We start from the raw sequence: 143,480 nt of genomic DNA, 5'->3' as shown, positions 1-143,480 counted from the left end.
CATTCTATAGAGAGTACACAAGAAATAGTCCTAAAACCTGGGAATGAGTTAGCATTTCTGCACTTTTGATTCCCTCAAGTCAGGTGCAGTAAGGTGATACTTTCCCTCATTGCGCTGTGTGAAAGTCTACATTGTGATGTTGATTCACCACAGACAACTCTAAATTGTCTTATTCCAGAGCCTGGTGTAGTAAAAAGAAAAACAACGTTATTAATTTCTCAGCGTTGGGTTCAGGCTGCAACTTGGCATCTAGTTGCTTTTATTTGATCTTTCATTGCGATTGGAGTCCAGAGTATTTTGACTCGTGGGTTGTCTGCCACATTATTTCTGTGTTCTATTTACAGTCCAACAAGAAAAGTAGGACTCTGTGGATCACTTTCATAGAGTTGACTGATATATCTGTCCTTTGTTAGGACTACATGTTCTTAATTGGTTTGACTGGGTTTCCTCTCATATCCTGAAGATACGAAACTACTAGTGTTCAAAATGGTGTGTACGCGTTGTAGGACCACATCTAATGACACAAAAAGTGTGTAAATACACAAAATACATGTAATTGTTGACTCATCTGTTTTGTCCTACAGAGACATGCTGTGTTGCTGAATGGGTGACAAGCTCCCTGTCACCTCACGAACCCTGTGAAGCCCCCGTCCCATCTGGTTGTGCAGGACAGGCTCCCCCAGCAAAGTGGCAGTGATGTACCAGGAGGTGGCCTTCCTGGCGGGAAGCACTGATCACCAGTTCACCCCCTTCCACTTCAAGCCTGTGGAGAACACGCGGGAGGTCGAAAGCAAAAAGGGCTTGTTCTACAAGCGAGCCCAGCTGCTGCTCCAGCCTCAGCCCCGCCAACAGGATGGGGACGAGATCGGCCTAACTGACGGGGCGGCCATCATCAACGTGGGGGGGATCAAGTACCGCATCCCCTGGTCCACGCTGGAGGAGTTCCCCCTGACAAGACTGGGCAAGCTGCGCAGCTGCAGCAACGAGGCCGAGATCATGGACTTGTGCGACGACTACGACGGCAGCCGCAACGAGTACTTCTTCGACCGAAGCCCGTCGGCTTTCCGCACAATCGTCTCTTTCTTGGCGGCGGGGAAGCTGCGGCTGCTCAGGGAGATGTGCGCTCTGTCCTTCCAGGAGGAGCTGCTGTACTGGGGGGTGGAGGAGAACAACCTGGACTGGTGCTGCCTCAGGAAGCTGCGGCTCAGGCAGGAGGAGTACAAGGAGCTGCAGAGGTTGGAGGAGGAGGAGGCCGAGCTCACCTCGCCGCAGTCCTGCGAGGAGAGCCCGCAGCCTCCCGGAGCAGGGCCGCAGGAAGAGGTCCAGACGGGGGGCTGCATGCTAAGACTGAGGGACATGGTGGAGAACCCCCAATCTGGCCTGCCGGGGAAGATCTTCGCCTGTCTGTCTGTGATATTTGTAGCCATCACCGCAGTGACGCTGTGTGTCAGCACCATGCCAGACCTCAGAGAGGAGGAGGAGAGGGTGAGTTCACTCCGTCTCTTCAATAATCAACTTCTGTAATTACTTTTTGCCTTGCCCTTCTTACCCACAAATCCATTTTAAATTATCCCAAAAGTCCAAACTCATATCTGCTTCCCCATATTTCGTTTCTGGAATGAAGTCCTGACAATTATTGGACTGGAATGATTCAGCTCGGCAGAAGCTGCAGCACTCAGCATCCAAATCATTTAGCCACCATTCAAAAGAGAGGCATCTCCCAATTTGTTTTTTTGAAGCAAGGACAGTATCAAATTCACAATTTTAGAAAGTAAAAAACAAACAGCAATGTGATATCAAATATTGGTTTTCCCACAGAGTAAAATAGCCGTCTAACAGCTATACAAATGCTAAAGCCATCACATGCTGAACAGATTTTCACGATGAACAAACACCGCACACACACATAACTACAAACTTAAGGAACCTCGCACTGAGGATTCCTTTTTATTCCTAACAGCCTTGGGGATGTGAGTGCTTCACAGCTGCTACAGTAGAATTGAGATTATGTTGATGCAGCAGCCCACATACAGAGTCTTCCTGGGCTTTATTGTAAATCATTGTGACAGAGACAGAAGCTCCGTTCACTTAATACCAGATTATTGCGTTGCTCCCCTCACTGTTCCTGCAGCAGAAATGCCTTCATAGCAACACAAGATCCAAGTTCTCCCCATCGCAGGCAGTAATTGGCATATACACAACATGGAAAACGGCTATATGTATATTTACATATCTTTAATTAAATGAATCGTCTGTTCTGGTTTTGGATTTCAGTTCAGTGTTTGCAGTATCCCACAGGTATTCTCCCCATGTAGTTGATTTTACTCGACCTGCTTCCAAAAAATGAATACGAAATGAGATGAAATGAATGTTAAATAAGCTCATTATTGTTATATAACATGATGATTATGCAAATTACAGCCATGCAGTCTTAATCCATACAGTTAAAGGCTTGTTTACCCAAACCATATCCAGACCAGCTGACCAGTAAACAAATTGGGAGCTTTAAATGGAAATAAATGATATTTATATTGAGTGCCGTGTTCACTTAGAAGCTTCATCGATGCTTTTTAACTGTTATGTAGATGTTGCATGGCATTTTAGAAAGCATCGTTGATGTTACAGTCCAAAGATCTGCTAAAACATTTTATCATGAACAACAAGACAACACAGATTACTCCTGAAGGGGAAATTTAAAATTCAACATTTGGGAAATGACTTCATTTCATTTGCTTTCTGCGAGTTAGATGAGAAGATCGATATAAATCTCATGTCTGTATACGTTAATGGAGCTAGGGCATGGTTAGCTTAGCTTAGCATAAAGACTGGAAACAGAAGGAAACTGCTAATCTTGCTCCGTCCAAAGTTGAAAAAAATCATTCTATATCAACGATCTAATTAACACGTTAAATCTTATTTGTTTAGTCAACATGGACAGAAACTTAATAGCACCTATGGGTTAGGTGCTATTAAAGGACGAAGAGTTCTCCGGGCAATCAATGGGGATTAATGTTGATTCACATTTCTGGTTGACGTCGTCAAGAGAAGCTAATGTCGGCCCTTGAATTTGCTAGATTTGTTGCTAGGTTCTTTTTTTTGAAGAAAAGTCACAAAAAAGTCAGAGACAGACAAGTTTCTACGTGTTTTAGTCCTTTTTGCTCACAGGCTAAAAATGTCCTGACTCCAGCTCCGTATTCAACGTACAGACATCTTTTCATTTCAGTCTTGTAAAGGAAGGAAGGAAGTGTATTTTCCAAGATTCAGTTTACTCCAAAGAATCTGAATCTGGTTAAAGCAAGCACTGTACAAACAAAACGAATAAAAACTAACATGGCCAATAATATTCCAAAGCTTGAGAAGGTCTAAATAAAATAATGATACTCGTAACCTAAAGTCTCTAATTAGGTCTGAAAGTGAGAGCGGAGCACATCCACTTGTTGCTGCATTCAGCTTTCATCTCCATGGAAGAGAAATATTGCTACCTCGGGCTTTTGTACCCACTTACTACACATGCTGTCGCAGTCTGTGACAAGTGGAGCACAAAAAAAGCGTATTAAAGCCTACGATGTCTTCCCCCCGAGCCTATTCATGTCCACCTTTGCCTCTGAGACTTCAGAAAGCCTCGGAGATCTGGCTCCAGAGCGTCTTTGTATCGCACTAATTCAACCCCTGAACGACATCAGCAGACCAGTGTGTGATTAAAGAAGAGCCCCGCCGCTTCTCCCTCCCTTCAAAGGGAAAATCAATCAGGAAAACAAAACGGGTGAAAGCTGAACCAAAACCAGCTTAGACATAGTCTCATTTTATCTCCAATTAAGTGTCATCTGTCATTATATGCCTGTATGAAACCGCAGCTTTAATGATCTGAATCAGAAGAGCAACGGGAGTGATTATATGTTTCAAACTCTGGACAGCTGAAAAGGTGTCATCGTGGCACCAATTAGGCACCCAGGAGTGCCTGAAATAGTGAGCCTCACTCCTCCTCCAAGAGAACATTAGGTGGTGGTGGTTCATTAGAAGTGAGAACCCAAACTAAGTGGGCAAACCCCAAAACGCAAGGGTTTATCAGTATAATGAGGTGGCTGTGTCATTCTTGGCAAACCTACACAATGAAGGGAGGCAAACCACAATCTGCCACTTATTTGCATCTTCTTAACCGCCATGAACACCAGAGACGGTAAATAAAAACAAAGTGCCACCCCCCCAAAATGCCAATTTTATTATGAGGAGACACATAACTAAAACTTTGTCCTACAAGTGCTGTGAGTGCGCTTCTGGCGAGGTGGTAATTGTTCCGTGTGCACATAAAGGAATCCACAAAGAGAGACAAAGCAAACCTTCTCACAATGGTTTGAGAAGAAAAATAAAAGTGTGTTCGCACCCTCTGTTTCCCCTGTTTTGTTCCCAGGAGTCGTGGTTTGTACCGAGGGGACAGATTTAAGGCTGTGGAGCGTCTCTTCTCCTTTATTACACATGCTATGAGAATAATTTGGCCTTGCTCTGAAAACGTATGTTAGTGCTCTTCGAGTGAGCTTTACTTCCTGCGTTGTCTTCATTCACACGAATGTCAAGCAAAGCATTTAAGTAGCTCAACCCTGGCATTCAGCTCAAATTGGTGAATTGCTTTTGCTAATTACCACATCTCTTTCACTGGAGTCCGCCCACTCATCCTTCCCCATTCCACAACTTCCCGATATCCATTAGCTTTGATAGCCAACCATTTATCTGCACAGATCCTCCCCATAGTAATGAAACTAATGAAATGATCATTTCCCTTAGATACCCATATCTAGGCTATAATATATTGTGTATTTCTAATGTTGTTTTTGAGACCTCAACTATGGCTCCAGGGTTCGGCAGTATGAAGGGAGCAGCACTCCCATGTTGAATACACTGCCTGCTACACCTGATTAAACCTACTAATACTAATACTCTCAAGACATTTTTAACGTGTTAGGATTATCTTTCATGAACTGAAAACACATTGCTTTATGATCTATTTTATTGTAAATGGGGATCATAACTCACTAAATGAAACTCATGTTTACAATGTTTACTGAGGTAGTGAATCGAGAGAGAAGTAGGGTCATTTTCTCTTCGACTTAGATACAGGAGTCGCCCCCTGATGGCCATTAGAAAGAATGCAAGTTTAAGGCTCTTCTGCGTTAGCTTCCCTTTTCAGTGACGGAGGTTGCCGCCAGACGAAAACAGTATAAAGTTACGGGCCAGAAAACCAAAACAGTGAGCAAACAGCTGCCCCTTCCACGTACACATAGTCATGTAAGACGCTGAAAGCATCTTAACATTTTTATTTTCCAGGAAATGAAGTCACGTTATGAAGCTCTCAGTCGTGGATTCCAGCCTAAATGAAATTGCACTGTGAAGCAGGAGGGCAATGCAACCCAAACCCAGGAAGCGTCCATCTTTAATCACTTGGTCACTTGAGCCGTAGGAGAGAGTTCGGGCTGAAAAAAACTTTGTAAGGATCCTCCTGCAATGAAAAGCACTTAGCCAGGCTTTCTAATCTAATGTAGCTCTTAGAAAAAAGCATTTGGTGACTAAGAGGCCTTTCTCTACCCCTCTCTTTCGCTAACACACACACACACACACACACACACAATATAAAAAAATGAGAAGCTATATTGCATTTCGCATTTCATGGCCGCTCTTTGCACTCTCTGGATGAATAGGGGATGAAACATCTCAAGTGTTTTGTCGATTTCTTCCCTCAGAATTGCTTACTCTGTTCACAGAAGCGTCTTTGAAAACTGTGTTCTTGTCCTGTTTATCTCCTGCGAGAGCCCCGGCTGTGGATCTAACCTCTCGGTGACTCCGCTCATGCCTCAGAGCCCTCGTACACTTCCATTCTGATGTAAATCCCAGCCACTTTAAAAGTACACCCTCACCTCAGCCAGAAACCATCACAGGGGAGGCAGAGCTCAGAGGGTGTGGACGGGTGGATGAGAAATGTGCGCCAATGCTGTAAAAAAAAACACAAAAATAGAAAGATATTTGTTGTAGTTTATGCTGAAAACAAGAGGTGAACATCACTCATCCCTCCTGACTGTGAGTTAGACGTATCGCTGCTTCGTGCTCAGAGAAGTGTGCGATCCATCATGGCGGTGATGATTTGTGTTTCTCATTCAGTGTTCGGTAAATAATTTCTGGTGAGTCGAGAAGTGATTTGTATTAACTGTAAATCCCCATGGGAACACAGCCGTGTTTTATGCTATAGGACTTAAGCAAAACCTCCACTGTCAGTTAAACAATGTGAAAGGTGATGTACAGAGATTGGATGAGTACCAACATATTTGCGGGGACATTTTTAAACAAGAGAAACTAGTTCTTTAAGCTGTTAATATTAATATAGTACTTTGCAAGAAGCAAATGAGAAGGCAATGTCAATTAAAATAGCCTCAGTCACCATCAGTTTATCAGGATTAATCGAGAATCTGCAAAAACCGAGAGTAAAAGAGGTTAAATAATGTAATGTATTTCTCCAACCCTTTGGTTACAACTGAAAAATGCTCCAGTTTAGCTTGCTCTAATTGCTCTTCCCTGCGGAGCTGCAAGCGCACCAGCTGAACAGCCTCTCAGCGCACGAGGAGGGAACATCTTTGACTTTATTAGAAAACACTTCTGTTACCATAGAAGCATTTGCATTAGTCAACATTTACAGCAAGAGTATAGTCTGTCTGCCATTGACCGAAACACTGTATTACCCGATATTTAAAATAAATATTTAAATATTTCTTCCAGTCTAACCACAAAGGAAGCACTTTGCTGTGTGGCTGTGAGGGATATTGACTGATGATGCTCCGGGAAATTTGAGGGAACAGTTCTTAAATCTAAATCTAATCAAAGTCCCAGGAGACTGAGTTTTCATGTCATGTTAATGCATATGTGTATATATATATATATATATATATATATGTATGTGTATATATATATGGCATAACTTTCAGCCCATTTAAGTTGTATTAGCCTTGCTCATAAATGTTGTTGTTGCCAACTTTAAAACGTTAAAACCGGACCACTTTCACTCATTCACTCCCCCTCTGTTGACTTCAGTCCATCAGTTACAGTACTGTTTATTGTAAATGTGTGTTTTAGGGGAGTAGAGAGAGAGTGAGAGACACATCTGTCAGGCAACAGCCATAATTATTGATGTGTTATAGATTAGGTTAGACCAGATGAAACTATAATGACCCCCATGGGGTATTTTGGTTGTCACAGCAGTAGAGAGCAGGATATACCGTAAATAACAGTGTATGGGCATACGGGGAAAAGACACCGTGTTCCTGGTATTTCAGGCTGAAGTGGATCGCCAGCTATTCGGCTATAGCATTATCAGGCGTATGGACAGAACAATGCTTTAATGTATCCAGAAGGGCAACTACGCGGTGCAGGCTATTATCAGAGCAGGTCGTTACAGGTGTGTAAAATGAGTATTATTAGCTTTTACAGAACGGAATGGGAGGATTGCAGGTTGAAATGAACAAAACATTTCTGTTCAAAGTACAGCAACCGTCTGTCATAAAGTTCCGCAGCCCTCCCTAAAGAACCGACCGTAATAAATACATATGGACAAGCCACAAAACTGAGCCGAGATCAATGCCCATGTGTGTGTGTGTGTGTGTGTGTGTGTGTGTGTGTGTGTGTGTGTGTGTGTGAGAGTTATAGCAGTGTTTTCAGGCGATCGAAAAATAAATAAATTTCTGAAATGATTAAACATTTTGATCAGACTCCATGGCGGTGGTGGATTAGACTTCTTCTTCTTGCCAAAGACGATGTTTAGTAGAGTCTTTAATAAGTTCCAGAGAAAGTAATGTAATTATTGAATCTGGGTTTCAGCAGAACACTTTGCCTGCTAATCATAATTCTGCATCCTAATCACACACACACACACACACACACACACACACACACACACACACACACACACACAGAGACGTACTGGAGGAAATTCACCAAACCGCTCTGGGGGAAATAAGATGATATTATTTGACCATTTTGAGAAATGATTAGACACACAGCAGGTCGCAAAGCTATTAACTTAGCGGGAACATCAATCTTATTTGTTATAATTTGTGTAAAATGACTCGGGTGAGCTTCTATCTGCTCAGATTTCACCCTGAACCATCCTGCTCTCCTGACTCGCTGGTTCCTCTTTCCCAGGCAGTAATCGCAAACCCAGCATTCAATGTGACAGATTTTACACTGAATGAAAGTAATTTTAAGGTTGTGGGAGAAGAATTAAGACCAGGATAGGAAAATATACTTGACTGACAGTGTTTTGCCGTGCAGTAGGCAGGCATGAGGCCCTGTGCTGACGCTGTTACTTACTTTTAGTGCTAATGGTTATTGAATACATCGTTAACTGTGGGGGGGGGGGGGGTGCAGAAGCCTATCCCAGCATGCACTGTGTGAGTGGCAGGAGGCCGTCAGTCTTTTTCAGGGCTATAAATAGACAGATATTGTCACGATTTATGTTTTGAATTGGTTATTAATTCTGTTTTATTGAGATGTTCTGTGTCTTGCACTTTATTTCCTGCCTTTGTCTGCCCTTCCCCTAATTAGACACTGCTGCGTTCAATCACCTGCACCTCCTCAGTCTGCTTCACTTCACTTTCTGCCCCTGTCTGTTCCTCTTGTGATCGTCTGCCCCGCCCTTAATTGAAACCTGCTGTGTCTAATCACCTGCACCTTCCCTGTGTATTTAAACCCTGTGTGTCCCTCGGCTCAGTGTTCGTTCGTCTTTCGGCTGCCTGCCATTTCCTCCCGGTACGTTTAGTGTCTGCTCCCCTTTGCCGTGTTCGCTGTTTCTTTGGATGTTTTATTTTTCATGGACTTGTGATTCACACGTTTTTGTGTTGAATACTTTTTTGTTGCAATTAAACCCACAATTATCCAACCCTCCGTTTCCCGAGTCTCCCTGCATTTGGGTCCAGCCCTTTCTTTTCTGAAACCTTACAGATATATTAAGTTTCCAATTCCCCGAAACTGCAGCCAGTCAATAAATGACATAAATTAAATCCTGCCTGTGGAAATGAAACGTATGCCTTGCATATCCGAAGATATTATATAAAAAATAAAGTCACACTCATGGTAACGTTCCGACAGGGAACGCTGTCCCTGGTTTTCCGCTGGTCCGCTACTTTGGTCCAAAGTAAAATATCTCAACAAATATTGGATGGACTGCCAGACAGACATTGAAATATTGTCACAAACGCCTCAGCTGTAATTTGTGTTCAGTGCTAATTAGCAAATGCTAACACTTTAAATTAGTATTGTCATTTATCCCAAAGCACTGCTGAGCCTCTCATCTCCTGTGTGGTAGACGGTCCCGAATGCTTTCCATTGAAAAGCTCAGGGAAGCCAGTTGGTTGTCTGCGCATTACAAAGCTGCACACAAAGATGAAATGCTACCTGAGGTGTTTCAAAACCATGTTTTTCACTTTTAGAACGGAGAAGGCTTTGAGGATGAGCACCAACTGCTTCTGGTTTACTACCTGGAACGCTCTCCCATGCAGTAGATAAGAGCGACTAGTGTGGCTGTATCATTTCTCACAAACATTATATAAATGTCTAAAACTGCAAGACACCTTTCCCTTGTAAAGTGTATAACTATAAATAATTTAACCATTTAGGGTTAGTATTTTGGCTTTAATCTGCACTTTTGCAATAATGCTAGTGTCTTGCTGTCACGTATTCTGAAGTTCTAGCATGAGCTACAGATCCACACATGGTGTCCTCTTGTAAAGCACATGAGACAAGGCAGCACCAACTGTTGGTATTAGAGCCCTTTTCATCCTGTATTTTACTGGTTTCAAGTTATTTAAATATTTATGACTGCACACATGTCATGCAGCTTTTTATTTTGCTAAAAGTGAAACCTAGACTTTTGTTTATTGTCCATACAATCATAAATCTGCCTTCTCTTCTCGTGGATTATGGAAATAGCACTTGGGATTCACACACAATCCCGTTATCTGAAATAAGATGCCTTCTTTTTGAAGAAGCTTATTAAGATGGCTTCTGGAAGAGAGCGGGAAGCGTTGAAACTCAATCTGACCGGCAGAGAGCAAACACACAAGACACACAGTGGAGCCCAGTGAGGTGAATAAATAAATCCATTAAAAGCATGGGCGTGCCGAGGACAGAAGCAGCCCGGCACTTGAAGTCCCCCTGTTTGTGAATCACACCCACTCCACCATATCTGCGGGGAATCGGAGGTGGGCCGCCGTCGCCTCCCTCATTGTTTGGTTTGCATGCTTGTCTTCAGCTGTGACAGGGTCAGAGTCCCCTGATCGCTGAGACGGATAATTGTGTGCTTTTAATTTTGATCCTCCGCGCTTCTGCCTACATCAGAGGCTTCTCGGTGTGGAGAACAGGCAGGCGGGAGGGAGTGGGAAATGCACTCAGCCAGAAAAGCCTCCGACAGAGAACAATACAAATATGCTGGTCAAACACAAGGAAAGGGACAGTATCATTTTAAAAAATACAGACAGACTCCCTTGTGGACGCAGAAGAGCAGAAAGACAGAAGAGGTGTGAAACATACTGGTTACCATGTGAAGAACGAATGAGCTCCTTAAGGATTTGGACAGGAGCACATTTATTTGTCTTGGCTTCAGACTGGTATTATTTTGGATGTGGAATGACAGCATGTGGTTAGAGGGTGGATTTCAGCTCAAATTTGAATTTCTCTGCTGCGCCTCCAGAGCTTCAACATTGCCATGTGCTGCAGAGCTTTAATGTCCCCGCAGATACAAAACACTGGTGTTCAGGAAAACACTTTGCATGAGGACTCGGAGGTGGATTGATGACCCAGCCATAAAGCGGATAATGAGTTCAAGAGAGAAACATAAAATATGTTACTGACGATATGAAACTTAATGGAGAGGCTCTTTTACTGAATATAGTAATATTCAGCAAAGTACTGTTTCCTCTATAATCTATCCAAATGGTTTTGGCATTCCGAAATGGGAGAATATAACATTTTCTTTTACGTTTCTGGTCCAATTCGGCTTCAAATCCCCTCAAAGAGAAGCTGACAATCTGTGCTCTTAACCTCACAGTTATTTTATCATTTCACATTTCAAAATAAGAATATATCGGCTCGTTAGCAGCTGGCCAGGGAACTACGGAGCTGTGCCGAGGAAGACAACCAACTCCCTATTGTTCATTTTAATGTTGGCTGTGGACGGCAGCCAACAGAGACTTTGTGAGGTGACTCTGACTGAACAGAAAATTATAATTCTCTCATCCTCTGCTTTTACTCCTCAGTAAGCCGGCTGTGTAACTGAACTAAAATGTCTATACTGTAGCTACACTTCATCTGAGCTCATCGGCGGATGTAAACAAGCCTCCATCACTACTGTGGTAACACACGCAGTAACATTGTGATGATTTTTTTTAACCTCTTTTGCAGGAGATCACGTAGAATCTCCTATATCATCAGTGAAATGCAGTTTAATTAAAGAGAGCTCTGTGCGGCTGTGCTTGAGCTAAATGCACATCAGCATGCTAATACGTTTCCAATTGTGGTTCTGGTGTGTTAATGTTCAGCTTTAGCATCCACGCATTCGCTAATTAGCACTGAACACAAAGTGCAGCTGGGGCTGAAGGGACGAGTTATGCTGGTGTTTGGTCATAAACCAAAGTACAAAATGAAGTTTTGAGCAGACTCTGTATGAAAAACTCAGGGGATCAAGATCATCAGGATGTACTATATTTCATCCTCTGGGGACCATGCATGTTTGTACAACATTTCATGGTGATGCATCACATTATTGTTGAGATATTTTAGTCTGGACCAAGTGGTGGACCAACAGACAGCTCATATTGTGATGGCTGCCTGCTGTGTGCCTGCAGATTTCTTGCTAGCTGCGTACTCGATGGAATGTTTTCTCGGTCAAAACTGCAATTTTGTGTTTCTTCTTAGATTTTGTGTTTTATCTGATTTACAATTCAGGAAATCATGGATCGCAAAGTTATCATAAACTAGTAAGTAATGCCGACTGGCATTTAATTGCACTTTCACTTCCACACTGTGGAGGTTTGACGGAACCTGTTGTACTGCTGTGATCAGCCAACTGTCAGTGGAAAGGCGTTCAGTTTTTACTCTGCCACCGCAGCACTGAAGAACATAACACATAAATCCATCCCACTGTTGATCACGATGACTACTTCTCCAGATCCATACAGCAGTTAATTGCTGCTGCTGTGTGAAAAACTGCAACTCCAGCTGTGCCGATCCGTCATATACGTGGTCCTTAATGGGTTTAGCAAGTTTTAGCTCTCTAGGGCAAAAAAACATGCTATATGCAAAACTAAGTCTATACTGAAAAATGCATGAGGCTCAATCGGTGAGGAGGACTTCCTTTCTTTGAGGCCAGTCAGTTGGAATGACGCCTCCATGGCAGCAGAGCTGTTGACTGAGCAGAAACGAAGGGAAGTGTTCTGCTTGTATATTCACGCTTGCGCACATTCTCACCTGGAGAAAATCTCCACAACCACAGTGTGCGTTGTTGTATCACTGTTGGCTCGCTAATGTCATCATGTGTTTCTGCACAACATCAAAGTCATGAATATCTGAGCCACGAAACACAACAGGGACCTGAGTCTGAGAGGATTCAAGATTCTTTAGAGATATCTATTTCTCAGTATTACACGACATTTCAAAGAGGAAAGATTTAAAAAATATATATATTCTGTATGTCTTCAAACATTCTCATATTCTAATTAACCCACACATAATTAACTGATCCTAATAAAGCAAAGTATATTGTTTGTAATTAATAACACTTAATTAAATGCTGAAAAAAATGAAAAGCACACACTTTTTTTTTTCCAGTGTCCTCCAGCGGTGACTTTGACTTAATAACCAAGTAATCTCTTATAATTATATTTTAAAATATGTATGAACCCTATTTCAGCAGTAGAATAAAATAGATTATCATTAAAAGAGAGAATAGTTCAGCTGTGGCAGCTTTCAGAAGGCACGATGACTGAGACAGTTAATTACGTATGTCTGCACGTCGACAGCGTTCACCTCTTGATCGCTCAGGTTTGACGTGTGAGTCAGCGAGGGTTCACTAAATGAGATAATCAAAGCCTTTTGTTTTACACTTCATGAATCTTTCAGCACCTTCTCTTTTGTGTTTTGTTCAGCGTCACCTTTTTGTTGTGAGATCAAACGCATCAGCCTCCTCTGTCAACGACAACCCCGCCAACCAAATAGCAGGCTTTGAAATAGAGTCTTAATCGCTGACACTGCACCTTATCTGAAGCACTGTTTATCTCACACACCGAGGGGGTGTTGTTGCTGTTTTGTAATGTAACACAACCCTCAATTAATGTCTGTCTTTATGTGCTTTTTATTTTCTTCTTCTCTCCGTAGGGTGAGTGCTCCCAGAGGTGCTATAACATCTTTGTGCTGGAGACGGTGTGCGTTGCCTGGTTCTCCCTGGAGTTCACGCTGCGCTTCATTCAGACGCAGAGCAAGTGCATGTTCTTGCGAACGCCTCTAAACGTCATCGACGTGGTGGCCATCCTTCCCTACTACATCACCCTCATTGTGGACTCTCTGTCGGTGGGAGAGAAGCCTGCGGGCTCGGGGAACAACTACCTGGAGAAGGTGGGGTTAGTTCTCCGCGTCCTGCGAGCTCTACGGATCTTCTACGTGATGAGGTTGGCTCGCCATTCCTTAGGCTTGCAGACGCTCGGGCTGACGGTGAGGAGGTGTACGCGTGAGTTCGGCCTGTTGCTGCTTTTCCTGTGCGTTGCCATGGCTCTTTTCTCCCCACTGGTGTTCCTTGCTGAGAGCGAGCTGGGTGCCAAGCAGGAGTTCACAAGCATCCCTGGCAGCTACTGGTGGGCCGTCATCTCCATGACCACGGTCGGCTACGGCGACATGGTGCCCAGAAGCATCCCCGGCCAGGTGGTGGCGCTCAGCAGCATCCTGAGCGGCATCCTCCTCATGGCTTTCCCCGTCACGTCCATCTTTCACACCTTCTCCCGCTCCTACTTGGAGCTGAAGGAGGAGCAGATCCGGGCGCTGAGGCAGAAGCCCGACTCGCAGGACAGCACCAAGTCCCAGAACAGCGAAGACTCTCAGGAGACGGACAGCTACCACGGCATCACAGGGGCCGCGGCCTCATCCATGCATCGGAGGAAGTCCATGGCTGCTCGCAGGGCTGCTGAGATTAAAGCGGCCATGACAACTTAGAGCTGCTCTGTCTGTCTGTGTTCAAGTGGCAGTCTGGGAGGCCGTGGCAGCCAGCGCGGGGACTTCCAAGTTGACAAGCTGCAGGACTGTGAGCAGGGAGGAGATTTTCTTCTCTGGAGATTGAGGTCTCTGCTTTGATCGTGGGAAGCCGCTTGCGCACCAGAGTGTATCTGAGTTTCTAAAGTTTTACGGAGGAGCTGCAGAGGTCTTTTTTTTCCTCCACAAATTTGACTTAGAACTTAGATAGTTCAAGTACATCATTAAAGAACCAGTCGAATGAGAAAAAAGTGACAGACAGGATTCTCTCTGACTGCGAGTTAGACTTGAGACGAGTCTGAGCAAACAGACACGAAAACAAGTTGTTTTTCAGACCTCAGACTTATAAATAATGTTCCTCATGTAGCTGCATTTGAGAGGATTGTCTGAAATAAAGGTATTTGCTGAGTTGTGAGACATGTAGTTTATTATTGATGTGCAACACCATCTCCATATTGCATTTTGCCAAACCAAATAACTTTGTTATATATAAGGTACACACATGCACATGATGATGTCAGCACATTTATTTGCAATGAAGCAGAGCTTATTAATCTACGACATAACACAAAAACTAATTTATTTGTCAAAGGGCTATGCACGCACTGGTGTAAAAAGTATCTGGTTCCCATGCTGGAGCTTTAAAAGAATAGGAAGCCGTTTCAGGAAATAGGCTTCTTCGCTTTTATCAAGGTTTCAGCAAAGTTTTAGTTGTTGCCTTGTTAAAAATGATATATACGCATATCTGTTTGTTCAACTCTTTGGTCAGGAGCAACTGCCATGCCGTGCAAATTGCCGTGAAATCTGGTATGGCCACTCATATTTCCATAGAGGTATCTCCTATTGATCGTAGTGACCTCCTGAACTTTTGTGTTGCGTCATCATCAGGTCAAATTTATACTTTGTACTGTGGCAAACTACGTCTTTTTGTTGAATTTTTTGGTCTTTTTTGCCCAAACCTCTACACAAATCTGGAAGGTTTGTATATGTTTCATTACAGTTAAAACCACCCACAATTCAAATTACTGCTCATTTTCTCAGTTTTGGGATATTACGAGTGATTACTTAGTATCCTAGATACTAACAGCACTAGTTGGAGCTACTGTATCCTTTGGAGAGACAGATGTTGGTGCCAGACGTCTTACCACATTTTGAGCTAAAGTGACCAGTGGACACAATATTAAAATAAATGCTTGAATTAGAATGAAACCGGCGAGAGAAGCACACTTACAAATATGTGTAATCATATGTGTGATTCTCTTCAAAGGGGCCGACTGACTGACATCCACCGACAGTGAAAACAACGGACCCCAAATGCTTATGTCTAAATTATATTTCAGATTATTGATAATTCTGATAATAATGTAGGACTTTTTTCAACATACTTGTTCTGGAAGTGTTTTCTCTACATACAGTATTGTAGATAAGACATTCTTATTGTGTTTGGTCTATTTCATTATCTCATGATTTTGTTTCGCAAATAAATAGTCAAACATCTTGCATCAACAACAATGTAAAACCCATGCACATGTTATGTAAGCCACATCTACAGTATAAGAGACGGTCGTGGTTAATGGCACAGTAAAAGATTTAAAAAGCAAACATAAGTCTTTCTCGGCTGGCACATCTATTATCTGTGTACTGTCTCATCTGTGTACCAGTGGAGAGCTTGATGCGAGAGCCCCACGCATTACAATTTATGTGCTTACTATTTAGATGGCCTATATGCCCAAAGACGGACCTCGCCTGCTTGGCTTACGTATTCTTCCTTTGACACTTGATGTCTGCCAGAGCTGCATCGCTGATGGGGGCAACGGTCGATGTCTGCAGGCCCGACACAAACAAAACATGACTCGCGAATCTCTCCATGTCCTCTTTATTGTGTGTCAATGCCATGTTGGATTCTCAACTTGGTGTTTAAACAAGTGTTGATGGATGTTACTAGTTATTGAGATGGACAACTGCCTTCAAAAGACAAATCAAACACAAACCAACGATGTAACGAAGTAAAAATGGCATAAAAACTGAACATACAGGTACTTATATTTTTGGTACAGTAACAAAACTAGGTGTTGGTTTCACAGATACGACGATGCATAACATGGCAGTGTATATGAGCAAATACCTCTTATGTGAATGTGAATGGATCAAACGGTACAAAACACAAAGTAATAAAAAAAGAAAGTAAAATCAGACAAGGAATGAAAGCGTAAATAAAGTGAAACTCTTTTTGATCACGTTGACCCCACCACTGCCTGAATAAACAGCAAGCGTACATTATCTTACACTGGCATTTAAAGATTTATAAAAAAATAAGAGTAACAAAATAAACAGGGTGACTAAACTGGTGTCAAACACAAAAAAAGTGCACACCCTCAACTAAGAAACCAAGGTGCAACCATATGTTCTTTTGTATATTTAAGGGCGAGGAAAGAATCATTCACAGGCATCTCCTGCCGTGTCCCTCCGGAACAAAAAGGGGAAGTTTCCATATTTTTAGGACAGAATGAGGTCTGCTCTGGTACACAGTTCACTGAAGGGCTGACAGTCCTGACACCTCCTGGTTTGGCATTTCACCCGTCCCCAGAGAAAGATTACAAAACAACAACAACACATTCACCGTGTTATGCGGCAGCCTTTCCTTCTGAACAGGAAATTCATTTCTTGAGACAAAATGGTGATGAGTACAACCTGCCCAAAGCAGCAGCAGCAGCACACAGCACTGTGGAGTCATGAGGAGGGACATCGGGGGATGTTATTGGATTTGAAATATAAATAATAAACTTGAGACAATGATGGGAAGTGAAGATACAATTTTGCAGAACATATTGAGAAGTATCAATCTATAAAAAAAAGTGAACTAAAAGGATAATTTGGCTGTAACTTATATTGGCAATAATAACCACTGTATCCAACAGAGTTATTTCGGAGCTCGTCTGATCTTTGTGGAGATGTCGCTGCTTTCCCACATCTCAGTGTTTAACTTTGTGCGTATAATGTCATTCTTACAGGTAGGAGTGATGGAAGCTAGTGCTGCATCTACATCTTAGTTATTCAGACCGTGACCGTAACCCTCCACCCGAAAAAAACAAACCTCCAAGTTATTTACTCGTCTTTCTCCTCTCGTCCCTGTACCTTTATGAAGTGGATTCATAAACTCACAGATTTAGCTCAAATTAACACATTTTCAACTGAGGGTCACTGTGCTCCGTCTTAAATTCTCTTTGTGTTTAGTCTAAAAGCACATCAACTACTTTGGCGTTTGTGGGGTGAAAACGATCAAAATATAAGATATACAAATGTCATTAGCAGCTTCAGTATAAAAATCTTGGCGTTGACCTTTTAACAACCTACTGTACGCAGCCTGAACACTGGTCGCGATGCTTCAAAACACTGAACACCGTTGTCCTTCCAGCTACACTGGCTTCATACAGAAGACTTCTACAAAGCTCGATTATCTCATCGCTCCGTTACCATCAAGGCCGCTAATGTGTATGATCATCTGTGTTTAAAAAGCCAATACAATGCATCTTCAAAGCCTTTGGGATTTTTCTCGGGACTGCCTCTAGTTTCTTACAATTTGATTCCTCTGTTAACACAGAAGAATGAGCCTGTGCGTCACAGCACACGGCAAACAAAATGTGTCCAACAAGTGGTAGACTGACAAGCATTTCTCCACTGTGTTGGAAAAATAACAACAAAATAACAAATATCATTTTGTACATTCAGTAACTTTGTGTATTAAGATCAATTTGATTGATTCGAACATGTATATTGCTGGTAATGCAGCGAGCCATGTTTGAATGTGTGCGATTTAAGGCAGAGGGTCCATGCATTAATCACCAGCTGATGTGGATGACGACAAAAGCTGGTCCACGTTCCCTTGAGCACAGATTTCAGCGCATACATCTGCACTTTATGTATTAATTTATGTGCATAACATTCTCCACATGCACAGGTCGACTCAAGGATATATTCTTTCAGAAGTCTGCCTTCCACGACACAAGCACAGTGTCGCATTGCGAAGAAGTCGGTGGGATACATAAAAGGAAAAAAAGGTTGAGTTTGTTTGAGACAAGTGTCCTTCGGGTATCGCTGCAGACACCAACACCGCTCAAGTGTGTATGTTCATGCCTTATTTATGGGTGTGTATGTGTCTTGATGTATCCTAGAGGGTGAGGGTGTGTAGCCTGTGTCATCTCAAGGCTCTTTGGTACTCCTGTATGTTTATACACGTCCACAGCTCCTCTTAAAATGCTTCCTCACTGGTGTTTTTGGGTGTTGGCGTCCTCGGAGAGCTTGCAGCGGCTATCAGAGGGCTTTGGCACTGGTGGTGTGGGAGACAGTGTGGGACACTGGCTTCTGTGGGTAGCGGCTGTAGTAGTAAACCTGGAACAGGATGGTGAAGTCCACTAAGACCTGCAGCAGGCCACACGTCCAGAACTGCACAGGAGCCTGGGTGAGCAGGAAGTAGCCGGTTTTAAAGGTGTCGCCGCTGGTCCACATCAGCACCATCTTGATACTGGAAGGAAAGAGTAAGAAAAGGGATGATGAATGTTTTAGTACAGCTTCATTAAAAATGAATAGCACTCACAGTCCATCACGTCCTCAATAACAGTCAATCATGTTTCTAATTATTTTTATTATATTATGGCATTGTTGTGACACTTTAAATTCATGTCAGATTTTATTCCAGATTGTCGTTTTTTCTCGACAGTGGTGTTCTCAAAAGTCACAGTTCAGCCAATCACTGAAGCCTCTCTTAAGCTAGCAAGCTCAACAATTGCTACCACATTTATCCATCCAACTCCTGTTAGCTAGAGCTACAAAAATGTCAAAAGTGTGAAGATACGCTGTTGGCTAGCGCGACTACAGAGAGACTTTCGGCTCTACGCAGAGCTGTGTACCTTTCTCTGACGAGCATTTATAGAATCAAAGCTCTGAACTATCCAGCTAACGCTAGCCGCCGCCGCTAACACCGAGACTTCTCGAGCTAACAACTTAGCCTCGCTAGTTAGCTGGCTAGGTAGATAGCATGCAGAGTCTTGTTAAGCTAAATAAAACAATTGGTTAGTTACTGTGTGTACTGTGTTTTATAAGCCTCTAGTTTGTTGATTCAGACATCTTCTCTTTAATGCATCTTAAATAGACATAAAACACATATTTATGCTGTCTAAATTAAATCTGGTTACCAGCAGCACATGTTAATGAGAACAGGAAAAGAGGACAGCACTAACAGTTCAGCCAAGACGAGAAAAGCTAAATTTGCCACAATAACAACCACGGGAAATTGAAAATGAATCTTCTCAGGGCGCAAATTTTCTCATCAACTCGACATCCTGCGGCACGTTTCTCAATAAAACTCATAAGAGCGTTTCCGGTACACAGCTGATGGTTCATAGTGTGCTCATGAGACAATCCATGGAATGAGTTAAATGAGAAAAATGCCCGTGTGGTTTGAGACGGCAGAGAGTTCCTTTAAGCGTAAAGCTTTGTCCTCTCGCTGGCACTGAGAAACAATGTGAACTCAACTAATGAGGTTGAAAGGGAAGTTTAACGAGGGCACAATAAACTACCCCCCCGGGGTCCAAACACAAAACTTTCTATACATGTCAGACTCTCCAAAAATAGACACAATACACAGCTGCACTGGGGAAATGAAGGTACATCGGCCCTAAAAGTCCTTAAATGGTTAAGGGTGTATTCCACACCAGTTTATAACAACATCAACACACATCTCCACTTCTGCAGAGCTCTGTACTTTTTTCATAAACTTTGCCTGAGGCAGGGATACGTGTAGGCAATGCTGGCAAAGGAAAAGGACTGAGCCAGCACCGTGTCTACAATGTGCCCCTGCGCACACATACAGGAGTCTTCAGATGTGCTTCCTAAAGCAACCTGCCTACAACAATACCAACGCAGGCTGAGACATCTGAAATCTGTTCACTCAAGCGTGTCAGGTTGGTTGGTCAGCACTATTTGAAAAAGCTTTGTGGGAGGTTTTTCTTGCTACTTAAATGTATAGAGTGTGTTTTATCCCCGGTTTTATTCACCATGCAAGATAATACAATGCATGATGGTTAGCAGAGGTAGTAAATATTCAGCGACATCTCTTTGGGTTCACTTTACTCTGAGAAAACTCATTGATCTGGAACTACCTTCTATCAAATATCACCTGAGATAACTGTGCTGAGAAGACATGTTGTTGAGATGTTTTTATGTCATCTTTAAAAGCTGTTTGCTCCTAAAATCTCTATCTCTCACGATCTCAATCTCTATTGTACAGGGGTGGAGATAGAAATCCTAGAATAACTATATGGGCTAAAGTATGCAGACAGCCCTGTCCTCCTACTTTTGGTCTGGGGAAACCATAACGCTGCAACACACAAATATATTTATTTTGTGGCGCTGTGTTTAACAAAGATGTAACAAAGATAACCATAAATCTATGACGGGGTCTAGTATCGTCCGTAAATTCATAACTGAATTTCTATCACATGTCCCGACCCCTGAAATAAACAAGTCCCAGAACAACGCTTTGATTCCGGCAGCAGGTGAAACATGGCGGTATGACAGTAAAGAAAACAGGATGAGTCTCTGCGTTTGCAGATTCCCTGCCTTTCTGCAAGCCTCTTAACAGATGTAAAAAGATGGACGAGAGGTAATCTAGTGTCTCTCTCTTCCATTATTCATGCATCCAGCTTCACCTTTGCCCTTTTCATTTATAAGGCCAATTTGTGCAAACCTTGCTGTTTTCCTCATACTCCTTTCTTACCGCCTCTTTCCCTGCAGCATCTCTGAATGTCCCCTCTAGCTTCCATTTTCACATACTTTTCTCATTTTTTTTTTTTTCATAAGCCCACTCTCAACAGCACTCTTTCTCCTTGTCCATTCATCTTCCCACCAGCTCCTTCGCCTCTCTATACCTGTTTGCCTCCCCCCCTGCGTACCGTCCTCGCACTCTTCTTTCTCAGTAAGGATCTTGTTAGCTCTGTGGAAAGAGATCCTCCGTCCCCACTCTTTTCTCCCTCTCCTCCTCCTCACCCCCCTCTCCCTGCTGTCTGAGTTGCGACGATGTATATCTGCAGGTAATGATGAAAGAGGCTGGTATTCGTGTTTGATCAATGCCTCTGCTCGTTCCCTAACAAGAGGTAACGCGGGGAGGGCCGGTAGAATAGGGAGCGGACATGTCTGCCGACTTATTAATCGCCTTCTCCGAGAAAAATATAAAAGGGAGGAGGAGAGAAAGCATGCTGAGCTCTGGACTGATATGACGTCGGTGGAGAAGTAGAGCTGCACACCGGACCAGACAATTGCTACGGGGGATGAAAATATGCACCGAATAGCAATGCTGGCTTTGTTGGTGTTGCTTTGAATATGGAGACACATCGAAGGTTAAAGCACACGCCATGTTTATGTTTAGGCTATTTGAAGACACGATGAATGCGTTGGCAAAGAACTACCGGTATTTTGGAACTGTTTCAGGGTTTAAAAAAAGGAAGACTGTAATATTGACAAGATGTAGAGCTGTAGTGGTCCTCTACAGTAGAAGTGCTGCACAGGTTGGCTTAAGTTCTTAGTAACTACTGCTAGTTGCTCTGTAGCAAACCAAACATTACAGGTTTCTATGAAATCATTTTTTGGACATTTCATTTTCTTCTATTTTTACATCACCTACTATAAAATTGTAAGTTACCTTAAATACACCATAAGTTAAATTTTTGTATTTCATGTCAACATCTTGTCATTGTTTGTTGCTTTTTATAGAAAGAAAACTACTTTAGGGAACAAAGATATTAAAGTTAATTCTTTGTTTCCAAGTGTAAACAGGAGATATCTGTATTTTTTGGGGGGGATTTAGTATCAAATACATTTCAGAAAGAGTGGGAAATAGTCAATTATGCTGACCTAGCTGACGTTATTGGCTTAATATTTTATAAATTTTATGTATCTTTTGTGAAATGTAATTTCAATTCCTCCCAGTCATTTAGAAACAGCATATTATCATGTGTGAACTCACTCTAAATAGGCAACAGCTACACCTGGGAGCTGCTGGGTGTAAACATGTAATAATAACTAATTAGTAACTAATAAGATGAACATATTTACATAATTATGTTTCATACCGTAAACCTCTTTTTTATAGCTATAACTGTTTGTAAGCTGGACAAAAAAATACATCATTTAATAAAGAGTTATTTTTTCTTACTGCGGTCTGTGCTTCAACATTTCTTATCGTCTCTCTGCAGCTTTAATGCGTTTCAGTGCATCTCTTAGGATTCAGCTGTTATTCTGCTGGACAGCAGGGAGCACAGAGAGGTAGAGGAGAGGCCAGCGCTGAATCATAATGCATTAACTAAAATACTTTGTATACTTTAATATATTGTGCGTCATTAAGTGTGATTCTATTGCACTTAGTCACATTTTGCTTTTATCGATAAAACATTCCCACCTCAGCCAAGTGTAAATGTTGTAATATTTGGATTGGAACATTTTTTGCTTTTTAAAAATGCAGATCAAACAGATTGATGGAAAGACACTTAATGTCCAGTAAAGACGAAAAAAATGTGACTCAAAGGAGGAAGTGTGAAACTGGATGGTGAAGGGTTACCCCGATGATCTATCATTTCACACAGCACTGGGGATATTGAATGAAAACAATATCTCACTGTGCAAATATTTGCTGAGGTTTGATGCTCGCTGTGCATTTGCTCTTACTCGTTCAGTCGTCTGGGCTGTGAGAGCATTATCATTTTGTGGACGAGGCAGTTTAATTGCACTTGCATCGAGTTTCCTATAACAACTTAACTTAATTTTTTGTTTTATGAGAGTAGACGCCACATTAATGATAATGGCTTTGTGGTCCTCGCCTACATAATTTCTATCGGCTCTTGCAGTTAATGAATCATGTGCAGTTAATTTTGCGAGACAAACGCGCTGCATACAAAAAGCAGGGAGACGTTTCCCTGATAAAAGACTTCACTGCCATCGCCAAAATTTCCCCCTAAAATAAACGAATTGATTGATTGTCATATCCTGAGAGAGAGGAAGCAGCGCTCTGAGTGATGCGAGCAGACGGAGGGAGGAAGGGTTTGGGCGGACGATCCAAAGGTTCTCCAGCTGCATTGATCTGCTGCAGGGAGCCAGAGCTGCTCTGTTCTACAGCCCTGCTGCACACAGCAGCGCCATGCGTTCGGCCACAGGGGTGATGGCCCAGCAGCATCTGTAGTCAATACAACTCTATCCCAGCACGTGGCTCTGTGTGTGTGTGTGTGTGTGTGTGTGGACAGCAGCCCGCTAAATAAGGCTCTGGCGCTCTTATCTAGCATACTGGGATGCAGCTCAACACCACAAGCCTTTTAAGGCGGCACTTGGCTGTCTACATGTCCCATCTCCATGTTTTATGTTTGTCTGCGAGTGTTTCTTTGTTTTGCTTTATGGCATGCTGTTCAGTACCAGCACGAACCTCTGGCTCTCCAGTCTGGGGACCATCTAATAATAGTTGCGACCGGACAACTTTTAACACAAAACCCGGTCATCCCCCACACACAAACACACAAACACACTTCACGTGGCCTAACGTCCCCCATAAAATATCTGTCTTCGAGTATTTACAGTTGCACTGGCTGAGATAGTTCCGCTCGGTTCCAAGTCCAATTTCAACTAGTTCAAAACACAATTTCTAAAGTATGTTGATTTACACTGAAAAGAAGATAAAAATAGAACTAGAAATCAGAGATTGGTGATATCACAGCCAGCAGCAGGGACACTTAGTTTGCCTTCTCTGTTGGACGTTTGTGTCATCAATTCAATGGATCATGACCCTTCTTCCTTCCACTGTGGCCTTTTCTCCATGTCTCAAGAGGTTTGGATGAGCTGTAAAACGAGAGGTCTGTGCTGCCCGTGAGTGTAAGTGAGCTGTTTGGGTTTGATAACTGCATCAGAGTGCAGTATGATAACCAGCGTCTACAGGGCCCTCGGGCAGTGCGCAAAACTAAAAAGCTGGCTCGCTTTTTAAAAGGCACAAAGAAGAAGGTCGCTGTTTTTCAGTTCAAATATGGGGGAAATTTTGACAACTGGTGGAAGTAGAGAATAAACAATGAACAAAAAAAAAGGTTATTGAGAGCCAAAGAGATTACACACACAAGCTGAGACCGGAGGAGTACATTCACGACATTTTCTTTAACCGTTATCAGTGTGAAAGAAGCTACCGGTCGTTTTGATAACGGTGTCATTTGCTTCAGCACTTACACAAAAGGTATATTTCATTCATACCACAATATGTTATTGTTGAACAGTGTTGCATTTATTTGTATATCTTTTACGTCGTCATATCATCGTCTGGTGAGATGGTGTCAAGTTGGCAAAGTTCACGGTTGTTAATTAGCAATGACCGAGCCTGCTTTTGTCTCGTTGTTTTAAAAATCACTGAGACTTTAGCGCGGTAAATCTGCCCCTGTAAAGGGACACTGGGTGTCGTATAGTAGAATAAAGAGTTTGACAGGATAGAGAATAGCGCTATCATCACAGTGAAGCAAACCTCTAAGGGCCCATTGTGGTATCAGAGCCGTTAGCGGTGTCAAACAGCATCAGTGAGGCTAACGGAGAACCTGGGGGTCAATTAGCATCGGACGAACACCAAGTACCTTCAGCTACGTCCTCAAGGGACTAACGCCTCCAACGCAGGACCCTGCCCCCGAACTCTATCCATATTTCAATGGATCAATGCTGGTGTGTATACATACTGAGGACATCCAATATGATGTTAGATGTAGGGTGATGTTAGAGTCCAGTGATGAGGAAAACCGCGGGAGGTGACATTTATAATGTACTGTAGAAAACATACTTAACGCTAAAATATTTACTCATTTTTATTTCCCTTAAAATATTAAATTGGTAATGTTCACATTTGTGTTAAACAATTTTCTTTCCACTGTAACTCGGACCGGTGACGTCCTGATTGATGCCGTGATGTGATGCAGAGAAGAGTTTACTTCAGTGAGAACAGTCTGCTGGTAATAGCGCTCTAAATCATTACTTAGGAGGCAGCATGCAGTACACACAGACTGAGTTTGCAGTATGCAGTACCTTATGTGATTTCGAACATACACTTATTGTTGTGTTTTTTTGTTCCACGCACTCACGGTAAAGAGCACTCTGCTTTACTTCTCCCGTCTGTTTGTTTTTGTCTTGCACGTGTGCTTCTTCGTCCTCACAAACACACGTTCATTAAATCCCCGACGCTCACTGTAAACGTTCCAACACCACTAACACAAACCTGACCCCACACCTACGTTAAAACGCTTTTTTGTTTTGCTTTTAAAAATTGCACTTTGAAAGCAAGACATCCACACTTTAGAGGTTTTAGCTTGCTCTTCCTGCAGACACACACACACACACACACACACACACACACACACACACACAGAAACCTTGAACGGAGTGAGGACGTAAAGTAACCTAGCAACAGCCTTCCAGACTCAACAGGTTGTGAACAGAGGGACGAGAGAGGACACAAACAGTAAACAGAACTAGAAATGACGACGTCCTCGGCCTCCTGCGACAGCTTTTACTGCACCGGCTGCTGGCTGGCACAACATGTTGCAGGTTAGGACAAAATAACAGACGAGCAGAGAAGGCTGGAGACTGCATGGGTCATATACCTCCGGGGTATTGTAGTATTTTAGAATTAATTTGGCTACATTTTACAAGTTACTATTAGCAAAATACAAAATAATATATTTATTTTTGGCCTTAAAACCCCACATAGCTCATGAAATCAAAATGTCTATATCACATTAGGTAAAACATATTTGCGCCATTTCCATTATTATTGACGGAGCACTTTCTTGAAACAATGTGAGTTTGTTGGGCTGCACCGTAAACAATAACACCAGCTGCTCTTCTGTTGTATTTCTGACAAAATGGCTGCTAAAGGAGTGTTCGCTGTAGTTTTAAAGACTTTTTCACATTGAAACCTTGTTGTGAAAACTGCACCAAAGCAGCTAAAAGTGTTTAGGAGTTAAAAAACACAAAAATACTGTGCACGACAGGAAACCGCTATTGGGCAATGTGTCTTGTTTTTCTGCATCCATTGTAGGGTTTTGTTGTTCAGTTTATCCTCATGGGTTACTGGTCAAATATAGACAGGACACTTCCTACGCTTGGGTTTGACAGCAGAACATTGTCGGGCTCTTTCTAAAACATCAATAGCAATTATTAGCTTTTGTTGAAAGGACTTCAGAATTGAAGTGCTTTTTTTCTACAAGCTTCAACAATCAGACGGCAAGAGATCGATCGTGGAAGTGGCATGCACAGCAGCTGAATAGACCAGAATGCACTGCAACCACAGAAAGTTGCGTTTTGAGTATAGGGTATGTTTATAGACAACGTTATGCTCAACCAGCATGTTTGCAACCATTGTCTGGGGGTTTGTTGAAATGCATTCTAGGGCTATAATGTCTGAAGTCAGATACACTGATCACAAAACAAAATCATGAAATCCATCGGACTTATAAGAGTGACCAAGGGTGAACTGCTCCTGTACGGCCGTACTGTAGACAGTGTCGGGTGGGGAAGGAAGAACAAAGAAATCTAAAATAAATAAGGCATGGGACAGAGAGGGAATGGAGAGCCCAGCGTGGGAGCTGTCATGGCCGGTTAAGTGGACAGGCAGCTCTGCTGGAGCGCCGTTATCTGTCTGCTGCAGAAAGCCAACCAGCAGAGAGAGGGGGGGGGCACTGCTCTGAGGCAGGACATGCACAGCCAGAAAGCTTTTAATCAGGACTGTGTGTGGACTCACAAGTCTTTAAATATATTGTCAGTTTCATCTTTTTTTTTTTACAACTTCAACATTTGTCTTCATGATATTTCTTTGACCCGGCATGTTGGGTTCTCTGTTGATCCATTCGTGTCTCGTAGCTTTTTTCATTGACTGGGCTCCACCCACTCCCTCAGGAGAGCATTGGGATCAGGTGTGGGAGAAGAGACTCACCTGGAGCTGATCTCCTCATCAGGGAGGTGAACAAATGTCAAGCAGGGAAGCTGATCAGAGAGAACGTGCTGAGAAGAGGAGATCTCCCCAAGATCTCCAGGGGGGGAGATAGTTGAGATATAGTAAGTCGGCGAGCGGCCCGGCTGATGTCGCTTATTTTTCTTGTGATAGAGCTCTTGACTGAGCAAGGTTTTCTGTTTCGCTTGCGTTACTTGTGGTTTGTTTGATTAAAAAACCTGGTAAACTCCGGCACTGACTCTGCCTGTGGACTGCAGTGCTTCCATAAATATTCGTGTCCTCCGTACAGTCCTGTGACAACTCTTTTGAGAAGCAGTTTTTAGCGCTTGGCTACAAGCTGTATATGCTTACAAAAATCGATTCTACGTCAACGCCCCCTAATTACAGCCCCGAGATTTGATGCAAATCAACATTAATGAGCTAAAATGATCTTGCCCGTAGATAAGGGCGAGACAGAATACCTCATTATCATATTGATTTTCAGAGGGTTAATTGTCATGTCAACATAATAAATAGCTGCCAGGAGCCCCGTCTTCGCTTCTTGTTCGACAGGTGCCAGAAATACTTAATAAGCATGTGTCGGTGTTAATAATCGTATGTGAGACAACATAATCTGGAGGCATTGCTCACGAGCGTGCGCTTCCAGTACAACACAGCCTCAGAGACGCCTGTGACGGAAGTGGCACTCATAAATAAAACAGCACTCTTCAGGATAAAGAGACATCATCATTAATCAAGGACGCAACACGCTTTGTTTTGATTTAAATCCTGACTGTTAAATTATACTCGCAGCCCAAAAAGACTTTTCAGCAGTCAAAGATCGTGAGAGAAAAAGGAGACATTTTTTTAAAAGGTGTTCCTGTGTCGCACTGTGAGACGCTGACAATTTGGAGCAGCCTTTGGTTGAACCTCAGCTCAACTGCTCAAGCCAAATCAGAATACGTCCTTGATGAAATTCATGTTTCATGTGCTTGTAATTTATGCTTTTTCATAATTCATAGATGTGAGAAATATAATATTCACTCCCCTGCCCAGTTAGCGTCCGTTGAGCTCGGAAGTATTGACTTTTCTAATCAGTATTGAGTCCGTACCTCATGCCCTCTGTGGACTTGTTCTGATAATTGCAGTAGAGCTGCGGGGTGCCCAGCATTGCTTCGGTGAAGACGGCCAGGAAGCCCAGGGTCTCCACGAACAGCGCCGAGTCCAGGAAGAGGTAGGTGATGTAGGCCGCCATCAGCGTGAAGGCCAGCACGCACTGCATGTAGTCCAAGAAGCGACTCCACAACCAGAAGTAGCTCCAGTCGAAGTCTAAATACAGGTAAAATCACAAATGAGACAACAGAAATGGATATTATGGATAACAACTACCTCCTCAAGGGAGTACAGTTCTCAACCAGCCGGCCAATACTGGCAGAATAACAGAGACGTTAATTGATGTGCACAGATCCTGTGAAAAATAAAGTAAAGCTATTGTAAAAAAAACAAAAGAGACATGAATCAGTAATGTTGTTCCTCGTTGAGGGGAAAAATAACTTTTTCAGACACATCACAGTTGAAGAGTTTCATTCCAGGGGGACTTTTGGGGGGAAAACAAACAAAGTGTAGCTAGTGGTCCCGAGAGGATGCAACATTCATTACATCCAAAAATACCGAAGTGTTGTGCCAAAAACAAGCAACATGGCAATGATTTTGAGTAAATATCATAGACTGTATATAAGAAGTGGACATCTTCACCCATTGGTTTGTGGATTGTTGCTTTGCAGCCTCGAGTTCACCATTTAGTTTTTTTGCAGAAAGAAGTGACCACCGAACTCTGACTGAGACATTTTAAGGGAACCAAAGCGGTTACAATTCACTGTAGTGGACTGAAAACGCACCGTTGAAGGGTTAAAGCTCTGAGACAAAAACATGGTGGTCATAAATCCAGTGGTCATCGTCTCATACACTTACATACAATAAGATATATTTTTGCAAGTAGAGGAGTCGTCCCCTGTTGGCCATTAGAAAGAATGCAAGGTTAAAGCGCTTCCGCATTGGCTTCACTTTTCAGACGCTGGTAAATATGAGTTGTGTAATGCATGCGTTTGGCAGCATCATGTGAAATGTACGATCCAGTCTGGGGACAAGAAGTCAGAATATCTCAGCCTCTACTGCTTCAAATCTGACCTTCTGTGAGGTGTGATAGTGAATCATTGGAGTTCTTAGACTGTGGTAATGAAGTAAATTCCTTTCAGTATTGACTTTATTCATGTTGGTATTAGAGACTTTGTTTGATAGTGTTTGAAACATTCATGACACACAAATTGTGGATTAAATTTCCGGTTGGTTAGTAAGCTGTGAGACACTTCTATACTCTTTTGTACTTGCAAGTAATCACATTTTTCTTTTCTCCTCATTCCTCCAGCACTGGACGAATTAATTATCTACAAATCCTTTCATTTTTTTAAAGCTGTATCTAGTTAACAAAAGGAAGAAAAAAAACTATTATTGTGAACATTTTTAACTAACTTCACACTTGAGCTGCGAATGTTCACACACCTCCCACAATCCCCTTCAACTATATGTCACTGCCACAAATAGGCCGTCTGAACCGCACACGAGTTGGACTTCATTCAGCTTCTTGCAGACGCCTTTAACTTCAGGGTCGTGAGGGAGGAGGCTGTGTGAGAAAAGCGTGATGGTGGTTATAGTATTTTCCACGCGGTAGTAATGGGCTGGGTGGGAAACTGGACGCTGATGAATGATTAAAACTCTCTGCCCCAACACCTCTCGTGTGTGTTCTTTCTCCGAGGAAATGATTAGATAGTGATTCTGAGCACAACAACACCGGCTTCCTGTAATAAGCAACACAGCCAATACTAATCCAACCACGATACCATCCAGAGGCCACAAAGCGTCGATCACCTCGGGTACTACTTCAACTACAGCTGACATCTCTTCCTCTAATTTCTTCTCTGCCAAAAAGAAAAAGCCCATTCAACATATCTTTATGGTACAAATGATATGAACAAGTGCCCGAGTAGCTGCTGGTTTAATGTGTGAGCAGAGGACTCCGAAAGAGTTTATCACGGAAATCTAATCACGGCTGAGAGCGAAAGCTGTTTCTTCTCTGCTGCGACGTAAATGAGATTTCCGCAATCCTCAAAATGCAATAGAGCCGATTTGTTTAATCACGTTTAAACAGTGGTGGGCCGTCAGGGCCTGGGCCTTCTCTGCTGGCCTAAACAGAATCACAAAGCTATATCTATTTTATAATTTAATCATTTTTCTTAAATACACTACATGTATTATAATTTATAAAAATATTTTTCACATCATCTTATTTTCTCATTGCACAGCTACTGTCTTCCTCAGTTGCTCTGCTTCCAGTGCAGCTTGTTTTAAGTAGAGCTTTTATCCAATCAGATTTCACCTCTGTGTCTCTAGGTAAGAACAGAGGCCCCAGGCCTGCACACTCTCAAGTGCATCCCTTTGCACTTTAAGTGAATGGGGACGATATTGTTGATTGTCATATTCTTCAACCAATCAGATCTTTAGTTTGACATGTTGGGCGTATTCTTTGACGTGTCAGCGCCTGCAAGCCGGCCTATAATGACGTCAGCATTACGTGCAGCTCAGTTTCCATGTACAGCTCTGCCGCGAGGTGCAGAGTGTGCTGTGATTGGTCAGTGGGCGAGCACGTGACTATCGTGAAACGAAACTTAACAGCAGAGGCTTAGTCGGGTATTGAATCACATCACGTGATGCAGCTCAGCCAATCAAATATGGGCATTCTGACTGAGTGAGATGTACCACACACCGTGACACAGGGGACTGAGACGAGGAAAGACACTGCAGAGCAGTACATACAATGTTCAAGTTGTGAAAGTAAAATCATAAGACGATCTCTGTGGGCCGCGACTTGTCATTAAGGAATGATGGTGGGTCCCACAGCCAGACCAGCTGAGAACCACTGTCCTCCATGAGCGCAGAAAACATTATGTTTTCCTGAATATAAGCTTCTGCATTTTCCAAATGCTCTAGTACTAATCAAACGTATTGTAAGTCTCGTACCGAACGGTACGTACATTTAATACGTACATAGTTACAGCCTTAGAAACTAATAACTGTTGCGCCATCATGTGGTTACAAGGTGGTATTTCAGCTGCAGGACAACAGTGAAGGCCTAGGTATAAAATGCACGGCCCGCCACTGCGTTTAAATGAGGTTTCTCTTTATCTAAGAGGCACATCGAAGCACTGTACTGTATAGGCCTCCAGAGAAGGGCCTGTACAGTAGACAAAGCTAGAAAAATAAATAAATAAAATGTCGGAGCATCGTTTGGAATAACTTCAAAACCAAATACCATAAAACCTGCAATTTATCAAGACTTGATCAAATCAAAAGTGAAAGAATACAAGCCTGTATGACATTTCGGTTTCAGATTTAATGAAATATTGTTTCATTAGAGAATTAACTGAGCGATTGTGACATTTAGATGGTATTTCTACATGAACACGCACGGCAGATAACCTGGCTTTGCACTATCCAATCCAATTGTTCCTGTATGACAGGCGAGTTCAACAAATCCTGTAAATGTAACCAAATAAACCTCCAAAGAGCAATTCAGATCAGGTCACGGCCTTCTGTCTACCAACGACACACTCAATGCAAAACCTTAAACTATGTAGGACGGCAACGCAATGCAGCAGCAAGCAAACGCTTCTTAAAAGCTATAACAGTGCATGCATTTAATCAACATGAATATCCTTTGAGCGCTCTTATGCGTTACTGTATATCTGTTTATTCTGTAGGTGTTGTAGCTGTGGCGGTGGAGCCCTGCTGTTCAGCAGAGGACTGTGAAGCTGGGCCAACTAGCGCCAGGCTGGTGCTGCATGATAACAGCCAAACACAGAGGGAGGATATCAGGGGCGATAGAGCAGCGTTCAACACCAACCAGGCTGCTAACGGCATGCACAGCTTGAACGTGCGAGACGTTTAATGTATGGCTCCAAGCGATGAAAATGACTGGGCTCCAGATGGGATAGTATAACGGGAAAAAAAAATAAAAAATACTGTGGTAGTAGTTGTTGGCAGGAGCATAAGGAAACATTTACTGTGTTTTTCTTTGCTGCTGGCTAGTTAGCTAGCTAGCAGTATGGTCCAATTAAGCAGACTTTTGGAGTAGAGACCAAGGCTACACACAAGAACGGTGTCACGCATGTATTAAATTAGCTTAAACACATTTACACAGTGTAAAAGCACGTAAAAAGCCTCCAAAGAGAGCCAACAGAAGAGTGAGACTTATATTAGTGAAGTCAAAAACAGCATTGAGTGAATGCTAACGTTGGTCCGTGCTTGCTGGATGTGTAAATAAGCTAACACTTTAGCAGAAACAACCTCACTGTGTTTCTGTTAGCGTGTCTCTTCTGCTCTCAAGTGGCTGAACTAGAATTACGGTTCATTACAGTTCATCCTTGAGGGCAAGTGGATGTTTGTGCCAAATTTGAAGAAGTTTTGTAAAGGCTGAAAGACAACCTGAAAACAGAATGCAACACAGAAGCATAAAAATGCAGCTAACGTTAGCAATATCCGTAACTATAGCTGTACTTTGATGTAAGAGGTCTTGCTACTCCATATTACGTTAGCTTGTTTAAAGTGTGTGTTATAGCTTTTAGGTTCTGAGATAAATAAAGTTAAGTATAAAGTATGTTTTTTTCCTTCAGGATGCAGTAAAATTGAGCCTCACCAATCAGCCAGTTCCTCAACATTTTACCAATTACATATTATGTTATAACCTCAAACTTCTTGAGACCTTTTTAGTTGTTCTAAAATGAACAAACGACTTAATATAATCTCAGTGATGCTAATGATTGGGGACATAATTGCACGGACTGCGTATCCAACAAGATTTCATTTTACTTTTCTTAACTTTAGTCCCCAGTCTCTGCTGTCAGGGCGTGGAGGAGGAGGAGGACGACGAGGAGGAGGAGGAGAGATAACGCATTACATTTCCTCTGTGGTGAAATTAAAAAAATGTTTACTCCATCTTGCAACTTCATTTTGTGGCCAGGGATTCCGTAAAGTACAGAACACCTTTTTCTTACAAGCAAAAAAAAAAAAAAGGCAACATTGTGCTTATGACATGCTTTTAAATTATTTGTGCAGTCCTCGTCTTCCGGCTCATGTTTTAGTGATTACACTCCTTCATGCCAGTGCTGTGCTGTCACCATCTCTTAGTCCTGCGTGTGCACACTTTAAAGATGCATGCAAATCTGCCTCTAATTCTGAGCGGCAGCGGATGTAAAAACAACATCTTGTAGGCAGATCAGTGTGTCACACTATTCCACACTGACCACCAACCTCAGCCATACCCTGTCATACACCCTCTCTCGCTGTGCCACTTGTGTGCCCAGGGGCATTCTCCTCCTCCTCCTCCTCCTCCTCTTAAATCCCGGTACCCACGGTATCACTGTGTGGGAACAGACCGGAGCTGCATACAATAGACTCCCTGTGGTGGCCAAACGTCTTGTGCACAGCTCGGTTTTGAAGTCCCACAGAGTTGTGGTACGCGTGTAGGAAGACGCGGGTCAGGCTCTGAGTTTTCAATCGCTTTGTTTACCGACTGTTTCCTGCCAGCTTCAGTTAGGCCCTGGAAGAAAAAAAAGAGTCTATGGGGACAGTTGAAATAATGGCTTGCTGTCACTCAAAAAGCACCCGTTGGAGAAGCAGGAACATTATTATGAAAGACTTTAGATTTTAACAGCCTGGGAAATTGAACCTCTGATTTCGACGAGCTTTATTTTCTGAAATTCGGACAGGGGAGCATTTTCACAATGACTAATGGGCTTTCACTGCCAAGCCACAGCACAGCAACTGTTCTGCACCGCCACCTAGACTAAATGCGAGGTCTCTTCTATGAAAGAGGCTAAAAATTGGGCCTCTAAGTATCCTTAGTGAGGAGATAACTGCACCTACAGGATGGAGTGATTTATTCTAAGCTGACAGACCGCCGTGGGACCAGAATGAGCAACGAGCCAGAACCAAACCATAGAAAGAAATGGAAATCTCTTGTATTGCCGTGTTCCTCTGTAACGCTGTGAGGCAAACATCTCTGTGGTTCAAGACCAATCAATCATTGTGACACAATCAAGATAACTGTAGATCCATGTTTGAGCGCACCACTACCAGCGCAGGGACAGTGAATCATACTTGTTGGGGGGAAAGGCTGCAAAAAATGCTATTTTTTATTTGTGGATGCTATTCCAATTAACCAGTTGTTATTTGCTTTGCTGGTTAGTTACTTAACTTGTTCACAACTGCACTGTGTGTAGTGAAAAAAGGGACATCACGCTAGTTACATGCTAAAATTACCGCTTAGCTCAGCAGAACAACACGACCTAATGATCGAATATATTTATGCAGCACTTTTATGGCTGTGTCTGCACTATTGTGGTTATTTATGTGTAAAAAAAGCACACGAACTAAGTATTAAAATGCGTGAAGTGAACGCTTTTCAAGATTTCACAAAAGGTTCTTGAGGGAACTCAAAAGTAGATCTTTTATTCTTCCTCCGATAAAACACGTATTCCAACGCGGCACTCACCAGGCTACCTAGATGTGCTGACTGGAATTAATTCAAAGATTTCCATTCACAGACAGCTGATCAGAAGCCAGCTGAGAGTGAATGAGGATGCGGTGTTGACACAAAGCACAAACGGGCGAGCTACCCAGGAGTCTGAAACCGCAGACGCCCCAAAGTTTGCATAGAGGATTTAGAATCCTGGAGCAGAGCCCCGTCTGATGGTTCGCTGGCTGACACAAATTCATTCAAATGCTGCTCAACTAATTCAATCAGGGTTTCCTCTGTCAGGTCTTTAAAAATAACTAAAAGTAAAGTTTGACTCTGGCACACATTAGACAAGTGAAACGTACCTCGCTGGCACCCGTCAGAACTTTTTCTACAAATATTTCATCTTCCAAAACCCTTTTACCTCCACCTGAGTGATCACCAGCGTTTCTGGTCCCGTCACAGACAAATGATCTGATCTTTTAATCTCCTTAAAGGATTCCAGCAGGCAGTCTTCTGTATAAATCACTCTGAGCTGCTATTACACCAGGATTTCTCCCGTCTTGACAAAATAAAACATAGGGCCTACTGTACAACACAGACGTGGCCAGGTGTGTGGCTGAGGCACCATGGGTGTTCTTTAGAACCTCTATGACTTACTGAACCATCAGCTACCAAATTACACACTACGACGTAAAACGCCTCTACATAAAGTGTTCTCAGACGGCCATGTCTATAGTAATACAGCCTTATTTGGGCATAGAGGAAGTTCCATTACAAGTCAGCCACACTGTGCGTCAACGTCTAGCTGTTTGATGGAAGTACCTGGTGTGATAATGATGCGGTGCTGCTACGAGAACATAAAAAGGGAACTAACGGAACAATAAGAGGAACACAGGTTGAGAATGTGCCCTGCTGACTAAAGAACACTCTGGTGACTCACTGCAGAGAGCTACAATGTGAAGCTGTTCCACCTGATGTCTGCACACCGACACCAGTCTGGTGCTACATGTTATACTGCTGGTTCTCCATCATTTGATCCTATATCCGTCCTAAAGCACTGATCACGGTTGCACCGGGCCTCTTAAGTGATGCCCGCGTGTCTAACTCCGCTTCCCTTCTTCATTTCTTCCTCCCTCTGCATCGGGTGTTTCCATGCTTCCATCAATAGCAGACGACAACGTGCTTATGTCCACGAGCAGCGCAGAGATCAGAGAACACGGCGTTCTGTCAATTGTAATGATGCTTTGGCAGAGTTCACGGATCGATGGGCCGTTCACAGCGGCGCCGCAGAGATCAGATTCAATACGTGCAAAGAGGAGCCGGGCAGTGAGGGAAATATCCTGCGGCTCCTCTGAGGCCAGAAACAAGCAAACAGACCGAACCACAGAAAGCCACAACGTCTGAAACTATTCAACAAAACATCCAACTAAAGGGTACAAAACAGCACTTCAATACAGAACCGTCTACTGTGCCATCATTCAGTCCAGAGAGGACAATTTATAATATACCTGCTGAGCCAAGTGTTCATCTTCTCATCATACAAGTATTGTATTCTACTGCCATCTAGTGTCCATACCAGGAATAGCAGCCCTTTCTTCACTTATACTGTGTCCTAATTATACAGCGCATACAATATAACCACTATAAACGCTGATCGTTCTAGAGTTCTTACAGTGGAAGAAAACAATATACTTTACAAGTTTGTAAAACCTGTCTGCTGAGCCATTCAGAGTATTTGTTTCTACTGAAGATTTCAAATGTTGCAAATATATGTTTTTTTATTTTAATCAGTTTCCTAAAAACAGCTGGGTACTGTAGTTTTCAGCCAACGTTACTCAATCAGGACAGAGAGGTACATCTGTTGGGGACTATTTTCAGCCGCGGATTAATACGCATTTTGTGCTCTAGTGAGTATTTCCAGCAGCAGGACGGTGGACTGAAAACAAACTCGTGTTTGTGTTCCTGGTAATGAAGGAACATGTCACCCAGTGTTGCTTTTGGACAACAATGGAAGTCTATGGCTTAGAGGAATAATATAGATCAGGCTTGGATAAGCAGGCAATACTTATTAGTTGGATAAACCTGATTATCTTCTCAATACGCTTGATAATGCAAGATGTCTAGAGTTTAAAAAAAAGATAGACTAACGGAACAAACAGACACAGAAGACCAGCAGCTTTTCAGCCCACCGAACTGATTCACTGACTTATCCATAATTTTAAAAAAGGGGCATTGTGCTGAAACCAAGTGTAGTTCAGGGAACAATTTAAAAAGCCTGTTAGAAGACATCAATTTGCATAAATCAGCCATTAAAAAGATGCTTTACATTCACATTTAAGGGCACGACAAAATAAGCATGAACCGGTTTAAGGGCCATTAAACATATTTGTGTAATATCAAACAATCATTTCCAACTGCAAAAAACAGAAGCATAAAGTTAGAAAAACTACAAGATGTCAGTAAAAAGCTTCTGAATATCGGTGCAGCAGGTTAGTCTTCTGGAACTAATGTGAGAGTCAGAACACATGAGCTTTTGATTTATTCCTAATCTGTCATTTCACATAAATAACAGATTCAAGCACTAAAGAAAACATGCACAAAAATCACTTTCACACAGGTGTTTTCAATGAAAGCTGATGCTTCATTCGTACCGAGGTTGTGAGGTGTAACATGCATTGAAAGCATCACAGGCGGCGGCTTCAGCGGGCGGCCAGTGAGCTCCGTGAATCAAACAGGGATGCAACAGAACAGCAGGACGACATGCGGGTGAAATGGGCTCATGTGTTGACGGCGTTAGTCATCATGCAACGACACACAGAGATGGAGAGGCAGATGAACTACAACTGATGTTTCATGGCAGACACGGTAAGTGCTGTACATACCCAGAAAGAGCCTCTTAAGGATTCTGATCTCCTCGTCCTTATTGTCTGTCGCTACAGGCGGAAAAAATAATAATAAACAGGGAAAGAAAAAGAAAAAGAGCTTGATTTTCTTCAGAGGTGAGCTATGAAGCGTCAGACATTTCAGGTCATGGTGAGTAATTAGTGATACCACAAAACAGATCAGTTATATCACTGATTATTACAATGATATAACTGATCAGAAGACCACAAAAGGGCATCTCTCTGCACCTTGAAGGCTGTGAAAACATTCATTTATCGGCTTCTTACTTCAAGTGATGAGGTCCTGAATAAAGACGCAGGTGTCTGTCAAAGTTTAAACGGCTCTGTTGAGAGATTTATGTATTTGTGGGTTCGTCAGTGCTCGTTTTAATAGTTTGAAGTGGGCGGGGCTCAGTTGGAGAACAAAAGCTTTTGTTGGCCAAGCTACTGTCAATTCAAAACACACACACACACACACACACACACACACACACACACACACACACACACACACACACACACACACACACACACACACACACACACACACACACACAGAGTCCGGATTAGCTTCATTTTTTGAGTGTTAGATATATAACGTGATAATTAGTGAACTTTGGAGGTGCAGGTTGGCAGATTTTGTTCCCATAGTCGTCTCAACTAATTCACGGCAAAGAAAGCAGTTACTTGTCGCCTATTTCTCAAAATGACTCACTATTCCTGGAGCTTTCACAGCAAAGTAATTTTTCCACGAACAAAAATGTATTCCATCATGACCGGATTGCACAGAATGCAACAACACATATATAAAAAAAAAAAAAAAAACTCAACTGCATAGTTGTGAATCAGCTGTGAAGTATCTGGACATTTCTTTCTTGACTCACACTGGTTTGCCAAGATGGCTGAACGGCCTACAGCTACAGGCTTTTTCCTTTTTGAATGGAGACGTCTAACTGCTTTCTGTACTGGATTCATTTAATGTTTGTTTTTGTCATCTGACACTGAGCCTAATGGACATTTAGCGCTCATTCTCCAAGTGTCTCCCCCACCCATATTGTCAGACTGCCACGAGGACAGGAAGCGGAGCTGAAGCATCCAATCCTGGAGCAGGAGCACCAGGATCACACGACACGTGATGCAGGCTTGAAACACATGACTTAGAAACCCACAAAGGGCTGCCTCCATGTCTGTTTGTAAGCAAACGAATGTACATAAAGAAAATCAGGATCCAAAGTGTCAACACAGGGTATTGAATACCTTTTCACTGAACTCTGTTGCACATGGCCGTGGGCTTTGAACCGGGGACACTTTGGTGTATTTCTCTGTAGCTCAATTGCTTCTTATAGGAACATAATGATCAGATTTTCAACCAAATATAATATTAGGCATCTATCAACGTTTTTAGATCGTCTATTAATTGAAAATTTTAAATAGCAACAAAAAAGAATCAATAATACATGAAATACCTGTTTATTAAGTATTACGATGCAGTTTTCTTCGTTTAGAAGGCTGGCTTTGGGGAATTACTTTTCGAACATCGCCTAACAAACACATCCTACACGTGGCAAAGTTCACTCGAAGTCTGCAACAAGTGTTGAAGCAGGTTTAACTACATTATTCAACAAACAAACATAGCATTTGAAGGAGTGGCCCTGTGGTCACTCACACAGGGAGGCGAGGAGACTCAATGTACAATCATTCACACGTATTTACATTTCTGGCAAACACTTGCACATGCACCTGCCTACGCACACTCACTCTGGGATATGTTTATACTCTCACACACAATCGCAGCTCGATCACACATCCTCTCACCCCTCGCTCACAGACTCCCACACACTCGCAATTTCCCCAAAGTAAACTCGGATAAGCAAGCTTTATCTGCGCTGTAAAGAGGCCCCCGCGGAGGGTTTCTGACCTATGAAGGAGCGCCTCTTGGTGTTGAGTTCAGTGGCCGTGCGGACGCTGGTGCACAGGTTCAGCATTATGAGCATGGTGGCGATCATGATGATGCTCTGCCACAGCAGCAGGGTCTCGAAGTAGCGGCCAAATCTGATGGAGAGAAGAAAAATGTGCTAACATGTAGCAGGCATGGAACACAACTACACATGCTGGATTTTACTACTGCTATGGAACTTCAGCAGAAGCTTGTACAATGTTATTAACCTCTAGGAAGATATCAGGAAATAATCCCAGAAGGGTTTTTGTCACTCTTAAATACTCGCCACGTACCTGCCACATTAGACAGTTTAGAGTGAACTGCTCAGTAGTTTGATGTTTTGGTTTAGTCAGGCACTCATGTGCTTTTGCCTGTACCTGGTTAGTACTCCAGTTTAATTAAATAAAATGCACCCATCAATTTAAGATTACTAGAAACCATAATTAAATCCAGCATGTATCCAATCCACCAGTTATTCAGTTACCTTGTGTAGGTGGTAACTTGTGAGTGGAGCATCTGTTGGTCATAATTTGTATCCAGCATCTCTTGAGGAATTTATTCTTGAAACATATTAACTCTTGTTCCATAAAGTATAAGCTATACTTCTGCATTATAAGCAAGTACAGAAGCTGGTCTTGTTGTGAGTGAACAGACAGGAGGAGGTCTTACCTGAAGAGTATCCGTAGGATGTTAGCCACCAGGAGGACCAGGCACACGTACGTGGAGAAGCCCTCTGCGTTCTGGGTCCGGCGGATGTCTCTGTACTGGGGCACGTAGGGCACCACCCCACCGAACACCATGGCACCAGCGGCGATCCACGCCACCAGGTCGTGAAACACGGACACAATCTGGTCAAACACCTCATCCTCCATTGTTCAGCTGCTCACGGAGAAGTTGTACAGTGATGTCAGCTGGCCGTCACTGGCTCGATGGAGACTGTTACGCGGTGTTTATCCTCCCTTTGGTTCCTTGTAGTGACTTGTAACTTCCGTGTTGTTCGTGCATAGTCCTGACACGGATCACACAGACGGTACAGTCATATCTGAGAATAGTCCAAACAGTGGGGACGTCAATATGCTACTGTACCGACAGAACGACGCTCACTAAAGGCAGCGGTGGTTTGTTGCAGTGGAGCAGACGGCCGTTAAGATGCTCATTACGTCACATTTCTCAACACTCCTGTTGATGCTAGCTGTCGTTGTTTGACAAGGCTGCACCAAACTCAAGAAGAAGAAACTCCAACGGTTCCTGATGTTGTATAAAATGCTATCGGAATAGGCAATACACTTGTCAAAAAAATGGTATTCCTTTTGTGCTAGCGCCCCAAATTGTGACTGTAGTTTCTTCACTGACTGGCTCATCTGTGTGTTTCTTCTTCTTATTGCATTCTTTTTTTTCTTCTTCTTCTGGTTTCATTGGAGCATTACCGCCACCTTCTGCTCCGGAGTGTGGATCAGCCAATAGACCTACAATCTTCCCCCAAACCAAAACAAACAAATAAAAAAAAAATACAGAAATAAAATACTATATATATATATATATATATATTTTTTTTTTTTTTTTTCTTATACTAGTACTAGATATCCTGATCCACACTCCATACCAGATGGTGGCGGTAATGCTCCAATTCATTGTTTGCCAACCTCCAATAAACCTAAAAAAAAGAAGAAGCATCACGCTGCCATCTGCACACGGCCTCTTGCTTCCATCTGCTGGTCAGCACGAGCACAGCAGCTGCTGCGCAATAACTTGTGGGAGGACTGCCCTGTGGCCCCTCCCTCTTCAGACAGAGCGCGCGAATGCACCCCACGTCTCTCACAACCTAGCTAGCTGTTAGCTTAGCGTCTTTCACTGTGTGCCTTTTAACAGCACCAGGGGGTCTGCTGGCGCACGAGAGGAGGATCTGAGATAAGGGTATTTGGGCTCCGCATCTCAATTATTAGCCTCAATTCGCTGTGGACTATCAGCGACTTATATCTGCAATGGCGGACAAGGAAGGTAAGGCTAAGGGCTTTTTAACGTGGTCAGTGTTTATCTGACATATCTTTGCTAGTGTTAGCTACCTGGCTAGCTTGGTTAGCGGCTACCATTAGCTACTGTAGCTGCCGTAGCAGACAATAACAAAAGCCGGGTGCATTTTTTTTTTGTGTGTACGCTGTAACAACCTGGATTTCAGCTCGCAGTTCTTGTTTTCTCACCAGTTGTTGTTGTTTACTCTGTGACGTTACCCCCTAACTGCAATTGAGGCTGCAGCGCGACACATTCAGCGTCACAATAAGAACGTATGTTAACACTAGCAAGAGCATAATGATGTTAGCTTGTTAAGCTAACGGGGATGTGTTTCTGTACTCCCATACCGGTACATATTGAGCAATAGTTAGGCTTTGAGTCGTGTTTGTCGTCTGCAGAGACAACCTTAAACATCTAAGTGCCATTTAATTATCTTTAATGCATTGATGCTGACTGAGATACATTGTCAGTTGCCTTAATATTAACCTACACTGGTGTTGTAAATGTCTGATGAATGATTCCTCCACAACAGTGTCAGTACTCATGTATTACACAGTGTGTCCTCTCTCAGCAGGAGCATTTGATGATGCGGTGGAGGAGAGGGTGATAAACGAGGAGTACAAGATCTGGAAGAAGAACACTCCCTTCCTGTATGACTTGGTGATGACCCACGCTCTAGAGTGGCCCAGCCTCACCGCTCAGTGGCTGCCCGATGTCTCCAGGTACACACAGTCATTTTCACACACATACCGACAAGCACTCAAGTGTGAATGACATTAATGATAAAGCACATTTTCTTTTTTTCCTTACCAGGCCAGAGGGGAAGGATTACAGCGTGCACCGGCTGGTGTTGGGCACTCACACATCCGATGAGCAGAACCACCTGGTCATCGCCAGCGTTCAGCTGCCCAATGATGACGCCCAGTTTGAAGCCTCACATTATGACAGCGAAAAAGGAGGTGAGAGCCCTGTACCGTATGTTTATAGTAGGCCCCAATGTGCTTTAAGGAGACGGCTAACATGCAGATGACTAATTGTGTAACCAGGTTGATGTGGTACGATAATACTGAATGAAATGATTTTGAAGCCTTTTCGTGAAAATCATCAGTGATCATTTTAGTTTGTATTAGACACTGCACAAACACACCTCAGCGAGCATAAAATTTGATTGTTGCATGTCATGTAAGATGACCACCGGTTATTGCATTGTTATGCACGGGTGAATTGCACCTTTTTAAACACCCTGCTCCGAAATTAATTGTCTGTAGCCACAAACGTCTGTGTTTTTTTGACTCATTAAACACATTTCCTCATATTTCCCTGCAGAGTTCGGAGGCTTCGGCTCAGTGAGTGGCAAGATCGAGATAGAAATCAAGATCAACCACGAAGGAGAGGTGAACCGTGCTCGCTACATGCCCCAGAACCCCTGCATCATCGCCACCAAGACCCCCACCTCAGAAGTGCTGGTGTTTGACTACACCAAGCACCCCTCCAAGCCAGGTAGATACAACACACACAGCACAAGACACTGCTTAATGGATGTTCTTTGGAAAGTTAAGTAGGCTAGTTGTATTTTGTTTAACATCATCATCATTACTGCGTACCGGCTTGGTTTCTTGCGGTGAATGAAATGGCCGTTGTGCCATATTTCCGTTGACAGTAGATGCCTCGGGAGAGTGTCACCCCGATCTGCGTCTCAGAGGCCACCAGAAGGAAGGCTACGGTCTCTCCTGGAATCCAAATCTGTCCGGCTCTCTCCTCAGTGCGTCAGACGACCATGTGAGTGAAACGTCAGATTTCATTGTTTGTATTCAAACTAACAATAAACTCACGCTGCATCTCATGGAATTATAGCGTGTTCAGATATGGTGTCAGAAATATGAATGGGTTTTTATCTCTCATCTTTTCTAATCTGCAGACAATCTGTCTGTGGGACATAAGTGCCGTGCCGAAGGAGGGGAAGATAGTCGAGGCAAAGACCATCTTCACCGGCCACACTGCCGTGGTGGAAGACGTCTCCTGGCACTTGCTTCACGAGTCGCTCTTTGGATCTGTAGCCGACGACCAGAAGCTCATGATGTAAGACGCTCGATCTGACAAGCAGATGAAATAGTTAAAAAGTTTTGTGATCTTGCGTCTTCACAGTCCATGAATGTTTTGTCATCCCCCCCCCCCCCCTCAGTTGGGACACTCGTTCGAACAACACGTCTAAACCCAGCCACGCTGTAGACGCTCACACAGCAGAGGTCAACTGTTTGTCATTCAACCCGTACAGCGAGTTCATCCTCGCATCCGGCTCTGCAGACAAGGTAATGGAATATTCCACCACATCTCAATCCTCGTCATACTTTGACTAAATCAATACTGATTATATTGTTGCTGTTTTGTAATAAAATCAGGCAGGTATGTGTAATATCTCGCTCTCTCGCTTCAGACTGTGGCTCTTTGGGACTTGAGAAACTTGAAACTGAAGCTGCATTCCTTCGAGTCACACAAGGATGAGATCTTCCAGGTATGATATCTATCACTCATGATATTTTATTGAAACAAGGACAGCAGGATGTCTCGGGTGCAAATCTGTATAATCAGTTTAATGGCGGTTGGTTCATTTGGATCACAATGAAGCAATTTTAAGTTGAGTTCTCAGACAAGAGGGTAAAGTTATTATATATCCGAATAATCAACACTCGCCGAGCAAACGCTGGACACCGAGATGAATGTCGCCGGTAAAGTCTTCGTGAGGAGAGTTTCAGTGTTGTACCTGGTTTGACTCCTCTGTCTGTTCCAGGTTCAGTGGTCACCTCATAATGAGACCATACTGGCGTCCAGCGGAACAGACCGCCGCCTCAACGTCTGGGACCTCAGGTAAGCAACTCAACATCTTCTCCCAGTGTCCTCTGAATTTAACCGTGTTGCGTTCAGGCTACATTGTTGTTGCCAGAGATGATCCTCTGCCGGTGTGGACATGTTGGGTCAGTCATACAACTCTTCTTTCTCCTTTTTTTTTTGTAGTAAAATTGGAGAGGAGCAGTCACCAGAAGATGCAGAGGACGGCCCACCCGAGCTTCTGGTGGGTCTCATTGAAGCCTGCTGAGCTTTGGAAGTTGAGATTCTCTATTATTGGGAACATCAGCTTGTATCGTAATAATGAAAATGGCGTCTTCTATCTTCTAGTTTATCCATGGAGGCCACACCGCTAAGATCTCCGACTTCTCCTGGAATCCCAACGAGCCCTGGGTCATCTGCTCGGTGTCTGAAGACAACATTATGCAAGTCTGGCAAATGGTAAGACTGCTGAGGCGGCAATTTATGAACGCATGTTGGCGACGGACAGGCAAGAAATGTGATTCCTTTTCAGAGGGAAGTATTTTCCCTCACTCCATCACTATGTAATACTTTCTTTTAATGCTACTAAAACATCTAACACTCTACTGTGATAGAAAACCCAGCAGTGAAACACGTTGTAGTCTTGTGTTTGGAACATTTGGCTCTTTGAAAGCTCCACAGTTTATCTTTCCCTTGTTGTCACAGACTCACAAAATGCCTCCGACTCATCATTACATATGAACCTGACAGTATGCGGCTGAATGATTGACGCCGATTCTCTTTTTTTTTTTTTTTAGGCCGAGAACATCTACAACGATGAAGACCCCGAGGGTTCGACGGACCCCGAGGCCACGGCGTAACTCTTTCCTGCCGTGCGTCTCAACCAACGACCTCATCACAATCTGCGATCTCCTGTACTTCCTTCCGCGCAGCTACTTCCTCCCACCTTCCTTTCTCTCTACTTTTCCCGTGGGACACCGTACGCTGTAAATCACTGTAAATACAAGAAAGAGAATAATCATGTCAGCCGTGTTTTTGAATACTCACAGTGAAGAGCTCTCCTTTAACTGAGTAACTTATTTCCTGAAGAATCTCACTCGTGTTTTTTTTTTCCCGCACTGCGTATAAAATATATATTTTTGTAATCAAATTGGCTCTCCCTCGTACACGGACATGTTTTAGCGAATACATTTTCAATAATAAATTAAATGCTTTTTTTTTTTTTTTAGAACCTGAGATGGTGATCACAACAACAAGTGATGATTCATAATGTTGAGCTGTTAGAGTGTGAACAGCTCCCTCTGCACATGTTGGAAAAGTTGCAGGAAAAAAATATTCATGTTTTAAGTGAAATGCAGTCCAGCTTTCTGACTAGATGCACAGCGTAGTGACAGTTACTCTGATAGTTTGTTCTCAGGCTAGCTTACGGTCCTAAAGACGCCTCATTATCTCCCTGCTTCACTCACCGAATTGTTCAGATTTTCACACCATCTGCTCCTCAATGAAATTACAAAAATACATTAAAAAATAATGTTTTAAATGTCCCTTTGTGTTCCCACCTTCCCTCACCGTGGTCCTACATTAATCATTTGTCGTGATATAGATTAGTGGTTGAACTTTTTCTATGTTCAATATTTTGTAATTGTACAGTGAGTGCATTCTTAATAAAATGTGTTTCATTGGTCTTTGGCCTCCGCTTGTTTGACATTCCTCAATATGAATGTGTTACTTGCATGTTTCATTAATAAATCAGCGCCTTGCAAAGCGTTGGAGTATTTTTAAAGAACCCTAAAAATAATCCTCTTAGTGAAAGTGTCGGTCGTGCCTCATGAACCTTTTCATGTGTCCGGTGTGATGACTTGGTGCCTTTAATGTACTCTCATTACTCCGTGTCCCACTGTTTGGTCCTTCAGCCGTGTTGCCCTTATAAGCACATGAACCCCTCTCGGCGCGTCACGCGGAGACATTAACTCGTCAGTCGCACTCGGGTTACAGCGATCACAAAAGCCTTTATTCATAACAAACCTTTCTACGAGCTGCAGCGACTGCTCTACAAATAGACAACAGCGTCTCAATGTGTGTAAAGTGCATTAATTGAAAAGTCGAGTTTACTATGTTGCAGATAAAAAAATAATGATCACAGAACTCAGTTTTCTTCTTTTTTTTTTTTTTAAATCAAGAACATTCGATCATGTTTCCTCCTCATCGTCGTCAGACTCGTTATGCTCCTCGATGGCAGCCCTGTAAGAAACACGGTTGAATTAGAACTTTTCCCCTCGAGGATTTCTGAAGTCTGATTCAGAATCGATGAACAAGTCTTACCTGAAGAGGAGTAGTTGTTTGTTTAGGCTGTCTCTCAGCTCCTCTATCTCTTTGGTTTTTCTCTTCTGGATCTTTAACTCTGTCCTCAGCTCTCTGCTGCTGTCCTCCAGAAAGGACACTGTCTCCTGTAACAATGCCACAGCTTTAGTGCTTTGTGTATCAGGTCAAGGGACATCTCTTCTACTTCCTAAGACTCCACCTTGCTCACCTTATACTGCCCCATGTCCTCTCTCCGTTGAAAGTGAATTAGCTTGAGTTTCTCCTCCAGACACGCCCTCTGGAGGTTCAGCCTTTGGATCTCCTCCTTTAGGGGTCTCAGCTGGGCCCTCAGCTCCTGGGCCTGCTCTTTGGCTTTCAGCAGTGCACCGGCTGTTGCCTCCCTTCTCTTCAGCAGTGTGAGCAAGATGGGTTCATACCTGGCCAAGAGATCCATTTACAGTTTAATGAGGAAACATACATTCTAACGGTCTGTGTTTAAAGAGCCAGTGAAATTAAAAACATATTTCCGGTGTTCCTGTGTTCAATTGTCCAGTTGTTCATTTATCTCTTAAATCAAATCTCTCTCTGTCTTAACTGTTTGACTCATCCTGCACTCAAAAAATCATCCAATCAAATGTGACTTCAGGCAGCTAGTTAGCCAAACCGGTCGCATAAAACCGCTCTTAACTGCCTGTGTGTGGCTGGAGCTAACAGAGGAATATGAAGAGTGATAGAACGAGATGTGTGTTTGGATAGCGGTGCGCAAAAACCACCGGCTTGAGTTTTGCCTCCGACCTGCAGGCGAGCGAGCGGGTTTTTTATGGGAAAGAGGAGTGACTTCACCATCTAAACCTCACAATACATAAGCTAAAGACACTAGATGCACTGTGATCTTAAAGTGTAAAAAACAAAACAAAAGGATGAGAATAATGATCAGGCCCAAATAAATACTTTAACAACGTAAAAAACTTTTGCAAAAATCAGTATTAGACAGAGACAGCACCTGTCCTCCAGCGCTTTCAGCCCACCCTGCAGATACTGCTGGACGTCTCCACAGGAGTGCCTCCTGCACTTGGTCAGCTCATCCTGTGTGCTGGAGGTCTGACTGGAGGTCTGGGCCTGAAGCGCTGCTTGTAGGTCTAAGAGCTGTTGCTGCTGAGCCGCCCTGAGCCGGGAGTCCTCTTCTGTCAGCTGGAGCACCAGCGACTGCAGCTTCTCCTGGAAGACAGGGATTTCTATGATTGAGGTTTCCTCTGAAATGCACAGATAACAATGTTTCTTGAAGTGTTTCTTACCTCCTCTCTCCTCAGCAGCTCCACCTCGCGGTGCTGGGTGTTCAGGGCGGCCTGGTTGTGAGCACAGTCCCTGGCCACGGCGAACAGCCTCCTCTTCAGCCTTCTGAGCTCCTCGTGCAGCCCCTGTCTCTCCAGGTTCACCTTCCACAGCATCCTCTCCTCCTCTGCTCTCTCCTCCCTTAAGCCCTGAATCTCTTTCTTCCTCTCCTCTCTTCTCCCTTCTTCCTCCCTCTTAAATGCATTCATCAGCTCTACCACTTTGCTGTCAAGTTGCTCCTCTTCCTCTTCATTGCTCCCCGCTGACTCCCCTCTGTCTTTAGTCCCTCTCAACTCCAGCACCTCCGTCAGCAGCTCCTTCCTCCTCCTCTCCAACCACTGTACCTCCTCTATGCACGCCTCCATCTGACACCCTAGTGCGCTTAAATCATTCATGCCAGATCCCAGATCAATGGTGTCCATCTTGAGCTCTTCGGCGTCGTCTACTTCAATCCCAGTTACGTCTCTCTTCATGCACGTGTCTTCCTTCGTAGAAAAATATCCCGTCTTTGTTGCCTCACAGCACATCGGATCATTTTCTGTACTATCTAATGGCATCGATGGCCCTGAAAACCCGAACAGAGGATCAAGAACTCCATGGTCTTGCCATTCCAGTGTTGTCATCGAGAAATTACTCTGCAGGCCTCCATTTGTTGCTGAACCCACTGTTTCCTCATGTCTGCTCTCCCTGGAGGCTTTCTCTCCCCCTGCATGCTGACCAGCCCAGGACTCCAATTGCATTGGCTGGGTCTCCAACGTCATCGGGCTCCCTTGCTCAACTGGCACCAGTGTTGCACCCCTATTAAGACGAGGATACTTACTGATGTGTACGTACTCCTGGCTTGCATCTGGACCGCAGCCTTGGGGCTCATAGTCCATCCTAGACTCTTCTATAGAGCTCTCCAGCATGGCCAGCATCCCCAGGAGCTGACCCTCGTACTCCACCATGGTGTCACTCAGTTGGTTTCCCGCCGAAGTGAGAGGCATCTCCTTTTGGCGAGAAGCTACTGAGGTTACTCCACACCTGCTACCGATGGTGCCCAAGATTTGTGACTGGGCTTGTGCCGGCTGGTCTTCGGTTTCAGCCCCATCCATGTGCGTGTCCATGTAGCTTGTGGAAAGATACGCTTGGGGAGAAACGCTTGTTTCTCCATAGCTCTCCGATGTGTCTTCCTCTTTGCTGTGGCTACGAGTTGATTCAGTCGAGCTCGTTTCATTGTGACTCGCTGAGAAGCGAGAGCCGAAAGGGACACCAATGAGCTCCTCACAGCCTTTCAGTAGGTCATCCATCTCCTGTAAGTATGGCTTGATTAAAACCGATTGATTCAGCTGCGTTCCCTTGAAGGTGATTCCAGATCGCGTCGCGAGGGTTCTGTCCGGATCCACATCCTCCTCTTTGATGAAGAGAGGCTCGAACCCAGATGAGACGCTGTCGTCCTCCATTGGTTCAGCCTAACTCTTGTATCCACCTCCGTTGTAGAAGTCTCCTTTTACGACCGTCTCATCCCTTGACAAAAGCACATGAATACGTTAGATAGCCTATTCAACATGATAGCCGTAGTCGTCGGCAGTTGCGTTGCATGTCACAAATACTCGGCCCTGCGCTGATGAAATGTCGACAGAGGAGCTGGGTTAATATTTTGCCCATACGCTCGTGTGAGGTATGCAGACGTCATTAGCACATGTAGAGTTGGTCAAAGGGGGCAGATAATATGCTACAAGCAGCTGTCCGGCAGGGCTTAGATGCCACAGAGACCGACCGAGCGCTTGGCAATGATCAGACCACACCTCAAACAAGCCCACTCATGCAGAACACCGCAACTCTTCTTAGATAAACACGTACAAAAGGCTGTCGTCCGAAGTGGCATTATGAACAGATTAGAGCAGATTATCCTAACATGTCATTGTGCTGATGGATGGGCATATGCACTCTCCCCCTGGTGAATAATGTAGCTGTAATTTCATCCTATGAGGTGTTAGCCAAGACTGTCCAGGGACTCCCAGAGAGTAAATTGATCAAATTGACCCGATACTGTCATTGACAGCGACTAGTAATGTAGAAAGGGCAAGGAAGACAAGTGTGACATTATATTTCATATCTGCTGTTTCCTCGCCAAGCTCTATCGTTTGTGTTAAATTAGGTCAGATCATGAAAAAATAATGTTGAGTGCTAAAATCTACAGGACTGGATAGTGTTGTACTTTATGCATGGCTGACTAAAGCTCCGGGGGAGACATGACACTCACCAGCTGTCATGCTGCAAGGCCAGGCTTGGGCACAAGTCACATTCCTTCAGACCTCCACCACACAAAGACAGCATTCTGAACGCTTGTTTTCTTTTTCTTTTAAACATTACAAAAATGAATTTCTTCCAAGCTTCCTGATTCGCCTTTAGTTTCTTTTTTATTGCAAAATTAGTGAGCGAGTTAGTTATTTGGAAGTCGACTCTTGGGAGCGGCATGCATGGTTAGTGTTTGGATTGTCTTCAGCGGTTTCCATTCAAATTTGATCAAATACACAAACGTGAAATATTGAATTGCACTTACTTATATACGTCTATGGTTGGTTCTTCTGCCCTCATGCGTTATCCTCAGGATGGTTCCAGCTACAAAGCAAAGAGTGAGCGGGAGAAGTGTGTGCAGATAAATTCAGACAGTTGACCCAGCCTCCTCTCTCTCTCCCTCTCTCTTTCTCTCTCTCTTTTTCTTTTTCTCTCTCTCTCTCTCTCTCTCTCTCTCTCTCTCTCCGTCTCTCAGTGTGCTGCTATGTGTGACCATGACTACCTCGATTCTGTTTACATATATAAACACTGGACCTGCAGAAAGAGGAGCCGCGGCCGGCTGTTTCCACCCCAGAGACATAAAGGATTTGCCAAAATGGACCTCTAAGAATTATACTGAACACCTGGTTGCCAAATGTAGTTTATAACCTGCTTGTCTGATTTTACATTTGTTGGAAGATACAAAAATACTTCACAACAACCTCCCTGAGAGTTGTTTTTATTCTCAGAGAACTTGCATTTTCCTTAATCAAGTGACATCTTACTATACAAAAAGTAATCTGTCATATTTAAATAAAAACCACAGTGTTTACAAAATAAACTGAAGTTAAAACTGCGTTAGAAAATTAGAAAATTCACTGGATGAATGTTTTTATTATTTTGGAAAGGTCCGCAGCAGAAGGTGTTTACAATGCCAGATACAGCTGGATGTGTTTATTATGGCTGTAGACAGGTGTGTGTGAAGGGTTTATGGTGTGTGTGTATGTGTATGTGTGTGTGTGTGTGTGTGTGTGTGTGTGTGTGTGTGTGTGTGTGTATATCACGAAAGAGAACATGGCTCCAGATTCCCCCCGAGCCTCCTCATTATCGAGGCATCTTTAAATAGCACCCCTCACTCTTCTGGCCGCTTCCCACGGGGAGGATTGGTTTTCGTCTAAACTTGTGACCCCGACAATGGAGCACAGGTGGTGTTCTGTAGTCTGAGGAGAGGGCAGAGGGGTTGAGACAGGCCTTTAAAAGACAGAGCAGTGGAAAGACTTCTCATGTGACCTGTAGCTTGAGCTGCAAATACTGCATGTTTTTTGGTATTTTCCATTCTTTTGACATCCCTTTTATGGGTTGTATTTATGTTTTTTGCCTTAATTTTCATATTTCCTACCTTTCGTTGCACCCTATTTTTGAGTATCTCTCAATATATAAGAACACATATAACAGTCAGATGCCACTAGATGGCCTCATAGTTTAATTTTGACTCATCTTATTAGGTTAACATAAAAGGAAATGTTGAGTTTGAACAAGCAGTTTAGTTAAGAAACAGTTTCAACCTCTCAGTCCAGTCTTTCTCTAGTCTTTACACTACAGACATTAAACATTGTTACTTTACTGAGGTGGATGACCTTTCACACTATTTTTGTCTATCTTGTTATTTTCTCAACTATGTTATTGAAGGCTGATTCCTGCTTTACAAAGAGACATAGAGAAAGAGAACGATGGACGCCTGTCCGTACTGTAATGAACAAAAAGCTCTAAGATTAATTCATCACAAATCCCACTTCAGAGTATTTACAGGATCCTTTTTTTTACTAAATATACTTTTATTTGCAGTTAACAGCCTATAAAATAATGATTCCTTTGAGATTCAGCGCTCGCATGACAAGATCGCGTCGCTCGTGCTCAAGGAAAGATGTAATGTTGATCTAATTCACACTTGTTGGCCGCTGTGACTCTGTGTTTTGGCGAGTCTCGGGCTTTGGGAGCGAGATGGTGATTCACATTAAGTTATGTTGAAGGATTTATTGTTTCAACTGATGCGCACTACCACTGAGGCCACTGGGACTTGGAGAGACTTTGAGACTTTTCTTCACTTGACGTCCACACAAAATCATCATCTTTTCAGTCTCTTTTCTCTCATTTCCCTTCGCAGAGGATGGAGAGATCATCAGTGTGTGTGGGTGTGGAGTCAGACAAGGGGGGAAACAAATATGTAAGGGGGCGTTGTGGTTGAGGACTGAATGTCCCGCTGAGATAGGCCATATGCTCTGTTTCTGTCTGCTCCAATCTGCAGGACTGCCCGAACTCACCAGAACATCCTGTCAGTGTGTCCTCCCCTTCCTCCTGTTCTTCTTCTCTTTCCATCCTTTAATCAGTCTCACAAACAAAAGCTGAACTCATAAGAGGTTTTTTGTTTTTTTGCCATTTAGGGGCCGGCAGCACGATATCTCTTGGCTCAAAATTTTACTGCTATTCAGGAAAGTATGCAACATATTATTCACTAAAATCTGTTCCTTGATCATCTGTTTTAATGTATATTCCAACACTTGTGTGTAAACATTAAGTTAATCTTCATAGTGCATATCTCACTCAAAACAAAATGTGCATTTGGTCTATTGTTTGCTCCGAAAACATTTATTTTAGAAAAGCAGAAAGGAAAACGTGCGTTTCATCTGAAAGCGTCTTTATGGGTGGTTCCATTCTGGTTACACTCATGGTTTCATTCAATGTTGGTGGTCTCACCACATTTGGTGCTCAGGGATTTGAGATTATTTCCTTGTGTGATTAAAGTTAAAGACATTGGCGCTAAATATGAGCAAAATAAAATAGAAAATAGCGCAGATCTAACACCGAAACAAACCATTGCAGTTACACTTGTGCAGAAGCTCAACATGTGTTTTAATTAGAACATGATTTAATCCAGTGGTCACAGTTTTTTCAGTGTATATTTTCCAGACAAAAAAAAATGGTTGCGCATGACTTAAAATATGACCCAACAGCCAAAATAGTTGCAGCCACATGTTTCTCATAGATGCATTAAATTGCAGATGTTAAGCTGTACTAAAAAACATTTAAAGGAGCAATACTACAAAATCTGAAACATTCAAAAGTGCCAAAAGAAAACGTATTATGACGTAAACAATGCATCTGTGACCACCCCCAAAACATTCAGTATTTATTTATGACATGACAGAAGAACTCCTTACAAGTATTTATGCACCGATACGTGTTCAAAAGTTCATAATACTGGCGATGCTCTTGGACTGCTGCTCTGTTCGCTTTACAGAAAGTGAGTCAGCGCACTAAATCAGTGGCGGTAAACTTTTTCTTTAGAGGAAGTCAGAGGAGGAGTGGATGTCATTTTCTGGCATTATGTCTTATCTCAGCGGTAGAGGACAGTGTGAAAGTGAGAATATGGAGTGAGAGAGACAAATGCCTTGCTCAAGGGCACCATAACAACAATTTATTGTGGAAGGAGAGAACATTGCTTCAATTTCCCCAGGCACATTCTCTCAGCTGGTCTGGGGTTTTGAACTGATGCCAAACTCTAACTTCTGCTCTCTCACTTTGCTGCTCCCTGCCGTCTGTCATGTCGGGCATCATAAAACATTGTCTCACTATGCCTAAGTGTGTTTTAATGACGCCGACCTTATCGGGTGTTTATTTTAAAGAGAGTGCCTCCGCTCCATAATTGTCAGCCGCCATCTTCTTACTGTCGTCAGCCACCCAGTGTTTGTACGATGTTGGCTCTTTCGTCGTCTTAAGGGATCACTTAATATAAGGGGCCCCTTGTCCTTCTTCACTGTGTTTTTCCACTGTTCTGGGTTAAGAATGTCCTCTATTTAAAGATGTCAGACACGCTTGTCCTTAAAAAAGACACAGAGCAGCTTCGGCCTTGTTCCCACAGCGCTTTGATTCGCTTTTGTTTCTCACCAAAAAACGCTTTTAAAACAACTTCCCTTTTCAATCAAAATGTTGTCATAGTCGGGAGGTTTCACAGTGTTGGGACAGCGCCCAGGTTTTGCTTGTTTGTATTGCATCAACCTTTTCTGGCAATTGTTTATGGTTCAGTGAATCACCTTTCAACTGTTACACAGTCACAACCAGTTCACTGCAGACGATAAACATCTGAGACGAGAGATGAGATAAGCTGACAGAAGTGAGCTCACTCGCTCAGTCGGTGATGATCACACTGTGGGTTCGGTCATGGGCGAAAGACTTCAACTACAGCGTGCACAATTAAACAATTAGGAAACATTCAATCTTGATCTGTAGATCTTTAACCATAGAGTCTCGGTTTTACATCAGTGTATTCGTGTGTTTATGTGTCGAACAGGGTTTTTGTGTGTCTGCGTGTGTCGACACAATTCCTCTTCAAGAAATGGAATTGATTTATTATCAGTAGTGGTGGGAAGGATTCATCGACTGCAGAGTCACTGTCGCAGGAGCCAGATTTATTGTTCAATTGTTGTAGGAAATGTTTTTGCCATGTTAAGCCACGCCAGTGGCGTTGCGCTAGTCCGGTGGTTCCGAACCATTATTTTTACTAAAGCAAGCTGATTTAATAAAAACAGACGAACTAATTTAATACGCTGACATTTAAATGTTTCTATCTACTATATAGGTTGACACATTTTTTGTTGCATTCATGGTTCCAGGACGATGTTCCCTCTGACGTTGATCCCTTGACTTTTCCACTGTCATTGCATTATAAACACAGCTGTAATTGATAGAATTAATCAGGGCCCTGTTCCATTTAGGTGGACCAGGGCCCTGGTATTGCGCATGCTGGCTCACTGGAATGACTGTTACACACTAAATGGAACGGGACCATAATTCATCTGATCAATAACACCTGTGTAAAACAGTCCAACACTGACCAAACACCTGCCAAACTGATGACACTCCCATCAGCCTCAGCTGTTTTTTTATTTTTGTGCTAACTACTTCACCACATGTTATCATGTTAACACACGCATGTTAGCATTAGCATTGAGCTCAAAGCACTGTGCTTACAGTAAGGACAGCCTCACAGAGCTGCTAGCGTGGCCGTAGACTCATGGTCTTGTTTCAACGTTAGTATACATAGGTCTCACTTGGTTCCAGTAGCATTCCTCTGGTCTTACTCATCTCCCTCCAGTAGACGCTCTCCTAGCTCTTGCTGGTGCCACTTTAAGCACAACCATCTATCACAAAGGCTCCCAGACGACATTCTGTTCACCTGAAGCTCGCTCCAAACCCAAACATGTAAAGCTGAGATGTATCGTTAGTGCTGTTACGTGCTATGAGTCATTGGCTGGTGTGCGTGTACAGTATGTGCAGATGTGTACATTTAAGACGCTTAATGGGATGTAAATGTTAGCTTGAGGCTACTTCAGTAAATATTAACATTGCTTCCTATAATAGAATAAGTTTTATGACTTTTCAAAAGTTAACAAATAGGTTCTTGCACGCTCCCAAAAGCCGTAGAGTGGGACTGTAGAAATGTGTTCTTAATCCCCGTTGTTTTCAGAAATGCTTTCACCAGAGACTCTGTTTTCCAGCACTCTTAATTAGATGCTGTGCGAGCGCCAATCCTGTTATTTTAATAAATATTCGACAGAGGTCACCTCAGGTTTCCTGGCCGTGACGTCAGTGCCTCATTTAAACAACCCCCCCTGGAGAGATTGAAAACAGGCTGATGGTTCCTCTGCGAATGCAGCGAGGGAGAGACAAAGGAAGAAAGAAAGAACGAGAGATGATTGGATGGATGGATGGAAACTTGTGGCCTGTTTTTGTCCAGTCCCAAACAAACCCAGCAGCAACCACACCCTCTCAGGAATTCCTGCTGCAAAAAATATTTCATGTCATGTTTTAAAAGGAGCAGTTCACTCTTTACCATAACATGTTCAATGTTTTCTTACTCAGAGCCTCCATATTCCATAAAAGGATTTATATGGAACTTGAAGCAAACGTATGTTCAAATGTTGCTTTTGCAGTAGAGAGCATGGTTTTGTTCACTAGTGTTATGTGTAGTTACATAAACAGTGTTAAATAGTTATGTAAGCACAGGAATAGAAAGACATTCATGTGATGGATGTTATATGGAGTAAACCAACCTTTACTAACCAACACTGGCTGGAGTTAAATCCATTAAAACAGCAAAACACGATAACAAGGGAAGAGTGGATAAAAATAAAATGTAAACAATTGCACACTGTAGTCCAAGAAAACAAGGTTGTTCTTAATCAAAAGTATCTTGCATCTCGGCCTGAATATTTCTGCGTGTTTTTTAACTGAATAAATTGTGTGAACAAGTCTGAGTGTGTGTCTTCATGTGCGTATGAATTGCCGGCCAGATGGCTCCGCACACAGCCAGTGTGTTTTGGCTCTGAAGGCTGCTGGATTCTGGGAAATACTTTACTGTCCACTGTGCAGACACTTTAACGCGGGGCTTTGTGTGTTTGCTCTGACTCGGTTTTGATACTGAATCTTCTAGTAAAAACACAAGATCCGTTTATGTTTAAGATAACGTTTATGTCTGTGCATGTGTGTCCAGAAACGGTCAACTGAAAGCAAGAACCATCAACGGGCCAGCTTCAACTTGTCCGGGCTGAAGCAAACACTGATTGGCTAATAAAATATGATGGACGGCTTAAGGGTCACTAAACTGATCTATGACCGGGTTACACACACACACACACACACACACACACGGAGAGCCCACCCATTTCCTCTTCCCTAGATAGCATCAGACAGATAGAAAACGCTGATCTAGGGTCGACACTACGGTTCAATTTCTCCATTACATCACAGCCGACACAAATGTACGTTTAGAGGCAGCTTCAAGAAGAAGTCATTAGTGACAGCGGCGGACATAGTTTACAATATGGCAAAGTACGCTGCGTTGTTTTGGGATTTTAAGGTGTGTTGAGTCATTTGTTCGGCCTGACATGTAAATGTATTTAAATGCACCTTCGCTTTGCAATGACAGAGTGTGGTAACTTTTCAAGGACATGGCTTTGTTTTAGGGTTGAGCTAACAGCTAGTAATAAAATGACCCTCGTCGTCTGGCTCTCGGACAGTAATGTTCCCTAAAGGCCCCGTAAAACAGCCAACAGCCAACTTTTACCGCTTCACTTTCAGCAAGTTCAACCCATATTTTCTCTTTCCTGTCCTCCTCATGTCACACTCACTAGAGACATGACTCATCGATATTTACTTTCTCCCTCTTCTCACGAAGGAAACTAGATGGACGCCACCCTCCCGTTCTTACAGCCTTACAACCTCTTTCTCTGCCTCCATTGAAGGCAGGTCAGAGGAATGTGGTCAGGGCAGTGAGTGGCTGTCCCCACCACCGAGGGCAACAACATGTCTGGACAGGGAAACCTGGAGTTCAGCGGGGTCGGAGAATTGTTTTTTACCTTCTCCTTTTTTTCTATTTCTTTGCACTTTTACTCTCTTGAACTACTTTGGTTTGTACTTTTGTTCAATCCTCTCTCCTTTTTCAACCAGAACTTACTGCCAACAGAGACTGTACCATCTATTCTAGTCGCGGGCTGGTGAGACAAAGCCGTCTCTGTTGCACAGAGGAGTCCCCTCTGTGTGTTTCACAGCTGAGTATCAACCTGGAACCTCTCCCTCTTCTCTCTAAAACTATTATTACACGCCTCGATTCTCTCTCCGTCCTCATTTCGCTTTCTGTCACCTCTCTTTTTACCCCTCCCATCCTTGACATTATAAATAGTGGACTGTGGAATGCAACTTTGGAGAGTTTTTGTTCTTTTTTTTTGGTGCTTCGATTGCGCTTCGGTTCTCAGAAATGCATTTGAGGATGCACTTCTTAGCACAAACATGCACACACTTGTTATGAAGGTAATGCAACAAAACAGAGATGTGCAGTTAAGACCTGTTTGGTGTTTTTTTAATTTTTTTTAAATGTAGTTTCAGCAATATGCTGTTGTTGAAGGAATGGACAGAGAGAAGCTGTCGGTGCAGAAAGAATGTGTCTGTGGCCGGACAAAGGCAGGTCGGGAATGATAATGCGGGTCCGAGAGAGCTGAGCTTATCCCAACCGGCAGTATGGATTTCCTGCCTGCAGCCTCCTTTCAGTCACATCTAACACAATCACACACACGTACACAAGGGTCATGCAGCTGTTATTACAGTGTTGGTGCCGTCTGTGTACCGTGTGATTGGTCGGTCTCAAGGCCTCAAATGTCCTTGAGCAAAGTGCCGTACTCCTCCAGTAGATTGTTTGAGTCTAAGTCAAGCCCCGTCCTGTGTCCCCATGTACAGTAGTCTACGGCGAGAGGCAAATATTATTTTTATCCTGTTTGAATTGAGCTATGAATTACACATTTGATGTTTGTAAATTGAAAAGACAATTTTGCACGTCAAGAAAGTCTCATTTTCATCACAATCATTTTAGTGTCGTAGCATGATTACGTTTTGTGTGAGACCGATCAGTGGACTACATCTCTCGTCTCACATAATGTACGTTGTTGTACCAGCGACTCTTTTCCTCAGCCAGGACGAGCAAGACTCGCTGTTGATGTGAGAACATTCTGGTACGAAACACTCCAGCATTAAAAGTTTCAGCATCAGACGTCACTTACGCAACTTTTGGGAGTCCAGTCTTTCTAATAAGAAAGTTTTATGACTTTCTTGACGTGCAAAATCATCCTTTAACTTGACAGACATCACATTTGTAATTCGCAGCACAATTAAAACGGGATCAAATAAATATTTGTCTCTCGCCGTTGACTACCATACATATCTTTTCTGAAATAAGGTCCCATGGTGGTCAAGCTAAAGCAGTCATTGTCACTGATTTGTAACATTGTTCACAAGGTCCAACACAACCTGAAATACAGGAATAACAACCTCAGGGCAGGACTTAGCCTCTCTATATCAGCTGTGTTCTGACACACCATTACATTGGTGCAGATAATATATTACACTGTTTAATAATTACAAGATGGGAGTGTTTAGTGCTGACATTACATTATTATTCACATGTTCTTTATTACTTTTGCGACATAATTTAACCACCAGTTACAGTTTGGTGATACAAAATGTCAATATTTGGGATATAAGATGTTATCCATATTGTCATCTCTACTTGTGAGGCACCAAAGGACTTGTCTTCAGACTGTTTGAACTTGTTTTCTGGATTTATTTTCTGCATCACCATTATCATACATACATAACAAGATCCTGTATGTTGCATTACATTACATTTATTCAGCTTTTTCATCCAAAGTAACTTACAATCAGTAAGTATGTCTCTGTAATCTTGTGTTCATGAGTAAACAGAACTCCTGCACGTCTGTGTTCTTCCATGATATATAATTAAGTTTGTTGCAGCGACACAGAAATATGCTGGATGCATTCGTCCTATTGCCTTATAACGTGTTCCACAACTTTCTTAAATTCTTTGCATTACAAACAAAAAGTATTATCATTTTCATGATCCAGTTTAATCTTTTTTTTTTTTCGAGCAGCATTAAGGAATGGAAAGTGAGTGTGCATGTTAGCAAACAAACAGACAGTAGAGCTAGAAAAGTAAAGATGGAAGACAAGAAAAGAAGCAGCAAAACAGAGAAGGGGAGGATTGGTGATAGCTACATTCCCCAGTAGGCTCACAGTGTTCTGCCGGTTAATGATTTTGCTCTTTTCACTACAGACGCTCTGCAGCTCCCTCGCACACGTACAGAGGGCGGCTGTTTTCCATTGTATCTCCATGGAAACGTTAAAACATTTCAATCTGTTAGGCGTGAGTGAACTAAGCTGTGACTCATTTCGACCCCTCCCAACACACCAGTACACGCACACACAGTATGGATTCACCCGACCCTCACAGAAAAGACATTTACTAAAACTGTGCAACAGGTCAGAGGTTTTTTTTGGAAGAAACAACAAACTTTCAGTTATTTTTCCTTAAAGGGAATCTGCAGCAGGATCTGTGACTCTCGGCTGACGGAGACCCTACAGTTCTCCATAATGTTTGCTCACGTGATATAGCGAGAGGCTGCCGACTCGCACCGAGAGCATGCGATCTACTTGTGGAATGAAGGCCATTAAAGTTGCAGCATATGCGAACCATACTGACAGTGATATCCTTAGATCGTGTGCCAGAATTAGCCCAGGAATCTCAACGGGACAGGTAATTTAGCTGCCTCATCAAGGAGCTAAAAGAAGACAGTGACCCACTAGCTGCGCTGATAGTGGATGAAGCAGACCCTGTGAATCTGTTTGGTAATATTTATCACGTATTCAATCAAAAATGTACCTTTTGTTACGATAATGTCAACTGAGTCTCGACACAAATGAAAATCTGGATGGAAATTATTTTCAACCTTTATCTGAGAGGTCAGAAAATCAATCAATTCAAAGAAAACCGATTCTTGTCTCTCTAACTTCTGCCATGTGTTGTTGAACCTGAATGCTTTTTAATGTTTTTATTGTAGCTATGAAGGCTTTAAACCAAGGAACTGACAAAGCCGTATTATTGTATTCGTACTTTGCATGAAAATATTACTTCTTTAGTAGATTTTCTGCTGGAGCTCTGCTTTATTTAAGAGTATCTAGATAAGTTCACTCCTGTGATGTTGGTTGTTTGTATTGGTTACAGCACATGAGAGGTTGGAGTGGAGGTTTTGACATTTTTTGGTGATTTCGGAAAGCTTATGGCATCATATGTCTCATCTAGTGCCGTGTTTCCCCCTGAGTGCTATATCAATGCAAGTATTTATAAGAGGATACATGTTTAGTGTACTCTCCTTGGACAAAGATACTGAACTTTTAATGATTGTTTTAAAATACAGTATATCAAACACTTTTTAAATTGTACACTGTGATGTGTATGCTTAAAATACACGGTAATACAGTATACCCTATAAAAAAATTCAAATTATAGTAATGGTATTGTACTGTTTACAAATACAGTCAGTCGTGTAAATTGGCTGCTACGCCACAGCTTGGTGGTGGTTTCAGTGCGTTTCTACATTTTCAAACAGGCCTGAGAATAAACTGCAGACTATCGGTGCTGAAATGACAGTTTGAAAACAAACGTACACATTAAATACAGTATGATGGAAGTAAAGTTAAAAAAAGAATAGAACTGCCATAGTTTCTCCATATGTTGTATAAAAATTCCCCAAATGAACATTGTAAGTTAACTTGATTACTGTAGGTGAATTATTTAAACAACATTCCCTCTCAGGCCTTTTGATTGTTGCTCACTGCAACCGACATCACTATATGCGGTTTCCACTGTATTACTAGCAGTACAATATTACACAGAGATACTACTTTCTTCCATTGACATAGATAGATTATACCCTAAGTATATAAATCATATTATAGACTGAAGTCACAGGCGGGTTTCAGTTTGTTCTCCTGAGGCTATGACACCTCCTCCTCCAACTCCTGCTTCGCCTTCATTACATCAGTGGTTCTCCTCCACATTCAAACCAGATGAGCTAGTCCCGCGACACACACACACACACACACACACACACACACACACACACACACACACACACACACACACACACACATATGCTCACCACTTCTGATACGTGTCTCCCCCCACCCACCCACACACACACAGAGTGATGTCAGCTTGTCTCGTCTCCACCGCAGAGCAATTTGAAACCCACTTCAGACTTCAGGGGTGGAGCTTGTTATGTTGGGGTTGGGTACAACCGGACAAGGCTTAAAAGGTAACCGGCCGCTTGAGACTCACCTCACCTGTCTGTCCGATAGTATGTGTGTGTGTGTGTGTGTCATGTTTAACAAGGGGTATCGTGTTTCCACCTGGCTGCACAGTGACAAGAAACAGCCACTCCCTCTTATCTGCAGGAGAAAAAAAAACCTGCTGAACCTTCTTCACCTTTGCCAGGCCACCTTCCAACACTGGACCGCTGAGTGGTTTCCCCTGGACCTTTGTCATCAGATTTCCTTTTTAAGATCTTTTGCCTGTCTTCTCGGTGAAAGCTACATAAGAGTCACGCCAGGTTTTCTGTCGTGTATTTTGGCTCATATAGTGATCCATCTCTCTATGGACACACTGGTCCTAGGTGTGTGTTTTTCTTTCCTAGATGCCGTGATGCTTATTGGCCCAATGGTTTTCTTCGTGAGGGGGCCTGGGATGACCGCACCTGATCCCGTGCAGCATAAGTGAAATGTCTCAATACTGAAGGTGAACATGTTAAAAATATCAGCTGCTTGGAACGCGAGGAGACACAACTAGGGCTGGAATGGTGTGGCTAACTCCTAACAACACTGTGAGAGGTGGGAGGAGAGGCTGGCTCTCATACAGAGGGAGGGACTCAGAGAGCATGGAGCTTCATTCACTCTGCTGAACACACACACGCACACACACACACACACACACACACACACACACATGCTCCGCAAAACTGTTCTCAGTGCTGAGAGAAAAGAGGGGAGCGGAGGAGAGGACTGCACGCTCGCTGAGTAAGTTTCATACAGTTATGTCTTGTTCTGACTGTTTTTTACAGCAAATAGTTTGAATTGTTTGTAATGTGACGCAGTAGAAGCAGATGAAGTGCATGTTTCATCTATTTTTGTTCAAATTTGTCTTCATGGTGTAAAAAAGTATGCAAGTATTCTTTCCACTGCTGGTTTTATTGAATTGAACTTCTTTCTCTTCTCCAACTCGTCCATAACAGTACACCTTTCTGCTGATGTGAACCATATGTCACACATGCATGCACACACACACACACACACGTACACACGTACATATGTACACACACACACACACACACACACACACACACGTACACACGTACACACGTACACACACACTTAGACTCTGCAGAGGTCCAGCTCGCCTCCCTGGTGCTTTTTCCACTTCACAAAAATGAGAGAATAGAAAAAGAGGGAGTGGGGGCGAACTAGTGGAGGGGAAACTTTCATAGGGCAATTAGTGAATGCTCTAACATTACATTGTTAACAGTTAGGCTGGTATATATTCCCGATTAATCCTCTGTCTACTTTTTATCTTTTCATTTTGTAATAACCCAAATGAATCTGCTCTTTTTTTCCATCTTGTTCTTGCTTTCTCATGTCACTCTGACCTCCCAATGGGTTTCATTTTCATCCTATTTTTCTGTCTTTCCATCTCGCCGTCTCTCTCTCTCTCTCTCTCTCTCTCTCTCTCTCTCTCTCTCATCCTGCTGATCTCATTGTTTTCCCAGGTGGTGACAGACAGGAAAAACAGAGACAGACACTGAGTGAGGCCAAAGAGGGTCACAGGGGTTCATCAAACCCTGGACGGAGGTTTCAGATCCTGTGACTTGTTCACGAAAGAGGACACGCTGATCTGGGTGGAGGCACCGGTCCGTAGCTCCCAGGACCAACCTCCAGGATGTCCCGGAGGAGGTCTACAGGTGACCTGGTGCCCAGGGACATCACTGAGATCTTAGCCCGGGAGGCGAGGGTTCAGCGTGGGCAGAAGAAGCCGGGTAGCTCCCTGGGACAGGCCTTCAGCTGGTTAAAGGGGAGCAGGAGGAAGAAGAACCTTAACAATGGGCTTAACCGAACAGCTGTTGGTGTCACGGATGCCAAACTGGGACTTCAGAACCATGACCCTGCAAAAGGTGAGTGTGTCAAGACTTTATATGTAACCTTTTTTTGATTTTAGGTGTTCAGCTGATGCCTTTGTACAGAGTGACAAAACACAAGACATAAGAACGAAAGTTCCTTGGAGGAGGCTCAGTGTTGCACTTTTTCTTTGTTTTTCAGTCTATATTTATGAAGAAAAATATTTTTACTTTACCAAAGGATCAAATGAATATTGAAAGCTGTTGCTCGTACTGAAGAACCCACAGAGAATCACTCGACTCTGCAGTGTCTAAAAAGCTCTACATAGTACATTGTTTTGGTTTTATGGTGCACAACTGTTTCGGTTCAAACTCACTGCTCTCATGAACCTAATTTTCTAACCATTTTAATCAGGTTAAACCCACTGTACGCAACGTATCCAGCACCAAACAGCTGACAGACAAAGTTAGCAACTAGCTGGTGAACATAGTTGAGCATGTGCTGAAAAGCCAGATATTTCCCACATGAGTTGGTGGAGACGGAGACAGAGGAGCAAAAAAGAGCTAAAATGTCCTGGTGGTCAGAAAAACAACTGCAAATGAATTCATAACATTAGAGCGATCAAAGGAACCATAACTGATTTAATGAGCCATTCGCAGCTTCAACCCGTGAGGCTGTGTAGCAGAGAGCCTATCAGCGTTGAGATTCTCCTCCTGTTGTCACTGACGTCCTGACGTTGTTGAATCAGACGTGGAGGAAAAAAATAGAAAAGAGCTCCACGATAGTACCTCATTGTACAGAGACCGGTCGAAAATCTGTATAAATCTGTGTATAGATCACAGACTGTCTATAGTATAAAGAATAACGTAGCTGCCGTATTTATGCCCGGAAGACATTATTGTGAGTGTTGATGCATCAGCTATAATGTTAGCCGAGCACTGATCGAAAACAACCGTTTTAAAAGTTGTTTGCGTGTCGTTTTGCGGACAGATAGACAATTAGAAAGAGGTTATTGTTTCTCTGTCACACACCAGATTAAGAAAGGATGATCTCCAGAATATCATCCTAATATCAATGAAGATTCTGTCTCTTATAAGAGCTGCATAGAAGTCTCTGTCAGGATGGAAATGACTTGTCAAGGTCAGTTTCGGTGAGGAACAGAGTTTGGAAGCCACGGTTTGCTTGTTTGGCAGCACCACTGTATCATTCTGCCTTGTTTTGTCTGCCGTGATCACAGACTGTACGGCCATGATGTTTGAGGGAAATGTGTTGACTTTTAGATGAAGACGGAAAGGTAAAAAGGGATTTTGTTATCGTGAGGACATCAGTCTGTATTTATAAATTGGCAGAAGTAACACGCACACACACACACACACACACACACACACACACACTCAGACTGACACACGGTCTAATCCCCCTTTCTGTTTACTGATGCGTTTGCTTGGTCGGCAGTACAGCGATTACCCACAGTCCCCATTTCCTGTTTTTCTTCCACCTCCAAAGCCATCCCTCTCTCTCATTGTCATTGTGTGTGTGTGTGTTACTGTAGTAACTATCCAACAACTCTTGGAAATCCAGATTCACAGTCTGTCAGACCTTGTTTGGTCTTTTGTGGTCTTTGTGCTCGTTCCGCCTAAAAAGAACATACATACATACATTGTGGTTTTGTTAGGGTCTGCAGAGATCTATGAATACTGGATGGGTAACAGGCAGTGACCCCATCTGAAACCAAAGATTAACTAGTAGTACGGCTAATAATTCCCCAGCAGAGGATGTGGTCAAAAGCTGACGGTGAGAATGTGTGGGAACCATATTTTTTGGGGGCATTCTGTCTCAGTAATTTTCTGTCTTTTAGACTAAAGATGACTGCTGTCAAGCTTGTCCAAGAAATACATCGCAGATAATCATGAATGCCCAACCAGCCAGGAGTTGCAGATTAAATAGTGCAACTGAGGTTTTTGCTTTTTCACGGTATTCTCTTATTGTTTTACAGTATTTTAGGTTCCATTTATTGCAAGATTTAAAAAATAAAAACATTATTTAACGTTCGATAGCCGGCATATTGTTTTGGTTTGTCTGTTGAGTAATTGCGCTTGACCAGTTGTGGGCGCTGAAGATATTTACTATTAGTTGAAAGCTTTATTTTGGAGAGAAAATCAGTGAATTCAGAAAAGCAGGAAGTGGAAGGTGTTTTGTGTTAATGACACAATATCGGCCGTGATTTGTGAACTGGATCTTGTCAAAGATCGATAGGTCTGTAGCTGTTTGACAGAAAGATCTGTTCCCCATTTCACCAGCATGAACAGCTTGTTCTTTCTGTCCCACCTGTGTGTGTCTGAGTGTGTGTGTGAACAAATTGATTTAGATTGTCTTGATCTCTTTGGCTCGTTGTCTCTCATAGAGAGATTAGGGGACGCCTGTTTTCCCACCGGTATATAATTGGTGATTTGCATCTTTATTTTCCTCTTCGCTAAAAGACCTTGACAGACACACTGTTCTGTTCATTCTCACTGAACCCGCTGAGCGACTTTACCAACCTGACAAGACAAAGCACGAATCTGTTCAAAGACATCTGTCACACAGACTCTTACAGTATATGTGCTCACACACACTATAGATGTACTGGTTTGGTTCACAGACCCACATGAGTTTACGATACTTGTAAAGGCCTTTACACATCAGGGTCAATATTTGTGTTTCGAACATTTTCCAACATGTTATGTATGTTTGGCATTAACCAATCACGTTGTGCGGAAAAGACATATTCAAAACGTACACTATATTGTACAACAAGACAGAGGCTCCGTTGTCTGAACTGTATAAGAAGTGGACGTAGCCGTTGTGACGTCACCCGTTAGTTTGTGGTCTGCAATTTTGAAGCCTAGAGTTCGACATTTTGGCCGTTGCCATCTCGGATTTTGGCCATCGCCATTTTGTTTTTTTGGAACAGAAGTGACCATATTTGGACTGCACAGTCCACCCTAATTCATACCCTTCTTTATAGTCAATTTTATCATGCTGAAGAAGACTTGAAACAATAGCGATTGAGACCATAAACTCATGTTTACAATGTTTACTGAGGTAATAAATCAAGAGAGAGGTAGAGTTATTTTCTCAAAGACTTCCATACAACCAGACTTCTCTTTGTAACCTGATGGCCTTTAGAGAGAATGCAAGTTTAAGGAACTTCTGCATTGGCTGCTTTTGTCAGAACCGGAGGTTGCCACCAGGTCCGAATGGTCTGAACACAGATGGCAAACTTTATTACTGCTTTCAACCTTCCGTTCTTACCTTTCACAAAAAAAGCCCTCGACATAAACATTTTTTTGTAAAGGTGTATAAAATCCTTTTAAAACATTCTCCAGGGCGGGTACACCACCCAAGGGAACAAAGGCATCGAACTATTTATTTATGGCCATAATAGAGCCAGATATAGGGGTTAAATTTTTCTGTTGTTTGCTAACAGACGAAAGTGACGAAGGAGGAACCTTGAGGTAATACAAAATCAATGAAGACCAATGAATTATCCCCTCCGACGTGGACGGGACTTAATTGCTCTCTGTCTCTATTGCCTTTGCTCATATGATAACAGATCCAGGGAATCATTTAGGAAATACTAAATGCACAACAAGGAAAACATTTTTAGACACAACAATCAAAGGTTAGTGAGATCTGAACTTAAGATGTGTTTTTGTTGTAGCGAACAGACATTTGACATGATGCTTCAAACGATGACAGAGTAGTGAAAAGAGAAACTCTGACTCTACCCTCCTCCTCCTCACTGCGCCTTCTTGTGTCTGTTGCAATGACATGTCGCTCTAACTATAATATGTCTTTGTTGGTGGGTTTACATTGGCTGTGTCATCTCTGCAAGACTGGCTCAGATCTGCTCCTCCGCGATCCAGAGCTCTGCAGTCCAGGCGCTGACTGCCGGCAATATTTTACAGAGATAAAAGAAATAACACTCTTTCATGTGCTGAATTCCTGAGAGCCGTGCATCAGAGTGGCGTGTGTGTGTGTGTGTGTGTGTGTGTGTATGTGTCAAGGTTTCTTAGCGTGCACGTGTGCGTGTGCGTGGCAGCATGGATGCCAGATTGGACCTAGAGTTATGCGATGGAGAGGAGAGATTACAACAAATCACAAAGCCTCATTCAGCCTTGAGAAGACTCTTAGGGAACACTCTCTCAATGCTTTTTTAATTAGAGCGACTTCTCACTCACCCCCCCCCCCCCCCTCCACACACACACGTATTTCTCTTTCTCTCCGATTTTTCAGTCTCTTTGCCTATTCATTACTGCATATTACTGTTTTTTATACCCTCTATTCTGAGGGTGTGTAGGTCTCCCCTGCTTATTATTGTGCAATCAGCGTGTGTTTAAACTTGTGTGTGTGTGTGTGTGGACATCCACAGCACTGAGTGAGGGGGTGTGACCGAGTGCTACCCTGTATCAGAGGGTATCTCTGTGTTTGTGTGTCAGCAGCATATTGCTCGGCTTAGGGCGGCGCCAACCCAGTGCCGTCGCTCATTACATCACCTCCACACACACACACACACACACACACACACACACACACACACACACACACAACAGAGTACAGAGTACAGAGCCCCCGCAACTACCTGCTTTGTCCAGCACTGCCCATCTTTGGCTGCTGGCTGTTTTAGCGGTGAGGTCATTCTGCACAATCTCTGGGATTCCACGCGTTCGTCCGAGTGGTGTGTGTAGTCATTGTTTTCAACACGTGTGAAGCCGAGTGTGTGTGTGTACTGTATATGTGAGTGTGTGTGTGTGTGCGTGTGAGAACACTTTTTTACAAATGCGGGTCTTGTAAATGTGATCGTGATAGATCCCATTCGTTGCTTGATTTTTATCAATCTACATGGGTGTGTGTGTGAGTGTGGCTGCCACATCACAAAACACAGTCAGGGTGTGTAGATTCACAAACTATAATGCAGATTACAGACCTGGCAGAGTAATTGAAGAGCAAACATCTCATTACACAGAGATCGTTGTATACAGGCTTAGCTCTATTACAGGCCACAACTCAGGGCTACTTTAATACAGCTCCACAGGATGAAGGCAGCGGGCGGAGGGCAAAAAGAAAGGCATGCAGCAGAGAGGGAGGAGTGTGAAAGTTTAATGCCACCACACAATGTTCCCCTGCGAACATCATTCACTGCTCACACACACACACACACACACTTGGATAAGCGAAGTAATTTGACCTGGGTAAGCAGATACCTCCAAGCCTCATCCATCACCGTATAGACTGAAAGCCGCGCACGGTGAGGTAAACCTCTCCCAGGTAACGGCATTGTGAGGCGGCTGTACTGCTCGGAGTGAAACATTAATCGTCTTTCAGGTGACGTTTAATGTCGGGATGCACAGTAAACTCGAGTGTTGCAGAAGAGGATGGAGAAAATGAGAAAGCGTGATAAGAATTGAGGTCACATCACAACCCCCCCCCCCCCTCACTGTTCATATGTGTGTGTTAATCACATTGAGTTTGAAACCCTCATGATGATACAGCCCATTCACGTGCATTCACGCACCCACACAGAGCAAAACACATTTAAATTGAACCATATCTCTTAAGAAAAGCATGCACATATGCTACTTTTGGAAAACACATGCAGATAACACATAGGCACCCTCACATGTACAGGAAGGGGGGTGACTAAAATGACTTGTGATCAACATTCAAAGTTTTTTTCCAGAGGAATTGTTTATGTAATAAGAGCTAATGGGTTGTTTCATAGGACATGGAGTGTGTTTGATGTGGCGGAGGAGCAGCTGGAAGACATCAGCGTGGGACTGAGGGAGTGGGAGTCTGTATACACGGGGATATACAACTGATTTCCCCTTAAGACTGTTTCTGTGTGTGTGTGTGGGGGGGGGGGCTCCCGTTGCGTAACTTGCTGTAATAGATACACCTGTTGAACGCTGTTTACCTGATCCAGCTGCACGCTCTCTTTCTTTTATCTGTGAAGAGAAGAATAGACCAGACGATGACAAAGCACCTGAGGAATTCAGTCGATCTTCAGTAAAGTGAAATTCGGGACCTTATATGTTCTGATGGGCTGGGTACATCATCACGCAACACCGACCGCTGACTTTATCTTAACGCTTATCTGTTTGTTTCGGTTTTAAGCTGCAATGCCAAAACAATGATTTATCACCTGACTGGCCTCTTGTGGCTTCATGTCACATATTCATATTTAGTAAGCTGCAGATTCTCCACAAGAGAAGAATCTGCTTGAGTGCTTGAGTTCAGTCATTTTAGTCAAGTTCTGACACATCCCATGCCACCGAACGGAAAGTCACAGCAGTAAATTAAACCTTCAGATGTTATCTATACAGACAAAGAGAGTCGCTACTGCTGCAAATTTAACATTGGCTACACCTGAAGGCAATGAGTATTATAGAGACTTCACATATCACCTGTTATCTAAAACAGAAGGGTGGGGCAAAGATCTTATAATGAAGGATATTTGCAAATTGCTTGGAGAAAAAGGTCTAGATAATATATTTCTTAATATATTTGGGTTCTAATTATATTTGGATACATGGCTCAACAACAACGATTGCCCGCTTAGCAAGTAAAATACCACGTCGGGCTGGTATACAGAGCAACAATATACTCAAGCAAGTGGTAATAAAAAGACTTAACACATTTTTTCTGGAGCTGAGGTAGCTAAGGAGTGGGCCATCTCGCTTCCTTCTCGTCTCTGTTTAGAGTTGCACATGCACAGTAGCCGATCGGGCCCTCGCGAGAAAATGGTGTCGGGTAAAGACAAAGTTTATGAGTTGAAGTTTAAGCGAACGCTTCAATTATCCTGGAAACAGGAGTGCTGTTGGGTGACGTAAGAGGATGTGGGTGAAATTTGTGCAGTTTGCAGCAAGTTTTCTGAGAGCAAGGCGGATGAAACATGACAATTAACTTTAGACATAGTTGGGATAGGAAACACTCTCTCTCTCTCTCTCTCTCTCTCTCTCTCTCTCTCTCACTTTCTTCTGTCTTACCAGTGAAATTTAGAGCAGTGTGAACTTTGTACTTCTCACAGAATTCAGCAGAAAATATGTTGCAGTTAACAGAGCTCTTTTCATTTTACGATTTAATACCTTGAACACACATATAAGCAGCAACAAGAATGAAACCCACCTGCCTCTGATCCACCCATCACTTTCCTTGCCTGTAGATGGCACACATCAGCATCTCCAGGTGGAGCAGGTTGGGCTTAAACTCCACGTCTGAAACTGAACTGTTGCTGCTGCAGCTCTGCAGCTGGACATGGTTCTGAGTGCTTAGGGTTAGGGTTACTTTGTGCCCTGAGGGCTTTTTATTGTGATATCAGCGCCGTGCCACAAGATGGGAGTGCTGGGCTGATGTTGGCCAATGCATTAGACGTGGAAAACAGATCAGTCACCAACGCCGTTGTGTTTTTGTAACTTTGTTTTTGTAACTTTTTAAAAACAAATGTCCAAATTCACAGGCCACTGGCCTCGGGCACGCGCTCTCTAGTAAAAGTACACAGAAGCATTGATTGAAACATCCACCCTGACAACCCCCCCCCCCCCCCCATCCCTATTCCCTGACAACGGCATTCCTCTACACGAATGTCCTTTAATGTGTATACGTGCACACTCGTAAACGCACAGACCGACTCCCCTCCGTGCTCCCCGTCGCTGTCGAATCCTCGAATCACTCCCGACGATGACACACACTTTGATCACACTCCCATTTAAATGTATCTAGGGCATGTTTGGCAACGCTGTATTGCAGCTAGTAGGGGAACGCACACACACACACACACACATACACACTATCTTAAGTGCACTCTCATCGCCGCTCTATGACAGTTGAGACGGTGAGCTCGGAGTACTCTAGCAGCACAAATGTACTGGGTGTGGTTCTGGTGTGGCTGCATTAAGAGGCAGCATCTCTGTCTCTCTTATTGCAGATCATTTTACACTCTGCAATGGGAAGCTGAGGCGATATCATTATCATCTCTCTCTCTCTCTCTCTCTCTCTCTCTCGTGCTCCTCCTGCTCTTCAGACATCGATTCCTGTTCTAGGGAAAAACAAGAGCTCAGTTCTCTGTAGTCCAGCACATCTCCTCTTCCTCGTAACTCTCCCAGTCAGTAAATCTTCTTTTTATTGAAGGCTTCTTTTTTATCTTCAAGCAGAGCCCTACACACCAGAGGCGTGGGGGATGGAGGGTAGAAACGTGATGAGGAGTGTGTGCTTACACTTTCTTGCTCTTCATCATCACCACTCTCCCTCCCCTCTTCCTCCATTTTGTTCCAACAGGGAAGCTCAGTTTCTTGTGATGATGAGCAGCCTGTTACATGCTGACGGTGTTCATGTCCTCTCTCTCTCTCTCTCTCTCTCTCTCTCTCTCTCTCTCTCTCTCTCTCTCTCTCTCTGACCTCATTCTGGATGTCTGCTATTGATCCACAATCTCTGGGAGCGGTATCACCGGCATTTTGGGTGACGCCACAGGTCATGACATCGTCATTGTGGGACATAAGTTACCTTGGCGTTCAGAGACAGAAGGAAACAGAACATGAGGAATGAGGAAGATGACGACTTACCGTAAACATTGAGGGGGGTTTTGCTCAATGTGGCCCCAGTCTATAGTTGAATCATCCTGTTTGCTGAGTTATATCAGTGCTCTGTTAAATTTAAAGTAACATAGCTTCTCTGGAATCCCCCATCATTCCTGTTGCTGTTACTCACCCGTCTGCCTCGGCATCTGTATTTTTCCTCTAAGCATAGCAGGAATGTTCTCATCTCAATACAAGCTTTGATCTGTCTGACCGGTTGACTGCCGCATATCCTGCTCTTTCTACTTTATTTTATCTATGTGTGTGTTGTGAGGAATTTTAAGAGGTGCCAGACAGGAGAGCTGCACCTGTGAAGATCACTTGAATTATTGAACATCCCTCTGCTGTTTTTACTTTCCACTCGTTCACTTTATATCAGTATTTATACTCTGATTCTCTCACTCATTCTTACATAAACGTCCCTGATATGCAGCTTTCTGTGTCTGTATCTGTGTGTGTGTGTGTGTGTGTGTGTGTGTGTGTGTGCACTGTCGTAGAGGAATCTGTGTTTTCTCCTTTACCACGTGGTGTTGAAAGGATCTGTCAGCTGTGCTTATAATGGTTTGTAATAACCGTTTGCTAAAAGAGGACATTAGGGGGAGGATACTCAACTTGAGAGCATTAACCATGAGACAGAAAAAAAAGGTGTCAATCATTTAATGATCTATGTTGTTGAGAAGATAAGTGTGTGTTTTCACTCCTCTACGCTGGAAATGATCAGTTGTGTGAATGCTCAGCTCGGGAGCTGAGCGATCACAGAGGCAGAGAGTGGGAGGGGCACTCTCACACACACACACACGCACTTGGTAGTGAGCTTGTAAGTATTGGATGCTGCCGTTGCTTCAGCAGCTGGATGTTCGGGACTGGAAGTGTGTCAGCACGGAGAATAGGACTGAGTGTTTGTGTTGTGTTTTTGCCTGCTGGATCTGTGTGTGTGTGTGTGTGTCTGTGTGCGTGTGTGCTGTTTGTTTTATAGGAATGGTGTCAGTGGGTCTTTAGCACACATTTACTACAGTGTGTGTGTGTGTGTGTGTGTGTGTGTGTGTCGGGAGGACTGAATCATCGGGTTCAGGAGTGCGTTGCTGACTTTGACTCAGGGTGTGTTTTCATGCTGGAGAGCGAGGGGCTGCGGGGTCTCAAGAGAAGGAATATAGATGTAGCGTTACAGGAAGACGAGATGATAGACCCCCTTTAGGGGCTGCAGGACTGCCCCTAAAATGGGAAACAGCGTCCAGAAGAAGAAGAAGAAGGTTCAGAAGGAGAAAATCTCGAGCAAGGAAAGACCTAAAGGCTTCTGGTTGTTTGGACATAGAGACAAACTGAAAACAGGTAAGTCTGGAATGGATACATATCACTTGTCATAAATATTCATTGAAGCTTGTTCCCCTGTAGTTGTAAAAACCAGACTTGTTTTGAATGTGGCCACTTTGAGAAGCGCCACTTGTGTAGTTGTGTGCGGTCATGTGCTCGTGAGTTGGTTCCTACAGTAAGCTCTTTAGGTGCAGAGTGACAGTATTCCCATGCTGACTTTACCTGAGTCAGCTTCAAGGCTTCAAGGCTTCCTGCTTATTGCACAAGTGTGCAGACGAGTGTGTTTTTTTGCTCTTTCTGCTCTGGGGATTTGTTTCTCTATAACAGACGAGTAGTAACAGAGGATTTTAAATGGACACAGACTGAATTTGCCTTTCTTTTTCGGGTGGGAGCTATTTTCCCAGGCTGATCATTGTCTCTGTTAACAGTCCCTGAAGCAACAAAAAAAAAAACCCAGACAAACAGGTTTAACACAAGCAGACACCGATTGTCAGATAATGCTGTGTCACAGAGATTTTGTCTTTCGCAAAGCTGCTGTTGACGTCTTCTGTTTCTTTCCGTTTCATGTCGTCTGTCCGCACCCTGGACTATATTTAGTCTACCTGTGTTTCTCACATCCTTCCACCACCGTCTCTCTTCTGTCTCCTTCATTATTATTGACAAAATAGTGAACTTAAAGTTTCTGGACACGGAGTCGCTTGTACCAACTCCAGCCTTGAAGCTGCAATAATACACATGTTTATATCAACAGCGGATTCAATTACTATGTGTAAAATGAAAGGTTGCTCATGGTGACGAATCCACAGTGAATAGTCACTAGACTCCTCAGCTTTTTAGCATCTTTCTGCTCATTGTTTTATTTTAATAACACCTGTACGTGACATGCTCACCACACATGTTCAGGTATTCTCCTCAGGAGTTAGTACAAACCAAAACAAAGCTCAAAGTTGAGTGAATATTGATATCAACTTGATGACGTAATAAGATGTCAGTGTTGTGTTTACAGATTGTTCTGCAGCTCCAAGTGGTCAAAAAAATCAGTTATTGCTGCTTTAGTAAAGGACACTTGGAGCCATGCAGCTCTTCTGTTATTTTGCTGTGACAAAACAAATAATAACTGCGAGCATTAAAACATGATGGTATTGTTTCTTTCTTATTTTTAGTGTGTTTTTGGCGCGTTCATTTGCAAAGACTGTCTCCTGGCTCACCAGTACTCTATTCCTAAAGCACAATTTAAACTGATTTAAGCCTGAACACTGTTTCATTTTCACTTGAATCCGTCTACTGGTTTTTAGCCAAGAAAACAATAATGTACCAAACCCAAAAGGCCAAGTCAGTGTGGCCGCGTTTTGATGAAATATTTCCACTGTTTATATTTTTTAAGTGATTTTTTTTTTATGAACAGATGCTGACACAGCAATTTGTCCACCACAAACCTTCCACAGATCGGTGTCGCCTCTTTCGTTAGTCGGCGGTCGTGGTTGCATGGCCATTAGTTGGAGTTGTTGCATTAGAATATTACCAAATGCATCTATCTGCTTGTGTCATAAGACAGCATGAAATATGACCAACATTAGCTGGAACCAAACAGCAATAACAATTAGACCAAGACTAATCAATTATTTTTCTCAAGGGTGTTATTTTTCTATTGCAGTCAGACTTTCAGATGAAAGAAGTAAACAATTGATATTTTAGCCTGATTTTTGTGTTTCACCAACATGGCTGAAATTGGTTTTGTGTGCGAGTGTGTGTGTGTGTGTGTGTACAAAAAAAGACTCCTCGCTCTAGATAACGAATGTGCTTCTACACAAACACATCTTGAATTCGTTTTCTGTCCGGGTGGTCGATGTCTACGTGACCGTGTGTGATCGCCGTTCTCCTGAATTCACCGCCTCATTCACAGGGAGTTTATTCAGAAAGTTGGGGTGTGAATGCATTCCTACATTCCATGCCCATCTCCTCGCGCATGAGCACCCATACGGCTCACAGACACACAACCTCTTGAAATGAGGCTCGATTCCTGTTTTTTTTAGGTTATTGCAGCTGCTTTTTGTTACACAATAGCCCCCAAAAAATGATGGCCGATTGAGCAAGAGGAAGAAGAGAAGTGTTTTCTCTGCAGCTGCATTGATGCAATACTCCTCAAGGTTGTTGACTCAGTACCAGTAAAACCATAGCTAATGGATTACAAGCAACCATTACATGGTCTCTGTCTGTGCCGCAGTAACGCAGCTTCAGCCGGGCCAATGAAACACGCAGGGGATGAACTCAGTGACTGGATCCTCACCGTGTGCTCCCGAAATATGTGTCCTGTGTGTGTGGCTTTGGTCAAGTTCCAAACCAGACACCCTGCCTGTGTCCTTCACAACACCTGAGAGGTTGTTTATGTTGTTTAACACGTAACAGACTGGATGTCACAAAGGGATGGATGATTTGGAAAAATATTGCGGTATTGCAAGTGCGATAGGATTCGCGATATTAGATGGAGCGATACGTTTTACGTAATTATTCTCATTTTCATTGAAAACCATGTTTTGAAACGATTATAACGTCAACAAGAGTTCTGAGCTTTTAGTCCTCAAACCTCAAATAGTGTGAGATCAACATCCGTTGATGTCAAAATAGTTACACATTCATTTTCTGCCGATCGACTAATAGATTCATCCACAATGTGAATTGTTTCTCAAAACAATTGTTGACCACGAAGATGAAACTAGAGGCTTCAGAACCTTTTTTGATATGAGCTCACAAACCGTTAAAAGACACAATGTGGTGTGCAGGGTTGAGATGCTGCCAGCTGAGCTCCAAAGTCACAAAGATGCCTATTCATCTGGTGATGTGAGCGTGAGGACAGTAGCTGCAGTGGATAAGATTAGCTCACTATGAGCTCACTTTACTGCATCCACAGGTGGTCAGAGGCAGCCACACACACACACACAAACAAACACACTCACATCCTTTCATTCTCGGGCCCTTTTGAGCTTTTTTTGAACTCATGTGACGTAACTGACGGGCCTCCAGATGTTTCATATTACCTTCTCATAACTGTCCACGCTGCAGGGAGAACCTCAGCTGGCTTTCATCACAGGATAGAGTTTGTTTCTGCACTAAGATGAGATGAATGATCCATCTAATGAACTACTATCGCTGTACACTTGAAACTGAAATATTCGGACATGTTTTTAAACTCGCACACCTCCTCTGCCTTTTATCCTTCACCTCATTCCTTCACACTCCTCTCTGCTTCCTCTCGGCTGTTATCTTCTTGACCTTGGATCGTTGGCTGCTTATTTCTCTTCATTCCAAACGGGAGATATTTACACGTCAGATTTAAACTCTGATTGTGATAAAACTGGGGAATAAACTGTGACAGTGAAGGACAGTGAAGGACTGAGAGGTGAAGTAACGTGAAAAGCGGTGACAGCATGAGGGAGGGAGAGGGAGGCGACTCTCGTCTGGAGGATATAAAGGGTGGAGAAGAAAAGAGGAACACGTTGCTGTGTATAATTCGAGAACAAGGCTGCCAGCAGATTTGCCCTGCCATTTTCATTACGACTGTCTTGTGCGGCTTGTGATATTCCATATTCCATTATCCCGCTGGGTAAGGCTCGCCTAAGCCTTTTGATTTCTGTAAGCTGGGCTAAGACGCCTCTCTTCTTGGCCCTCCTTTGAAGATCCCATTTACTGTGTGCTTCTGTCAAAGCCGTGGACTCCCTGCAGAGAGCCGTGGCAACACACAGTTGGATAAAGAGAAGATGACTTTTCGTCTCTGCTATCTTTCCCTTCCTACGCTTCGTCTTCCAGCCCCGATATCTTATGTTTTGATACCGTTTCTCTCCGTGAATCTCACCGCTCTCACTAGCAGGTGCGACTCGACGGCATACGTGACCTCCGTCCCCCCTCTTTTTCCTTTCTTTTCATTCTCTTTTTGAAGCTGCGTTTGCTACCGCAGGAGACAAAACAACAGGAAGGATGATGGAGTTTTTCTTTAACCAACCTCTGTCTCCTTACTTTCCAGATGCTGTGCTTTAGACCGTCTGTTTTGCGTCAGTAAAATGATGTTTGGTCTGTTTGTATTTGGTCTGTTTTTCATCTGTAACATCTTGTTCTGGCCTGTTGCACCAACGTGTCGCCTCTCTTTGGAGATGAATGGAAGTCGTTAACTTCTTCCTCTACTCTGTCCTCTCATGCCCTTTAGCTGTAGGAACTTTTGTTTTTTTCCTCTATGTGAAAGGACTTTTGTTTTTTTGGCAGCATGTAATTGTGGTTCGTCTGCGTACTCTGGTCCTATATGTAGTGTGGGAATTCTGTAGCTCAGCCCCAAACAACCACTGTTAGTGACTAGCTGGTGAACATAGTGGAGGATTTAGCCGCTTAGAAGCCTTTACACACTGGGAGCTTGACAAATAAACGACAGGAAATGCAAAATACTCACCTGCGAATATTTCGCGAAATGCCATGCGAATTTACGAAAGTTGCAGCACTTTTTAAATAGAAGGTTCAAATAGATTAGTGAAGGTAGAGGACCGACTACCGGGAGCCTATTGACCCAGAGCAGCGTCTGGCAGTCTGTCTGAGCTAACGTGTTGTATAGTCAAAGCTACTGAAAGCTATTTTAGTTTCCTTGAAGCAAAATGTTCTGAGTGAAATTGAGTTCCCTCTGGTTAAACGTTACACAGTGTATATGTCTAGGGCTTTTATTGTGAAAGGTGCGGAAGGAGTGGATCTGGTCTGCCTTTGTCAAGATTGAAATGAGTAATAAAGTTTGCCGACTTGGCTCTTGACTATGGAGCCTCTCTGTTGTTGTACATTTTTGTATACGCTTTGAAAATGTCGATTCTGCACAATTTGATTGGTTGATGCCTTTATTCAAGGTGCGAAAGCTCAGAGAAAATTGCTCCAAAATGAAATTAAGTTGCTTTTTCACCTTAAAAACAATAGTTAAACATAAACCTGCCACTAAACAAATACGAATGTTGCACTGTGTGTACATATACGAAGATCAGGTGACAGGAAAAGTTACATTTCTGTAGTTCTGTTTAAGTTGTGTCATTGGACTTTGTGCTTGAGTAACATGTGTTCGCCATGTTGCTGCACCAAACCTCCACAGCTTCAGTGGATCAGAGAGATCTCTCTGCTGTATGAAAGGACTCAGTGTTTGGATTTCTCTCCAGTGGCTTCCTGCATCGCCACCTAAATTGAATTAAATCATCAGACGATACCATTAAACAGCACACACGCGCGCACATAACTGTGCGTGACATGGCTTGGGTTTCATGTTTATCATTTTAAAACGAGAACAAAATAATCTTTTACTGCTCTCCTTCGGCTTCATTTTCCACCATCACTGTCCAATCGATCATTTGAAACTTGTGACCGTCTTCGCTCTCAGCGTGTCCTGCCCCGCTGCTGGAGAACAAAGCGGCATCAACCCTAAAATCAAAGCTCGCCGAAATTAAGTTATCCATCAATCAAATTGTTTTTTACTGGTCGTCTCAAAGTTCTCACTCAGAGTTTTCTTCTGTCACTGATGAATTTAAGTAAAATCCCCTTCCCACAACACCCTGGAAGTGTTTGTCTCGTCACACATTGAAATGACAACTAGCTAGTAACGACCATTGAAGATCATTTAAAAACCTAGTAGTTGTACAGAATCATTGATACAGAACCATAAATATGTATGTAATCTATGTGATGATGAACGAGGACGTTTAAAGACAGCAAAAACCCACAGAGGGAGGATGGAAAAAGAGGTGGATGGGGTTCATTTATTTGTCACGTGACTGTCGTACTTAAGTGACCCCACTTATGTAGTTATTTTGACCCAAACCACAATCTTTTCCTCAACATAACTAAGTTGTTTCCTGTGAAGACTGAAGTTTATTTTGAAAAGACTGAGCAGAAATTGACACGTTGCTGGACTTCCCGAGGAAAACGCACAAAAAATGATATCGTAAGATATCATACAAACCGCTGTATGAAGACAGTGGCCTGAGCTTTGGGTAGTGAAGGGAGTAAAATAATGAATGTATAAATAGTATCTATGTACTATTTACTGTACATGTCATGTCAATCAGTGTAATACAACGGCCATAATAAACCTCAACAACTAAGGTTCTGTAATCTTATTGGGGTCAGGACTCGGTTCTACTGAGGAGCTGATTATGTTCCAAGCAGACGGCGCCAGCGGAGGCCACTTTGTGTTCTTCAACATTTGGCAGCAGGTTTACTCAAACACGCTTCCCGACTGATTCAGTCCAAATGGTTTCGACTTGTTTACCAAAGGGAAGCTTAGTTCATTGGCCGTGCATAACGGGATTTCACTGAGAGAGAGTGATGAGGAGGAGTGTTTCTGGGACTTTAGTGAAGGCTCACAATTGGCAGAATGAGATGTTGTTGCCTGTGGGCAGGAGGCACACACACACACACACACACACACACACACACACACACACACACACACAACCCTCAGTGTCTGCATTCTGGAAAACACACATGTTGTAGCATTTATAGTGCTAATGGCCGAGCTAGTTGGTGTGTTACATGTGCGGTGCATTGAAAACAGTGTTTCAGCAATTTGTGACTGAATTAGGACATGAGTCCATGTACAGACAAAAAAAGAAAAGGATGGGTGTTTCACAGAAATGTTCCTCGTCTGGAAATCTTCACAATATCGATCACTTCCAGAGGAGCATGAGGACATAAAATGATGGAAACGACATTTTGGTAAGAAGGAAAGTCAAACGCAGACATTCTGATTCACTAATGAGATAAACCAGACTGTGACATTTGGATATTGTATCATTACAGCAATTGAGAAAAGGTTAAGGAAGTGGGGAGTTTGAGAAGCTGCTCAATGCGGAACAATTTATTTTAACTGTAAAATAAGACGTCTTTATCTCAGTGGAAGTTTTAAAGGCCTTACGGGTCTTGGTCAGTGACGTCCATCCGTCTGAGTCAAGTGTCGGTGCTAGATTTTTTTGATAACAGGATAGATAAGGAAATCCGTGAAACCACTGACTTTTAAAACAAGTAGATTTAATGATAGGTGTTACGGCATATGGCTCAAATGGCCAAAACAATATGACCATTTAAAGAAAAGTGGCTTTATTGACACAAACTAAAGGAGATTAGACTTTAAGTAATTAAAGTATAGGGTGTGGATATCAGTGGGTGCTGTGCATGAGTGGAAGATGTGGGTGCAGACATTGAAAATGTGCATAAATGCACAGCAAGAAACTAAGACAACGTCACCAAACCAAACGGGAAAGAAGCAGAACAGAAAGTCAGCCAGAGAAAAGGCTACCAGCTGCCTCCAGGCTGAAATAACCTGGGATCACCCTCAGGTGTCTCCAGTCGCTCTAACGATCACCTGCAGAGAGAGCACAGACAGGTGACTCACCCAGCAAACCAGGTGACACCAAAAGGGTCATCACAACCGGAAAGAGGGACATGGATGAAGTCACATATACTAAAACTGTAGAAAAGTTCAGGTCAAGTTTTAGTTTAGTGACATTTTTTTTGAAAAGCACAAAAATAAAACTCTTAATTATCTTAATATCTTTGTTTTTCCTAATTTAAACCATTGGTCTGCCAGCGAGGTAATTAGATTCTTCCAAACATATCAAATGGTTTCGAGTATAAATACTGACTTAACAGAAAGTCAGACGAGAGGATTGATGCCACTACGGCAAATATTTGGCTACAGCCAGGATCCCGTTAGCTTAGCTTAGCATAAAGACTGGAAGCAGGGGATGACATAACCACAACTCGTCGTTTTCACTCTTTGATTTTTGTAGGAATTATACAAACTAGATATAGTGTGTTAATTAGCGAGCTTTCCATGTTCTGGTTGGTGGACATATTGTTACCTTTGCTGTCCAAAGTTAACAAAAGCCATGCTAGCTCTTCCCTCTGTTACCAGTCTTTGTGCTGAACTATAAGCCGATCGAGCTGTCGGCTTTAGCTTCATATTTATTGACAGATACGAGAGCGGAATCAATCTTCTCATCTTTCCGCCAGAAAGCAAATAAGAAAACGTACCAAAATGTCAAACTTAACTATAAGACTACATGGCAAGACATTTTTATAATATGCTCTTTTTTGTTGTTGCTAAGACTGTTTTTAAAGTTTGCTTCCGTTCAAAACAGCCGATCGAGTCCTCAGACTTCTCTGAGGATGGACTTCAGGCCCAACAAAGGAGTCGGACTTGTCCCGTCCTGCTCGGAGAGGAGTCTGTGAGGAAGCCGTCGGTCTCTCATTAACTCATCAATCATGCTCAATGAGTCCATCCGCCATTAGGAAGAACCTCGAATAACCTGCAGCCTTTTTGTTCTCTCTCTAGCTGTTGCCTGAGTGGTTTTCCTTTACTGATTACTAATGTAGAGATGGAGTTTTGGCTTCTCTTCAGTCGGCTTCATGTTAAGTTATTGGCATCTGGAAACATGCAACATAAATTAAGACTGTCTCTGGACTATGTCTTCTCTCATGGAAGCTTTTGTGTCTCTCCAAACCCTCTAATTTTCCAGGGTCATCCTGAGGACTCCTATGCTCACTCCCACACCAATTGGCAACAAATAGCTTTATTATCTTGTGTTAAGACTGTGGACGAATGAAGGGAACAGTGGATCAACTGTGTCTCCGCTGTGAGGCGTCCGTATCTGTATCGGTGTTTGCAGAGCTCTCAGTTTGGCTCGAAAAAAAAGCTTTTAAGTTGGAACGACAGGAAGCAAAAAACAGCTCCATGAGGGAAAATACCCACAATCCCCTTATCAGGTAGAGAGAGAAAGAACATGTGGGAGAGCAAGAGAGGGATAATTACCACACAAAAAAAGAGTTGCTATTTTTAAGCAGTTAGTGCTCCAGCATCTTAGTTTAGCTCCGTTTCTTTGTGTTTCCTGAAGTGGAATCAGTCACCTCAGCTCAGGTGTGCAACCTGCTTCAGGTCAGGATTAAGAAATAGAGAGTTGATCTGTGCTGAAGAAACGAGACATCAGGGTTAGGTTATTAGGTTTTCTCTCTCCCCCCCCCCCCCCCCCCCCCCCCCTTTGCCCTCTTCGTCCTCCTTAACCATTTCTATTCAACCCACTCTTTTCCTTTCATGTTCACCTCTGTATCTCACTCCCTCTGTGACTCGCCCAGAGGAGATCAGAAATGCGTTGGTTCACGAGTCGTGACAGTTACTGTACTTTGATTTATGTCCTTCCTCTCCACTGTACCCTTGCCTCCTCCTCCTATTTCCTCAGCCTTTCCCTCCGTCTCCTTCCTCGTGTCTCTGGCAATTTGTCTCCACCTCCCCAGAGTCCCGTTGTGCAGGTTTTACAGTTTGTGTGCTTTGTTTTGCTCCCTCTACGTCTGTTAGCTCTCTTCAGATAGTTACAGTAACAAATGAGTCTAATCCCACAGTTCATATTTCATTCTGTGCAGGCCACCTGAACAGTCTGTGCCAATTATTATCTTAAGATACATGAAACATGAAATGTTCCACTAGATATGTGCATGGAGGATGGGGGTTAGCCTGCCTCTCTCTCCCTGGTTTATACTACACCGCTCATAACTCAAGTCCACCACAACAGCCATAGAATACAAATGAGGGGAGCAGCAACGAGCTGAATAATGACACCTGTGTGTGTGTGTGTGTGTGTGTGTGTGTGTGTGTGTATGCGTGTGTGTTGGAGCGAGGTTTATTGCTGGTCACATTTTAACCCTTTCTTCCTATACTCTGGCATTTTTATTACCTCTATCCAAAGCAGCCGTAGGCAACCTCAGGCCCACCGTAGCTTGACCAATGTCAGAGTAGCAGTGTGTGTGGAGGCTCATGAGAGCAGTGACAGGTGAGCTGATTGACACAGCTGGTGCTCGTTGTCTAATCCTACTCTCCCTTTAAATGCAGTAGCGTGCCGGACTTCGGATGACTCTCTCACACACACCAAACTTTATGGACCAGAAAAGCCGGGCAACCAGGAAGCGCACGCTGCAAGAGTCATATATGTTTTAAAAGTGTGTTGTCAGTTGGTAGCAGTTTGTGCTGGGAGGACTCTCGGTGGCAGCAGTCTTGCTACAGGTTGTTGGAAATGTTCTCTCATCTTTCAAGGCCATCAAATATCAACTGATCTGTGGCCAAACAATCGGAGCGAGCACCCATGACCTGATCAAAACGTGGCAATAAACTTCTGCAAAGGCAACCGAAAATATAATAAATGGGGAGACATTTACAGACAACACTTTGAACTTGGATGGATATTTGAGTCAATGTAACGCTTGAGAAAAAGAAAATTTTTTGCATGAAAGGGAATATTTCACATCATTTTGTGGGGGGAGGTTTTCTTGCACCGTCATGGTCCTGTAAATACTCAGAGCACCAAATGTGTATTCATACGTAGCTGAAAATAGTCCCCAACATTTACTCCCGTTTGAGTAATTTTGTCATGCAGCTGTTTAGGTAATTATTTTGCCTTTAAAAAAAAAAAAAAAAGAACATTGTTGTTTTTTTCTTGTCATCGGCCAGCCGCACACATTTACGCTCAGTTTTGGATTTTGTTAAAGACGTTGTGCTCAGGTTACGGGAATTTCTGCAGATAATTTTTAGTGTTTTCGTAAAATCTCCCAGAACCAAGAAGAAAGTCACAGAGGAAGAGTCCCAAGCTTCTGTCCTGAACAAACACCGTTTGTGTTCCACAGCTGTGACTTTGTGTGAAGCCATCCAGGCTCTGCAGGTGTTCCTAACACCTGCACTAAGAGCAATATCTTCATTTTTACCTGTGTTGTTGTGTCTTTAAAGCCCCCCCCCCCCGCCCATCCACTTTTTTTTCTAATGAACCCAACATGTACGCACTGAACCACATGCCCATTGACAGTGACACACAGTGGCCGTTTTTCAAGCCCAGTCAAGCATGAAGTGGAAACCCTGCTACTCTTCATGGCCCAGTGGCCTGAATGCTCACCTGATACTGATGTTGAGGTGATGACAGAAGGCAGAACAGCTCTCACTTTTTATTCTCTCTCTCTCTGAGCAGCTGATGACAGGTCGAGCTGAGGACATGAGATGAGCTAATACTCACCGCAGTATTACATTTTCCAATAAGTGTGTGTGTGTGTGTGTGTGTGTGTGTGTGTTAGCGTCAGAGCTTGGGCTTGGTCAGTCCACCGGGAGTCATATATCACATTTAGCTGCTTTTTCATCCGCCATCAGTACAAACTGGTCCTGTTTATCTACAGGAAATGTTCTCATCCAATGACCTAGTGTTTTTGCAGTCTCATACTTGCAGACCAGACAGAGTCGGAGTCGATGCAGCACCTTCTAGTGGACAGAGAAGTTACGTGTGCACTAGAAAGGACTATGTTGTCTATGTGAGCTCTGCTCAGAGAGAGCAGGTTTGTGCCTGCTCTGGTAAAAGTGATATATTTGCCTTTTATTGAATAGGTCAGGATTGCCTGGTCATTTTCTAAATGATTTAGTATGTCAAAGGATTTCATTTATAAGTATTATATCCCAGATTTCCGCCCGCTAAGAGCTGCTAACTGCAAATTAATGGATTTAAAAGGGGTGCTTTGTGTCATTGTATTCAGTTTCATCATCATTCATTCATTTAATAAGCTGGAACCAGAAAATGTTCTGCTGAATAAATGATTTAATGAATTAATCAAATCAAAATATGTACTTATCATTTTCTGATTCAGCTCAACATACACATATAGTTTAAATTCAGTCCGATTCAGGCAACACAACGTGAGATATAAATCAGAAAAAGAGAACGTGAAGTCATTACCATTATTTAAAATGTCCGTCTTCTGCCCTTTGACATTTTAACAAGCCGGTTTTGCTGTCCGCCTGAACTCTGATTGTCCTCCAACTGCGAACACGCCCAACAGTCTGGCTCAGTTGATTTATAATATTATCTTCAGTGTTTCACAGGGACAAGGTTGTTCTGAGTAGCCTTAAAAAAAGACACAGACAGTTGTATTTGATGGTTGTAGTTTTTCTACAAACACCCTCTCTGTTGTTAAATTGTTTGGAAAGTTTGGAAAATCCACATTAGCATGAAGTTAGCATTATGTTACTTTCACATTGTTATTGAGCTTCTGCGGTGGAATGGTGTGTGCGCTGAATCAAAGGCATCTGAAGCTCCTCTCTGCCCTCTTCCCCCAAGACCAGATGGTGTCTCTTTAGGCCCTCTAATGAATATTGATATGAGGGGTCTTGGTGAACAACAGGGGGGGCCAGAGATTCCAAAAATTGGCACTTGATAAAGGTCTGCATTGAGGGGACTGGGTGTGGAAGGACGAGGGTCTGTTTGGAACTTAAAGGACCACATCACTGAGAAACAAAGTGTTGTTGTTTTTTTGTCTTATGCTCCTAAGCTCCCTCATGTCCCATATTGGTAAACTGTCTTGCACAAATTAATATGGATTAGAAGCTAATGAGTATCACTAAGTCGCCAGAGTGATATCATCCGGACCACATGACAAGCTTTGGTGTAAAGTTTAAAAAAAAGGAGTGAAAAAGTCAAACGAAAGAGACATTTTTCAGCAAAAAGACTGAGATGAGAAGTGCTTATATAGAGGGGAAATAAAATGTCAGTGTGTAAGGTGAAGAGACGGACAGGTTAAGCCACTGGCAGAGTTAATCCTCTGGCATGACTCCCATGTCTAAAGCTGCTCTCCCGAAGGCCTCGGCTTATTCAAGCCCCCACTCAACCCAGAGGCTGAACCACCGCCAGCACCCCAGTCTGGGCAGTCTGACCCGGGACACCGGGGTGGAGATTTCTTCACTCTGTGCTTCCCCACCTGTTTTTCCAGGGCCAGGAGGGCCGGCGGCTGTTTAGATGAAGGTAATTGAGTTAGCACCCTCCAGCGTGTCCCTCCAGCTGGTCCGGGCCAGCTGTCGCCCCCTGCTGTGCCGCTTTATTGTGAACAAACATCCATTCAGAGGGCCAGTGGATCAATTGCTGCTGCTCCAGAGGGGAGATAACCTGTGGAACTCGGCACTGGTTGTATATTTGGCACAGAATCAGCCTTTTTAGTTGTGTTTTTTCTTTTCCACAGCCGTGTTGTATTTCATACCCTCTGCAGTTTGTCAGGAAACATCAGTAGGCGCGCACACAGCGCCGTGAGAGCAGCGATGATGTGTCAGCTATTTTTAACTCAAACTAGACCTCAGTGGCTACGAGGCAAAGGGGGCAGACAGCAAGAGAGAGAGAGAGAGAGAGAGAGAGAGAGAGAGAGAGAGAGAGAGAGAGAGAGAGAGAGAGAGAGAGAGAGAGAGAGAGAGAGAGAGAGAGAGAGAGAGAGAGAGAGAGAGAGATGTGGAGGAGGAGAGATCGGCAGAGACGGGGGCACTGGAGAAAGTGATGCAGTGAAGAAAGTGCATTGAAATAGTTGTTTAGCTTTTCACTGTGAGGACACAACCTCTACTGTCAAATGTAGAGCTCTGTGGCCCTTAGATAATGAGACAGAGTGTCAGACTTATGCACGGTGCTGAAGGCTTTCATTAGGGAAAGGACGATGACAAATAGAAATACATAACCCTGAAATATATCAGTGATTACGGTGTAGTTTTAGCTTTAATTATAGTCGTAATTTGAACTGCATCATAGTAAACACAAGGAGGAAAGCCTCCAGTGCTGCACACTTGCTATAATAACACATTATTATGACAGAAGCTGGAGAATGTCATTTCTTTCACAAAGACTGGTTCGGGACTCACCGGTGGGACGCCGGATATTTTATTAGGGTCGCTTAATAAATTTGCAGAATTTCTTCCATAGTCCTCTATCAGCAAGTGCGCCTTTCAGCCACATGAGAGAGTTTAGATGTTCGTATTGATGTAATAGTTGTTGCCTTCTTATAAAATAAATTCTTAAATAATATGGCTGGCGTACATTCTGTTTGTTTTACTGATGACAGAGGAAAGAACAGCCTGTGAACTCTGCTTAAATGCATTTATTTGGTCTCATTTATAATGTATTTATAACGTGAACACATAAAACAAAGTTGTGGTAAATGTTTACCTCTTGGAAATGACCTGTTTAAGATAATATAAGGTGATGGAAGTAAAAATGGTCAGGAACTATATTTACGCACAAATTCACTCTCGATTTATAGATGAGGCCTGCTGTGAATTGGGTCAAAAAAGTTTGGGAAACACTCGATTATTACATTTTACAGCAATTATCAAGGTAGTTTCCTATCAATATATATATTGTAATTTCCATTGTTCAAACTTTATGTAAACCCTTAACAGAGTGGTTTCCAACCTGTGGGTCAGAATCCCTCAGGGGGTCTCAAGATAAGTCTGAAAGTTGTCCCTTTTTTCTTATATAGTTTTATCTTTCCAGACTCTCTGCATTGACGATCACACGTGTCTGTCTGTATTGAGGGAAGTGGGGGTGGATGCCTCCTGAAAGCCAAACTTTGACAGCCGTTGTGCTGGTGGTGGTGGGGGGGTTCTTCATTTGACAATAGAGAGAGGGTTGCAATGGAGAGAGCCAGTGTGAGCGACAGAGCAAACGAGAGAGAGAGAGAGAGAGAGAGAGAGAGAGAGAGCAGGGGGGAAGGGAGGAGAGTATCAGACTCGGGGATAAGGCGGACAGGCTGCTCGGCTAGAAGCAGATCTTATTGTGTACTTGTCCTTCCCAAGTCACTCAGACACTCTGCAGAAGCAGGAGAGGGCTTCTCACTCTGCCCATCTATACGCTCACTCTCAAGATTTTACTCATTTTTTAATCCTCAGAGTTCAGAGCATCTGGATCCTTTTTTTGTTTTCTCACCACTGACAGAAAGAGGCCTTGTTGGACTTTGCTTTACCGCAATGTTTTGATTTCTGTATCTGCTATGGCACTCGTGTAGACATGGTGGTTTACTTGAGGAAGAGCATCCACACTTTGCTGTCGGTCTTCAAGAAGAAGGGTGAGTGCTGACTCACGTGGAGGAATTTGGCAGGATGGAGCTTTGACTTTGGGCTGCGCTAGTTTACACGACAGTAATACTCTTTAACTTTGCCTTGATTGAGGTTTCTGGGGTTCAGCGGACCTTTTTTTCCAATTCTTGATACAACCTAAAAAGTTTGTGTTGCATGGTTGAGGTTATGAGGTGGTGGTTTAGTAGCATTTTTGTTTTAGTGATGAAAGTTGCTGATTTTGCGCACTGCTCATTGTCTCTCTGTCTCACACACACATGGCACACACACTGGCATGCAATAATTAGAGTTGAAGGCAATCTGGGGGGGGGGGGGGGGGGGGGGTTCTCTCCGATGAGATAAGGGGCTTAACTGACTTTTTTTGGGCGACCGTCTAAATCGACCAAAAAGCCCTAAACCTCCCGCAGGGGTCTGGCGGAATCTCATGAAGGGCTGCTTCTCCAGTTAATCACAACTGGCAGTGAGAGCAAAACACCTTAAATGTGAGTAACAAGCACTCTGCAGCGGCCGTTTTGTGATGAACTTGGTCTCCGTTTCTTGGATTGCATCAGAAGGTCCACAATGACCTGAGATTTCCCACAGACACACACAGGGGAGGGCATTGTGTCTGGGCTGCCTCGCCTGTGTGAATGCCCGAGGACAGGGGTACACACAAACATGTACAGTATGTACATCCACACCCGCGCAGTGTTACCTTACCGGGTGAGACTGAGAGCCACAGTGTTGAGAGTGACAAAGGAGCGAAAGCAGACACCTCGGGTTGACCTTTGATTAGCTAACAACAGACAATATACAATTTATATAACTCACACAGCCCGCACAGCTTAAAACAAACAAACACGCATACAAAAAATACGAATAATAACAAACAAATTCCATAATTTTTTTAGACCCTTCTTTAATTTAACCTCATTTAGCTTCCCCTGCCTACTTGAAGTGATGTCCTCTAGAATGAAATAGCCCCTCACAGGCAAACCACAAACCACAAAAGTCCAACTGTCTTTGGCGGTCACATCAAAGATGAATTTGTTAGCCAATAGTGCAACAACATTTAAGACCAGAGGGCTTCCATCTCTGTTTGCGTGCACACACTCCAGGCAATCTCCGTCTCTTGAACACTGAAGTTTAGTATAACTGAACTTCAGATGGCCGGGTCTTTGCTCCCATTGGTCCTGCTAACTTTGGCTGTATTGACTGCTGTCCAACTACATCTTTATTTTTATTTTCAAATCTTAATTTCCTTTGACATTGAGTAAAGCCCACCTGAGGGGGTCCGGTGGCATCTTTACAATGCGGACAATCCAGATAATCTAATCCTCCATTGGCTAGAAGAGAGATACTGCAGGAGATTAGCCAGGTTACTGCTGAGAGCCTGGTCAAGCTGGGACGTCTGCCCACCAAACTGCTCGGCTGAGGAGATTTGAAGAGTGCGATGCGTCGAAGGTGCACAGATAAATGCACGCTCGCGACAGGTGGAGGTGCAGAGGATTCACCGTAAAGCTGATAAATGTCTTGGCAAATGGACACCTGCTGAGTGTGCGTGTATGCGTGTTGTTTGTCTCTTAAGAGGACGAGGAAGTGCCGCTGGAAAGACGGTTTAAAAGGCTTGTAGAAAGAGCGGGTGTGCTTCAGAGTAGAGTGTCGTTTTTGGTTCAAAGAGCAAATAAATTAAGCAAAATGACAGATACAGAATAATTAGAAAGAAGTGTAATAAAGCTGCTGTTGAATGACAGCAGCAGCAATGACAATAACACTGAATTCAGTGTTAGCCTGGAACCAATTCCAGCCTCTTGCCAGTGAAATCACTATAATTTAAATCGAAGCGCAAATTGTTGATTATCCTAAGAGCCAATTACGTTTGTCTTCTTCTCCGTTTAACCCAAACTCTTTCTTTCTCCACCATCCCAACAGCTGGCCCGAAAGGGAATGAAGACCAGAAGAGGTTGACCGTCCACTACAGGACCTCCCAGCACTACCAGGAGAATGTTTTCATTGAGGGCAGCAGGCCGCAGTACCTAGAGGACCTGCACACTGAGGCCCAAGAAGGGCTCAAGATACTACAGCAGGAAGGTCAGACGCAGCGCAATGAACATGAAAACATATAAGTTCATACTTACTGGCATTTATATGTGTTTTATACTAATGTACAATAAATAAAAACTCATCTAAATAAAGTTTACCCGCAATGATTGCATAGACTAAGGTTAGAGTTTGAGCGTATTCAGATTCTGTGTCTCATCCTCGTCTATTTTGTTCACACAGAACACACGAACGGAGTGAATTTACCTGACGATGAGAGCGTTGCTGTAAGTGCCCCAAAAGCTCTGTGTGTCATTCATGTCCTACACTAAAAATGCCACCAAACTAAAAAATACTGTGTGTGTGTCCGCTGCAGTCTACAGACACTCTGCGACTGGAGCAGGATGTCAGCTCCAAAGACGGAGGTGGCTCTCCGGTGTCCAGATCCACCGCCGGGGGTTCTGATACCACAGTGACCTCTGCTGTGTCGACCAGACCTGTGCTCACCCGGCAAGGTAAACCATAGCTGTGTGTTTAGGGAGAGACTGTGAAAGGAAGCATCCACGTCTTGTTTATCTCAGTAAAACAAGAGCTAAACACAGTGTGTGTGCGGTAAGCAGTCTGCGCTTTGTTCCTGGGTTTGCTGCTTTATGGCAAATCATGAGCGTGTACTTATTTAGCATGCACGTCTCATTCTCAGCTGCTTGGTGCCTCTGCAGTTGATGGTGTGAAATCAAAGGAAAAGCAACACACGGGCACACAACTGAGGCTTATTTTCAGTTTCTCAAAAGTTCTAAGCGAAGTTCACAGCACTCGGGCTGCCTTTGCATATCATAGCTGGAAGGCAGAGTATGTCATTCTGTGTGTGTGTCTATGTGTGTGTGTGCGTGCGTAGAAAGTGTGATTGGTATTCTGGTCCATACATCAAACATCCTTTCTAAAATCCTCTGGAGAAGCCATTTCCCCAATATACTATGTTATATTATACTACTGAGTTTCAATGCTTTATCGTGCATTATTTCACCAATTTCTTCTCCTGTGGCAAATACAGCTTTTTCATTGAAAAAATAACCTTCCTCATTCAGTCAACAGTGATTTTTCTCTGTTGCTCAGGTTCAACATTCAAGCCTCTGAATCCAGTTAAAAGACTAGATAAGAGCAGGAAGAGGAGCCGGAGGACCACCATCATGGGTATTCCCAACCAGGTCCAGAAGGAACTTGGTATGTCCACACCAGCATACTAAACCAGAAGTCATAATGTTTCCTTGGTAGTAAACTTGTTACTGACAGTGATCTGACCTCTTCGCAGCATTGCACAGAAGCCCAACCTTCCAGCAGCTTGTTTCTACCCCTAAAAACGACGGAAAGCTCAGTAGCAGCCAATCGGGTGTAGTTATCATTCCAACAGTTGATGGAGGGACTCCAGTAGCGAATAAGGAGGGAGCGAGGGTGCACCTTTCAGAGCTGGAGGTAAAGGGTTCTTCACAATAGTTATATAACATACATTACAGGTTTTTATCACTTAATAATGGTCTTCTCTCCAATCCTAAACAGGCATCCAGAGAGGAACAGCTGATGAGGCAGCACCTCCAGGAAATGTACCAAGACGAGCAGCCCTTCAACCACCAGGGCTTTGGCTCCTACCACTGCCCCACCTCAGCCATGAGACCCAAGTCCCTTGCAGTACCTGGCATGACCACCTCCTCCTCCTTATGTCCTTCAGCGATGTATAGATTCCTCCAGGAACCCCAGGTAAGAATTAAATCAGTTTGGATATGGCTTTAAGATTCAATCTTCTGTATTTTACCAGATTCTTTGTTGACCATTTGTGAAATTTAGCTGTGAAATTCACATTTCTCTGTTTGGTTCTAGGGTCCCGTGATGTCCATGTCTCCTCAGGCCACCTACATGTCTACAATCATCCCTAATGCGGTCTTGCCAGCCTCGATTGAAGTCATCGAGATCGACCGCAGCAGCAGCCGGACACGTGGCAGCAGTGTGAACCAAGGCGGTAATGTCCGCACTGTGAGCAGAAGCAGCCTTGCATCTGGGGACTTATCAGTCAGTCCTTTGTTGTCCAGAAGATCAGACAGTGATGGCTCCCAAACTGACAATTCCCACGACGACTCCACACTGATGCCCTCATCGGCTTTGGGGTCGAACTGGAGCGAGTCACAGTCTTCAAAGACCATTATGTCAAACTACTCCTCAGTATCCTCCAAGGGTAGCACGAGAAGCGGTAACTCACGGAGAGTGAGTCTGAATGGGCGGGAAAGCCAGACAGAGAAGTCTAGCAGGGACCAAGATCTCGTCAGTCTCCATAGCTCAGTTAGCATGATTAGCAGCTTCAGCACTAAAAGGGAAAATGTTGTAACAGATCAAGGATCTAAGTCTGTTTCAGGATCAATGGCTGCTGGGGACGATGAAAAGACCAAACAGAATTTCTCTCGTCTGTCGGTTATGAAGACCAAGCAACCCCCGGCCCCTCCACGGAGAACAAACTCTCTGCATAGTAATAAGATCAGGAGCAACCCCAAGGTTCTGGTGGATCTCAATGACTCTGTGTCTGGAGATGGGGCAAATGCCACAGAAAGTATTGTAGCAAAGGATGAGATGAAATCAGTTATTGCAGACACCAGTAAGATCTCAACCCTTGTGTCAAACTCCACTGGGTCCAGCTGTCTAGATGTTTCCTCCAGTCCCTTGAGCACCACACAAGCCTCTTTCACTGAGGCAGGAGTAGCAACAAAGCCTCAGCCAGAATCCAGTAGCTCCTCCCCACAGAAACCTTCCTCGGAAGAGGGGAAATTTGAACGGACCATGTCCCCTTCCAGTGGCTACTCGAGTCAGAGTGGCACTCCGACACTCTCCCCAAAAGGGATCTCCCCAACCTCCCCCGACAAACAGAAGAAGAAACCTGTCAAACCAGAGAGATCAGTGTCTCGGGGCTCATCCTCAGCAGCTTCTCCCTCCTCCTCGCTTACCTCTCTGTCGTCTGGTACGTCTGAGCCTGTCCATCCAGATGTTTCCACATGTAGCCCCAGTCTGCCCCCACAGGGATCTCCACCCACTGTTGCTGCAAAAGACTTCACTCCAGATAACGATTCTTCGACTTTGGGAGTTGAAATCGGAGAGCTGTTGAACATCCCACCACCTCCCAAAGTCAAAGCGCCATGTCCTCCTCCACCGGAGACATGGATTCACAACAGATGCACCTTTCAGCTCCTGTGTGGGCCTTGCCCTAATGTAAGCAAAGTAACCCAGCCACCAGCACAGACACAAGACAGCACAGTTAAACAGACGGGTACCCAGACCGAAGCCATCATGGAGATGCACGTTTTAGAGGAAAAACAATCAAGTGTAGACAAATCTGTCTTAGAATTGTCAGAGAGCAAAGCAAACCCTGAGACTTTGATAGAAACAGGTCCTGAAGGAGTTCACAATGAGATGAAGAATAAGGAAAGTCTGAGTACCGAAGAAGAAAGGATGGAAGCAAGTATAGACGTTCAGAAACAAGAGCAGAGTAGTAGCCCTGCAGTGAAGGACCCTAAGAGTCCAAAGAAAGATCCTCCTCCTGTCATGAAGAAACCCATGACCGTACTGAACAGAGAGGTGTCAACAGAACACTCACTGGACAGACAGCAAAAGAAAATGAGTAGCAGTGCTCCGACAGATGTTTGTTTACATGTTGAGGACCACACAACCTCCCCACAGCATGGGGTCACAATTTTAGTTGATAAGAGTGATGATGTGATGGACAGAAGTGAGGTCACAACCATGCAGGTGCTTTCTGTAGAGGTCCCCAAAATGAGCAAGGCTTCACCACCACCTACCCCTCCCCCAGCATACCACCCTACACCTCCACCGTCAAGAAGGACACCTCCTTCGTCAGTGTCCACGCCACCAGATGAATTGCAGAGGGTACAGGAGGAGATCCCTGCTGTCGAGTCTTGCTGGCCACCTCCTCCGCCTCCTATGGAAGGGGACTCAGTCTTTGACGGAGGAGATGAGGTGGACTTTCCTCCACCTCCTCCACCCTTACTGACAGACAGTGTGCCAAATGTCATGGGCAGTTGCATCACAGAGCTGGATGTCTCAAAAAGACCCACAGAGGAAGTGGGAGAGTCAACTGAGGATTCGACTGAAGCTGGGACATCTGTACTTGGACAAATTCCAGATTTGTCCCCTGCTGTTCCTCAAACAGTAACTGACACCAAACCAGAGGTTGTTGTGCAAGTTTCAAAAGCCAACACAGCTGGGGAGATTTTGTGCAGACCCGTTACAAACTTTGTATCTGTTTCAGAGAATGTCCCATCTCCCCCAGTGGTGGCACCCCCTTTTCCACCCATTACAAGAGTAGAGAACCCAGTATTAGTCCCTGTTTTAGTTCCTCCCTGCAGTTCCCTGAAGCGCGTCGCTCTGTCCGAGCCTCCCGTCAGTGCCCAACCTCAAATTGCTGTCCCAGTAGCACCAACTTTACCAGCAGAGAACTTCACCCACGGGATAAATTTCAGACGGCAGCCTAGTGTACCAAACCGAGACGCCAGGAGCAAGGAGCTGCTTTCCCGCCACAAGAGTGCACCCATTCCTAAAGAGGATGCTAACATACCTCTAGTCACCCCCTCCCTGCTTCAGATGGTTCGCCTCAGATCAGTCAACATGACTGAAGATCAGGTGAAGGCTCCATCGGAGGACAAGTCAACAAACCAGGTAGATTCAGTTCAGGAGAATTGCTCAGTCTTAATCCCAGGATCTCAAAATGTTCCACAGAAGCCCATCCGCAAGTCTCTGTCACTAAAATCTCCCCCTCAGGCAGTAAAGACATCCTCTGTGGTGCTACACACCCCTTCCATGCGCCTACAGGAAGCCATACGTATGAAAACTGCAGCCATGTCTTCTAGAGATGGTCTTCCATCCCGACTGGGTGTGAGATCCTCCACTTACAGCTCTGTCAGTGAACATGGGGCTCTGTCCCTGAAATCCCCTGAGGTATGTGACATGCACAAGTCCCCAGCCTCTACCGCCAGCTTTATCTTCTCTAGGAGCACAAAAAAGGTCGTTTTCGAGACCGCCGCCGCCTCCTCCCCTGAAGCTCAGGCAAGTCTGAAGCAAAGCTTGGCGGCAGAGCTCCTGCAGGTGTCTGACCAATCAAATAGCACCTCTTTCTCCAATGGTGGTGTGAAGTTGGACAAAGTTCCTCCACCAGTGGCAAAGAAACCAGCCAACAGTCCGTCACAGAATCTTCCTGCTTGTTCATCAAAGATGGACTTCAGCGTCGAAGGAAACGGAGCGATAGGAGGAGTGCAACACACCGGTGGAATAACACTTCCTGAGACGACGAGTAAGAGCAGCCTCATTATTTCTAACCATGGTTTTCTGTAATCTGCGAAAGTCACGAAAGACTGCCTTCTGCTGAGTATGTAGTCATTGAGGCTGATTCGGTGCTAGCATGAATCAATAGCTACTCTCTCTCTCATTACCATGATCTTGAATAGCTAAGCAGTTTCACATAGTGTTAAACAGCATATTTTCTCTCCATACAAACAAGAGAAAACTGCACACAAGAAGCCACCTTCCACACAAAAACACAATGCTGCTAGCTTGCCTTCAGCTCTCTGCAGTCAAATGTGCAAGCGTGCGCTTCAATCAGCCATAACCCTGAAGCTCGTGATCATGTCTCAGTGACTGAATTAGATTAGGGCCGAATACTCATCAAGTGTGTTCCTGTAACTGTATTATGTCGATGCCATCATGTCTAACCTCCTCTTGTCTTCCCCCTTCAGCTACGAGAGTGACGGCGGACACAATTGAAACACTGTTTTGAAAGAGCGTCGGACCATCCAGAGGATCAAGCAGAGACTACAAGTAAAAGGACAACTCTCAGCAAGGACTGACATTACTGAGAGACGTTTAACTCAACTATCAAGAGTGTTGTGTGTGTTAAGTCTTCTCCAAAAGCCTTAGCCTGTAATGGCCTTCCTACATATTTATGCAAAAAAGAAAAAGTGTCGCTCCCAATTTCTTATGATAGCTTTATTCTGGAGTATTTTTCTAAGGTATAGTTTATCTCTCATTAAGGCCCCTCAGGATGAAATGGTGTACATTGGCTGAACTGTAAATATTTGGCTTCATAGATCGCCTCCCGGAGGCCGAAATAGGTAGTGGTCACTGCAGCTCAGAGGAAAGGATTTGTCTTGATAAAGCATTTCTGTACAGAGCTCTACTGTCTGTTAAGTCTGTTTTTTCCCCTTTTGTAATATAATACACAATTAAGAAGTTGTCAGAAAAATGGCATCCGCTACATGACAACATTTTAACGCCTTCTTGGCTTAAAGATCGAAGTAAAAACACAAAGCTACACTCAAGTTTCAGTCCTGCTTTTCACTGTGTGGATAGATATATCTGGAGTAGTATGTGAGTAAAAGGGATGCTGCACACTCACAAGAATGAGAGGAGGATAAACCATTAAGACCTAACGCAGAAAAGCATCCGATTGCAGCGACTGCTAAATGCTTTTACACAATCTGCACAATCCCTTCCTGGGTCTAGTGACTGAGAAATCTTTTAGCACAACAGCAACACAAGCATCCTATTTATTTATGTGTGGTTGTTTCCACTCGTAGCACTGTCAGTCACCTTTTCCTACCAAATATGAAATATTTAAGAATCTATTTCATCTGACAAACCACTCTTATAGGGCAATGGATGCGATTGGCCTTGGATGATTGATACACTGGAGTAGACTTAATTATGAGGTCAGCGTTTTTTTATTAAATGTTCCACGTCTAAAACTTTTAAGCCCAAACCTTTTCGGTGGCAAATCCAGCTCATCGCTCTTTGCACAAAATGCTTTCCCCCAGCAAAATCATTGGTGAGTGAATTATACCGACTCTTCGTAACGGGTCAAAAAAATGTACGTCTGTCTCGATGATTATAAAGAATTATGTACAGTTATTACTTCTATAAATAAAAAATCTAAGTGTATTAAAAATGTGTTTCCTGCTTTGTTTCTTGAACGATGTGATGCAGACACACTTCAACATAAGAGCGTCTCTCATCCGACACAAACCCATTCAATCTCTGCACACCACCGATTTCAGCCAGCGTTTATTTCATAATAGAGCTGATGCACCATTTGATTATATGACAGTCAATGTCCAGATATTGATTTCTGTACACTTCCCCCAACGCAACCATCCTATGTCTTATAGTATATTGATTTTCTAAATATACATCTGATGTCTGAAGCCCTTAGAACATTTTATATTCATCAGGTTTTTGTGGATTGGCCAAAGATCTGATGTTTACAACGAAGGCAATTCCAACCCAGAAAAGTACTTTAAGTCCCTTTTTAAACACCTGAGATTCCTTATCAGTACCAGCATTTGATTAAGTAACCCCAACCCTTCATTATCATGTGTAACAGAATGTCTCATCAGCAGGAACTCTGGAATTTGTATATTTAAGTGTGTGGACAACATACAAAACCAGGTAAAAAAAGAAACCGTAATGGATCATAGCGTTGTACACTTTCAGGAATTAAATGTTCTAATATAGTCAAAGCAAGGTAACAGAATTTGTCACATCCTGTCCGAAGCATCAGAGACTTTTGCCGTCGATGTCCCACAATCCTCCAGGAGAGACCTCCAGCTGAAGTGTGACTGTTAAGCTGATAAAAGTATTGTAGTTGCGATGTGGCCGGCGGGAGCAGCTTGAGTGGTGAAATGTTCTGCGTCTAGCTGATGTTGCCTCCTTTGAGTGTCTTACATGTGATCTGTCCGAGTTGAGTCATCAGCTGCTTGTCTTTCCACTGAGCCACACACGCGTCTGATATCTTCAGGTCGGCCTGAGGAGACAGAAACAATAACACAATTATTATTATATACAGTCAATCCTCTACAGATGACACACTTTATTCTAATGTGCCATTATGGAAATATAATATTGGTCCACCTTTAAAAGAAATTGGATTTTGAAGAAGAAACAAAAGGTTCAGACTCATTTTCCAGGAGATTTTCACTGATCATCTCGCTGCTGTGACACAAACTAATATGTTCCACTCTTTGGAAGTCTGATTTAAAAGATGTGCTCTGGCTCCAACTTCTCTAAGAAATCATAACTTACTTGCTTGAAAATTACAAATAGATCATAGAATAATTTAATAATAAACCACCACAGTTAGCAGTTACAGGATAATGTAACGTTCCCATGTGTTTATCGTGACTGGAAAATTGGTCAACTGTTTCCCAGGATGCATCTGAACCCTGAATAATACCGGAATCTCTCTGAATAGAGTGACAGTACAATCTTGACCGAAACATACCTGTACTTTCTCCCACACCTTCTTCTTTGGGTTGAGTCTGTCGTCTGGTTTGGCCGTCTCGTAACCCTCGACAAACACCCGTTCTCCTGGCAACGACCCCTCTGGGGGGTCCAGAGGCTCCACCCTCCTGGGCTCCCCTTCACTGGAAACCAAACAATCAGAGGGGAAGAATTATAAACAACATAAAAAACAATGAAGCCGAGCGTGTGTTTGTGTAACAACAGAAACAACACTCACACAGAGGCACACAGCAGCATGGCTTGAGACTCGATCCCTCGCATCTTCTGGGGTTTCAGGTTGCACAACACCAGCACCAATCGGTCCTGCAGGTCCTCCTGGGAAACATAAGCCACCAGACCGCTGACCACCGTTCTCGGCTCCGGCTCTCCCACGTCAATCTTCTCCAGGTACAGCGAGTCAGCGTCTGGATGCTGCATGTGTGGAAAACAAAGGAACCCGTGTGACCACAGAGAAAGAGGGCTGTAAGATGGATCCTCTCCACAAACGCCGTATTGATCAGTTGATCGGCCGTCCAGTGACGTCCTACCTTCTCCACACTGATGATCTTGCCCACCCTGATGTCCACTCTGGAGGGGGCCAGCTCCTCATCCTCTCCTCCTCCTGCTGCCTTGGCACCCTTTCCTGCTCCTTCTGATCACACACACAAGTTGTTGACATCCCAATTCATGCGTTTGGATTAAAAGGATGTGAGAAGGAAAACAGAGGGGATGCTGGGTAAAATACTGACTCGTCTTTGAGGGGTCGGGGTAGGCGGTGTTGGTGAGTTTGCGGAGCTCGGGCGACTCAAACTTCTTTCTGATTGGCTCCAGCAGTTGGTTTAGTGCCACCTCCACCGAGGCCTTCAGGTCTCCCGGATGGACCGACTACCAGAGTCAGATCGCCAACAATTAGATCAGAGCAGAGAAGAATATTAGCAAAGATATACTTGAATTCTTTTATACTTCAAATAAACCAGTGTGTCTATGCTACAGGTGGGCTTATACGGAATCGGTTTCTCTCTCCTACACCCATTTGTGTTTCATTAAAGAGTAAAACTCTTTGTTTGTACTCTTTGCTTCTCACTGCTGTTGAGAGGAGCATGTTTGTGAATGATGGATGAAGGTAGTTTGCACATTCAATTAACAATAATAAATATATTTTTGTTATTTGTCCTGTTTTAACATGCATGTGATTAAGTTATTAACAGAAAAGCAACATGAAAGTACATCAGCATAAGCTGCTTATAATTATAAAAATGTATTGATAACAGTGGTCCGTGTCCTCCATCACTTGGTATCAGATAATCTACACTTTACCTCCTCAGCAAAGTCCTTCTCCACCTCTTCAAACACGCTGTAGATTTTGTCTCCACCAAACTTTGGGTCCCTTTTGATGCGGAACTCTGAAACACAATGATCCCGATTACCAACTCATTTTACCCGAGTGGAGGAAAAGTCGGGGGCAACAGACGGAGAACAGTTTCCTACCTCCGCGTAGCGGGAAGACGACGTATTTGACGAAGGAGAGGACTCCGTTGTTCTGGATGTTGCCGGGCTCACAGAAAGCCTTCTTCAGCTTCTTCTTCACGTCTCCAGCAGAGTCCAGCAGATCGATCTTTGACTCCTGAACCGGAAGAGATGATGGACCGATCACAGGCTTTAGAAGAGAGTGTTCATACAAATCTTCACCTGTATTCTTTTTAACGTTGACGTACTTCCTCTGAGGAGCTCATCTTGGCCCCCGTCAGTCCGGGCACCATCGGGTTCATCAGATGGGAGCGCTTAGCGTAGCCAAGAGAAGGCAAGTACTGGAGACAGAAGAGAGGCTTCGCTTAGAATCTACATCTTATAGAGATGTTATTCCGAAAACTGTTTCATGGGATCACTCTGCTGGTCATTTATAGCTCATCATTTCTATAAATGATCTTCATAATCTATTTATTAGCACTTGGAATAAATAAATTAGCTTTTTAAAATAAGGCCAACAACCTCACAGCTACTGCTAAACTAAACAAGTTCCACAAGAGCGGAAATTGAATGTGAAGAGGTTAGAGGTCAGTAATGTGAGAGGGTGACGGGTTGATATGATGTGCAAAGATGGAGGCAGATGGTACCTTCTCTGCCAGAGTGAAAATCTTCCTCTGGTCAACTCCTCCAAACTGGGCGTCCACCTTCAGGTACTCCTCATCCAGAGCCTGAGAGCGAAGACAAATCACATTTACCGATCCAATCGATCACAACAGCATGTAACATGTTTATGAAAAACAACACAGAGTGCACTCGTGATCACATCCGCAAGCTGATATTTGGAGTATTTATATCACAATATGTGGATATTGAGCTGTACTTCCTGTAATAACTAGTTATTTGATCACTTGGGACACAAAGAGAAGCAGAGTATTGTTATATCACTCCTTAGCAGCAGTTACTGCTGCATCTAGAACAGTGTTGTTACCTGCAGACCCGGGTAGAGCAGACCGCTCAGCATGGGATGCTCCACCTGTTTGACCACCTCAGCTCCGGCCTTCTTAGCGTCATGCTCCGTCACCATGGAGGACAGACGGTACACATCCAGAGTGTACTCTCTGACAAAACATGAACAAAAAACACACGTAAAATATGAGTTTATGGCAGCAGGTACAAAGTTTTAAAGCTAAATAACGGTGGCATATGTAGATGCAGCGCAGTGGAGCAAATGGGCAACAACCGCATGTCGTTGTGAAACCCTGTGTTGCGTAATGACAATAAATAAAACCCTCCATCCTTGAAACACATATTAAGAAAGTCTCCAGGACCGTCAGCAGCACAACTGACCTGCTGAGCTGGAAGTTAGTTCCTTTGACGAACTTGAGCTTATCCAGTGGCACACCGATGCTCTCCAGCATGGCCTTGATGACCTGTTCGTAGTACTTCACCCTGAGCTCCAGCAGCTCCCAGGGGGCCTTCATGTTGTCTAGGAAGGCATGCAAGTCTGCGAAGAGAATCGTGACCTGAGGGGAAAGAAGAAGAAAGCCACATGTGTAAGCAGAAGGAAGTGCAGATTAAATCTGAGTCTTTAACAGACAAGACGCTGGAATGAGATCTCCCCCACCTCACATCCGGCCTTGAGGAAGTCTGCTATCTTGCACATGGGGACAAAGTAAGCGACGTGGGGTTTTCCGGTGGTCGCTGTGCCCCAGTACACCTTCAGCTCCCTCTCCTGAATAACCTGCTTCAGCTTCTCCTCTCCGAGGACCTCCTGCAACACACGCATTAATAAAGAGATTAAAGACAGCAGGCTACTGGGAGGGAAGGGGGGTGTTCAGTGTATTTTTTTGTCTGTGTATGCCTCACTTGGAGGTTCCTAGTTATGAGGTGAAACTTCTCATCCGGACTCAGCTGGTCTGTCATGGTGCAGAGTCTTCTGAGGAGGAAGTTGGGAGCTTAAGCACAGTATGAATCAATGGCAGCAGCTGAGAGCATATCTGAGTTTAAACTCTGTTAAATCAGCTTCATGTTGCTTTTAGCCAAAGACAAAGAGATAACATTGTGAGAATTCATACTAGAATTTTGACATTATGTGAAAAAAGAAACTGCTGTTCCCATATGCAGAATTATCCAGAAGACCATTACTGTACATCCGGGTAAGTTAGCCACTGAGAAAGATAACGTAGACATTACATTGACTTGATCGGCTAGTTAGCAACAAAACCATGTGCAGCTAACGTTACCGAGCTTTCGGTTAAAACTACAACCGTTACGGGAACTACATTTTGTTTACATCTAAAAGCAATATCTGTTTATTATAAAGCAATACTGTACATCCTGCTGACTCACCTTAAAAACCCGGCTTCTTACAATGAGACGTGGGTGAGTACGGACCTGTCAGTGTGTTGCATCAGCGTCAGCGTCAACTCTGCTATCGACTCACAATGAACTTCAGGGGAAAGCAATCGAGAGCAGAGTTCATGATTAAGAGGCAACACTTCGTTATTGTGCAGTTAGTGTGTTGTTGTTGTTGTTGTTGTTGTTGTTATCGCCCCATTACAGGAGAGAAAAGGTGAACAATAAATAAATAAACTGTTGTTGGGCCCCTTAAGAACTCTGGGCATTGTGTATATCATATATATATATATATATATATATATAATAATTTGATATATATATTATATTACCACCATTCTGCACTAATATCTCAAATTCATTGTTATTGTTCTTTATGTTCGTATGTATACTTTTGGATATATATTTATATTGTACATAGTAGTTAAATGTTTAAATGTTTACGCTTACCTCTGCTCTACTTTGTTGTCTTTAATGTCCTTGTTTTTATTTTTTTATATGTTTCTTGTTTATTTGTATATTCTATGTATGTACGTTGAGAGCAACATGAAAACCGCAGTCAAATTCCTATGCGTTCACATACATGTATGTATATATATATATATATATATATATATATATATATATATATATATATATATATATATACATATGTGTGTGTGTGTGTGTGTGTGTGTGTATACAGTGCAACCACACAGACAATACAGTTTAAATATTCACCCAGGTACCCAAATATTAGATATTAGTAAGCCTGAGCTCAAATATGATGTATGTTAATGTTAATTTGATTAATCACAAGGCAAGAAGAGTAGGCAGTAATGTCCCACCTTAGATTATATTGCAAACGTTTTGCAGTTATTCAAAGCATGTGCAACTAATTGACTCAGTGAACCTGAGGGTCTAGGGTCATACTGTACTTGGTGATTCAGCCTCTCTAGTATTTTCCTAGTCTTTAGAAAATTGTGCCTTTCTGTTCTCCTGCTTTTACGTCTCCAACTCTTATCTTAGCTTTCCGTCACCTAAATCACATTTATATCTCATCATAAAACCTTCACTATAACCAATTGTTATTAAATGTTATTACACTGTTACATCTCTACATCTATCATGAGTGGTCATCCTGCCAGGCAGAAGGTAAAAGTCAGCATTGGTGAAAAGAAAATTACTTTTTAGTGACAGCAGAATGAACGTACTGTAGGAGGACTGGCAGCACGGTTCTTTCTGAGGGCCCATAATAACAGACTCGTCCAGCTCCGCTGTCACAAGGTCAGATACAGGAGATCATTCCTGTCCAATAACACTTCATAATAAATCACCTTCACACGACTATAACACTGTTACACTGTTTGTTTGTTGTTGGTTAAAAAAATCTTTGCACTATTGTTTAGTTAGTCAATTTAATATTATTATATTTCATTGTTTATATTGAGTCATGATTTAATTATTTTCTTTTAAAATTCTTCCCTTTTTCTTAATTTATTTGGATGGGATGTGTCTATATAGACATAGCTGCTAAAAGTAATAAGTAGAATTTAGATTTTTCACACTTTTACTGTAACTTCAAGCAATCGGCTAATTCATAAAATTGGAACAAAACTCAGACAATAGATGGCAGTAGTGGACCACGAATAATGTCCAATGTGTAAACCTGGAGCTGCTGTAAAAGTCCAACTGCAGTGCTATAAGCTAATAGTTTCTCCACATCACACCAACTTTGATTGATAATTGATCATTCATTTCTTCATTATTTTTCCAAGCTAGCCCCGTTCATGAGTCATCAATTTGACGTTTTGCTCTCACAACCTGCTCCAGACACCTTTGACGACAGTTTTGGATGTTTTGAAGATATAAGCCACTAGAATAATTATATAATTATCTCTTCAGTAGGCATTGGGTCATGGCTAATTATCCACGTGATGCATGTGTGATATACGAGAACAGACATTACAAATCTCGTGTTTTTTGTGGGTCAAGTACAGTAAATGTTAACTCGTTCACAGTACACTCAATTAGTATTTATTAACAATATCTTTTTTTCATTCTCAACATTTTTTTCCTTAAATAACTACAGTGTTCATAGGTCCATTTCACAGCCACAAATATCAAAGATATTTACAGGTTTACATACAATATATACATATGCACAGGAGGCATGTACACAAGGCTTCTGCGTGTCACACGTTTGGCTACAACCTCAAGAGTCACGAGGGATGTTTACCGACAGATCCACAACGGGCAAAAACACTGGCAGAATAAAACGGGGAGATTTACAGAATGTACAATTATTACAGACACGGTGGGTGAAAAATGGCACGATGTTGTAGAGCTGAGGAATCTCTTGAGTAAAACTGAAATCGGCAACCCAGTTGTCAGAAACATGTCAAAGTTGTACAGTATTCACATATGACACAGCATGTACACATTTCCATATCAATAGATATGAACTGTGTCAATCCACACTTTAATGACAGGGACTGAGATGATCACAAAACATCCTGGTTGTTCCTTCATTAAACAAATACACAAAGAAAAAAACATTCAAAACACACGTTCACTCCCCAATCTTCTTCTCTCACGATTATGCGCTTCCCTTTTTGAATGCATACAGAGCAAAGATATTAGCGTTTGTAACATGCATTGAAAGGCGTGCAAGTGCTTTAAAATTAGACTCCAAACACATTTTCCTCATTTTTAATCTTCTAATTCAGTTGGAACCTCAGAGGCCTTAAATATATTTAAATACTGCAAGAAGCACCACTTTCCAGCAGACATGAATTCAAAAAAACTAATAAATATTTAAATAATGATAGAACTCAATCAGCAACGACTGTCGTCACCGGTTTGCTCAGTATTAAGGAAAATTAAAGCGTTTACAAAAAGAAAAGCTTTTCCCGTCTCCAGTAGCTGTCCTATAAATAAAGATAATGCAAGAAATGTAATCGCAAGCTAACTGCTTTTACTAGTGTAGTGGTTTCAGTACTATGGTGGTTGAACTAAAGTTCTTAGGGTGGTCAAACATCACATTATGACAGCTTCTTAAAAGAAAACAAGCAGTCAGTCAGTTGGATAGGAATGAGACGCAAACAAACAGGCTGACTAGAAGGATTATTTGTAAGATTACAAAAACACATTTAAACACCGTGGTGTGTATTTTTGAACAGCAGCAACTGATTGACACACGTATCCTTTTGTCAGTTCTGAATATTAAGGCGTTATCACTGTTCAAGTGTCTCACATCTCTATAAACTATAAAGTTGTCTTTAGCGCAGTGCTCACGGTCGTTAATGCTCCATGTGGTTATGTACGAGGATAGAAAGTGTAGCACCAATAATGGCAGCACCGACAAAACATGCTCCCATCACATTTTATGGTTTTGTGCAATTTCAACTGAGGACAAGGCCAACCCCCCAAAAAAAGCTTGTTTCCACAGTGCTCAAAAGTAGTATGTTACACACGAAAAAAGCTTTTGAGATCTGATGGAGCAAGAGAGGAGAATGAATTTCATGCTGGGAAAATGTCAAATGTTTTTGGGAAAGGCCTCAGCGTGGCTGAACCGGCGATGACACTTTGAGTCACTCAAGTCTTGTAGACGTGGAACAGCAGCAGCGTGGTTAAACGAGGCAGTGTCTGTACGATCCAACAGGCCCAGGGTCAGTTGGTCCCACCCAGTCGATCGCCTCATTGGTCCGCGGGTCACCGACACGCGCTAGATCATCAATGCCAGTTCTGTCGAGTCCGTTTCTGAATCTGCCTCGTTGTCCCTGAAAATTAAAAAGAGTCTTCAGTTGGAGATTTCCTTCACTGACAAAAACAAACACAACAAAGAGGCATTTCAATCCACAGTCCTACCTTTGTTCCTGTAGCAGTTTGCGGTTGCCTTGCCTCTTCTCCTCTGTGATCGGATACGAGTACAATATGATGAGGCCGATTAGGATGAGGGCTATGGGTGCGGCAGAGACCAGCACTTTCAAGGTTATATCCACTTCCTCTGGTTGAGAGCAGCCTCTGCTGATGTAGCCTGCAAAACTGAAAAAAGAAGAAACAATTAAAAAAACATTTTCATGCATCGCAGAGCGTTAATATTGGTGATCCATGAAGACAAAATTCACACCAAATCACTGATCAAAGAGTCAGTCATGTGGTGTGCAGCACACGCATAATCCACAGCCTTACTGTACTTAATCTAATAAGAGCAAAAGGAATTCCTTGCTTTGATGTAGGATTTGGGGGCTGGGGGCTTAGCCTCATTTGTTTTTGTGTCTCGGTGCATGAGATAACAACCTGATGAATCACCTACAAAACCGTTTAGAATGATTCACAATATAGGTTGTGCGTGTTTCAGCGACGACTTACTCTAAACTCAGAGTGGAGATGCCGAGGGAGACTCCAGAGGCGAACTTGGTGAAGAAGACGTAGAAGGAATAGAAGAGAGCTTCGTGGCCGGTGGAGTCGGGGTTCTGCACTTTGAAATCATCAACGACGTCGGGCAGCATGGACCTGAAAAACATAAAAAGTTAGTCACAAAAGTATCTATTATAAATGTATTCCTGAGAAGAAAAAACATGGAGTCAGCAGGGATCTTACCAGGGCAGCAGGAAGGCTGCAGCCACTCCGACGCCGGCAGCAAAGGAGACGATGTAGGTGACGATCAGATTGCTCTTCATACACACCACCAGGATCATGAAGGGAATCACAGACTGGACAGGACAGAAACGCATTAGACCACTAAACACCAGATCAGCTGCCATTCAGAGACGAACACACACTAAAGCTGCTAGAACATCATTTAATTGCTGTCAATCCGACAGGCTTCGTACGACTCAGAAGTGCTGTTTGAACGGGATTGTGGGCCTTACCAAGCTGCCGGCGCAGACCGCCGTCTTTTTCCCAAAGCGAGTCAGGAACCACTGCCAGAAGGGGATGGCCAGAGTAGCGGACAGCTGAGGGGGGGGAAGAAAAACATTCAAGGTCCGGTTAACAAGGTTTTGTTTCGACCCTCCAGACAAAACTCACAGAAGTTGCATTAAATTCCACACAAGGCCGTCTGGTACAGGTTAAACCAGGGAAGACCCTCTGGGCCACAGAAGAAAAACAACACGGTTTCTACCGCTCTTCCCAAAACAAAATTGAGCTCAATGTGATGCAAAACCTCCACAGGGGTCGTCCCATGACTCTACAGGGGTTAGCTTGGATCGGTTTGACCTCTGACCCCCTCCTTGTTTGACTGAGGTAAAGATAACGGTGATACAACAGTATCCACCTTCTCTCACGGTAAGCTAAGAGATAAAACCGCCCACACGTCGCTGCAGTCCCGCTGCACAACCATGTGTGAGACAATGACATTGGCTCTGTGGCGTCCCACTATGAGGAAATGTTTCGCAGCGGGTTTTTTGTTTGTTTTGTTGCATCAGCAGTATTTGAACACTTGAACAGAGTCTGAACTTCATCTTCAAAGCCACTTCCTTGCACGTACAGCGACCTCTCCTCTGTGAGCCTCATCAGGCTTCTCCCCAGAAATCAAAACATAATTATCAGTTAATGTCTTCTCAAACCTTCCTCATTGAGCACGTTTTACACAACCGACCTCAGTGTATTGCTGCCAAATGAAAGTGTGTCCGGCCCCTTGAAAAATGAGTTCATTTGAGGTGCGGCAGCAAAGCTCTGGAACAATGTCCCATACAGCCTGCTTTCTGCAACGTGCCTCACATTATAAAAAAAAAAAAATACATACAAGGCTCTTTTTGTTTGTCACAATTATGGAACTTCCCGTTTCTCTCGCACAATGTTTCATAACATTTGACCGCGTCAATGTCATCCAGTTTGAGTTACAAGTCCTTATATAATACCAGCTACATAGATTTGTTGAGTTTGAGTCCATCTTTGTACCAATAAGATCTGAGCCGAGCTTCCAGGGTTCATCTCACACCTCACCAAATTACTGAAGACGAGGATTAGGATCACTTACTGCTGATTAAGGAGCGGCTCCTGTCAAAGCTCACACTGTTGAAGCCTCTAAATAAAAATAAAAATAATAAATAAAAAAAAAGTTATTTCACTAAATAAATGTACTTTAACAAAAAGGTCAGCGCCTTGCCTCCATAATCCTTTCCATAACGCACAGGATCAAAGCAGAGTAAGCTGCTCAAGCTCACTACGCGGAGCCGTTGTGATGTGCAGAAAGCACATCGATGGATTAATTGGGTTTAATACGTGATATGAGAAACCGTTTCTTCAGGAGAAGAGAGATAAAACAAGAGATCAGACGTGGCTCCACTACGGTCTGTGGGAATGGGATGGCATTCAGGCCGAGCAGTCACAGAGGACAATTGGCAGCCAGGAGACTCCGCTTTCTGACCGAGTACAGACCGGCCTTGTGATTGAAGAAACTATTTATGTGTTCACCCTGGGAGGGAAGCTTTTGTCTGAAGCTAACCGCTTAACTTCTTCCACACAAACGGGGCTGCTCAAGGTTTCGTGCGCTGGGGGAAATGTGCGGCCATTGCTTTGGCAACAGGGCGCCTGAAAGTGCCACCTGTGTGTGTGTGTGTGTGTGTGTGTGTCTGCGTGTACTCACCATGATGACCAGCAGTATATTCTGGAAGTCGTTTCTGAAGCCCAGTGTCGAGCTGCAGAACAGGGCAAAGTTTCCCTCCAGGAGCTGTGGGACAAAGCACAGAGATTTACTCGGTTAAATCCTACTGCCTAAACACACACAAATAAATAAACACACACACACACACACACACACACACATCTTGGCCAACTTTGCAGGCACCACGTTAACTCTGTCCGGGAGCACACACCAGCACGTTAAGAAGAGCCAGTTGGACTCAGCAACCCAAAAACTAACAGTGTATTGACATACAGTAGGCTATATACACCTACTGAGGGGTCATAGTAAAATGGTGCACGTGTCTCTGTACGCACCATGAAACCGAGCGAGGTGAAGAGGAAGACCATGACCAGTTTGGCGTACGGTCCGTGTCCCATCACCAGCTTAATCCCCTGGAAGAAACCCATGGGCTCCGACCTGGGACGACAAGACTCTGGAGAGAGGAAAACAATAGGACAGAATGAGGAAAGACGCTAAATTACAATCAATAGAAAACATTTTCAACTCTTGTAGTTTGTCCCATCACTGGTCATGAAAGCCTCCCATTCAGAAACCTAACCTCTGATTCACTACTTTGAATGAAAGACAAGATGAGGAAACTAAACGAGCAGACGGAGCCGGTTTGACGGAGAGATTAACGTCTTACCTTTTTTCTCTCTCACACCGAAGAAGAGAACAATAGCACAGAGGACATAGATAATGCAGATGACACCCGAGGCAATCATGTAGGCCACTTTCTGGAAAGAGGGAACAAGAAAAGAACCGGTTAGCAAACACCATTCTTGTAATCGGCCCTTAACCGTTAAACCTCTCATTAACAGCTCAGTCGGTTTACCGTGTCATCCAGGGAAATGACCGGCCCCGATGCATTGAGTCCGACCGACAGAGAGGAGTTGCTCAGGTCGATGTCGCTGGGTCCTGGGAGGCAGGGAGCGTTCGCCATACCCACGATCTGGCCCTGGATAGCTGTGCCCAGAACAGTGCCCATAACCTCCACCGTCATCCCTGATGGGAGGAAACACGGGGGACGTTTTAGCCATTGAGGAGGCGGCTAAATAATCAAAAAGTTGCATGTGCAGCTGTAATACTCACTGTATGCGGTGGCCGAGTCTCTCTCTTTCTGCTCTGAGCTGATGAACATGGTGAGGGCAGAGTATGGCACATGGAAGCACTGTTTTTGCAAAGAAAAAGAGCAACAAGGTGAGAAAAAATGACGAGCAGATTCCCTTTGTTGGTCGTGCAGAGAAGTAACGACGAGTAACGGTGCAACGTTTTGGGAAATCTGTCTCTTCACATTCGACTGGAAAGTCACACTCCGAGACTCTGCAAACAAACTGTTAAACTATTCCTTAAAAGAATACTTTCAGATTTATTGTGCAATTAGAAGAATGTTCTGGCTATTTATATATTTTGGAAAGACTGCAACACTTTGCAATGATCAACAATTCAGGTTACTTCATATTGACCACTAATAACCTTTCATTTCATAATAAAGAGTCTGTGAGGCGTGGGCTGGAGAGTGGTACTCACGGTTTGAAGGGTCTGGAAGATGCAGTAGAAGATAAGGTACCAGATGACTTTGCCGTCCTCAAAGGGAGGAACGAACCAGATGAGGAAATAGGCAATCACGGCCAGGGGGGTTGAGAGCACGATCCTTCATGGAGACGAGAGGAACAAGAGGAGACAACAACAATAACATCAGTGGATGAAAACGTGACCCTACAACAATCATCAGCCTTAATGAAGAGAGGGGACGTTATGTAACTAACTGTGGCCATGCTAGTGTGGCCTTTATTCAATTTGTGCCAAATGTTCTCCTCAGCTCAGCACCGATTGGTGTTTAGAGACGGTGTTCCTGGCGTTCACCAGCATGGAACAGGTTGAGCTTGTGTCTAAACCGGGGTTATGAGAGTACGTAACACTCCCTGGTGTCCTTCTGTTACATTAAAATGGTTCAATGAAGCAAAGCTGTGTGTTCAAAGCTCCTCCTCACATGTCTAACATCCCATCAATTTGCAACATGAGGTCATTTAAGGAAAAAGTTGCAGGAGTACAATTCCTTTCGTCACTTCCTTCCCCCCTATTTGCTTCTTCCTATGGTCAGATCAAAACCCTCCAATCAGATACAAGATAGCGAGAGAAGCTCCGCCTCTGGAAACAAGAGTCTGGGCATCCCGTCTCTCCTCCAGGATATCACTGGAACATCCGGCGATTCATCCTCATCGGACGGGAAATGAGATCACACATGCGTCACGATGGACTACAAGAAGCAACACGTCACTGTCGCGCATATATATATATATATATATATATATTAACTTCTCGCCGGCTAATTTCCAATCAAAGTGCTTCGCTGCAGACTCGCCACTAATCACCCGAAGCCCGTTTAGAGCCACAGCGTGTACTCTGGAGAGAGTGATGTCAGAGGGAGCAGCGCTCAGCTGACTCTGTAGCCCATGTGATGTGATTAACTGTACACCCGAGTGAAGCCGCTGTGGGCGTGTGCAGCAGTGGTCCGATACTTTCTCTGGATATGACAATGCATTTAGGAATGCTTTTCTTTTAAAGCTTATTACCGCTTACTTACTCGGCTTCATTCAGACATGCTGCAACACGGATGAAACAAGCGGCGGTGTGAAAAGAACACCAAGACTGTGCCTCTGTTTTGTTTGTTATAAAATAGACTTTCACGTCCCATCCAGTGAAGGCTGTTCTCAACACCGTGTTACGAGGCTTAGCCAGGACTTGCACTGTGCTTGCCGGCAGAAGTGCAGTGACACCGTATGAGATCCTTCCTGGAATCGTATTCAAATGTCCTCTGAAATAGCCGCGATGACGAGAGAGAGAGAGAGAGGATTTTATCCCAGCAGGTGACAGCTTAGTCTGGTGCTTATTAACTGTCCTTAAATGAGCCGACAACAATAAATGAATGAATTACTTGGGCAGCAATCATCTGTCTGGGTGGGTAATTAGCTGGCTGTTAGGATACCTAACAGCCAACGTCCAAAGTAATCCATTTATATGTTTTTATTTACAGCAGGAAACCTGCAGACTGTCACCAATAGTGCAACTCGTTCTGCTTCACAACTTGAACTGGAGTAAACTCCTGAAATTCCTCAGCCACTCTTTAAAAACCCTGCCGGGACATTCGCAGCCAAGGCCTCATTGGCTCACGCATGTGGTGTGTTGTGGGCTGGACCAATGAGGGACCAGTCTGACTCGTCTCTCCCCTCCCCCACTTCCTACACTACTACACGGTGCTTTTAAGACATAGCAACCGCTCCGGCAGCTTTCCTGTGGCCTCACCACCATACCCGTCTCCTCTTTTATATGACGACGGAGAGGACCGTGATGAAAGTGAACGTGCCAATCATTCCTCATACAAACCCCACCCATTCGGCTAGAAACCCTCCATCTGAACTTGCAGAACAAGAAGCCATTTCAACACATTGTTGCACACCTGCTAACAAAGAGTCATGTCATCACAAAAGAGGAACGGTTCCGACGCTTCTGGGAAACTGTTACCCAACGTTCGATGCTTCTTCCTTTTGTAATCTAAATGAAATCGTGCAGGTGTTCTCAGGGGAACATTAACACAGGAGACCGAGGAGGGAGGCCTTCATGACCGGGTTCATCTCCCAATTGTGCCCTTCATTAAACAAGGGTGCACACATTTCAGAACCAACTAGGGAGATTATGTTTTTAATCAAGTAGGCAAGGGAGTACATAGGTGGAGTCCCACTCACCTCCCTGTGGTGCTCATTATGAAGCTGCCTACACTGACATTTACCTCGTCACCTGTTCAAACTTATCGTCTGTGTTGACAGGAGACTGGCAGCCCCTCCTCTGACCAGCAGCTACCACTGACACCCCACACTGTACTTCATCTTATGCAACCGTGTGAATTATACCCGTCACATCGGCTCTGCAGTGTTTTAACAATCATTCACGAATAACTCGTATGAAACGAAGCCATCGCGTAGGCTGCTCAGGGATGCGGGGGAGGGGATGTGGCAGCTGCAAAAGAAAAAGGGTCGGGAACCTTTCTGTGAAAAATCCCCGCAGGCCTCCCACTCCCTCAGACTGGCTGCGACACACCGGCACATTTCCCAGGGGACATTTTAACGTTATTTTTGCTCTTTACAACGGGGATTTCACAGAAAGAAGTCAAAGTGTACTGGTCAAAAGACGGTTTGTGTGGCTGCTGTTAAGAGAAAACTCAGTAGCAGGCAGGAGTTATATTTGTCAAAGCCACACCAAAGGCCATGCTGTGGGAAACGTCCAAGACTAGCACCTGCAGGGATCGAATGCATTTGTTTTGAAAGTCTTAGAGTCTCAGCATTGTGACCGCAGTGGCCCAGCCTTAACCATTTCAACGAAAGCAGATTATTTTATAGTCTGTGTGTACAGCCGTGTGTGAGTGAGAGTGAGAGTGAGAGAGAGAGGGAGAGACAGAGAGAGGGGTGAGAGAGAGTTTGAATGGAAACATGTGTGAACAATGAGGAAGCAGCCGTCACTGCATCAGCATGACCCAAAGTAACCTCTCGGGAGATGACGCTGGTGATCTCCTCACAAAGCCCCGCCCCCAAACACTGACACATGTACAGTGTATGGTTTGGAAAACTTCCACTCGCAGCTGTGACACACACCGAGACTGACAGCGACAGCCCCACCACCACCCCCCCCCCCCCCCCCAGTAAATGTGGGAAAAGTGCTTCAGTGACACATAACTGGGCTTTATCAACAAGCTAATGGAAACAGCCTGAGAGAGACTCAAACACCACAGCTGGAGGAGGAGGGTGCACTGGAGAAAATAATCTGCTAAAAACCTAATAACGAATAACATCCAACCGTATCAGACTGTATAGCTCGCTGGTTGCGGCCGGGAGTTCCACTTACCAGGGCAGCATGCGTCCGAAACGCGTCCACGGGCTCCGGGAGACCAGGAAGCCCACCGTCGGGTCCGTTACGGCGTCCCATGCTCGGCCCCCAAACAAAATAATGGAGGCATAGAAGGGATCCAGCTGCAAAAAGGGGAGAATACACAAATATTAGCGCAACTGTGACATTTAAAAAAGGACACAAATCTCAATTTCAGTGGGGAATTTCTTGATGCTCAAACCTGCTTTTCAGGTAGCCATTCAAATATCACTGCAGGCGTACATGTATACGAGTACACCATCAACAATAGAATGACTAAATGTCAAACTATACATAGCATGTGGTGGTTAAACTGCTAAGCTGATGATGGAGGAGTCAGCAGTGACGCTTTAAAACGTGACATTACAGTGAGTAGTGCTTTTCATTTTCCTTAGTCAGAAGGCACCACTTAGCATAGTGAAGGTGCCACCTGTCTGCTGTTCATTTAGCGTGGAGGAGACGCGCCTGAAGGCGGGATTGAATGCTCGACTCCTCGACTGTACAATCAGCCCCACGCTGTGTCACCCATCACACTCTTAATCTACAATCTTGGTAGCCTGACAAAGCGAAACCCTGGGAAGCGGTTGACCCACCCGCTATCCATGAGATTAGTGTCAGAGCCCATTAAAGCGAGCTCCTTCCCCATCGCCCTACCGCCGCCCCTCCCCTGAAGCCCCTGTAAGCCTTCTGATACAGTGGAGCCACATCATGGAAGTCAATATAATGGAAACAACTTTTTCCACTTCTTCATTTTACTCCAGGATAATCGCTCCTTTGTTGGGGAGCTTTGGCGGTCACAATGTTCTGCATGTGCCCTTTGTGAGAGAGGTGGTGTGAGGGCACAGGAGGGGATCGTGTACAACTCGCTTGTTTTCAAGTCTGTAAATGCCACCACACATACTGTACGGCATCAGGTATAGGAAGGACAGTATGTTCCCTTTACCGGTGTGGTGGTCCTGTAAGGGCAGCGGGGGAGGGGGGAAATATATTTAGGTCTGTGTTTTGAAAGAGACACTAAATGTCTTGGACAGGCGTGATCATGGAGATTTGAAATAGCCTAAAAACCAACTCACCTGCGCTACGTCCAGCAGATAGATCTGCAGAAAGAATCCCAGGGCACACCCTGTGATCTGGTAGGGGGCTCCGCCGATGGCATAGCAGATCTTGTTGCAGACTGACAATCTGTTCCCATGTTCATGCTGGGGAAAAAGGGAAAAAACACAGTTAATCAAGTAATAAAAGCAGCTACATAAATGCTAAAAGTGGAGCCAGGGTCGGGACATTTTAAGTGTAGATAATATAGCAGATCTCAGATCTGAATATCTGCTAAGAAGACAATGCCAAACAAATGGCTTGAGGCGTTTTACTCATTCAACATTAACCTACTTTTGGAGAAAGTGTCCTAAAGGCTAAGTATTTGCAGCTGCCTTACAAACCTTTCCAGGCAGAGCCAAGCCCTTGTAATTATAGGAGGGGTCAATTCTGCAGAGTCGGCATACAGCGCACAGTTTCATCCTCAGGTAACTTTCTCAATTTCTGTCTGAACAAAATTGAATCTCTGATTATTTAGCGTTGCCCTTTTGCGCACTAGTCCGATTAAAACGTGTTTTTTCGGGGCCTCATGAGGAATGTGGCCTGAATAGCTTAAATCGCTAGAGAGTCTCAAGCTGGCAAGAAGCTAATCATCATGTAGCGTGTTTGGCAAAAGTCAGGGACAGCCACCGGGGAAACAAGAAAACCCTTTCCAACAAGTGCTCAATTCTTCCTTGTTTTCTCCACTGTAGATGTAATAATTTCCTCAGCAGACAGACACTAAAACAACTCCTCCAGTAGCAACACCACTCTATCCAGGTTAGTGCCAGGGAATGACAACACGATGGTGTCAACACAGACCAGAAAGCGAGGTCGAAAAGTACCTTGGCAGCAGCCTTAACTGGCTTAATATGCCAACGAATTGGCTGCCAGTTTGACCAGAGCTCTGACTACTCCTGCCCACAGAGGGATGAAAACACACCCTCGCCGCTGACCAATCAGAAGGTAGCATTTGCTTGTTTTCGGCTGGTAAAAAGGCATTTTTCATTGCAGGTGGTGAGTGAGATACATACAAGATATAACCTTGAACGGCAGACACATTTTCAGTGTTCTTCTCACTCTGCATGAGAAACACCTCATCTGAGATCACAACCACAACATAAAACATCACTGTGGCTGCAAACTACTCAATGAACCAGCCTCTTGCCTTGTTGATACCCCCAACCCAGCCTCTGTTTGGGTGACAAAAAAAAAATCCTGCTGCCATGTTGCGTATGAGTTCTTGTATCAATTATTGCCAATTATTCAAACCTACACAAAGGCTGGTGATTTAGTGCCTGCTGGGTCATGTAACTTGGGTGGAGGTTTGATTGACAGTGTACTAATGTTCCTTTGTATATGTACTAATGACCCCAGTTACAGTAGAGGGGATGCGTCTCTTAATGTCTTTTGCACACGAAAAACCCAATCTGCCTCACACAGCTTATCTAATGAGGATGTCTCAACAAGCTACTACCTGCCATCAGTGCTACCAGTAAAGATGTTATCACTGAAGTAATTATGCTATCACTGCACACTTGCAAACCACAGTCAAGTGAACATCCTCAAACTTGTGGCTTTTTAGAGGAAGAGTTTTTGATAAATGTTGCACGAGATGTTTAAAAAGTCTTGATTTTTAGATGTAGGATTCATCCTCAGCCTGCCTCCTCTGGGTCTGACACGTTGCCTTGTTAAGGTGATCCCTGCTGCATTCAAAGCTGTCGGAGATATGGATATCACCCCCCTACAAATGCACTCAAAATACGAAATTATGTCGAGAAGTCTTTGGTGAAAATAGCTTAGATGCTGTTTTCATAACATGCAGATGCGTTTTGCTACTACACTGTTAAAGCCGTATGTCACGTGATATCTGAAACAGAAAGACACTAACAATTCCAATTTCCACTTATATTCAAACACGTGTCCCTGAACGCAGCACTAAAACAAACTTACATAAACTAATATGGAGGAAGTATCTTAGATACCTTCTATTGATACTCAACAACACCTACAGCGTTTCCTTTTGAGCGAGAGCGAGATTTCCAGTGTGACTGCAATTTTTTCATGAGATTCATTTTAATTAATTAGGAAGACCAATTATGCAAATGAGAAAATTCCAGTAGGCTAATTTGACGTTAGCCAACGTGCGCTAAAGTAAAACGATTTTTTTTTTTTTAAAAGGCAGCCGTTACGATAGAAGAGCCGTTAAGATAGAATAGCAACGTTAACGTTCGTATTTTAGGGATTTAAATGTAGCTCTATGTGGCTGTGGTTACATGTGCAGCTAAAACATCTCATTACAGCGTCTAGAAACTAAAATTATGACTTGGCTAACGGTAAATCTGCTATATTTAACCGTCAAAAGCTCCCGTTCAGCAATATGATTTAAACGATTTGAAATATTCAGGGGGATGGTTCGCTCACGGTTGAAAGCTGAAAGTAATAAATTACTGATTAATTCACTGAAAATGAATCATATTCTTTTACATTTTTAATCGCTATCAATCATTTAATTCACTCAATAACTCGATGAGTCACATATGAGATGATATTAAGTCCAACTGTTGTGTCGAAATATCTCAACCGGCGGCGCGCGCGCCTAGGAACAAGTAACGTTAAGTGATTCAGTCCCTCGCGACGTCGCTTAACCGGGTGTCCTGCATTCATTAAAAAAAAAAATCAGCGTCTTCTTCGTTTACTGCGTGGTGTTGTGCTGTCTAGTGTGTTAAATAAGAAAGCGTTGGTCATTTTTTTAAATAAATGAATGAATGAAACGTACCTTCCTGGCGAGCGTGATTCCATCCGAGCTGACTGGTTTATTCAATAAATTGGGGTTGGAGTATTGTTCTCCTCCCTCTCCTTTAGCCATAGCAGAGGAGCTGGTTCTCTTGAGAGGAAACGAAATGTAGAAATATCAAACAGGTGGTTTCGCGGAAACACGTTCGCAGCGGTTCTACAATCTGTGGAAACTAAGAAGATGCGGAGGCAGAAAGGGTATAGTAGTAATTGTTAGAGCTCCCCGCCCCCTTGCCATTCCACCCCATATTTAAACCCGCCCCTCTGAAGGCGTGCCTCGTGAAATGATAAGGAATCCAACTCACCCAAGACGTTTCATCTGAATTTCTCAGTATTAAATGTTTGCCTTATCAGCGTTTGATTTCGTGTGAAAATGTCACATGTTTGCATATCTATATACAAACATCAGGGCCCCCTGTTCAAATAGCCATACAACGTGTTACGCAACTGAGTCGTGTCCTTAATGTACTGATTATTAAGTTTAAACAGCATTGAGACATCATGTTTTTACAATCATAAATTAAGGATTAACTGAATAAATAACTACAGTTATTTTATTTTTAAGGCATTTTATTAGATTTTATTTATTTAAGAGCTGCAGATACAGAAACACTTTTTGCATCAATAAACGACTGTAATGTTAAACATTTAACTCTTTTGAAGTGCTGTGTAGTAATTGTTGTTGTACATTTTAATAATTGAACTATACATTTTTCTATGGCACATGGGGTTTTCTTGTTTAGTTGATTTTCTTGCTCCGAAACTGTTTGAAAACTACAGATGTACTATTGTTTGGGCCGTGACTATATTTCTCTGTATTTAACCCACAATCAAAAAAGTCTGTTCCTTCCTGGTCTTAACTATGCTTCAGGGATGAGTTTCATTCATACAAACATGGTCCCAAAATGTATTCCAATGTTATTCAATGTCATTTACACTCTTTTTATCATTTGTATATGCTTCCAATGAAGTCGCTCCACAGTATGCGTGTGTTTGTGTGTGTGTGTGTGTGTGTGTGTAACTGCTATCTCCAGTCAGTCCTGCATACTGCTGTCAGCTCAAAGGGACCACCTTCCTCCGTGCTCACCGTCAGTGAAGACGGTTCAAAGTGACCGTTTTAGCATCTTTTCATATGGACACTCCATATAGCCGGGCTGCAAGCACACACAAGATTCCTCATGTGTGGCAGAACAAACAACAACTTTACCCATGCGGCTAACTGGAGGGTAGCTGCTCGCTGCCTGAAGAGGGGTTCCTCAAACTCTCTCTCTCTCTCTTTCTCTCAGGTCTTTATTTGCAAAGCGCCTTCTGCTCTGACGACTGGCTGTGCATGTACAGTATATGTTCCCATTATAGCTGAGCATACATGCAGTATGCAGTAAACACACACCGCCACTAGTTTGAATGCTCATCTCTGTGTCCGGCACTGCAAGAGATGTAAAGATTTTTTGTCATGTTTACTCATGGCTATGCCTGCACAAAGTCTTTCCACCATCTCACACATACACACACTGTCCGCCTCCCCTCGATCAAACATGCATTTACAATGCAGCTTTATCTCCGAATGTGTCAATATTAGTTTATTCACACCAGATGCATGCATGCCTCTAAGAGTGACACTCTATAGCTGCATTGCCAATGTTCAGATAGTTGAACCTCAACCATGCAAACTGTACAGTCAAATTCAGACCACACGCACACATGAGTCTGTAGGCAAATCATTGTGTGTCAACATGCCGCAGGTTAGATAAGACATTATGTCCGGCTGATTTAAAAATGTCCCTTATTGCTGTTTGAATTTCTCCACTCTTTCACAGTTAACTGCTCACATTTTGAGATCATTTCAATATAATTTAAGGGTTTGTTGTAATGCCTTTGGGTGCAAAAGTGTTGCTGCTCTGTTGCAAAGCGTGCATGTTGAAATATTACTTCATGCCATTAGCAATGCTGTCTGTCTGTCAGGCTAATTTCACACAGGGAGGATGGAAAGTTTGCAGCATTTCGATGGTGATAATGCAAGATTTATGGGCCGAGGTTGATGTCAACTTCCAGGAGGAAAAAAAGGAAAGACAGCAACGAGGTTTAAGGAAATTAAAATGAAAGAGCGACTGATTGTGAAGTTCACTCCATTTATTTCTGTTATACAACTTTTAAAGAGAGAAATAACTGTATGATGCTTTTCCTCTAACGAGGGAGAAGTTGAATTCATGAGCAATAAAACTGACCCTTGCACAGTTCTAAACACCACAGCCTCACTTGGTCTGAGACCAGCAGCTTCTTGTGGCTAATTTTAGATAACTTAAGATAGATATAGCTGGTGAGCTGACTTTGTATCAGTGTGCTGACTTTACTTGGGCTACTGTTCAACAAGCTTTCACAGTTATCCTGAATCACTTGATTTTCATCAATGTCGTAAAAATCAAGTGATTGGGGAAACAACTGCAGTCCCTTTTGCTCGGATGTAGGGGGCTTCAGAAGAGCAACATGAACGCAACCCTAAACCAAACTGAACAGGGTGTATCCAGTTCTCTTAATATATCCATGTTCTGTGTGTGACTATACAACAACAATGCCGCCATTAAAAAGCGAAGAACGGGTATCATTCATCGTACATTTGTTCGTATCGTAAGCGTTTGTTTGAGAATCTTAGCCGGGGACAAGCCTCTTATTGCTTGTAAGCAAATACACACAGAGGGACAGCGGTTAACGGAGGTGCTTATCTTCCCAAGGCTCATCCGAACCAAAGGGGACTTGTCCTCACTGAGAACCAAAACTCTGTAACGTACAAAGACAAAGACTGCACACTGCACGCTGCATCCACAGAGACTTAACCCTGATCCAACAGGCTACTTTCCCATGGATCCCCTTACCTGTCCCCATTTTCTTTTAGCTCGGCTGCTGAAAAAAGCCCCAGAGATGCTTTGGTGAGCATCCCCAAAGGAGCTGCTGTGACCCGGGGCGTAACTTGTGAGAGTCGTTTAAATTGCTGAAATAATGTTTTGGGTTTGGCCTGCTGTGGGTGCAAAATAAGTGCAAGCAGGGGCACAATATCACTGAGAGAGCTTGACCTATAGGCATGGGGCACAACAATTGCAAGTTGTTTGGCATGAGATTGTGTATGCTTGAGTGCTCGTGCGTGTGTCCTTTGTGCCGTTCAAGCCACAGCTACTTGTTGATAGGCACCACAGTGGCTGATGTGACGACTGTACGGTGTACAAGGGGATACATTTATTGTGTGTGCATGTATATGTGTGTGAGTACAGCCTCATGAATGTGTATTTGAGAGCAATGCGCCGAATGCAGAGGTCAGTCGGATAGGTCGAGCTCTGTGTGCGTCACGCCAACCAGGCAGCAGGGTCATAGCTACAGGTGGGACGGAAACTCAGGCGGGAGAGCAGTAAACACACACACACACACACACACACACACACGCACAAGACACAGAGGGAAGTTGTTGGTGAAGGGGGGAGCTGTCACGTGCTTTGTGTCCAGAAGTTCAGGTATTTTCCCATGAGGTGGGTTTCAGAGAAGACAGTCAGTTAGCTAGGACGCAGCTGTCCGGGTCACTGTTCTGAATACGTTTGAACAATAAGCGTTATCCCTGTGAGACCAAATACCTTTTTAATTTAATAGAAAAAGACAGAAAAAATAAAAGGTGCATTCAAACCCATAGGTTTATGTGTGAGACCTCTGAACTATTAAATGTAGTCTACATGGCTTCCATAGAAATTAATGTGACCGCGTTTTAAAAGTTATAAAAGTGGCGTTCATTTGTGAATATTATCTCGCTGAACAAAACGTGTAAGTATCATGAACGTGTGTTTGCCACAGAGCTTATTTTTCTGCAATAACCCCAAATCCAATGGAGGCATCCCATTGGCTTTTTCTCGAGGGAGTGTGATGCTAACTTCCGGGGTGGGCCCACAAAAATGCGCCAACCCTGCAGCACTCTTGCTGTGATCAGAGTTAACCCTCCATGGCATAAAAGAGAAACAAACGAGACGAGATTCTTCTTTAATTAGGCTCCCTGCTGTGACTTGCATGAAAAGCTGCAGCCTTTCACTTTGCCAACACCCAACTATTCATATGCGTGTGAGTTTGTGTTGATGCAACGCTACTTGCAGCTACATTAGCACTTCTATTCGGGGTAATCTAATGCATGGGGTTAAGATGTAGCTATTTCTTAACTCAGACAATGCAAACAGAAGTCCAGTCCTTCCTTCACACTGAAGTACAGGTCGCAGGCGAAGTTGAAGGAAACACTTCTATTTCCCTCAATATGTGCAGAAAGCCAATTCATGCAATGTATGCTTCTAGCCACCATCTGCAATGGCATGAGAGACCGTGGATTGGTTGAAACATAAAAAGCCTCACCCTGAAACAATCTATTGCTATTTCCAAGACAACACACTGTCACTACGGTCAGTAGCATTTGCTCGCAACACAAGATTCATATTTGATCTTGCATTGTTTTGTATTTCTGCTTGAGTTTTCCTCCTATCTCAGTACTTTACGATAAACTCCCTATGAAGAAGGGAACGGCCCTTTCTAAACCATTGTGTTAAACCAGGTCAATTATTCTTCATAATTACTTTTTTTTTTGTGAAAAATTCACATGCTATGTTTAGAGAATCCCTGGGGACTTATAGTGTACCTGCTGTCAGAGCGTGAAAGACATTCCCACCATGCTTCATTCTTTCTTTCACGCTCTTATTTTTGAATTGTCACATCATGTTATTACGTGACACATAGGTCTCTGAAAAGCTCAAACGTGGGTGGCTTCATGGGTCAGTGATACGGCCTAAACTCTACCAACTGTCACTGAAAGTGGCCACCCCCGAATTATTCCTAACTTTAAGCCTTAATATCATTTAAACAGGTAAGTTATATAAATATTTACCCCCTGTACAGTTGTCATGAACGGGGATATTAGCTATAGAGATGAAAACCATATTTGTACCAGGATGTAAACGTGTTTATTTCTGCTGTGATGTACTTTGCATTTTGGTGGAGCCCTCAAGTGGCCTTTAGAGGAACTGCAGATTTTGGCACTTCCACATTGGCTTCATTGCTCAGCACCGGAGGTTACCACTCGGTCATTTCCAACAATAAACCGCAGCAGGCGACAGGGCTCCGCAGCCACAAAACATGCTGTGCTTTTTAGCAAAGGGCCCTTTTTCTTCTTGAGTGGAAACTGGATGTCGCCATGTTGCTCTCCCACCAATAAAAAGCCACAGAGAGGAAGGTGCGAAAATGCAAATTCGCACCAGCTTTTACCCTTTTGTGGAAGCTGGGGTGACTGCTTCAAAGTTCATGTTTCATGAGCGCGTGGCTCAGAGTGACAGAACTATGAACCTGGCTGTTATCAGGGTGGACAGACAGACGTTTCACCAAGACTGATGTCACTGTGTTTTTGTTGGCAGTCTGTCTGCTTCTGCGCCTCCAGGTCATAGAGGCTTCAGGTGTGTCAGAAAGACTGTGCTAGGTGCACTCACACATTAGTTGGCTCAAACAGCTTTCTACTTCAGTTCACAGGACTAAAATGATGTCATGCTAATAAACTAAATGTGTGTTTTGGAGAAACTGTGTAGTTGTGAATACAATAAATAAAGGAGCTGGAAAAGAGGCATTTTTTTCACTGTTGGGGTAACACATTCTTCATTTATAAATCATTGCAGCTTTAAATGCAAACTGCCCGAGTATCATAAAGGTTTAGAGTCTCAGGGTTCATAAAGGTATAGGGTCTCATCCCGTTACAGCAGGGTGCTGTGATCTGAGAGTTCATATCTCGTCAAGTATGTTCTCTGCGCAGCAAGACACAGAAAGTGGGAAGGAAAAGAAGCTGGAGATGCCATAGAATACTATAGAGCAATATGAAAAACCTCACGCACTGAGAGATATCTTTCTAATGTCAACTGTGCTGTGTGTCTGCAGAGGGTATCTTGATGAGACAATGCAGATATCAGAATATCAGAGAAGCTCCACGGATTTCCAGGAAAGGGAGAAAGAATGAGAACAGGTCTGTGAGAGGAAAAAAGAAGACAATGTTCACATGCACGGGCAAAACAAACAATAAAAGCATTTTTCAAATTTGTATCCAATGTTTCTGAAATATATTTCTCATATTCTTAAGGTTTGAAATCTACCTGAGATATTATGTACCTTAGGTTTCCTTTTTAGGAACCTTTTTCCTTAAATTATATCTCTGATATCTCTCCTAATGCTGTGTGTCGTTATCAGGCTGCGTTATAGACTCTTGACTTGATATGTAGACTTTTTTGATGACTGTACAACCTTAGTTTTCTTCATCAAACCACTCCTCTTAAATACCTAAAGAGTGAGACAGTTATGTGCTCCTCTAACAATGAGTAGGTTTTGATTGAGGACACGCCTCCCCATGACTGAACACACCTGTGTCTTATCCCTGTTTAATGCCTGTGGAGCTGTTTATGTCCCTCTTTAACCTGAAGAAGACGGTCATGTCGAAACATTGGTAAATGATTAAATATCTCTCTCATCGTGGCTACGAGTGTGCGACTACTTCCCCTCCAGCACTGGTGTGCATTCCTGTTCTCTCTCATGCTGCTCATCACATAAACAACTTCAAGTTTGTCTGGTTGAACACAGAATTACAGTTTGGCTGTTCAACTGGATAGAACAAGTTTGATAAGATTTCATAGGATTTCATATGAAAACATATGACACAACAGTGTCAGCTTATGAATTAGAAAAGTAACAACCAAGTTAGACTTTGCAAAGCTTAACAATGAACACAGAAACGTTTAAAGGAATAGTTTCACATTTTGGGAAATTCAATTATTCTTAAGAGGAAAGGCCTTTACACACCGTGACGCTTTTTTTGTGCGACAATATATTTAGGACTCAAATATTACGCAGCAAAAAAAATTTATTCTGAGCGAGGTCCAGTTTTCTGATCTTTGCACCACGAATAAAGGCATCATCAATCATTTTGCGCCTACATTATACTGTACAACTATATGGAGGCTACTTAGTCCAAAATAAGAACTTTATTACTCACTTCTGAAGTGCTGAAAGTCTGATTTTATTACCTTTATTACGACTCTTTTTAGTGTTTGTGCTAAGCTAAGCTAACTGGCTGCTTACTGTAGCTTTACCGAACAGACAAAGTGGTATCAATCATCTCATCTAACTCTCTGCAAGACTGCGTGTATTTCCCAAAATATCAAACTCTTCCTTTAAAGATGCATTCTCACATTTGTGTAATTCACTTGCCCTCAAATCAACAGATCAGCCAACATTTCAACAATTTCAGCTCAGAACACAAACTGTTAGCCTTTCTATTTGGACATCGGTACCTATAGTTGACGCTGAAAGCATGAATGTTGAGAAGGATAAATCAAGACTGTCATGTTTCATCTCTTTAATTTTCAGAATATCACGATTAGCCGTGAATTCGCTAAACTGTCTGCAGAGTTAAAAGAGATCAGGGCCAGATCAATAAAGTACTGTATGTTCTTACATGAGGAACAGCGTGTGTATGAACCACGTAGACAGCAGCAGGTAATGTGGAAACATGAAGTAGAGTAAAGGGCAACTATGATACACGTACACACACGCTGTTATACTTTTATCTGTGTACGTTATCCTTTTTTTTTTTTAACAAGCAGGAGAAACCAGTTGGAACTTAGTTGGACGCATGATAAAAAGCATAAACCAAGTCCAGGTGTCAGAATTCCAGCGTGGCCTCCTCCTAAAATCCAGTGTTTACAGTAATGTCAATTATCACTTTACTTTCTACGGTCAGCACGGGCGATAAAAAGAAGCCTTTACGGCATCTATAAACACCGACTTGATAAACATGCCCCACAGCTTCTTAATGACATTTCAGATAAGCTCTTTATTATGTTTTGACTGCCCTGTTCTCCGTAGTGGATCGTGTGCTCGGTGTCCAGTGGGAGGTCACTGTGGTATGACTGCGTAGTGATTTAGCCGGCAGTCACCTCAGGCTGCCGAAGGTCATTTTGAAAAACAAAAAACAAAATAAACACCTGTTTCATCAGTCGGTTTTACGCAACACAGTAGCTTGGCCTGTTTCCAGTTATCCGTAGGATGTTGTGTTGGTATCAAACCCATCATGTGACCCCGCACGTGTAGACAGGAGGAGCAGCTGGGGAGTCATAATAGACTCCATACAGCTGACTGTTTATGGTTGTGCTCGCAGGAGGTGTATTTATGTTTAGAATGGAAACTGTGACGTGTGCATGAGTGTGCAAGAGGCTTTATGTGCGTGTGTGTGTGTGTGTGTGTGTGTGTGTGTGTGTGTGTGTGTGCGTGTGTGTGAGTGCACCAGCCCCCTGGCATGTCTGCCTCTGTCCCTTGGGAGAAAATAGACAAGGACAGTCAAGGGAAGTGTAGTCCGCAAGTTCACTGACTGCCTGTTGACTTGTAAAAGCTGTGTGTGTCATCTCTGCTGTTCCTGCTGTGTCTCTATTATTCATGTCACTGTGTACATTTCCCTCAATATAGAACGACGTAAGTTGAATTTCAACACAACAAACGCACTCTTGGGTTCCTTACTAGACCATCATCTAAAATCATCAGCCATTATCTTTATTACCTCTCCAGAGAGGTTCCTCGTTAATGTTTCCTGCTCTCTCTGACCTCTCAAGTAATATCTCTGAAGAGAGCATCTTTGAAGTGTGGCCTAGCAGTTGTGGGATGATAAAAAAGGTTCACAAAGTCGATAAGATTGTATAGTAAACTGTCAACAATGGTCAACTTCTCCAGAGTTGTTTGATTTGTGACTTTTGTATGTCCTGGAGGGCTGGGGCAGCAGCCTAACTGTGGAATGACTCCAAGGACAATATGGTGGCAGCAAGGGCAATTTTACAATGAGCAGGACTCTTCCGAATGTTAGAGCTCGTAGCACCTCCCTAAAGCTGTTAGCTACTGTTTGAAATCGGCTGGATATTCAGTTCAGTACAAGATCGTTATCGTCCCACAAGAGGAAATTATTTTCACAGCAATCAGTGTGAAGGTAAGAACTGATTACTGGCTCCGTAGACTAGCACCTTTAGGTGCCTGTCAATATTAGAAACATTAAACCTCTGCAGAAGATACAGCCTTTGTCGCCCCGTCCTGCATATTGACTCTATTTCTTATCAACATAAGTACCAAGGTGTAGCTCTCTAACAAGTTCTTCTTCTTGTTCTTTAGCAATGATCTGGTGAGGTGGAAGTGATGTCCTGCGGAAGTCAACAACTATACACCACATTAAGAAGATAACCACCAATTATAGAACTAGAGTGACTATGAAGTTACTCTTTCTCTATCCCTTTGGTCTCTGACCGTTTATTTCTGTAACTCTGCTGCCGCCTTCTGGAATATTTGTAGAATTACAGTATCCGTGTTGCTGAGATGAGGAAACGGCACAAGCAAAAGCTATCTCTGTATTGAGATGTTTATCTAGATATATTACTATATTTGCTGCTGTCCTGGTTTTGTTTTGTATTGCATAACGGGAATCTTACTGTATAATAAAGCATTGAAGCATTTTGCAGCATTTCTGATTCATTTCTTTGACATATTTACCATAAAGTAGCACAATCGGTGGTATTAAGAGGTGGCCTTCTAGAATAATTTATATTATATAAAATATCCAACATAAGTTAATTTTGTGTTGGAAAATGCTGCCAAATTTATGACACAGGAGTTGATCCTGGGAGGCGTAGGAAGTGTTTTGGTGGCATAAATGTGACATTAAAGGTGCTAAATGGGAGATTTCTAATCCCTCTCAACGCCTCTTAACAGGTTAGCTGAGCCGGCGGCTCGCAGCTAACAGCGCTGACAGCGCTAACAGTACAAACTATGTCAAAACGTGCCAACTGAGTTTACAGTGTTTCCCTGTGGCGGAACCGGAGGCCCCTTGTCATCTGAAAACCGCAGTATTAGAGCAGTGCAGAGCAGCGGCCATAACAAGTGGGGCACGCTCACGTGCACTAACATGCACTAAAAGCATGTGCAGCCGGCCTATGGCAACAAAGCAAGGAGAAGCTCTCAAGCTCTTAATTCTCTGCTCAGGTAGACATTACTCCACATAGTTGTTTGCTGCTATTAATGTTTTTCATGTCTAATTTAACACCTTTAATTGTTGTGCTGAGCTGCATGTTGATAAAGAGGAGTGTGTGAAGTGTTTTCAAAAGGGAAACTTACCAAAAAATACAATGACACTTAAAGGGGACATATTATGCTCATTTCAGGTATGTATTTTGGGTTTTCTTCTGGAACATGTTTACATGCTTTATGTAAAAGGATTATTTTTCTCATACTGTCTCTGTTTTAGCGCTTGTCTCTTTAAGCCCCCCCCCTCCCGAAAAGGCCCTAATTTTCTCAAGCTGTGGGTGGAGGTACTCAGATGCTCGGTGGTATATTCTAATGAGCCTGTATGTGACATGGACAGTGGAGCCGCATCTGAATGGCTTGTTTGAATCACGTGTTTTCTGATGGAAGCCCATGAAAAACTGAAGGGTTTGTGGGTTGATAATCACTCCAGATATCTGAATGTATGTGCACAGGTACTAAACAGTTTTTCATGATGTGCCCCCTTTAATCTAGATGTTGGCCGAGAGGATGGGAATAATTGATCTTGTGTGCAGGAAAACAACTCGCCCAGCAGGGAGCAGTAAAAGTCAATGTTCCCTCTATGGTGGGATCATTCATGTGTGCTGCAGATATTCTGGGAAATGTTTCTTCTTCCGATTACACAAGCCGTAAATGTTTTTGTATAGATACTTTCTCTCATGTGGAATGACATGAAACATGGGACCCTGACCTCTACTGAAGACACACATATTTTATACACACAAAGCAATTACAACACAATCAAGAGCAGTGGATACAAATCAGTAATAAAAAAAGAAGGCTCCCCCACCTCCTCCTTTCAAAGGACCTTGGGATGTGCACACAGTGTTCAGGGTCACATTTGTCCTGATCCTTGAACTGAATCTGTTCTTTTTGAGGTTGGAAAGGGACGATATGACGAATTCTCCCAAAATGCTTGTAGTGCTGAATGAATTAACTCATTTTTTCTATGAGCAATGGAGTCATTTCCAGTGCAGACCTTCTGTCTGCCGCATCACAAAGTGAATGTAAATAAATATCATTACTTCAGGGACTGCTGGTGGACACACTGGGTGATTTTTTTTTTCTTTCTTTCCTGTTGTCATCACTTAGCTGACCACCAATTCTCAGTGTGCCCCTTTAAGCCGAGTATTGGATGATGATGTCACATTCTACCCGTGACTGAGTGATTAATCACCAGCGGGCCCTCGGGGTGGGAGGAGAGGGCGAGGTGGGAATCGGATTGGAATGGGGATGGGGATGGGGAGGGGGCAGAAGACTGATCAATCACAAAGATTTGCAAGCCTGATCTGAGGACGAGCGTCCCCCGGAGGATACTACATCACCGCAGTCAGACACTGGCGCAAACACATGCACATGGACACGCACAAACACATACAGCAAAAATCGCAAACACGTGCACATGCATGCAGAAAAATACACCAGACAAGTGCCCGCAAATTGCCATCGCAGCACTACCCGCCCATGGGTGCTGCTTTCCCCCCCTTGAAGAATGTATCAGCATGGGAGGTATACACCCAGACACCGGTCGGATAATACCAGCCTTAGCACAGATGGATTTACTGCCATGGTTGGGACACACACACACACACACGCACAAACACACACGCGCACACACAGGACAGATTGTAATCGTCAGCATGTATTCATGCCAGCGACACGTTCTCATCACGGTCACTGTATCTTGGAAGAGGGAGAGAGGAGTGAATAGATACAGTGCAATGTTGCATTAAATAATGCCACGTGCAAACATGCGCACAGATACAGGAGAGAATAGAAAGAGTCCTGCATCACATATTTTCAGGGAAAGTAAATTCACAAGCACTCCTTCCCCCCCTTCTTCTTCTCCCTTACTTATCTTTTCAACCATCCCCCCCCCTCCTGCTGTTACAGTATCATCTGCTGATTAGTGGTGAATTGTTGCTATTTCTTCAGAGAGAGAGAGAGAGACATCTGTCACTAGCCAGGGCCCCCAAGGCAAGAGGCCTCCACCTGAGAGACCACGGCCCACCGTCAGAGGCTTTCCCTCGGGTCTGATCACTTCAACCCCCCTCTTCCCTACACCATCTCTTTGCTCAGCACCACCACCGTATTTAACCCCCATTTTTGGTCTAAATGTCTGCTCGTTCCTTTAGATCTTCTTTATCTCCTTTGTCATCTCTTCAACTGCTGCTTTTTGTTCTCTTAGACATACAATGGGCCAAGATTACAGAAACATTTGCATTTAACTGTCTTCATCCCACCCCCACCTTTGACCCCCCCCCCCCCCACCCCCCTCCTCCCCCCCGTCCCCCATCCCTTACAATAGGGGTAGTGTGCCTCCCTCCCCACAGCTAAGATGTAACAAGATGCTCCTCATTGATATCTGCCCCTGATTACATCTGGCCAGTCTGATTGTCTGTGTGTGTGTGTGTGTGTGTGTGTGTGTGTGTGTGTGTGTGTATGTGTGTGTGTGTGTGTGCGTGTGAAGGGGTGTAATGCTATGCAAAATTCGTAGTTCAATACATACCACAAAACATGGTTCGGTGTGGGGGTTTTATTGTACAGTGCAGAAGACAAAAGATGATGTTTCCCTCCATTTATTTTGGTGAATAAAAAGAGACGAGAACTAAAGGCAACATCGAGCAAAATGTCTTTGTTTAAAAAACAATGAGAATGTAAGGAAAGTTTTCATCTTTTCTTCAAAAGGGAAACATGATGCTCCTCTTTAGAGATCTAAGTTATATGGTGGTGTCCTTAAGCTTTTTATTTGCTTTTTCCATATAGTATCAAAGGTAGACGAGGTATTTAGATCCATTATTTACTCACTGCTGTAAAGTAGAAATATCACAATGTAAAAACAAAAACAAAATTGTGAATTGCATTCCCTGTAATCCCAATTTCATTAAGTGAGAGTACAAAAGTATGATCAGCAATATTTACTTAAATAGAAAAGTAAAAAGTACAAGTCATTTCAAAGTGTCATATTATTACTTCTACATTATCATCACTGATTGATCCACACATAAGCAACATTTTAGTGCTCCAAAATATATTCCAAAATGCATCATGTTTTATAAAAACACATGTTCTGTGACGTATAAAAGTCAAAGTAAAGACAAATAGATGTCAGGGATACAATACATCAGCTCCACACTGTACAAGTGAATGTATAGATATTCTGTATAAAGACTTAAGAAGACCATTATCAGCTTCACAGGGTGTTTCAAACCAAAATAGCTCATGAATCGAATTGAATGATAAAAACCTGGATCTAAGGCATTGTAGCAAATATGTTTTCATGTTTTTTAAAGTGTGTGTGTGTGTGTGTGTGTGCCTGCACTTTCAAGCATGAGTGCTTTATAACTAAGTTTGTTGAAGAAGAACGGCGGCAGAAAGATTCCCAGAGTGACTTGAATTCCTTTAGACTGTGACCTTCTGCTTGCGATGTCAGAAGGCCATATGCTCCACAGAACACACACACACACACACACACACACACACACACACACACATTGATGCACATAGTGGCTGCCTCAGTTTGGTTACATTTGAGGAGGAGCTGCAGGAGTTATTGTCAGAGTTAACCATTGTATCTTCCTCAGCAGGGACGGTGGGAGACAATCGCTGGGTGTTTTTTGTGGTTGCGGGGGAGGGTGAGGGGGAGGGGGGGGGGGGGGAATTTGTGAGGGGCGACGGGAGAGAAGCAAAGCCTTTGTAGCGAGGTGAAGGACCCAGAGACACCCAATGAATATATGGTCTTCAGCAGCAGATTGTGTGTGTGCACTGAACACTCACAATGTGTCATTTGGAAGACACCTCACGGCAAATGCTGGACAATGATGAGGAACTCCCACAATTCTTCTGGGACCTCCCTGTCCATCAAATGAGTCAAATCAAAAGAGTCCGCGCGATATGCGATGCTCCCTCAACAACACAATGTTCTCTCCCTCTGCACATGACTGTTTGTCTGAGAGACAGAGGAGATGAGTGTTCTCTCAAAGATGAAAATTTGATTTTCCCTCTCGTTCCACAGCGCACCAGTTTGGATCGGTGACTGGAGGAGGTCTGCCGGCTAATAATGCTTCCATTGCACGCTCGCGTCTCGCCGCTATCATTCACATGGAGCATAATCGTACTTTATAACGGAGTGCGTGAGCGTGGTGACCGTTATTTAGCTCTTTCTTTTATTGTGTCGCGTCAAACTTAAACTATGTAGAATGTTTGTGACACCGGTGAAGAAGAGGAAGTGATGAAAACCAGAGCACGAGAAAATAACCCTGATGACGTCATGATGGAGCGACTGGGAAGTGGACATCGTGACATCACTCATTGGTTTTGTCGACTGACGTTTTGAAGACTCTAGTTCAGGATTTTCGTCCGTCGCCATCTTGTTTTTTGGAGCCGGAGGTGACCGTATCTATATGAGCTTGTGGAGCTGGGGAGGGAAACACAATGCTACATCTTAGTAGGCGTGGTATAGCGACTTGTCGATCACAAGGTAGCCCCGCCCTAGAGCATACCCTGCTTTATCGTCTATTTGACTCTAAATGGGACAATAATTTACTAAATAAACATCATGCTGTATTGAAGAAGACTTGAAACTAGCGATTAAGATGAAAAACTCATGTTGACAATGTTTATTAATAATCAAGTGAGAAGTAGAGTCATTTTCTCATAGACTTCTATACAATCTGGCTTCTTTGTGCAGCCAGAGGAGTCGTCCCCTCAGTTTAAGACACTTCCACACTGACTTCTTTTTTCTGCTGGCGTTTGCCAACTTTGGTAAACTATTTTCATTATAAAGATAATTTCAAACACTGAACAAACCTACAAACAGTAACAATAGGCATATTAGGAATAGGAAATTGAAATGACTAAATAAATAGAATAATACAAATAAAACTTGCATAAGTCAATGTAAATGCCAATTGCTTCTGTAATTGTTTTATCTTGTTCTGCTACTGCGTCTAAAGTCTCTTTGACAGCACCGGGGGAAAAGGAGTTGGACACTCCGTCCTCGTCTTATAAGTTACACAACTCTCTCCGATGCTGTTGCAAGTGAACCAAAACAATAAAAAAACAAAACTATAAGATGTCCTCCTATTTTGGTGGTGGTTTACCTAATGCTGGTCACTCACGCTTCCAGTATTTAGTTGCTAATCGGCACTGAGACTAATCTACCCTTGTACTTAAATAAAGTGGGCACTGTACTGCGAGACAATGCAACAACTGATGCGATCTGCGCCGACAGCCTTGTTTTGTTTTGAATCATCCTTGTGTGGGAAATCACACCCACAGGGCCAATAGGAATTACCCTCGCTCTTCAAAAGGCAATTAATCTTAATTAGGAATAATTATGAGGCGAGGTGTTGTCTCCCGGTTCCTTTCATCTCCACTTAACCTCCTCTGTTGTGTGCGCAACTATGTTTATAACTTGTACGTTTCCAACAGGAGCCTATATGGAGAAAGAAAACAAATGTGGTTTTCCCTTCTAATCCGCAATGACGGATCAATGACATCATTTGAATAACAAATAGCGTGTCTCAAAGCTGTCACAATGGAAAGTGAAATTCAGTCAAGCCACATGAGCAGTTATGCCTCATTTTTACAAATAACATATGTAAGTATTTAATAGTCTGCTAAGTTAGTCAGCCCCATACTAACCTTCTAGGAAACCCAGATACTGTTTTGCATCTAGTGAATGTGATCTTAATGAGAAAGATATTCATAGATTCTCTGTCTCTCTCTCTTCTTCTACTACTGTCAGGATAAAGGGACAGTTTGGGCAAACACGATAAAAATGTATTTTTTAATAATAAATTACCAACTGCAGATTTAAACTGTTATCCGATATTGTTGACTAACAATAGTGTTTGTTCATCACAGTGAACAATAATCTGTATTCCAACAATTTTCATTTCAATTGTTTACATAATAATTTTGGCAGCATGTCGAGCATTTTCAGTATAAAGTCTGAGGTTTGACAATATGTCTGAAAATAGCACCAAAACTCAGAAATCTATTCGTTTTTCTTCTTTTACCGATCAGATAAACTCTTCCAGTTCTCCCTCAATAAATGTTCTCTCTATTTGTTTCAACAGCTTACAACTTTGTAGTTCAGCTTGTCGACAATGTTAAGGCGATCGGTTTCCAGATGTTTTCCTTTTAATGAGAATACTTGGACTTGTAAAGATAGGATTTTTTTATGAGTACTGCTTACTTAACATAAGTCAGATCTTTAAGTTGTCTGCACCAACATTTTATAGTCAACCTAATTCATGATTTTGACTTTACTCAAGTTAACTGCTGTAACCTGAGTTGCCTAAACACAGTTTTATTCAGCTTTAGCAACCACAAAAGAGTAATCTACTTCTCTTGAAAATTCTGAGGCAATCGGTTTTCGTGACTTGTTTTTGAAGTAAAGTCAACTTATTGCAATTTACGGTGCAGACCTCCTCTTCCTCTCTCAGCTTCCTCCTTTCTCCAACCAACACAGATGCCGCCGTCCATCAGTCTTCACTGCTGACAAGCCAAAGCCACACTCCCTCTTTTGATCTTCTTGCAGTGCTCTTTGTGTGTGTGTGTGTGTGTGTGTGTGTGCGTGTGTGTGTGTGTGTGTGTGTGTGCGTGCATGCGTGCGTGTGTGTGTGTGCCCATCTGTGTCTGGGCGCCCATCTGTAGGTTACCACACATCCCTGCCTCTCTTGCCTCCAGGCTACAAGACCAGTCCAGGACCAGTATTCAGGACCCCCACCTCTCCTTGAAAGAGTGGAGCTTTTTATACCAAAAATATATACACATATATATTTACCTGAATGAGAAAGTACAAGCTGACTAAGAAAGATTGAGATGCCACAGATGAGTCATAATTGGCTCAAGCGCTATTATTTGTTGTTGTCAGTTATGTAGAAATGTGGGAAATCCTGCATCGTGTCTTACCAACAAAAGCTGAGCCTGTTCACCATCTGTAGGGGAGAGCCGCTACGAAAGTAACACTTTTCAGGTAAACGGAATTTAAAAAGATAACGTTACACACAAGAAGACATAGAATACCACGTGTTATTTTGCTCAAATGCGGAACGACTTCAGTATAATTTGACGGACGTTGTGTGTTGTTACTTTGGACTCTTTCAATCGAGATGAAAGTAACACGTATAAACTTGAATTTTGTATATATCTTTTTTGTTTTAATTAAACATGTCTGAAAATATCTTTGGTAATATGTGATGGCAAACACATTATGTACTTTATCTTAAAAAAATATTAAATATAATTTTCAATTTCATGAAAGGTTTTACAACAACAGTATGAAAAGTATAACTGTTAATTAAAGAAAATTTAACAGTAAAACAGTTAATTCAGATTCAGAATCATTTCATTTAATCTGTTGCTAACTTTACGTTGAGGGACGAAAGAAACATCTGTTACTTCCGTCCCCACAATGACTCCTCATGCTTTTATACTGAAAAACTTTGATGTGGCAAACTTCAGCATTACAGGACTAAATAAACTGTCAATGATTATTTGAAACACATGAAACAATGAACACAGCTTGTCATAATAAAAGAAAAACAGAAAAAAAGAGTGAATTTACTTTCTGTGATCCAAAACAGTTTTCCGGTTCAAACACCCTGACATCATGACGTATCCACAGAATTTCCCTTGTTTCTTCAGTGTTGCGTTCTGTACGATCTGACATAGTTAGGCATGTCAGACTATGGACTCAAAGAAAATACCTCCATTACTTTCCTCCTCTGTTAATGCCAAAATCGGCAACACAACATTGAGTTAAAGTTAAATTGTGACTGTTAAATTAGCTAACAGCTGCATATGTCCACATCCAGCAGACACAGAGGAACATTATTCATTTGAACTTGTCTGTGTTCACATTCTCCTAAGAGAAATATCTGGCTCTCTACGTTCACCTTGTCGTCTGTTGTTTGGTGCTAAGCAGGTATTCATGCGTACAACGACTTCATCAGAGCCCTTTTCTCTGCAGAAAGATGTTTGCTGCAGCTGAAAAAAACCCGCCTAAAGCGATGAGACAAACCGAAACAGGGAAGCTCTGGGCTGTAAAAGCCACACAATGTGCTTGAAGATGCTAATATGCTACGAAGAGCTTGTTGACTGCTTAAACTCTACGAGCGACCCCTTTCGCATGTTGACATTTGACCCACTTTGTCCAGGAGATTATTGACTATAGCTTTAAATGTGTCACCTGCACAACTGTGGGTCCATGCATGCAGCTCAGTGGAGACACCGGCTTTGACTCGGGCATTTTATGGCGCTCATTTGATTTCAGAGGGTTCCTCTTGGTGCAAGCTGTTGTTTTGACATCGGCTCTGCATCAAAGCGCCAAGATACTGTTGTCTGAACACACACACACACACACACACACACACATAGACCGTTCTGTATCAGCTCGTCAAGGTTGCATCTTCACTGTGTTCCAAAGCCAAGCCAAGCTCTTTCTCGTCGCGAGGCAGAGAGCAGATTCAAGGATGTGGCTACATTTTTACTTTTTTGTCTCTACATTCCTGGATAAATTAGCAATGTACGTACAGAAATGTTACATTTTATATTTTGCTGCCTTGAGAACTATTTGCCCTGTTGCTATGCCCACTGAGAATTCAAATGCACGAACAGAAAAGACAAAGTGCAAACAGAAAAGGCCTGCCGTCTCTGCGTATTTACAGCTTCAAGTGCCAGTTTGCTCTCCGGCGAGTCAAACGGTCGGGAGTCAGAGCGTTAGTTGTCACCACTAGATGTCTCACTGCTGAACAGGATGTTCTGGTCTGCTGCAGAGGGAACACAGTGGGTGCTGGATTCAGGCAAGGGATCAGAAGCTGCACAGGGACACAGAGATGCTGTGTTTGGTTTTAATGTGATTATGGATGTAGTGGTGGGTAAATATTATTTTTTATCACTTTACCATTTGATTCATGGATTAAAAATAACACTATGTCTGCGGGATGTGTAAATGTGCACATTTTTTTCATTAAATCTTTATTTAATCAGGTAGTGTCATTGAGATTAAGAAAGACCTGGGAAGATTCACAAGAACGCAATCAGCAAAAAACAGAAACAACACAACTAGAAATAGCAATTAAAAGCAATTACAAGAATCCTAAAAAACTATTTTAACTAATAGATATCATCATGAAACTTCTTAGTCGATTGCTTACATTAAGACGAATACTTCAGGTGAAAAAAAAGAACTAAAAGATATATGAAACTTCCCCAGCTGATGACTTACATAAACACCAGTTTTCTTAAATGTTATGTTTAAATATGCAAATGAGGCATTATATAATGCTAACTTTTGGGGAATTAAGGAGAAATCTAGAGACGCAAATAGACAAAGTAGTAAAATAAACACCTAAGTGAATATTAAAGGTTTTCTTTCCACTAGTCTGGAGACAAAATCTCAAAATTGACCAGAGCATGAAAAGCAATGTCGTGTCTCGCCTTTAAATCTCTGAGGGGGAACCTAGACTGAGGGCAGTTAGCAGTTCTCTGCAGCATTAGTGTGCATGAGGCACATCCGAGGTTAAGTTTAGTTGCTGGTTGTGATGTGAGGTAGTTTAAGCTTCAACAGTAGAGAGCTTTACAAATGAATACCATGAGATGGCTCGTTCTTCTTGACTGTAAGGAGCTCCATCCAACCGTGTGACACAGAGAACACTGACGAGTATGAAATGTGTCATTTGTGATAGAGCGTAATGCGCTATGATCCACAGGGTTTAACAGCTGGAGTGTTGATGGGGTACCACTACAGAACATCTCCATAGTTGAGAACAGACATGAAGGTCGACTGCACGATAGTTGACAGACATCCTTTCATTTTATACAAGAAGCCTGGTTTGATTATTTAATTCTGGGGTCAAATGTTAAACATGAATAGTGAAGGGCAGGTTTATTGTCAAGCCAGATTCCTAAATATTTGCAAGACTCAGCAAGAGTAATGTGAGCGTGATTTAAAGTTTTAATGGCAGGAAAGAGTCACTGGTGTCTTATAATGGCACCATATGGTCCAGGACACTCAAACAATCAACCAATGTATAACAACTTTATGAGGGGACAATGTGTCGATGTTGTCTTTACGGCCTGTTTTTACTGCTCCCATGTTGGTCGAAACACAATTTCATGCCCCTTGAATTGTTGTTTCTTCACCGTATAATTTGGCTACTGGTACAGGCAGACATGGACAGTCCATTTCCATCACACACACATTAACGAATGCTTTTCACCGTCTCCAGCTGGAGGCCACGTGTGTTCAACCCACCTTTTATATTTGGCATTGCATTATTACCTGATGCCTGAAATCCCGATGATCAACTCTTCTCCTAGTTCAACATAACATTTCCAGAAAATGAGGTATTGAGTAAATGAGGACTTCAAACGTATAACCGGAGAACTGACCAACAAACTTCCTACCTTCTTTAAAACAGCTGTCCTGCCTGTTGGAATGGAGTAGAAGAGCATCCTCACTCTGGAGACGCATTCAAAACAATCAGCTCAGTCAGTTATAACACAAAGAGACACACACACACACACACACACACGCACACACGCACGCACACACACACTGTTGACTTCCCAGACATTTTTGCATTTACGTTATGTAACCTGAATGCAAAACAGCAGGCGGTTCATCAGACAGAATGTTAGCGGACTATTTGCTTGTATTTATTTACGTCGGTTTGTATGCATATGTGGGATTATCTGCAGTCTGTGTTGACTGAGTGTGTGTGTGAGGTTTTGTGTGTGTATATCTGTCAGTGCAATGCTTGCAGAATGCTCAATAACGCTGCCCTGCCAAATATTGGTTATGTAATTGCACCGTTTTCTTCAAGTCTGTTCCTGAGAGCTGCTATCTCTTCACCTCCTTAAATCTCCATCATGCTGTTTCTTTTTTTCTCTCACCCTTCTGTCCCTGTCCCTCTTTCCCCCCTCACTCCCTATATAATACCTTCTCCCTCCCTTCCCCAGTTGTCTAACATTCTTCACACCCCCCCCCCCCTGCTTCTTATTCATTATTTTGCACAGCGTCTTTCCCCTCCATTTCCCCTCCTTCTCCCGCAGACACTTCTTATTCCCTTGCTTTTTGACACACATATATACCCCTCTCTTTTTCACACGCACACTCTCTCTCTTTACCTCTCTCTCTTACTCTCTCTTACTCTCTCTCTCTCTCTCTCTCTCTCTCTCTCTCTCTCTGTCTCTCCAGGGTACAGTCTGTGCTGACAGCCTGTTCCTCCCGAATTGATTTCTACCCAGAATGCAATAAAAGTCACTGAAGAAAGAAGAGAATCAACTGAGTAACATCAGCTTGTCAATCACTGCTGTTGGCGTATGTGTAATTTGGGTTGGCCTGCTCTACACACACACATGTGTAGGTAGAGAGTTCATTTACCTGTCTAAGCATAACAGAGACGGTGTGTTCACATGCGAAAGGCTATGAGGAATGCTCACTCTCTGTTTTCAGCTCTCAGTGTAGTATCCGTGACAGGCTGAATGGATTTCCTGCCACTTTGATGCCTTTTCTATAACTGATAATCATTAGCCGTGTTGCCGTACAGAGCCATGACAGAGCCATGACAGAGCCATGGATGTAGCCTGCTGCAGTCAGGAGCTGACTGGCCATCCAGATGATACCCGATATTTGCAGAACCCCCATGAGATGTTTAAGGCTATAGACATCGGTGTCAGATGGTTAAAGCTACTGCGAGGAACTTTTATTTTGTGTTGATTTTGGCGGTCCCTGCGGACAAAAGTGGCAGTGTTCCCGAGCCCCAGAGTCCCTTTAAAAAACGTCTTAATCTACTTCAGCAGAACTCTAACAGTCCGCTCTGCTCAGTCCTGGTTCTCCCGTGGCCTCCCTTCCCTCCAGCGGGCCCAGCAATGTGGCCTGGATCTCCAGCAGCATGGTTTCGGTGATGGCTCCCAGCAGAGCAGCGGGGATGAAGCGCTGCTCTTTTCCTGCCGCCAAATCTTCCGACTTCCGCCAGATCTGGGTCTGTTGACGGTGAGCTGGTCGTTGCTGGAAACCCCGCTGGAGTCTGAGCTGAAGGAGTTTCTGGTGAACCTGCATGATCAGATTTCACCTGAAATTCTACCTGGTGGCACAGATGACAAGCATTAACAATAACTAGAAGTAGCCAACATTCTCCCTGATGGTCTTGTTTACTTATGTCGGTCATATAGAGGCATCAGTATTGAGACTGTTTCATTACCAATTAAAAGTTCTTCACAGTAACTTTAAGGTTAGACGGTTGACGTGTAAATTTGATTATAAAGTGTTTACAGGGACTGGTACAAAAACCCAGCAGCTCACGAAACATCGGAGTCAAAATCGAGAGAAGAAGCTTGGGAGTTTGTTTTTTCTCCGTAGGTTTCGGTGTCCTTTTCCGAAAGATGCTGATACAAGAACCATGGTTACAAAAAGTTACGGAAACAGTTCCTGTTTACCGTCGGAGAGTGGGAAGTCCGGAACGAGGTGGAGGGTTAGACAGACAGACAGAGTGTGTGTGTGCAGCTCAGTGTGCAATAGCTCCACGTAATGAGCATCTGGACTGAAAGACAATCCTCTTCCTTATCGTGTGTGAGTGTGTGTGTGTGTGTGTGTCAGCAGGAGGTCAACGCCATCCAGTGGGTAGCAGCTGTCCCTTTTCCTCTCCAGTCTCCCAGATTACATGAAGTGAACCTCAGACACACTGATGGGCGGGTCCCAGACTAGGTGTTCATTGATCAGTCTGGAAGGTCAGAGTCGGGAGGAGACGGAGCGGTTTGAGGAGTGACGTGAAGGGTGACCCAGGAAGAGGGAGGGAGGGGGGCGACGCTTGTCGATCCCCTCCCATCAATCCTCTCTCCTTAATACCCTCAGTGCAATAAATCATCTCTTTACACACGTTGAGTGATTACCTGTTCCGTAAATATTAATGTTCCTGTAGGAAGAGGTTTGTAATTATATTTACAAGGTGACAGTGAACAAAGCAGACCTCTGCACATTTATATTTCTATGTATATGCTACTTTTACAATCTGAATGACATGGTGAGAACTAACATCTGGTGCAAATCAATGTGTAAATCTGATCAAAACGCACACACACACACACGGGTTTATTCAAGTGAGCCCATCGTCTTTGCTGCACTACTCTTCTCTCTCTTTGAATAACAACTGCCATTTATTTATTATCATCTGCAATATTCTGTGCGATGAAGTCATTCATCATGAACTGCACTTTGCTGCTGCTGCGACTGCCTCTTGGCGATCAACACAGCTTCATTTAATCTCATCTGATGTAATGATTGGAAGCGCCATAATGAAACACAATTCTATGCACAGTATGTTCTCAAAAAAGAAAAGAATCAGCTGGGAAGTGTGGAAGGAAAACAGCAACTCTTGTGTGTGAGTGTTATATTAACTGTTCACTGACAAAGTGCTGAACCTTGAATTCCCCTAAAATGTCTGAGAATAACATATGTGTAAAAACAATATATGATGAAGTGAGGTTTTATCATCGCTGCTGTCTGTTAAAGGAAGTGTTTGACATTTTGAGAAATACACTTCTGCGCTTTCTTGCTGTGAATAAGTGTTCAGACCAAAAACTGAAACTGAAACATGAAACACAATCCAGGAAGTCCAGTTTGTTGTGTTGTGGCAAAAGTTTGAGGCCAGGTCCAGCCGAAAAAAAGTCCTGCACATAACGTCCCGTAAAAGTTAAACTTGTGTTTTTTACTCTTCAGTTTTAGTGCGGATAAAACAAACTTTAACATTAACTTTATTTTGCCAAAGGAGCTGGTAGCCAGGCTAGCTGTTTCCCCCTGTTTTCAAGTCTTTGTGCTAAGCTAAGCTAACTGGCTGTATCTTCATATTTACCCTGCAGACGTAAGAATCTTCTAAATCTCAGCATGAAGGCGAATGAGGATATTCCCCAAAATGTTGAACTAAGTCACCGTTGGTTGCCGTTTTACTTTTACTTAACGTTGTTGCACACAAGCACTTTAATGTTATTTATTGATATGCACACAGCGTATCAACACCATCAGCTTCTCTATTCTGGGAGCAGATACCACTTCATTTGTACCTCATGAGTGAAAACGTGTCACTAATCCTACGAGACCGTCTCTAGCATGTATGTACTGTATATGTATGGATGTTTTATTCTAGAAAAGAAAAAGGAAGGAGACAAACCAGAGGTTGACATTTTGACATATTGACATTTACATATCAATGAAATGTGTGCATTTTTGTACATATAAATGATTTAAAGGAGTAGAGGGGCTCCTTATGGGGGCTGAACTCACTTGATCTACATAATTCTTTTCTTTTCATTTGAAGGAGCCGGTTCACCCGTTCACCTTTGATGATTAATTCAAAGCGAGGAGGCAGATTAAGCATTTCAAAGTATGTAACGAGGATAAAAGCGCATGAGAGAAAGAGGGATCAGGAGCGGAAGGAGCTAAAGAGAGAGAAAGTGATACAGATGGGGAAAGATGCAGTCGGTTAGTTCTGTGTCTTTGTGGGATCTCTCCTGGGATGCAGCCCTCTGAGGTCTCCCTGCTTCATGTCGGGTCAAGATCTTTTTGATTAGGGGTGACTGAGGATAAAAGCACAAGAGGGGGGCTGCTGGGAGAGTTGAGGGGGAAGTAGGCAAAAAGTGAGGAGAGAAGAATAGAGGATGAGTGACAGAAGATGGGGTTGAAGGAAAGAGGAGGAAGAAGAGGAGGCGTCTGAGTTTTGACGGGAAGATGAGGTGGACAGACAAGGATTTCACGCTGTCTGCGAAGCCCTCGAGCCGGAGAGGGAGGGGGCTTTAGAGGAGCAGTTATAGGAAGGATGTTTCTCAACCACCATCCTCAAGTGTGCCAAAGTTTAGTGCGGCATAGTTTCACAGCTCACCAAAAAAAAGAAGAAAAAAGGGCAAAACTGAGAGGGTTTCGTGTGTCAAGAATAACAAGAGTCAGCAGTTGTTGGTGTGCGTCTGCGATAGTGTGTGTGCAGCTGTCGAAGTGACAC

At 43.2% G+C, this 143,480-nt stretch overlaps 7 protein-coding genes across 12 annotated transcripts in view; 3 read left to right on the top strand and 4 right to left on the bottom strand.

Moving 5' to 3' along the window:
* kcng2 (potassium voltage-gated channel, subfamily G, member 2) overlaps positions 1 to 14,683 on the top strand; it is a 19,276-nt gene extending 4,593 nt beyond the window's left edge. For both annotated transcript variants that reach the window (XM_076112676.1, XM_076112677.1), the window contains exons 2-3: positions 585 to 1,485; positions 13,405 to 14,683. In XM_076112676.1, the coding sequence (XP_075968791.1) occupies positions 697 to 1,485; positions 13,405 to 14,232 (1,617 nt within the window). In that variant the 5' untranslated portion in view covers positions 585 to 696 and the 3' untranslated portion in view covers positions 14,233 to 14,683. The remainder of the gene's footprint in view (positions 1 to 584; positions 1,486 to 13,404) is intronic.
* Positions 14,684 to 16,128: 1,445 nt separating this feature from the next.
* Positions 16,129 to 41,154, bottom strand: slc66a2 (solute carrier family 66 member 2). 2 transcript variants are annotated; one of them, XM_076112681.1, is made up of 5 exons: positions 40,323 to 41,151; positions 39,633 to 39,766; positions 37,715 to 37,765; positions 28,372 to 28,588; positions 16,129 to 18,790 (listed from the first exon to the last, which is right to left on the bottom strand). In XM_076112681.1, the coding sequence occupies exons 1-5, from the start codon at positions 40,523 to 40,525 to the stop codon at positions 18,580 to 18,582; spliced, it is 816 nt and encodes a 271-aa protein (XP_075968796.1). In that variant the 5' UTR covers positions 40,526 to 41,151; the 3' UTR covers positions 16,129 to 18,579. The 2 variants fall into 2 exon arrangements, with proteins under 2 accessions (XP_075968796.1, XP_075968797.1); XM_076112682.1 differs by lacking the exon at positions 37,715 to 37,765 and having other exon boundaries at positions 40,323 to 41,154.
* Positions 41,155 to 41,435: 281 nt separating this feature from the next.
* On the top strand, positions 41,436 to 46,173 carry rbbp4 (retinoblastoma binding protein 4). 3 transcript variants are annotated; one of them, XM_076112678.1, is made up of 12 exons: positions 41,436 to 41,651; positions 42,220 to 42,385; positions 42,477 to 42,622; positions 42,990 to 43,163; positions 43,324 to 43,442; positions 43,582 to 43,742; positions 43,846 to 43,972; positions 44,098 to 44,175; positions 44,452 to 44,528; positions 44,676 to 44,733; positions 44,838 to 44,948; positions 45,287 to 46,173. In XM_076112678.1, the coding sequence occupies exons 1-12, from the start codon at positions 41,636 to 41,638 to the stop codon at positions 45,347 to 45,349; spliced, it is 1,296 nt and encodes a 431-aa protein (XP_075968793.1). In that variant the 5' UTR covers positions 41,436 to 41,635; the 3' UTR covers positions 45,350 to 46,173. The 3 variants fall into 3 exon arrangements, with proteins under 3 accessions (XP_075968793.1, XP_075968795.1, XP_075968794.1); XM_076112680.1 differs by having other exon boundaries at positions 41,437 to 41,651; positions 42,238 to 42,385; XM_076112679.1 differs by having other exon boundaries at positions 41,440 to 41,651; positions 42,235 to 42,385.
* A 505-nt stretch (positions 46,174 to 46,678) lies between these two features.
* Positions 46,679 to 49,564, bottom strand: sync (syncoilin, intermediate filament protein). Its single transcript, XM_076112704.1, has 5 exons — positions 48,086 to 49,564; positions 47,794 to 48,008; positions 47,020 to 47,227; positions 46,812 to 46,936; positions 46,679 to 46,730 (listed from the first exon to the last, which is right to left on the bottom strand). The coding sequence occupies exons 1-5, from the start codon at positions 49,562 to 49,564 to the stop codon at positions 46,679 to 46,681; spliced, it is 2,079 nt and encodes a 692-aa protein (XP_075968819.1).
* A 14,210-nt stretch (positions 49,565 to 63,774) lies between these two features.
* nhsl3 (NHS like 3) lies at positions 63,775 to 97,800 on the top strand. Its single transcript, XM_076075247.1, has 11 exons — positions 63,775 to 64,006; positions 90,702 to 90,860; positions 91,053 to 91,096; positions 91,186 to 91,324; positions 91,923 to 92,030; positions 92,119 to 92,279; positions 92,364 to 92,561; positions 92,682 to 93,447; positions 93,550 to 95,033; positions 95,115 to 96,150; positions 96,593 to 97,800. Exons 1-11 carry the CDS (start codon positions 63,775 to 63,777, stop codon positions 96,631 to 96,633), a joined length of 4,368 nt encoding a protein of 1,455 aa, XP_075931362.1. The 3' UTR covers positions 96,634 to 97,800.
* Positions 97,801 to 97,903: 103 nt separating this feature from the next.
* On the bottom strand, positions 97,904 to 103,038 carry yars1 (tyrosyl-tRNA synthetase 1). Of its 2 annotated transcripts, none has more exons than XM_076075248.1 (14): positions 102,948 to 103,038; positions 102,465 to 102,534; positions 102,223 to 102,369; positions 101,946 to 102,121; positions 101,587 to 101,716; positions 101,246 to 101,326; positions 100,847 to 100,939; positions 100,620 to 100,755; positions 100,449 to 100,534; positions 99,881 to 100,016; positions 99,680 to 99,783; positions 99,370 to 99,563; positions 99,133 to 99,274; positions 97,904 to 98,655 (listed from the first exon to the last, which is right to left on the bottom strand). In XM_076075248.1, exons 2-14 carry the CDS (start codon positions 102,519 to 102,521, stop codon positions 98,545 to 98,547), a joined length of 1,593 nt encoding a protein of 530 aa, XP_075931363.1. In that variant the 5' UTR covers positions 102,522 to 102,534; positions 102,948 to 103,038; the 3' UTR covers positions 97,904 to 98,544. The 2 variants fall into 2 exon arrangements, with proteins under 2 accessions (XP_075931363.1, XP_075931364.1); XM_076075249.1 differs by having other exon boundaries at positions 102,465 to 102,531; positions 102,948 to 103,036.
* Positions 103,039 to 104,946: 1,908 nt separating this feature from the next.
* On the bottom strand, positions 104,947 to 118,558 carry mfsd2ab (MFSD2 lysolipid transporter A, lysophospholipid b). The gene is made up of 14 exons (XM_076112843.1): positions 118,337 to 118,558; positions 115,560 to 115,685; positions 114,466 to 114,590; positions 111,097 to 111,220; positions 110,659 to 110,737; positions 110,402 to 110,571; positions 110,213 to 110,303; positions 109,881 to 109,999; positions 109,528 to 109,611; positions 107,810 to 107,893; positions 107,538 to 107,650; positions 107,307 to 107,450; positions 106,803 to 106,979; positions 104,947 to 106,714 (listed from the first exon to the last, which is right to left on the bottom strand). Exons 1-14 carry the CDS (start codon positions 118,424 to 118,426, stop codon positions 106,660 to 106,662), a joined length of 1,581 nt encoding a protein of 526 aa, XP_075968958.1. The 5' UTR covers positions 118,427 to 118,558; the 3' UTR covers positions 104,947 to 106,659.
* Between the last annotated feature and the right edge of the window lie 24,922 nt (positions 118,559 to 143,480).

This window comes from Anarhichas minor, unplaced genomic scaffold, assembly GCF_050575085.1.
Source record: "Anarhichas minor isolate MPS153535 unplaced genomic scaffold, ASM5057508v1 ptg000051l, whole genome shotgun sequence".
Taxonomy (NCBI): Eukaryota; Metazoa; Chordata; class Actinopteri; order Perciformes; family Anarhichadidae; genus Anarhichas; species Anarhichas minor.
Note: the sequence above shows the minus strand (reverse complement) of the source record. Positions and strands in the feature narration are given on the sequence as shown.

Bases quoted from the DNA above. Each gene is read 5' to 3' on its own strand.
- yars1 (XM_076075248.1), bottom strand. From the start codon at position 102,521: ATGACAGACCAGCTGAGTCCGGATGAGAAGTTTCACCTCATAACTAGG. The intron at 99,784-99,880 runs GTCAGTATTTTA...GTGTGTGATCAG, and splicing joins CCCCGACCCCTCAAAGACGA to AAGGAGCAGGAAAGGGTGCC. The intron at 98,656-99,132 runs GTATGTTTCGGT...CTGTCTCCTCAG, and splicing joins AGGTGTGGGAGAAAGTACAG to GCCGACCTGAAGATATCAGA.
- slc66a2 (XM_076112681.1), bottom strand. From the start codon at position 40,525: ATGGAGGATGAGGTGTTTGACCAGATTGTGTCCGTGTTTCACGACCTG. The intron at 28,589-37,714 runs GTATGTACAGCA...ACCTGTATTTAG, and splicing joins CCTTAAGAGGCTCTTTCTGG to ACTTCGACTGGAGCTACTTC. The intron at 18,791-28,371 runs GTACGGACTCAA...CTTTCCTTCCAG, and splicing joins AAGTCCACAGAGGGCATGAG to TATCAAGATGGTGCTGATGT.
- rbbp4 (XM_076112678.1), top strand. The intron at 43,164-43,323 runs GTAGATACAACA...TTCCGTTGACAG, and splicing joins CAAGCACCCCTCCAAGCCAG to TAGATGCCTCGGGAGAGTGT. The intron at 43,973-44,097 runs GTAATGGAATAT...CTCTCGCTTCAG, and splicing joins CATCCGGCTCTGCAGACAAG to ACTGTGGCTCTTTGGGACTT.
- nhsl3 (XM_076075247.1), top strand. From the start codon at position 63,775: ATGTCCCGGAGGAGGTCTACAGGTGACCTGGTGCCCAGGGACATCACT. The intron at 91,325-91,922 runs GTAAACCATAGC...TCTGTTGCTCAG, and splicing joins ACCTGTGCTCACCCGGCAAG to GTTCAACATTCAAGCCTCTG. The intron at 93,448-93,549 runs GTAAGATCTCAA...CTGAGGCAGGAG, and splicing joins ATCAGTTATTGCAGACACCA to TAGCAACAAAGCCTCAGCCA.
- sync (XM_076112704.1), bottom strand. From the start codon at position 49,564: ATGGAGGACGACAGCGTCTCATCTGGGTTCGAGCCTCTCTTCATCAAA. The intron at 48,009-48,085 runs GTAAGAAACACT...CCTGTCTTCCAG, and splicing joins AGCTGCTGAGGAGAGAGGAG to GAGAAGCTGCAGTCGCTGGT. The intron at 47,228-47,793 runs GTGCTGTCTCTG...TCTCTTGGCCAG, and splicing joins CTGAAAGCGCTGGAGGACAG to GTATGAACCCATCTTGCTCA.
- mfsd2ab (XM_076112843.1), bottom strand. From the start codon at position 118,426: ATGGCTAAAGGAGAGGGAGGAGAACAATACTCCAACCCCAATTTATTG. The intron at 114,591-115,559 runs GTGAGTTGGTTT...CCCTTTTTGCAG, and splicing joins ATCTGCTGGACGTAGCGCAG to CTGGATCCCTTCTATGCCTC. The intron at 111,221-114,465 runs GTAAGTGGAACT...GTCTCCATGAAG, and splicing joins TTCGGACGCATGCTGCCCTG to GATCGTGCTCTCAACCCCCC.